Raw genomic sequence first — 135772 nt, forward strand, 5'->3', positions numbered from 1 at the left:
TGCTGGAGCTCCTACACAGTGGGACACGTGACCTGGGGCCCACGACAGTCACTGGATGCCTCTGCAGAAACGGTGACTGCCTCTGCACTAGAAGATTCTACTGAGGCTTGGCTCAGTGCCTGGCTTGTGTGTGTGCCATCTAGATCAAGCATTATTATGCTAATGATCATATCCAAAAACTCAGCTCAAGCATTATTATGTTAATGATCTTATCCGCCCCTCTCTCCCCCCTAAAGAAAAAGAACTGGGCAGCTCAAGGCCGCTTCTGTGGGTGTGGCTGGTGGTCACTTCAAAACAGTTGGGTTTGCAAAATAACCCGAGGAGAAGTTACAGAGCTTAAGAAATCCCCCAAGTTCCCATGATCCTTGCTTCCCTTTCCAGTCGCCCTTGGTGCCTCACTGTGGTACAGGACAGAAGAGCTGTGTTTTCCAGGAAGACTCGGCCAGGCCGTGTTTCGGGTCTCTGGATTCAGGTCCCAGGAGTCCTGACCAGAGAGCAGGTATGCGGGTGTGGGGAAGGGCTGCAGAGGACTCAGGTCCACATGGACCCTGGGTCAGGTGATCCGCATAGGAATATAAACAGGGACTGAACCTCAGAAAACAATGGCTGGGCCAGGTGCAGTGGCTTAGGCCCATAATCCTAGTACTTTGGGAGGCGGAGGCAGGCGAAGTTTGAGACACAGCCTGGGCAAAATGGCAAAACCTCCCATCTACAAAAAAAAAAAAAAAAAAAAGGCCAAGTGTGGCGGGACCTACCTGTAGTCCCAACTACTAGGGAAGCTGAGGTGGGAGGATCGCTTGCACCTGGGAGGTCAAGGCTGCAGTGAGCCGTAAGCCCCACTGGCCTCCGGCCTGGGGGACGGAATGAGACCCTATCTCAGAAAAACAAAACAATGTCTGGTACCTGGGGGCCAGCAGGTTAGAGCAGCTGGTCGTGTATTGACAGTTTACCAGACAGTGACTCGAGAGCTGAGAACTGGGCACACGGCACATTGTTGGGATATCTGAGGCCTGAAGGCGCTGATGAGCAGCCACCAGGTCAGCAAGTGCGGGCTGGGTGGGGCCCGCAGTTCCAGCAAACACTACAAAGTCCAGTCCTGTGGCTTCGGCCGCCTCCCCCAACTCCCCAGGTCCTCCAGCCTGTGGGGTGCGAAAACCACCACTTCCCGGTCCCCCTCGAGGAGCCCCGGGCCACCAGGGCCTCCCTCCACTGCCAACCCTGGGATCCCAGGCGTAGACCCCAGGCCGTTGGTGGGCGTGCAAGGCGCACCTGGCCGCTAGAGGTGGGCGTGAGGCCAAGCGCGATTCCCCCAGGCGCAGGGCCGCCCTTCCTGCCTCGACGGACAGCCCCGAGGGAGCGCAGCGCTGCCGCAGCTGCTCCAAGATTCGGTTCCCGAATCCGGCTCGGTCCCCAAATCCGGCTCGGTCCACACCGTGTCACAGCCCGGTAATTAGGGAATCAGCGGCGGGCGGAGCCGGCTTTCGCGGGGCACCTGCGCTCCCCTGAGCCGGCCCACGTGGTCCGGGAAGTCCCGCCTGCGGTGGCGGTGAGTGGGGGCGGGACGCCGGCCAAGGGCTGGGGTCAGAAGGTCGGGGGAGCCTAGGCGTAGACGTGGCGGGCGAACCGGGAGGCGCCCTCGGACGCGGCAGGTGAGTGGGGACGGGAGCCGGGGGACGCCCTCCTCGGGGCGCCGACCCCTGCCAACCCGAGTCGCGGACGCCCGCCTCTGTCCCCGCTGCCCGCCTCCACTCCCGGGCCACCGCTCTCCACCGCGGTTCGCCCCTCCTCCCCACCGCCCGCCCCTTCCCCGCCACGTCCGCCCCTTCCCCGCCACGTCCGCCGCCTCCCGCCCGCGCGGGGTATCCCGGCGCGAGTGGGACCGGGCGGACCCGCCGGACGGCCCACGTGAGCGGCGGCGCGGCAGGACGCGTGCGTGGAGGGTGCGCCTGCGCACTGGGCGGGCGCGGCGCGTTGCTGCTCGGCGGCGCCGGCGCCGGGGTCCGGGCGGCCATGGGGCCACGGGCGGCCGGGGCGCCGAGGGCCAGGTAGCCACGGCTGGCGGCGGCGGGGCGGCAGGGCCTGCGGGTTCGGTCCGGCATGTAGACGCCCCCGCAGGCGCCCGCGGCAGCGAACGGTGAGTGAGCAGCCCCGGCCCGCCGTCCGCCTGGGGTCGCCCGCCGCCTGGGGTCATCGCTGCCCGGGAGCGCGCGGCCGGGCGGGGAGACACCGGGCCGGCCCTGCCCATCTGGCCTGCGGAGGACGCCATGGAAGCGCTGCCGGGCCGCCGCTCCGTCCCGAACGGGACGCCAGCACGGCCCAGGGCGAGGCTCGGCCTTGGGGACGGGTCTGAGAGAGGCCGCTCTCCGGCCTGGCTCTCCCGGGCGGAGAAGGTGGGGCCGTCCAGCCCGGACCGCGCTCGTCGGTCGCCGCAGCGTGGGCGGCCAGGCCATCGGTGTCCGGCCTTCCGTGAGTGGTTTCAGCAAGCAGGAGGGGGCTTTGACTCGTGAAAGCTTAGAGGGGCCCAAACCTAGTGGGAAAGTAGGAATAAAGGGTTCTAGACAGCAGTATTGGCGTGGGATTCTCTAAATAAACACATCTTTGATTTAGTGCCAGTACTTGCTAGAAAATTCCAGTAGTCTATGGTGATGTTCCTACAGGCGGCTGCCGTCCAGTAGCCCAGATGTCAGCACCGGCCTTGAGCTCTAGGTCATCGTTTTCTTGCTTAATTGTGGGAACAGGGCGTGCCCAGCTCCCAAGGCCTGGTGGAGTTGTCCTTCCCAGGCCAAGGACCACCCCAGCCCTCCCATTCCTCCTCCCGAAGCAATTCTGAGTAACAAGTTATTTTTCCTTTCTTGTTTTGGAACACACTAAGTTTTACATTCAAAAGTTCATTATTCTTGGCTCTTGATGGGAATACATTTCAAAACTCTTCCTGTGTTCCATGTCTCTCTGACCGCCTTAGTTGGCCTGAAACTGACATGTTTGCCTTAATAAGTTTTATTTTTCCCCTTCTTATGTCATCTGGTCTAAGAAGTAAGTTACTTTAACATCTTGTTAGATAATTCCCTTCAAGTACTGAAATTCCCCTGAACATTGTCCTCCCAAGCCTCTGGAACTTTCTTGCCCGCTTGGAACTTCTGTGTATGGCCTGTTTGTTCTCAGCAGTAGCTTCTCTGGGACTTTTGCAGCCACTTCATGGCGTTAGCACGCTGGTTCCAAGCTACTTGAGGAATCACAGGTGCCACCGCAGTACCCAACAAAATAGCTTCATCGTTTGGAGGTGTCCCCTCGAGGCATTTCTGTGTGTATGTGTGTGTGTGTGTGTGTTAGAAACGGCCTCACTGTGTCCCCCAGGCGTGTTTATAGTGGCATGATTATAGCTCACTGTAACCTCAAATTCCTGGGCTCAATTGATCCTCCCACCTCAGCCTCCTGAGTAGCTGGGATTACAGGCCTGCACCACCACACCTAGCTGATTTATAAAATTTTTGTAGAGAGAGAGTCTCACTGTGTTGTCCAGGCTGGTCTCAAACTCCTGCCCTCAAGATATCCTCCTGCCTCCACTTCCCAAAGTGCTAATCTTACAGAGGTGAGCCACTTTGACCAGTAGTTGTGTGTATTTTTTTTTTTTTTTTAGGTGGAGTCTAGCTCTGTCACCCAGGCTGGAGTGCAGTGGCACAATCTCGGCTTGCTGCAGCCTCCACCTCCCGGGTTCAAGCGATTCTGCTGCCTCAGCCTCCCAAGTAGCTGGGATTATAGGCGCCCACCACCACGCCCAGCTGATTTTTGTATTTTTAGTAGAGACGGGGTTTCACTGTGTTGGCCAGGCTGGTCTGGAATTCCTGACCTCATGATCCGCCCACCTCGGCCTCCCAAAGTGCCGGGATTACAGGTGTGAGCCGCCACGCCCGGCCTCACTTTCTCGGCCTCCCAGAGTGCCGGGATTACAGGTGTGAGCCGCCACGCTCGGCCTCCCAGAGTGCCGGGATTACAGGTGTGAGCTGCCGCGCCCGGCCTCACTTTGACCAGCCTTTTTGTTTGTTTTCTTTGAATTCAGAGTTGGGTTTATGTTGCCTGAGTCAGTTGGCAGCCTGCTGTTTGGTTCCAAAACAGCATTTTCTTTCTGAAACAACTGCTGTAAGCAGTTAGATTTCCAGGCTAGCACAGAATCCTGTTTGATTCATAAATGCTCATAGGGTGGCCCAGAAAGTTGGCCAAGTCAAGAGCAGTTCTTGTGGAGTGGAGGCGGTGAACAAATAGGGGGAAAGTGGCGCTTGTGATGAAAACAGAAAACAATAGTTCATTTCATTGAGCTTCCCACTTGAGGAAATGTAGGTCTCACTGGAGAATTAAGAGGCAGGTGGGTGTTTGTGGGAGTTGACGGCCCTGCATCTGGATTACCTCCAGTCTTCAGGTGTGTTAGGATGACAGCAAGAGGGAGCGTTGAGCACACAAGCCCAGCACCTGTGGGGAGGCCGTGTCCTGGCAGGAAGGTGCAGGGCCTTCTCCAGCAGCTCCACTTTCTAGTCCATATATACCTGTTGACAGTCACCGCCCGGCTTCAGCTGTTCTGGACAAGTGGGTGTCAGTAATGCTTTAGCTCGTAACCCCAGGATTTCATTTCTGCTTTCTGTGCTGGGGGCTTATCATTTGCAGTCTTTCCTGGCCCACAATTGGAAAGGTTCAGGCATGGGAATGGGGAAGTGAATAAAATGTGTGTTCTTCAGACAGATGGTGAAAAATGTTCAGAGAAAAGGCGAAATAGAGCCAGGTGGGATGTGAGGATGCCACGCAAACTTTGTGCAACTGGAGAGGTGAGGTGGTGCCTGGCCTCACCATTCAGAACTGCACAGACCCCTGTTTTCTTCAGCTCCTAAGTAGGTGGAGCCACATCTAAAGAAAGCCCCCTTCAGACCTGTAATCTGCTTAGGTTTAATGAGGTCACACGGTCAAGCCCTGTGGTCACATGGCTGTAGCACTTTCCAGAAGGTGTTTCTCAATTTATATACTGCCAGTGTGCATGCCAGCACTGGGCATTGTTTACTGGGGGGAGATGAGATGGGTAATTTAGTGGGCAGTAAGTTTTTTCCAACTCAGGGTTAACTGAGGTTGTTTCCGCATTTCTGTTACTAAATAAATTTTCCTTTTTCATTTAGTGTTTCAACAAATATTGATTGAGTTCTTACATGGGAACGAACTCATGTATATTATGTTTGTATTTGTGTGTGTGTGTGACTTTTGTTCATGTTCTTTGCACATTTATTTATTGGCATCTTAATGTTTTCCTTTCCACTTTGTATAAGTTCGTTATGAATATTTTGTTATTGTGCTCTAGTACTGTTTTCTAATAAAACTTCCTAATACAGAGGTTTTTTGTTTTGTTTTTTGTTTTTTCTTTTCTGAGGTGGGGTCTCACTCTGTCACCCAGGCTGATCATGCAACCTCTGCCACCTGAGTTCAAGCGATTCTCCTGCCTCAGCCTCCTGAGTAGCTGGGATTATAGGTGCCTGCCACCGCGCCCAGCTAATTTTTTTGTATTTTTAGTAGAGACGGGGTTTCACCATCTTGGCCAGGCTGTTGTTGAACTCCTGACCTCATGATCTGCCCTCCTCGGCCTCCCAAAGTGCTGGGATCACAGTCGTGAGCCACCGTGCCCACCCTACAAAGGTTTTTTAAAATTAGATTCATGCTGTGAGGAATTTGAATGCACTTTGGTGGTGCAGCTAGCATCATGTGTCCTTTTAAAACAATTAACATCTCAAACAAACGAATTAAATGTCAGTCCTGATTCGCTGTTGTCAAAAAATACAAAAAATACACTGGTGGCTGGGCCCAGTGGCTCACGCCTGTAATCCCAGCACTTTGGGAGGCCAAGGCAGGTGGACCATCTGAGGTCGGGAGTTTGAGACCACCCTGACAAACATGGAGAAACCCCTCCAGGTTGAAGAATTAAGAGGCAGGTCTCCACTAAAAAATACAAAATTAGCTGGGAGTGGTGGCGCACGCCTGTAGTCCCAGCTACTCGGGAGGCTGAGGCAGGAGAACCTGGGAAGCAGAGTTTGCAGTGAGCCGAGATCACACCGCTGCACTCCAGCCTGGACAACATCAGTGAACCCCCATCTCAAAAAAAAAAAAAAAAATACACTGGTTATGGTATTGGAGATGCTTATTAAATATGTGTGTGTGTGTGTGTGTGTGTATACACACACATATACATAAGTGAAGATAATTGTTTAAAGTTGGTTTTAATATTATTTTATAAATTATCTTACTGCTTAGTCATCAAATTGATCTTCGCAAATAAATATGAAGAGAGCTTCTCAGCTGGGTGCAGTGGCTTATGCCTGTAATCCCAATGCTTTGGGAGGTCAGTGCAGGAGGGTCACCAGAGCCCAGGAGCTCAAGATCAGCCCATTCAATGTAACGAGACCCTGTCTCTACAAAAATTTTAAAAATTAGCCAGACGTAGTGGCACATGCCTGTAGTCTTCGCTACGTGGGAGGATCCCTTGAGCCTGGGAGATTGAGGCTGCAGTAAGCTGTAATTGCACCACTACACTCCAGCTTAGGTGACAGAGCAACACCCTGCCTCTCAGTCTCTCTCTCTCTCTCTCTCTCACACACACACACACAGAAACACACACAAAGTAGAGCTTCTAGGTAATGTAGCAGTAATAATACATGTTTTTTTAACATTTTGTAATTTTGAATGGTTTATTTTTTATTAATGTTTTTGTAGATACGGGGTCTTGCTGTGTTGCCCAGGCTGGTCTCCAACTCCTGATTTCAAGTGATTCCCCTGCTTTGGCCTCTGAAAGTGCTGGAATTACAGATGTGAGCCACTGGGCCTGACCTTTATTAACTGTTTATTTTGAAATCTGCTGGGTGCAGTGGTTTACGTCTGTAATCCCAGCACTTTGGGAGGCCGAGGCGGGCGAACCACCTGAGGTCGGGAGTTGGAGACCAGCCTGGCCAATGTGATGAAACCCCATCTCTACTTAAAATACAAAAATTAGCCAGGTGTGGTGGCAGGTGCCTGTAATCCCAGCTACACGGGAGGCTGAGGCAGGAGAAGTGCTTCAACCCTGGAGGCGGAGGTTGCCAGTGAGCCGAGATCGCGCCACTGCACTCCAACCTGGGGGACAAGAGCGAGATTTCGTCTGGGGGAAAAAAAGAAAAAAAAAAAGAAATAATCATAGACTAATTCATAGGAAGTTGTAAAAATAGTACAGAGAGACTCCTGTGCCCTTCACCAGCTCCTTCTCTGTTAACATCTTTTTTTGTTTTTTGTTTTGAGACGGAGTTTGGCTCTTGTTGCCCAGGCTGGAGTACAATGGTATGATCTCGGCTCACCGCAGCCTCCACCTCCTAAGTTCAAGCAATTCTCCTGCCTCGGCCTCCCAAGTAGCTGGGATTACAGGGGCCAGCCACCAAGCCAGGCTAATTTTGTATTTTTAGTAGAGATAGGGTTTCTGCATGTTGGTCAGGATGGTCTCAAACTCACACCCTCAGGTGATCCGCCTGCCTCAGCCTCCCAAAGTGCTGGGATTACAGGCATGAGCCACCGCGCTGGTGCTTGTGTAAGACACCTCCATTCACCTCCATAGTACAATGTTAAAACCAGGGAATTGAAATGCTGCTAACTGAACTATCGACCTTATTCAGGTTTCACCAGTTTTACATGTGTGTATATGTGTGTGGCTCTATGCAGTGTTACCTCATAAATTAATTACATAACCATCACCACTAGCAAGACCCAGAACTGGTCTTGAACTCCAGAACTCAAGCGATCCTCCTACCTCGGCCTCCCAAAGTGCTGGGATCACAGGCATGAGCCACCACACCCAGCTGTATTTTCATTTTCTTAACAGTGTTTTGGCTAGGCACAGTGGCTCATGCCTGTAATCCAAGCACTTTAGGATGCTGAGGCAGAGAGATTGCTTGAACCCAGGAGTTCGAGGTCTGCCTGGGCAGCATGGCAAAACTTAATCTCTACAAAAAAAAAAAAAATTAGGCATGGTGGCATATGCTTGTAGTCCCAGGTACTCAGGAGGCTGAGGTGGGAGGATTGTCTGAGCACAGTAGGTAGAGGCTCCAGTGAGCCATGATTGCACGACTGTTCTCCAACCTGGAGACAGAGTAAGACCCTGCCTAAAACAAAAAAAAAAAAACAAAGATCAGTGTTCCATTAAGTATAAAAGATTTTAAACACCACTAAGACTTTTTCCAGCTGGGTGCAGTCGCTCACGCCTGTAATCCCAACACTTTGGAAGGCCAAGGTGGGAGGATCACTTGAGCCCAGGAGTTCGAAACCAGCCTGTACAACATAAGGAGACCCCCATCTCCACCCAAAAAAAAACAAAAAAAATTAGACCCTATCTCCACCCCAAAAAAATTAGCTAGGTGTGGTGGTGCATGCCTGTAATCCCAGCTACTTGGGAGGCTGAAGTGAGAGGATTGCTTGAGCCTGGGAGGTTGAGGCTGCAGTGAGCTGAGATCATCACACCACTGTACTCCAGCCTGGGCAACAGTGGGAGATCCTGTCTCACAAAAAAAAAAAAAAAAGAAAAAGGCCAGGCATGGCGGCTCACGCCTATCATCCCAGCACTTCGGCAGGCCAAGGTGGGCAGATCACAGGGTCAGGAGTTAACCCCGTCTCTACTGAAAAATACAAAGCATAAGCCAGGCATGGTGGCGGATGCCTGTGATCCCAGCTACTCGGGAGGCTGAGGCTGGAGAATCACCTGAACCCAGGAGGCGGAGGTTGCATTGAGCCGAGATTGTGCCTTTGCACTCCAGCCTGGGCAATAGTGTGAGACTCTGTCTCCAAAAAAAAAAAGAAAAAGAAAAAAAATTCCAATGCTTTCTTCTAAAAAGTTTTGTAGTTTTAGTCCTCACATTTAGGTCTATAATCCATTTTGAGTTAATATTTGTGTTTAGTATGAGGAAATGATTGGGCTTCATTCTTTTAGACATGGCTGTCCAGTTGCTGAGAACTATTGGGTAAAAAGATTATCCTCTCCCATGTTGAATCACCTCAGCACCTGTCAAAAATCCATTGACTGCGTGTGTGTGGGGGTCTGTGGCATCTGCCTCTGGGCTGGCTGTCCAGTTTCCTGGATGTGTATGTCCGTTTTGACGCTACCACGCTGTCGGGTTCCCATAGTTTTTCAGCAAGTCATGAACTTAGCCATCCATGTTTGTTCTTCAGTTTTTTTAGCTGGTCTAGATACTTTACATTTTTATGTGAATTTGATCAGCTTGTCCTTTCCTTTAGAAAAGCCTGCTTGGATTTTGATGGTTCTGTTTGGTTAACATTTGCAGATCAATTTGATGAGAACTAAGATCTTAATATTGAGTCCTCCAATCCATGATCATGGTATGTCTCTCCATTTATTTAGATTTCCTTTGATCTCTGTCAGCAATATATTGTAGTTTTCAGTATGCAGTTCTTACATGTCTGTTGCCAAATATATCCCTACATATTTTATATTTTTAATGATATTATAAATCATTTAATTTTTTAAAGACGAAATTTCACTCTTGTTACCAAGGCTGCAGTGCAATCGCAGCTCACGGCAACCTCCACCTCCCAGGTTCAAGTGATTCTCCTGCCTCAGCCTCCCAAATAGCTGGGATTACAGGTGTGCCACCATGCCTACCTAATTTTTTTTTTTTTTGAGACGGAGTCTCGCTCTCACCCAGGCTGGAGTGCAGTGGTGCGATCTCAGCTTGCTGCAAGCTCTGCCTCCTGGGTTCACACCATTCTCCTGCCTCAGCCTCCCGAGTAGCTGGGATCACAGGTGCCCGCCACCTCGCCTGGCTAATTTTTTGTGGTTTTAGTAGAGATGGGGTTTCACTGTGTTAGCCAGGATGGTCTCGATCTCCTGACCTCGTGACCTGCCTGCCTCAGCCTCCCAAAGTGCTGGGATTACAGGCGTGAGCCACTGCACCTGGCCTAATTTTTTTTTTTTTTTTTGGTTTTTTTTTTTGGTTTTTTTTTTTGTTGAGACGGAGTCTCTCTCTGTCGCCCAGGCTGGAGTGCAGTGGCCGGATCTCAGCTCACTGCAAGCTCCGCCTCCCGGGTTTACGCCATTCTCCTGCCTCAGCCTCCTGAGTAGCTGGGACTACAGGCGCCCGCCACCTCGCCCAGCTAGCTTTTTGTATTTTTAGTAGAGACGGGGTTTCACCGTCTTAGCCAGGATGGTCTCGATCTCCTGACCTCGTGATCTGCCCGTCTCGGCCTCCCAAAGTGCTGGGATTACAGGCTTGAGCCACCGCGCCTGGCCCAATTTTTTATATTTAGTAGAGATGAGGTTTCACCATGTTGGTCAGGGTAATCACAAACTCCTGACCTCAGATGATCCACCCACCTCGGCCTCCCAAAGTGTTGGGATTACAGGCGTGAGTCACCACACCTGGCCATAAATTATAGTTTTTTTTTTTTTTTTGAGAGAGAGTCTTGCTCTGTCGTCCAGGCTGAGGTGCAGTTGTGGGTTCTCCGTTTGCTGCAAGCTCCGCCTCCCGGGTTTACGCCATTCTCCTGCCTCAGTCTCCCAAGTAACTGGGACTACAGGCACCCGCCACCAAGCCTGGCTAAATTTTTGTATTTTTAGTAGACACAGAGTTTCACCGTGTTAGCCAGGATGGTCTCAATTTCCTGTTGTCTGTTGCTAGTATATAGAAATACAGTTGATTTTTGTGTATTGAAATTGCCTCCTGAAACCTTGCTAATAAACTCACTCATTTATGTTTTTCTACATAGAAATGTCATGTCATCTGCAAGTACAACTTCACTTGTTCCTTTTCTTACTTTGTTTAACAGACCTACATTCTATGCCAAACTTTTCTGTCACTGTGCCTTTTATTTTTTTCTTATGTTATTGCACTGGCTGTGGCCTCTAGTATAGTCCTGAATAGGAGTATTATACCAGACGTGTTTTTGTAGGTTCTGGTTTTCATTGAATTTTTCATAGGTTTTTTTTTTTTTTTTTTAATTGAGGCAGAGTCTCACTCTGTCACCCAGGCTGGAGTGAGTGGTGCAATCTCAGCTCACTGCACCCTCTGCCTCGCAGGTTCAAGCAATTCTCCTCTTCTCTTACCTCAGCCTCCTGCACAGCTGGAATTAAGGTGCCTACCACCACTCCGGCCTATTTTTTGTTTGTTTTTGTTTTTGTTTTTTTGAGTGCTGGGATTACAGCAAGAGCCACCATTCCCAGCCATTTTTTGGTATTTCTGGTCTCAATCTCCTGACCTCAAATGATCCACCCACCTCGGCCTCCCAAAGTGCTGGGATTACAGGTGTGAACCACCATGTCTGGCCGAATTTTTCAAGTATTTGGATGAAACACTGGTATGCTTTTTTTTTTTTTTTTTTTTTTAGACAGAGTCTTGTGCTGTCGCCCAGGCTGGAGTGCAGTGGCACAGTCTCAGCTCACTGCAAGCTCCACCTCCTGGGTTCACGCCATTCTCCTGCCTCCGCCTCCCAAGTAGCTGGGACTACAGGCGCCTGCAACCACTCGCGGCTAATTTTTTGTATTTTTAGTAGAGACAGAGTTTCACCGTGTTAGCTAGGATGGTCTCAATCTCCTGACCTCGTGATCCGCCCACCTCGGCCTCCCAAAGTGCTGGGATTACAGGCGTGAGCCACCGCGCCCGACCTAAACCTACTGGTATGTCTTTTTTCTTTTTTCTTTTTTTTTTTTTTTTTTTCCATTTGAGATGGAGTCTTGCTCTGTCACCCAGGCTAGAGTGCAGTGTCACGATCTCAGCTCACTGCAACCTCCGTCTCCCAACTTCAAGGAATTCTCATGCCTCACCCTCTCCAGCAGCTGGAATTACAGGCATGTGCCACTACAGCCGGCTAATTTTTTTTTTTTTCTTTTTTTGAGACAGAGTCTTGCTCTGTCTCCAGGCTGGTGCAATCATGGCTAACTGCAACTTCTGCTTCCTGGGTTCAAGCAATTCTCCTGCCTTAGCCTCCTGAGTAGCTGGGATTTACAGGTGCCTGCCACTGCGCCCAGCTAACTGTTGTATTTTTAGTAGAGACAGGGTTTCGCCTTGTTGGCCAGGCTGATCACAAACACCTGACCTCAGGTGATCCACCCACCTCGGCCTCCCAAAGTGCTGGGATTACCGGCTTGAACCACCGCACCCAGCCTGTATTTTTTTTTTTTTTTTTTTTTTGAGACGGAATCTCGCTCTGTCGCCCATGCTGGAGTGCAGTGGCCAAATCTCAGCTCACTGCAATCTCCACCTCCCGGTTTCACGCCATTCTCCTGCCTCAGCCTCCCGAGCAGCTGGGACTACAGGTGCCCGCCACCTCTCCCGGCTAGTTTTTCGTATGTTTAGTGGAGATGGGGTTTCACCGTGTTCGCCAGGATGGTCTCGATCTCCTGACCTTGTGATCCACCCGTCTCGGCCTCCCAAAGTGCTGGGATTACAGGCTTGAGCCACCGCGCCCGGCCTTTTTTTTTTGAGACGGAGTTCGCTCTGTCACCCAGGCTGGAGTGCAGTGGTGTGATCTCGGCTCACTGCAAGCTCCGCCTCCTGGGTTCACACCATTCTCCTGCCTCAGCCTCCCGAGTAGCTGGGACTACAGGGGCCCGCCACCTCGCCTGGCTAGTTTTTTGTATTTTTTAGTAGAGACGGGGTTTCACCGTGTAGCTAGAATGGTCTCAATCTCCTGACCTCATGATCTGCCCGCCTCAGCCTCCCAAAGTGCTGGGATTACAGGCTTGAGCCACCACACCCAGCCTGGTTTATGTCTTTTTTTTTTTTTTGAGACGGAGTCTCGCTCTGTCGCCCAGGCTGGAGTGCAGTGGCCAGATCTCAGCTCACTGCAAGCTCCGCCTCCCGGGTTTATGCCATTCTCCTGCCTCAGCCTCCTGAGTATCTGGGACTACAGGCGCCCACCACCTCGCCCGGCTAAGCCTGGTATGTCTTAAGCTGGGAAGATACTGACCCACTGGAGCAGTGCTGTCAATTCTCGCTAAACGTTGGAATCCTCCAGGGAGCTCTTTAAAGTGCCAGTGCCTGGGTTGTGCCTTCAGGTTGTCATCATTCAGCCTAGAGGGCACGTAGGAATTGGTTTTGTCGGAAACTCTAAGGTGATTGTAAAATGCAGCCAGAATGATAACCAGCTTTTTGGGTATTCAGAGAACCCCTTGACTTTGACCTTAGCATAGGGCCCACGGTCTTGTCCATAGTTCCGGAACTTTCCTTCTGCCCACCTTGCCATCATCTCACATATTTTAGTTGTTTTATTTAGGCTACTGTAACAAAGTGCCACAGGCATGGGGCAGGGGGTGCAGAAACAAAGAAATGTTTGTTCTCACAGCTTTGGAGGCTGAGTGTCCAAGGTCAGGGTCCCAGATAATTTGGTTCATCGTGAGGACTCTCTTTTTTTTTTTTTTTTTTTTTTGAGACGGAGTCTTGCTCTGCCACCCAGGCTGGAGTGCAGTGGCCGGATCTCAGCTCACTGCAAGCTCCGCCTCCCGGGTTTATGCCATTCTCCTGCCTCAGCCTCCCGAGTAGCTGGGACTACAGGCGCCCGCCTCGTCGCCCGGCTAGTTTTTTGTTTTTTAAGTAGAGACGGGGTTTCACCGTATTAGCCAGGATGGTCTTGATCTCCTGACCTCGTGATCCGCCCGTCTCGGCCTCCCAAAGTGCTGGGATTACAGGCTTGAGCCACCACGCCCGGCCTCTCTTTCTCACTGTAATGGCCATCTTCTCTGGCTTTACTTTTGTGTCCAGTGCGGGTGGGAACAGAGGTGTGGAGAGAACTCTTCCGATGTTTTGTTTTCTTTTTGTTTTGTTTTGTATTTGAGACAGGGTCTCTACTGCCTCGGCTGGAGTGCAGCAGCACAATCACAGTTCACCACAACCTCAAACTCCTTGTCTCAAGTGATCCTCTTGCCTCGGCCTCCAAGTACCTGGGACTACAGGCATGCACCACTCTGTCCAACTCTTTTTGTTGTTGTTTTTTTTTCTTTTGTAGAAGCAGAATCTTGCTGTGTTGCCCAGGCTGTTCCTGAACTCCTGGCCTCAAGTGATCCTCTTACCTCAGCCTTCCAAAGCCCTGGGATTACAGGAGTGAGCCACCATGCCTAGCCTGGTGTCTCTTCTTACTATGATGCTGATTCTATCTGATCAGACCCCACACTTATGACCTCATTTTTTCTTTTTTTTTTTTTTGAGATGGAGTTTTGCTCTTGTGGCACAGGTTGGAGTGCAGTGGCACAATCTCTGCTCACTGCAACCTCTGCCTCCTGGGTTCAAGCATTTCTCCTGCCTTAGCCTCCCAAGTAGCTGGGATTACGGCATCTGCTACCACTCCCAGCTAATTTTTGTATTTTTTTTTTTTTTTTTTTTTTTTTTTTTTTTTTGAGACGGAGTCTCGCTCTGTCGCCCAGGCCGGAGTGCAGTGGCCGGATCTCAGCTCACTGCAAGCTCCGCCTCCCGGGTTCACGCCATTCTCCTGTCTCAGCCTCCCGAGTAGCTGGGACTACAGGCGCCCGCCTCGTCGCCCGGCTCATTTTTTTTTGTATTTTTTAGTAGAGACGGGGTTTCACCGTATTAGCCAGGATGGTCTCAATCTCCTGACCTCGTGATCCGCCCGTCTCGGCCTCCCAAAGTGCTGGGATTACAGGCTTGAGCCACCGCGCCCGGCCTAATTTTTGTATTTTTTAGAGACGGAGTTTCACCATGTTGGTCAGGCTGGTCTCGAACTACTGACCTCATATGATCTGCCCGCCTCAGTCTCCCACAGTGTTAGGATTACAGGTGTGAGCCACCGTGCCCAGCTGACCTCATTTAACTCCTTTCTTAGAGGCCCACCTCCATATTCAGCCACACTGGAAGTTAGGGCTTCAATGTAGGAATTTTAGGGGGATTGCCGGGTGCAGTGGTTCACACCTGTAATCCAAGCACTTTGGGAGGCCAAGGCAGGAGGATCACCTGAGCCCAGGAGTTTGAGAGCAGCCTGAGCAACACAGAGAGACCCTGTCTCTACAAAATAAAAATAACAAATAAATTAGGGGAGGATACATTCAGTCCATAATGCCACATTTATCCCTTTTAATGCCAGAATCTACCTTGTCCTGAGTTTATTAAGATTTATCTTCTTTAATGAGAAGGTATGTTTGGCTTTATTTTATGTGTTTAGCCTCTATGGAGTGATTTTTTATTGTTTCCATGCATGGCCCCTCTTCTGTTCTTCTGAAGCTTGTTTTATTCTATTTCTGGCTTTATTGAATTGAGTGCTCAGTTCATGGCTTCCCAGGGGTTGTGACCCAGCTTTGATGGGACTGAACCGACCCTGGCTGCTGTTTATGTCGCTCTGACCTTCTGGATGTTCCAGGTGTTGGGTCCGATCTTCACTTTGATCCCTGAGCTGCTTAAGAGAAAGTTTAGAAACTTCCAAGTGGTTGAGGGCTTTTCTTTGTTTCTACTTTTATCTCTTCCTGGTTTTATTGTATTGCGGTCAGAAGATGAGGTTCTAGGCTGGGCGTGATTGCTTACGCCTGTACGGGAGTCCGAGGCGGGCAGAGCATTTGAGGTCGAGAGTTCTAGACCAGCCTGGCCAACATGGTGAAACCCCGTCTCTACTAAAAATAGAAAAAAACTGGCTGGATGTGGTGGCACATGCCTGTAGTCCCAGCTGCTAGGGAGGCTGCAATAGGAAAATCACTTGAACCCGGGAAGCAGAGCTTGCAGTGAGCTGTGATCATGCCATTGCACTCCAGCGTGGGTGACAGAGTGAGACTCTGTCTCAAAAAAAAAGATGAGGTTCTAGGCCAGGCATGGTGGCTCATGCCTATAATCCTAGCACTGTGTTGGGAAGCTGAGGTGGGAGGATCACTTGAGGCCAGGAGTTGAAGACCAGCCTGGGCAACATTAGCAAGACCCTGTCTCTACCAAAGGAAGAAAAATTAGTGGACGTGGTACTGTACTCTTGTAGCCCCAGCTACTTGGGAGGCTGAGGTGGGATCCTGTCTCAAAAAAAGAAAGAAGGAAAAAGATGAGGTTTTCTGTCCTCACTAGTTTTCTTTGAGGCTTAATATTGGTCAGTTCGGTAAATATTTCATTGGTGCTGAATGTACAATGCAGGGCATGGAGTTCACAGTATATCTGCTGTTTCCATTTTGTCAGCTTTTCTGGACTAGGGTATTTGAAATTGTACACTTCTTCTCTCTTATTAATGTGCTGTATTGTTTCCGAGAAAGGTTTTTTTGTTTTGTTTTGTTTTTTTGAGGCAGAGTTTCTTTCACTCTTGTTGCCCAGGCTGGAGTGTAATGGCACAATCTCAGCTCACCACAACCTCTACCTCCCGAGTTCAAGCAGTTCTCCTGTCTCAACCTCCCAAGTAGCTGGGATTACAGGCATGTGCAAACACGCCCAGCTAATTTTGTAATTTTAGTAGAGACAGAGTTTCTCCATGTTGATCAGGCTGGTCTCGAACTCCCCACCTCAGGTGATCCACCCGCCTCAGCCTCCCAAAGTGCTGAGATTACAGGCGTGAGCCACCGCACCCGGCCGGCATCTTTCTTTTCTAGAGACAGGGTCTCTCTCCTGGGTCGCCGTGCCTGGCTCATGTTTTTTTGGTAGAGAAGAGTTCTGTTGCCCAGAGTGGTCTTTAAGCCCTGGCCTCAACTGACCCTCTCTCCCCAGCCTCCCAAAGTGCTGGGCTTACAGGCAGGAACCACCACACCTGGCCACACAGTGTGACTTTCTATTTTGTTCTTTTTAGAAACAATTGTTTTTGTTAATATTATTTTACAAAAAAATGTTTGAGACGAAGTTTCGCTGTAGTCACCCAGGCTGGATTGATCTCGGCTCACTGCAGCCTCCACCTCCTGAGTTCAAGCAATTGTCCTGCGTCAGCCTCCTGAGTAGCTGGGACTATAGGCGCTCAGCTAATTTTTGTATTTTTAGTAGAGATGGGTTTTCACCATATTGGACAGGCTATGCTGGTTTTGAACTCCTGGCCTCAGGTGATCTGCCCGCCTCCATCTCCCAAAGTGCTGGGATTACCGGCATGAGCCACGGCGCCCAGCCAAAAACCTGGAGTAGTTCTTAAATATGTTTGGGATGGAAACAGTCTATTTTCAAAGTACTTTGGTAAATTGGACTTCAGCCATTTTTTCCCCTTGATGAAATGGAACATATGTATGTATAAGTTATTATTGTTTCATACATATTTATTTACTTTATTTACATTATTTATTTTATTAAATTAAGGCATCATTGTTTTTCTGACCGAAGTTCTCATTTCCTGACGATGGAAATGGAACAAGAAAAAATGACCATGAATAAGGAATTGAGCTCAGACGCGGCTGCGTACTGCTGCTCGGCCTGCCACGGCGACGAGACCTGGAGTTACAACCACCCCATCCGGGGCCGGGCCAAGTCTCGCAGCCTGTCTGCCTCGCCTGCCCTGGGGAGCACCAAGGAGTTCAGGTACAACCAGGAAGGATGGTTCCTCTTTTTTTCTCGTCTGATTTCATAATATTCTTTCTTAAAACGATTACAAAGAATTCTCCTGAGTAGTCTGTGTCGATGCATCCAGAAGGTGGGGCTGTGTCCTTGCCCAGGTGAAGCTGTGCCCTTGATGGGGGAGCCTGGCCCGTGGACACCTGCCTGGCACACGTTCACAGATGCCAGCACAGGCACAGGGCGGTACCGTGTTTCTTTGTCTGTCTGTATCAGCACAGAACCATCTAACTGGCACCCATGCTGACCCTTGATGTTAGACTGAAGCAAACTTGGAGAGGAAACTTTTCTTTTTGAGATGGAGTCTCGCTCTGTCCCCCAGGCTGCAGTGCAGTGGTGCGATCTTGGCTCACTGCAACCTCCACCTCCGGGGTTCAAGTGATTCTCCTGCCTCATCCTCCTGGGTAGCTGGGATTACAGGTACCCGCCACCATGCCTGGCTAATTTTTGTATTTTTGTAGAGACAGGCTTTCACCATGTTGGCCGGGCTGGTCTTGAACTCCTGACCTCAGGTGATCTGCCCGCCTTGGCCTCCCAAAGTGTTGGGATTACAGATGTGAGCCACTGCGCCCAACCTGGAAACATTTGCTCCACATAAGTCACTGGGGTGTGAAGGGACATCCCTCTTGGCTCTGCTCGTTTTGAGAGGCGAAGGCTGGGGGGCTCTGCATGGTGACGCAGGGCTGGTGGAGGCAGAGTCGTGAGTGTGGCCTTGGGCGAGCCCAACCCTCTCACATGTTGGGCAAGTGTCTCCCTCCTGTGCCCAGAGTGCCCACAGTGCTCACCCTTGCACAATGCTGCTTGAGCAACAGTGCCCCGGGCTTCACATGACGGTGGCTGCGCAAGTGCAGCTGTGATGGTGCCTGGGGACGTTGCTCTGGGTTCTGGTGACTGTAAATGTGGTGAGTTTCAGGTGGAAGCTTGCCAGAGCCAGCGCTGCCTAACAGAAGGGTCACGCCTATGAAATGCGAGGGGGGTTTTTGGTGAAAGAGAGTCTTAGCGAGCGTGCTGCCTCACTCGGTGAGATGGGAGAGCCCGCCGCGCTCTCACTTGGTGGCAGCAACGGGGAAACAGGCTGCTCCCACGTTTTCTGTCTCCAGAGTCACTGCCTGAGCCAGGAGGCTGCGAGGGCTGGTGGCTGCCTTCGCCCCGCAGGCACCGCGTCACCACTCAGCTTTTCTCGGATGCCTCTTGTCAGTGGGGTTGTTGTCCTGTACCTCCAGGCCACCCAGCGCAGTGACGGCGTGAACAGAATTGCTTTGGTCTTTTTTTTTTTTCCTGTGGGTTCTTTGGCATAACGCACCATTTCTGTTTCATTCTGAACCTGATGACAGCAGCCCTGGGTCAGAGGTCGCCTCCGTAGTGGGTGGCAGGCACCTTTAGGGTGAGGTGGGGGAGGAGATGGCGAATACGCCCAAGCACAGCCCGTCCTTGGGAAGCAAACATTAAATCCCAACACCCACTTTGAGAAACATTGTTTTCCGCAATAATCTTTTAATTTCTTAAGTAAGTAAAGTTCTTATTTTGTAATGTACTTCTTTTTTTTTTTTTTTTTTTTTTTTTTAAGTAGAGACGGAGTTTCACCATGTTAGCCAGGATGGTCTCGATCTCCTGACCTCGTGATCCGCCCGTCTCGGCCTCCCAAAGTGCTGGGATTACAGGCTTGAGCCACCGCGCCCGGCCTTTTTTTTTTTTTTTTTGAGACGGAGTCTCGCTCTGTCGCCCGGGCTGGAGTGCAGTGGCCGGATCTCAGCTCACTGCAAGCTCCGCCTCCCGGGTTCACACCATTCTCCTGCCTCGGCCTCCGAGTAGCTGGGACTACAGGCGCCCGCCACCTCACCTGGCTAGTTTTTTGTCTTTTTGGTAGAGACGGGGTTTCACCGTGTTAGCCAGGATGGTCTCGATCTCCTGACCTCGTGATCCACCCGTCTCAGCCTCCCAAAGTGCTGGGATTACAGGCGTGAGCCACTGCTCCTGACCTGTACTTTACAATTTTTTATTTTTTATTTTTTTTTGAGACGGAGTCTCGCTCTGTCGCCCAGGCTGGAGTGCAGTGGCACGATCTCGGCTCACTGCAAGCTCCGCCTCCCGGGTTTACACCATTCTCCTGCCTCAGCCTCCCGAGTAGCTGGAACTACAGGCACCTGCCACCTCGCCGGCTAGATTTTTGTATTTTTTTTTTTTTTTTTTTTCTTAGTAGAGACGGGGTTTCACCGTGTTAGCCAGGATGCTCTCGATCTCCTCACCTCGTGATCTGCCCGTCTCAGCCTCCCAAAGTGCTAGGATTACAGGCTTGAGCCACCGCGCCCGGCCCTTTACCATTTTTAAAAGGCCGAGGTAAACAAGTCCACGACCACGGATGGCCACGCCGTGTCTGCTGTGGAACAGCCCTCGTGGCACCGCGGCTCTTCGGGGGTTTTCTGAGCCTGCGAGGCAGCGGAAAGCCGTGCTTCTGCGTTGGGACTTGAGGATTTTGTTGGGCCATTGCTTGGCCGGCTGTGTGCGAGTTTTCTGGGTGTGTGAAGGGACTGGGGGGCTCCTGGGCACCCAGGACGAGGGCAGCCTCAGCGCTGGACCCTGATGAGAGCAGGGGTCCTCCCCAGGACATATGCAGCTGCCACAGCCCCTGGCTGGGTAATTTGACTGTGACCTGGTCATGTTTAAATCACTAGAAAGGTTGTTGATCCGTTCATCCAGGGTCATTCACTCATTTACGTATTTAGAGACAGAGTTTCACTCTTTTCACCCAGGCTGGAGTGCAGTGGCTCGATCTCGGCTCACTGCAACCACCACCTCCTGGGTTCAAGCAGTTCTCCTGCCTCAGCCTCCTGAGTAGCTCGGACTGCAGGCACGCACCACCACGCCCAGCTAATTTTTCTTTTTTTAGTAGGGATGGGGGTTTCACCATGTTGGCCAGTCTGGTCTCAAACTCCTGACCTCACGTGATCCGCCCGCCTTGGCCTCCCAGAGTGCTAAGATTACAGGTGTGAGCCACCGTGCCTGGCTGTTGACATGAATCCAGAATGAACATTTTTGCTAGAATTTTAATCTAGACGATTTAGAGATGTTGTCTAAGGTTTTGAGTCCCAAATGCAGATCTGAGAGGGGTCCTGGGGAGACACTGAAGAATTCTGATCTCAGGCTGGCCCTGGCCCTGGCATTTTCCTTGTTTGGGCTGCAGCTCTCCCCGGCTTGGGTCATGATCTGAGGGGTGCGTGGCCATGCGTGCTCCTCACAGGTGCCGCTCCAGTGCAGCCATGGACCTGGGCAGAACCTTCCAAGGGCTGTTGTGTGGCTGCTGGGTAGATGGAGTTGACATCTTTCAAATTGCGTGTATGCCTTAGCATGTAACCTCCTCTGTATCTGCGTCTGTCACTGCGTGTCTGGTTTCAGGCTCTGGTGGCTCTGACACTGCCCTCTCCCCGCAGGAGGACACGCTCTCTCCATGGGCCATGCCCGGTGACCACTTTTGGACCAAAGGCCTGCGTGCTGCAGAACCCTCAGACCATCATGTGAGTGCCGGGGGCCATGGGTCGGGGGGAGTCCTTGGGATGTGGGTGGAGTTGTGGGATCGCTGTGTGGAGGAAGATTCTAGCACTTCACGTGAGAAGTACGTGTTTTAGTTTAGGTCATTTAAACAAAAAGAAAAAAGCCACATGGACGTCTTGCCTGAACCCCCTGAGTGCAGGCATCCGAGCAGGGGCTCCCCAGCTGTGGCTTCTCCAGTGGCTTTGAGAAGGTGGATGGTAAGCAAGCCGGGGCCATGGGCGGCAGACACCAGGCAGCCTGGAGACCGGGTCACAGCCCGTGGGTGCAGTGGTGTCCACATGAGATACTCAGGGCAGCCTGGAGACTGACTGGGTCACAGCCTGTGGGTGCGGCGTCCGTGTGAGATCCTCAGGGCTACTTTTTTGTTTATAAGAGTGAGAGTTCTGGGGTGGGTTGCGTTTGCTGTTTGATGGTTCAGTCTGTCGACATATTCTGCCTGGAGGCCCATCACAGTGTCTTATGGGAAACATGCCACAGTGATAGATCTGATATCTGGGCTTTATGTGTAAAGAATTATAATCCGGGCTGGGCGCGGTGGCTCACATCTGCAGTTCCAGTACTGTGGGAGCCCAAAGCAGGCAGATCTTGGGCCCAGGAGTTTGAGACCAGCCCGGGCAACATGGTGAAAGCCCATCCCTACAAAAAAATACAAAAATTGGCCAGGCGCAGTGGCTCACACCTATAATTCCAGCACTTTGGGGGCCCAAGGTGGGCGGATCACGAGGTCAGGAGTTCAAGACCAGCCTGACCAATATGGTGAAACCCTATCTCTACTAAAAATACAAAAATTAGCCAAGCGTGGTGGTGGGCGCCTATAATTCCAGCTACTTGGGAGGCTGAGACAGATAACTGCTTGAACCTGGGAGGCAGAGGTTGCAGTGAGCTGACGATCGCACCGTTGCACTCCAGCCTGGGCAACAGAGCAAGACTCAGACTCAGAAAAAGAAAAATACAAAAAGTAGCAGGCATGGTTGCACACACCTGTAGTCCAGTTGCTGAGGAGGCTGGGGTGGGAGGATCACCTGAGCCTGGGAGGTTGAGGTTGCAGGGAGCTGTGATTATGCAAAGTGCGTTCCAGCCTGGACAACAGAGCAAGACCGTCTCCAAAGAAAAAAAGTGAGCACCCAGCCAGCTCTGAGAGTTGTATTCTGCACCTGGTAGATGTCGCCATCGCCTCTTCCCCAGAGAGGCCTTTGCTTCTGGGACTGGTGCCTCAGCTCTCCGGCCTCTGTGCAGAACGAGCTCTCTTCAGGGCCTCCTCCTCCACGGAGTCGTGCACACTTCACTTTCTCCAAGGGAGAACCATGCGGGAGGGCCTAGTGCTCCGGTGTGAGGGCTGCTGGGGGACTGATGACCAGAAAGCGCAACACGGCCATGTCATTGCGCTTTCTGGGCTACTGGCGGAGGCCGCTGCATGGCCCTTCGCTGACAGGCACCAGTGCAGTGGAGGCTGGGGGCGTACAGTAGGGACAGAGGCCCCAGCCAGCCCTGGGCTGTCACTGAAGGTCAGGTCCAGGCGAGCCATGGGGGGGCCATCCGAGGAGCTGCTCTGCAAACTGGGGGCACCGTGGCAGCACGCGTCCCAGGCAGGATGGGGGTCGGCCTTGCCACCTCCAGACACTGAGGGCAGCCGCTTAGGATGGAAGTAGCTCGCACTCGTGCTTTTGAGGCCCAGCCCTCTCAGTGCCGCTGGTTCCTGGAGTGTCTGTGACCTGTCACCGCTGCCAAATGCCTGAGGCAGGGGACCTGACCCCTGTTTGCATTCCCCCATCCAGTCCATCTTCTGATTCTGTCACTTTGACCCCAAAATATACAAAGAGCTCCCCTGCACTATTGCCCAGCTGCCCTCCGCTGTGTGGACTGCTGACCGCTCGCCACGGCCTCACCATCCCTTCCCTGCACAGCAGCCACGTGTGTGACCCAGAGTGCTCCGCTGCCCTCCCGGCCCCACCGTAGCCCCGTCCTGCCGTCCTGTGGTTGCTGTCCCTGGCACCCCCCCCGGGCCTCTACCCCTCCCCCCCCCCCCACTGCCTGGTGCCCTCCCTGCACTTCCTGGTCCTGGGAGAGCCGCTCCTTCATCACTCACATCTCAGCCACTGCCTTCACCAGCCATCAGTCACTGGGGCCGGGCCGGGGTCACTGGAAGGGTGCGTGTTCTGCCTTAGCCCTCAGACCAGGGCGCGCTTGGTGGTCCCCGAGCTGCCCGAGGTCAGACAGCCCAGCAGGAGGAGGAGGCAGTGGGGCTGTGGGGCAGCCTTGAGGGGCACGCAGCTTTCTCGGTCACCCCATGGGAGCACGCCTCTGTGTCTCTGGAATCCTAACCTCCCGCTTCCTATCCGCGCTGTGGAGGGCGGAGCTTCCCATGCATCTGACCTCACGTCTTCCCTGATAGCCCAGAGCAAGACCCTGTGGGGGCTGGTGAGGAGGGCACCCGCTTCCTGTTCTGTTGTCCAGGGAACTGGTTGGCATGTGTTGTGGAGGTGCGTGAGTGTCCATGTGTCACGGTGTGTGTAGCCACCCATGTGTGAGACACTCAGAACTGGCCAGGTGGGCCAGGCTGTGGCCGTGCTGGCTTCACGCCACCCCCTGCCCTCTGCAATACCCACAGCCCTGTGTGCCTGCAAGGGCTGGTGTCCTGCTTTGCAGGTGATCCAGGAAGAGGTCGAGGTGCTGGTTTGTGGTCACGCAGAGCGGTGGGTGCCTAGGCCCGTGCACGACGCTGCTGCCAGGGGCTCTGACTGGGCTCCGCTGAGCCTCAGGGCTGGAATGGGTGTAGGCCGGGCCACTGGGTCAGTGGTGACCATGGGAAGGAGAGCAGGGGAGTCGTGCAGGGCATGGGCTTTGCTGGCTGACTAGGCCAGAGGACTGTGAGCCACCTGCACGCCCTTGGGCCAGAGCCAAGCAGAGTGACGCAGCGGGCTGGGAGGGGGCTGGGAGGGAACGCCCTTCCACCTGACTGTGACCTGAGGGCACCTTCCCTGTGGCCCAGCAGGTTCTGCAGGCCTGAGTGGCTGGCGCAGCGCTGGGCAAGGCTGGAGGCTGGGTACTTGGCCAGGTCTGAGGCTATGGGAACAGAGGGCTTGGTCCTGCCCGGCTCAGTTAGGAGCAGGGAGCTGAAGTGTGGCCTCTTTGCTGCTGAACTGAGGACTTTTTTTCAGTAGGGATTAAGCAGGAAGACCATATGACCAATGAGGAAACTGGGTTTGGTTTTGTTTGATTTTTGTAAGTGTAGGAAGCTCTTGACTTAGGTGCTTTTACAACAGCTTTACCAAGTCGCATCATAATTGCGTTTTGCTTTGAGTTTTGAGTATACAGAGCTTAGGCTTCTAGTGTGGGTGCACAGTCAGGACCATGCCGATGCGGCAGCCGTGTGTTCGCCAAGCATGCCCTGGATACTGTGGACACGCCGGCTGGCTCCCAGCAGGCAGGGGCCGCCTCGCAAGCCACATGTGCGACCCGGGACAGGTGCTGAACTCATAGGGGATGGTATGAGTGACCCCACGCCTCCCAGTAATGCCTGTGCAGGGTGAGTGCTGACGAGCGATGGGCTGAGGTCCGTGGCCCTGTGGCTGCCATTGGCGTCTGTGTTGTGGTTCTGGGGGTTGTTAGTGGGACGGTCACACTCCCGGGGAGGTCACTGCTGGGAAGAGGCATGGCAGGCAGCAGCTTTCTCGATTGGGCAACTTGGAACTAGCTGGCCAGCGTGGTGGTTTAAGAACTCGCCCCATGGGGCTGAGGACAGGTGGTAAGCGCTGACCACGGTGTCCAGCCCCGCTGCGCCCTCCCTTGGCTTCTGGGAACAGGAGCAGGCTCCGTGGTGGGTGTTACTGGTTCTGGGCTGGGATGCTTCCTGTGACTGACGTGGTAATGGGAATCCCACCGGGGCGGGCCCTGCCTGTGGAGAAACACCGGGCACAGTGTCAGGGTCGGAGCCAGCAAAGCACAGGCAGCTGTGTCAGGGCCACCACGGACTTTTAAACCTGTGATTTTTACTGTGAGAGTGAGGTTCAAGTCCGTTCATGCGGGATGCAGTGAGCTGTGTGCAGGGCAGGAAGCGGGTCCTTGAGGGGTCCTGGGCTCACATGGGGCCAGAAACGTGTACAGGGGATCCTAGGGACGGAATCCCCACATCAGCTGGTTTGGGTTTTTGTGGGGGCCTGAGGAGGGCACCAAGCAAAGAGTGGCCCGGCCATGGGCTTCCGTGGTCATTTCTGCCCCGCCAGCATCACTGAGGAGCCAGGCAGGCAAGCGGCTGGGGGCTCTGAAGGGCAGCGGTGCGTGCACTTGGGTCAGTGCGGTGCCCGGGTGGGGAGTGTGGGCCTGAGCCTGCGTGTGATGGGCCAAGAAGCTGTGAGGTGGTCATTCAGGACCCTACTGACCCCTGACCCTGTCTCTGTGGTCAGGCCCCTGGCACCAGGTGGCTGGGGGTACTGGTGCGACCCTCAGCCCTGCCCGTGGCCACTGAGCGCATTTCCCTGGGAGGTGAAAACACCTTTTTAAAGTTTTTTTTTTCTTTTCTAAGTCATACACCTTTTCCACAAGGTGGAGATCACTGCTGGTGTAAACTCTTTTCTCCTCCCCTAAAGGCACATTCAGGACCCTGCAAGCCAGCGGCTGACGTGGAACAAGTCTCCGAAGAGTGTCCTTGTCATCAAGAAGATGAGAGATGCCAGCCTACTGCAGCCGTTCAAGGAGCTCTGCACGTACCTCATGGAGGCACGTGGGGCGGGGGGGAACAGGGCCTGGGGTGCACACGCAGTTGTTGGGGGGGCCTCCGTCTGTATCGCTGCCCCATGAGACCACGGGAACCACCTCAAGTGCTGGGAAACGACTACTTGTCTGGAACTGGGGACCGAACAGGGATCTGCCCACGTGTCATGGGCAGCATGTGTGCTGCCATGACAAGCACCAGACTGGGTGATCAACAGTGAGGCGGATGGGCTCATGGCCCTGGAGGCCGGGAAGTCCAAGATCAAGGGGCTGCATCTGGCGTGGGCCTTCCTGCCGTGTCTTCTCTGCAGAAGAGCAGGCGTGGGGGGCGCGGCATGAAAGAGCTGGGAAACCGAAATAACAACAGCCTTAGTCAGTTCCTGAGAAGGGAGCCCCTCTGCCCAATCATCTCTTAAAGGTGCTGCTTCTTAATCCTGGTGCATTGGTGATGAAGCTTCAGCGTCAGCTTGGGAGGGGTGGGCATGCAGGCCACGGCGCCAGGTCTCTGATTCCAACGCCCATGAGTCGGGAACCTCCCTGCAGGAGGGTGGGGTCTGCAGGTGGAATGAGCAGGTTGGCACTTTGCTTCCAGGAGAACAACATGATCGTGTATGTGGAAAAGAAAGTGCTGGAAGACCCGGCCATCGCCAGCGATGAAAGCTTTGGGGCAGTGAAGAAGAAATTCTGTACCTTTCGAGAAGGTGGGCTGTTGGCAGCTCTGTCCTTGGTTCTCCAGCACAGTTCCCTGCCCCAGCAGAAGCTTCTGGCGCCGTTGCCCTCATCATTGGTGTCTGCGCACTGTACCACGGAGCGGCCACCGCGTGACAGCCTCTTCTCGGTTTTGCTTTGTGTTTCCTAGATTATGATGACATTTCCAATCAGATAGACTTCATCATCTGCCTGGGGGGAGACGGGACGCTGCTGTACGCTTCCTCGCTCTTCCAGGTGAAGCGCTGACGTTTCCGGACGCGCACCAGGTTCTAGTCTAGGTGCTGCGTGACGAGGGGCTCGCGACCACGGCTTCCGTTACTTTTCACCCTATAGCTGTATGTGAGAGCAGTCATCTAGAGTGGCCAGCACCGAGTCCCATGTGGACACAGTGCTACAGCTGGGGGTGGCCAGAGCCCGCCTGGGACAGGAGGGAGTGGTGCAGGGCAGCAGGTCCTGGGAAACGACCTTGCCTACTGGCCCATCCCCACCGGGCCTCCCTTGAGCTCTTCTTCCTGGTTTCTCGGCAGCATGGCTCTCCCCCTGGGCTGTAGGGCCACACTGTGTGGGGGACCCTGGCTCTGCCCTTGGCCTGCTGCATGTTGGTGACACCCGGAAATGCCCTCAGCCCACCCTGCTCTCCTCCTCATCTCCCCATTAGCACCTGTGGGGCTTGAGGCTCTGACCCCAAGGCTGCCTTCCACCCGCCCCCGCCGGCTCCCCTGCCCTTCATGCCCGGGGGCTGCTCACCTCTGCTGCCTTTGTTTCTCACCAGCTCCCCACACCAAACTTGGCCCTGGTGGCCCAGCCCACCCTGGCCTGGGACGTCCCCCTCTGCTCGTCCACATGGCCAGTCCCTCTTGCAGAGGGTCAGAGGTGCTGTCCCCACAGAGCTGGGTCCCTCCTGAGGTCCAGTGGAAAGCTGGGTGGTGCGGGAGTGCACGGCCTGGGCGCTGAATGACCTCTCCGTCGGCTCACAGGGCAGCGTCCCTCCGGTCATGGCCTTCCACCTGGGCTCCCTGGGCTTCCTGACCCCGTTCAGCTTTGAGAACTTTCAGTCCCAAGTTACTCAGGTGATAGAGGGTGAGTTGGAACGTTCTGGAGCCCACAAGCAGCTCTGATCCTGGGGCTGTCGTCTCGCTTGGTTGTGGAGGGTTTGTTTTATTTAATGATGCATGGAGCAAACATTGAAAGGTTTCTAGATTCAGGGATTTCTAAATCTTGAGTGGTTCAAACCTTTTTTACTAATACTGAGAAGTTTCAGCAGATCACAGGTTGAAGTTGCCCTGCCTGTTGAGCAGAAGTGAGCTGATTCTCACTCAGAAGGCACAGAAGTGTCGGCCGGGCATGGTGGCTCACACCTGTAATCCCAGCCCTGTGGGTGGCCGAGGCGGGCAGATCACGAGGTCAAGAGATGAGACCATCCTGGCCAACACGGTGAAACCCCATCTGTACTAAAAATACAAAAATTAGCCGGGCGTGGTGATGCGCGCCTGTAGTTCCAGCTACTTGGGAGGCTGAGGTGGGAGAATCACTTGAACCCAGGAGGCAGAGGTTGCAGTGAGCCGAAATCGCACCACTGCACTCTAGCCCGGGTGATGGAGTGAGACTCTGTCTCAAAAAAAAAAAAAAAAAAGGCACAGAAGTGTCAACTTGGGAGCAGAAAGGGACCCTGACCCCGCCGGCCTCCCTGGGCTGGGCCCCGACCCTGCCGGCCTTGCTGACGCGCGCCCTCCGACGCCCTCCAACTCCTGCTGATGCCCTCTGACATCCTCTGACGCCCTCTGACACCCTCCAATGCCCTCTGACGCCCTCCGCCGCCCTGTCTCCCTCCGACGCCCTCTGACTCCCACTGATGCCCTCCGACTCCCGCTGACGCGCTCTGACTCCCGCTGACGCCCTCTGACATCCTCCGACGCCCTCTGACACCCTCAGATGCCCTTTGACGCCCTCCGACGCCCTCTGTCTCCCTCCGACGCCCTCTGACTCCCACTGACGCCCTCTAACACCCTCTGACTCCCACTGATGCCCTCTGACTCCCGCTGACACCCTCTGACACGTGCCCTCTGATGCCCTCTGACTCCTGCCGGACCTCAGGGAACGCAGCTGTTGTTCTTCGGAGCCGGCTGAAGGTCAGGGTGGTGAAGGAGCTCCGGGGGAAGAAGACCGCGGTGCACAACGGGCTGGGTGAGAATGGCTCACGGGCTGCGGGCCTGGACATGGATGTCGGGAAGCAGGCCATGCAGTACCAGGTGAGTGGAGGCGCCTCGGCCTCGGTGAGGGGCCCGGGGTGGGGGGACTTGGGTCCCAGGGGTGAGGGCCTTCCGCAGAGCCCGGCTGGGTGGGACGGCGGTGTCTGTGAGCTGTGTGGCCCCACCCACCCTGAGTGTGCAATGCTGTCATCCCCTCCAGGTCCTGAATGAGGTGGTGATTGACAGAGGCCCCTCCTCCTACCTGTCCAACGTGGACGTCTACCTGGACGGACACCTCATCACCACGGTGCAGGGCGACGGTAAGGCCCGCAGCGCTGTCCTGGGGCCCTGAGCGTCCCTCGGGCGGGAGTGACGCCTGCGCCTGTCCCTGTCAGGAGTGATCGTGTCCACCCCGACGGGCAGCACGGCGTATGCGGCTGCGGCCGGGGCCTCCATGATCCACCCCAACGTGCCGGCCATCATGATCACGCCCATCTGCCCCCACTCGCTGTCCTTCCGGCCCATCGTGGTCCCCGCAGGGGTCGAGCTGAAGGTCAGAGCCAACGACGCTCCTTTTCCGGTTTGTGAGTCATTTGACCCCATGCAGCACAAAGCCCGGACCTAGCACTTGGCTCTGCCGTGCTGGCTTCAGCCTCAGACATGGCCTCACCATCCTAGGGCCGTCCGTGCCCTCAGATTCAAGCCTGCCTTGCTGGTGCCCGAGGTCAGTCCACCAGGTGCCCGGGGCCCGGGTCTGAGGGGCTTCCCGCCATTGTTGGTCTCTGGCGGTGCTGAGCTGGGCCAGTGCCTGTAAGATGCTCACTCCACCGTCCGCAAGGCAGGGTCAGAGCTGCCCGACCTTTGGCCTCTGGCGAGCGCTCGGGGGTGGGGGCCTAGAAGTGGTCTCCCCACAGCGGGAGGCCCACCCCTCTCCCTGCTTGACCCTCAGATCATGCTGTCACCTGAAGCAAGGAACACAGCGTGGGTGTCCTTCGACGGACGGAAGAGACAAGAGATCCGCCACGGAGACAGGTGTGGGCTGCAGGCCGGGCTGGGCACTGCCTGCCAACCTCCTCCCTGGGCGGTGCCTGCGCTCTTGGGGTTGGTCTGTAGACACAGCTTGTCCCCTAGAGCACCACAGGGCCTGAGTCCCTGGGTCTTAGAGTGTCACAGGGCACCCGTGCCGGCGGCAGCAGGTCACATACGGTGGCACATGCAAGCGTGACCCCAGCAGAGGCCTGAGGGTGCCCCCCCCGCGCACAGCTGCCCACCCTTGCATGAGGGCTGCCCTCCCCCACCCCCTGGGACCTCACCCCTGAGGGCCCCACGGCAGAGCTTGTCAGTTCCCTGCACCGTCCCCTCCAGGACCTGGGGCGGCTCTGTCCCAGCACCCATGGGGCACCCCTCAAGCCTGCCTCGGGGAGGGGCTGCCTGGCCCCTCAGGAAAGAGTCCCAGCCATTCCCGGGGAGGGAGGGAGGGTTCTTGCCTGGGGCGGGCCTTTCTGGAAGCCCTGGCTCAGGCGGCTGCTCTCCCGCCCCAGCATCAGCATCACTACCTCATGCTACCCGCTCCCCTCCATCTGCGTGCGGGACCCCGTGAGCGACTGGTTCGAGAGCCTCGCGCAGTGCCTGCACTGGAACGTCCGGAAGAAGCAAGCCCACTTCGAGGAGGAGGAGGAGGAGGGCTAGGTCGAGCCCTGTCCAGGCCCGAATCCTTCCGCTGTCTTCTTCTCTGCCCTCCACGCGCCCTCTGGGGACAGACCAATCTGTGTGTGTCTGTGACCGCCTCTGTCTCAATGGCACGGCCACTTCCTTCCCGTAGCTGGGTCAGAGCCTGGGTCTGCCCTTCTGTCCAGATCAGCTGTTTTTTTTAACATTTTAAGTCTGACTTTTTTTGCTTTTCTAAAGCAGCAGTGAGCAATGGGCTGGGAGTGCTTCGGTCCCACTGACCCCATGGGGGGTCCCTGGAGCACAGCCTCCAGCTGCCGTAATTCCATGCCAGGATATTTTTCCACAAATCAGTCGATTGAAATTCAGAGGGGTCGGAATGACTCGGCCTGTCCTTCAACGTTAAAAATAAATGTCTCAGCCAAAAACCTTCCTTGAGCTGCGATGCTTTTCCCCTTGGCCTGCACCTCTCCTTAAAACTTCTGCCGGGAAAGCCCCGGCGGAGGCGCTGTTGGAAAGTCTGGTCTTGCTGGTGGCTGGCAAGGTTGTTTTGTTCTGCTCAGTTTCTGGGGAGGGTTGGATGCGTCCCCTGCTGTCCGGCCCTCCCCGCTCGAGGCCAGCACTTGAGTCTGGGACCCTCAGTGGGAATGGGGCTGGCATCGCTGGCGACCCACACATTCCTCACGTAGCTTCCGCTCCCAGGAAGGGGGTTTAAATCCTGTATATACTTTTTAGAGATTCTTTTAGAGTTTCTGAAGTGCTTATGTGCATCTTTTCTTGTACACACTTTTGTGAAGATTTCAAGGGAAGGGAGTTGTCTGCCATTAAATGTTTACATTTGTGTTCTGCAAGATGCTGTCTTCAGGGCCCATTCGGGGACCATTCTGTTCAGTGTGATCCTGATGGTCCAGGAGATGGGGATTTCCGGGGCTAGTGATCATGATCCCTTTTATCTTGCAACTGTAATGAGAATTTTTGACATGAACATAGCGAGGGACTCAACACACTGATTCTCCTCCTGCCTCTGCCATGAGTCTCCAGCCTGCAAAGCACCGGCAGCTGTGGCGCCTGTGGGTGCTGCTACCCTGGCACACGCCTCTTCCATGGGCACAAGTGTGGAGGCCGTGGTCAGAGCCTGGTGTCCTGGTTACTGCTGCCCGGGCGTCTGTTTTTTGAGTAACTGCTCTGAGTTTTGCACATGAAGTTGTCCTCATCTCCTGGAGACTGATAAGAAAAAGAAGGCACAAAACATTCGCCGCCGCCGGTGAGCTTCCCGCAGCCACCCGGCCCAGCCTGGGCATGTTCTCCGAGGCATGTGTCTCCCTGCTCACCCTCTTCTGGGCACCTCAACATCAGCAGACTTGAGCGTCCAAAAACCCCGAGTGTGATTCTGGGCAGCGGGCCTGGCTTTAAGTCCACCGTGACCCTGGGCACAGGGGAGGCCCAGCCGTGGGCTTAGGAGGAGAGAGGGACCAGCACCCAGCGTCAGGGCCGGAAGACAGCCGTGTTCAGAATTCCAGCCGCTCATCTGAAGAAAAAACGTATGACCTGAGCTCTAAAGCAGCACAAGACGGAAATGATCTAGAAAACTTTGGATTTTTGACGTAAATTTTAATGTTTCATATTAATTTCTTGAAAATTTATTAAATATCATTGAAAGCCTTATTACGATTTTCAGATCCTTTCAATAAACAAGACTTGTAAAAAAGAAGCTGGGTTAATAACACCTTTCTTTTGACGCCTTGTAACCAACATAGAGGGGTCGGGCAGGGTCACCCCCACTAAATCCTGGCCCCAAAATGCCCATCCCCAAGTGTGGGGCTGGCAGGGCGTCCTCCCCAAGGGGCTGTGTGGTGCCCCAGGGGCTGGGAGTGCTGCTGCCTCTTCTGGGCAAGGGGGCACTGCCCTGGCGGGGGGAGGGGTAGACAGAGGGACTCAAAATCGTGGGGTGATGTTGCCTCGGGCAGGCTGTGTTTCTCCTGGAAGAGCCACTGAGACCAGGGGGAGTTGAGTCCCTGCATCCCCGGGGCCAGCAGGGCTGGAAGGGCCCCTCCATCCGGGCTGCCTAACTCGGGCAGCCACAAGCCAGGTGAGGACCCGCTGTCCCCTGGGCCCAGCCTGGGCACCAACATCGGCCTCCCTCCCTCCAGCGATGTGGTCCTCCCCCCAACCCCCCACCCCCGCGACCCCACACCATCCCTGTTGTCCTAACAAGGCCCAGATGAATGTGGTTCAAGGCTTTGCCCGGAGCCAATCTGTGCTACATGTGTGCAAGGCCAGGAGGGACCAAAATGACCACCCCATGGGCACCTGCACCACCAGCACCCTGCACCGTTTTGGGGACGTGAAAGCCTGGGCTGTGGGCCCCTTCCTACTGACCTGGAGCACCTCTGCCTCCCCAGCCTGGAAGAGGCTGTGGATCAAGCCTTAAGCTTCCCAGCTTTGGGGAGCACAGAGGCCCCAAGACATCCTCGGGAGCTGCCGGGCTCAGGCTCTGGGGCTTGGAAACCTTTTCGATCCTGAAGCGGCGGCATCCAGGGTCTCTGCCAGGCCAGTGCCAGCCTGCACCCTGGGCACCTCTGTGCTGGGCCTGGCACACTCACCCTGCCTCCCACAGCCATGGTGTCTCCTCAGGTCAGGTCAGAAGGGGCTGCAGCCAGGCCCAAAGACCCAGCCCAATTCCTGCAGCTCCTGCGGGGTCTGGGTGAGGCCTGTTCTGCTGGGAGCCCAGGAGGCTGCGACCCTGGAGCTGGAATTCCGGTTGGGGGAGAGCAAGGTGGGGAGGCTATGGTAGAGGAGCTGGCTGGAGGAGCCCAGGGAAGGTTGGCAGTGCTGGGGATGTCAGGGACGGCAGGAGCTGGTACGTCACCGCGTGGTTCAGCCATTTCCAGCACATCCCGCCCCAGAAGGATCTTGACCAGGGCATAGGCTGCCTTCAGGGTCTGGTAACACCAAGGAGCCAAGGCAGGCAGTAAACTGAGGCCACAACCTCCTTAGGAGCCTCCACCACCAGGACTCGCACAGGAAAGAGGAAGGAGGCCCCTGCAGAGAGCAGGGTGGGCAGGAGTGGGTGGCCAGGACAGGTAGTACCCAGTCAGGGGCGGTGGGGACCTGGGAGTCACAGAGGAGCTGGCTCAGCCACCCTGTGCAGGAGGCACTTGGGGCCTGTGCTTGGGCCTCACCCAGGGCTGCCCCATGCCCATATCCTGCTGATAAGCCCCAGGACCAGGATCCCCACCCAGCTGCTCCGTGCAGAGGGGACAGGAGGCCAGACAAAAAGATGGACACACACACACACACACAGAAAAACATGCGTGAACACCACTGAGACACACACACGGGCACCACACACAGACACCAACACACCACACACAGACACACACAGAAAAATACACATGGACGCCACTGAGACGCACACACTCAGAGACTGAGTCACTGAGACGCACTCAGACACTCAGAGACTGAGACGCACACACTCAGACACTCAGACACTGAGACGCACACACTCAGACACAAACATAACACACAGACACACACACACACAGAAAAATACACATGGACGCCACTGAGACGCACACACTCACACACTCAGACACTCAAGAGACACGCAGTGCACTCTGGGAAACAGGACGGTTCCTCCAAACCAGCAAAGGGCCCAGGAAAGCATGAGTGGCCCCGAGTATGGAGGATCTGAAGGCTGCAGGAACTTGCCCATGAGTGACCTTGGCCTGGAGAACTCCCCGGCCTCTTTCCCCACCTGCTGATGAGGACGAATTGCAGGGGCATGAGCGGCTGCTGCTCCCCCACCGCTGGACAGGTGGCCGAGTGGCCTGCAGGCTGGGTCTCCAGGTGGGGACCCTCCCCTCTTCCTCCCCATCCGTGAGGCCTTACACCCCACACCTCCCTGCTGTCCTCAGCGCCCCTTGGGAAACTTCAGCTCCTCTGGGCTGGCAGGTCTCACCCTCCCTGCTGAGTGGGAGCCCAGACCCAGACGGAGGCTGGCTGGGGGACATGGAGGAGCCTGTGGGCCGGGGGGACCCAGAAGGGGGCAGAACAGAGCTAGCCATGACCGCTTTCCTTCCTGCCTTCTAGAAGATCATCCAGGCCCTGAAGGCAGAGGAGAGGAATCCCACAGCCCATGGGTCCCTCAGCCTGGGTAGACCCTGCCCCGAGGTCAGCAGGCAGCGAGGAGGCCAGGGAGGCTGTGTGGAGGACTCTACCCAGCCATGTCGCAGGGCAGCACAACCCAGAAGGTCCCCGGGAGCCAGGGATGCACTTTGGAGGTAGGGTTTGAATAGCGCCTGGACCCATCAGTCTCCCACACAGCGAGGGCTTCCTGATTCCTAACCGACTCCGCATCGTGTGGATAGAAATTCACTGAAATACATGACAGACAACGCATGCAGGCGGGAAAACATTCACAGTAACACAACAGCTCGATGTTCTCAATACAAAGCTCATATAATTGACACAAAACACTAATAGAAAAATTGTCAAAGAAACCGGTGACTCAAGGAAGAATATAAATAGCTAAGAAGTGCCAGGCACGGTGGCTCACACCTGTAATCCCAGCACTTTGGGAAGCCAAGGTGGGTGGATCACGAGGTCAGGAGATTGAGACCATCCTGGCTAACACGGTGAAACCCCATCTCTACTAAAAATACAAAAAAAAAAAAAAAAAAAAATTAGCTGGACGTGGTGGCGGGTGCCTGTAGTCCCAGCTACTCGGGAGGCTGAGGCAGGAGAATGGTGTGACCCTGGCAGGCGGAGCTTGCAGTGAGCCGAGATCCCGCCACTGCACTCCAGCCTGGGCGACAGAGCGAGACTCTGTCTCAAAAAAAAAAAAAAAGAAATTTAAAATAAAAATTATTAATACACCCCTCCCAGGCAATATAGCAAAGAGAAGGGGGGCATGGTGGCTCACGCCTGTAATCCCAACACTTTGGGAAACCCAGGTGGGAGGTCCTTCTGGGGAGAGGAAGAGAGGAAGGCACCCAGGCTTCTCAGACACTATTCCAAAATCATTAAAATGCACATCCCAAGCCCAGCACAGTGACGGCCACCTGCAGACCCAGCTCCTCCAGAGGCTGAGACCAGAGAGTCCTGAGTTTGAGCCTAGCCTGGGCAAAGTAGTGAGATCCGCCATCTCAAAAATAAAATAAAATCCAAGGTCCCTCATGAAATGTAAGGATTTGCTATAAAAATTTTGAGAGGCCAGGTGCAGTGGCTCACACCTGTAATCCCAACACTTTGGGAGGCCAAGGTAGGTGGATCACGAGGTCAGGAGATCGAGACCATCCTGGCTAACAAGGTGAAACTCCATCTCTACTAAAAATACAAAACAATTAGCCGGGTGTGGTGGCGGGCACGTGTAATCCCAACTACTCGGGAGGCTAAGGCAGAGAATCACTTGAACCCAGGAGTTGGAGCTTGCGGTGAGCTGAGATCACACCACTGCACTCCAGCCTGGGCGACAGAGTGAGATTCCGTCTCAAAAATAAAAAATAAAAGGCCGGGCGCAGTGGCTCAAGCCTGTAATCCCAGCACTTTGGGAGGCCGAGACGGGTGGATCACGAGGTCAGGAAATCGAGACCATCCTGGCTAACACGGTGAAACCCTGGCTCTACTAAAAAATACAAAAAACTAGCCGGGCGAGGTGGCGGGCGCCTGTAGCCCCAGCTACTCGGGAGGCTGAGGCAGGAGAATGGCGTAAATCCGGGAGGCGGAGCTTGCAGTGAGCTGAGATCCATCCACTGCACTCCAGCCCGGGCAACAGAGCAAGACTCCGTCTCAAAAAACAATAAATAAAATAAAAATAAAAATAAAAATAAAAAAGGCCTGGCACGGTGGCTCAGGCCTGTAATCCCAGTACTTTGGGAGGCCAAGGTGGGTGGATCACAAGGTCGGGAGATGGAGAACATCTTGGCCAAGAGGGCGAAACCCGTCTCTACTAAAATACAAAAATTAGCTGGGCGTGATGGTGCACGTCTGCGTTCCCAGCTACTCAGGAGGCTAAGGCAGGAGAATCACTTGAACCTGGGAGGCAGATGTTGCAGTGAGCCGAGATCATGCCACTGCACTCCAGCCTGGGCGATGAAACTCCATACCAAAAAAAGAGAGTACTTTTTATAAATCTGCTTTTGAAATCATTTGGATACTACAGCGACCCTGCTGACCACAACAGCCGAGACTAGTGGGCAAATCACCAGACATTTCTGGGTTTCCTGCAAAGTAGGAAAATCTACTTTGTAAACTGCTCTCAAATTTATGAACTCCGTGTGGATAGTGAACTCAGGCACCAGGCAGATTGCACCCCACTGCGTTAATTTCACTTCTGAGTCTTTCATAATTTTCTTTATTTCTTTTTTTTTTTTAAGACGGAGTCTCACTCTGTCGCCAGGCTGGAGTGCAGTAGCGCAATCTCGGCTCACTGCAACCTCCACCTCCTGAGTTCAAGCGATTTTCCTGCCTCAGCCTCCCAAGTAGCTGGGATCACAGGCAGCTGCCACCATGCCCAGCTATTTTTTTTTTCGTATTTTTTGTAAAGACGGGGTTTCACCGTGTTACCCAGGACCGTCCAGACCTTCTGACCTCGTGATCCGCCGGCCTCGGCCTCCTAAAGTGCTGGGATTACAGGTGTGAGACACTGCGCCCGGTCTTTTTTTTTTTTAAGACAAGGTTCTCACTCTGTCGCCCAGGCTGGAGTGTGATCCTAGCACACTGCAGCCTCGACCTCCCAGGTTCAAGCCACCCTCCCACCTCAGCCTCCCGAGTAGCTGGGACCACAGGCCCCATCACCGCGCCCTGACCGGCTCCCGGGGGCGCTCCGCGCCCCTCCTCCTGCCTCACTCCTCTGGGACATCCCCACCAAAGACCCCGCGGGAGGAAACAGTCCCAGTCTCTGGCTCAACCGTGTTGCGGGCCCCACGGGGAAGACTGGGGAAGGAGGCTGCCATCAGCGGACGCCCTGGCCAGGATCTGAAGCTTTACGAAGGTCCGTACAACGTAAACAAGAAGTGAAAGTTTAACAAAACGTAAAAGTAGTATTTATTTATTTATGAGATGGAGCCTCGCTCTGTCCCCCAGGCTGGAGTGCAGGGGCGCCATCTCGGCTCACTGCAGCCTCCGCCTCCCGGGTTCAAGCGATCTCCTGCCTCAGCCTCCGGAGTAGCTGGGGCTACAGGCGCGCGCCACGAGGCCCGGGTAATTCTTTTTGTATTTTTAGTACAGACGGGAGCGGTTTTACCATGTTGGCCAGGCTGGTCTCGAACTCCTGACCTCAGGCGATCCGCCTGCCTCAGCCTCTCAAAATGCCAGGATTACCGGCGTGAGCCACCTCGCCCGGCCAAAAGTAAACTTTTCTTTTTTCTTTTGAGAGGGAGGCTCGCTCTGTCGCCCAGGCTGGAGTGCAGGGGCGCGATCTCGGCTCACTGCAACCTCCGCCTCCGGGTTCAGGCGATCCTCCTTCCTCAGCCTCCAGAGCCAAGACTACAGGCGCCCCCACCACACCCGGTGAATTTTTGTATTTTTAGTAGAGACGAGGTTTCACCTAGTGATGCGCCCGCCTCGGCCTCCCAAAGGGTTGGGATTACAGGCGTGAGCCACCGTGCCCGGCCCAAGAGTAATCTCTAAAGAGCCCTTTAGCCGCAACTTCATTCCCGAAAATTATTTGAGAAAGTAACGCTAGGAAAACGCTCCACGAAGTTCCAGAGCCGGGAGTGCGCGGGGCCGCGGGCTGCGCCCGCAGGTGTGTCTGCCCCGGACGTCCCCAGCAGCGCGGCGGCGCCAGCCTCATGCGGAGGCCCCGCCCCGGAGCGCGCCACAAGCCAATCAGCGCCCTGAGGCGAGTCCTCACCCCGCGCGGCGGCCCCGCCCCCCAGCTCCGGGCCCAGCTGCCCCAGCAGCTTTCCGTCAGGCTGGGCGGAGCCACTTCCGCCAAGAAGCGCCTTTGTGTCTTCTAAGTTAAGCGTATTCAGTGGATTTCTTATTCCTTGAACCCAAACCTGGGCGGTAAACCCTCTGGGGCTTAGAGGCCGCGGCCTCCACAGACTGGCCGATCCCGCCCTGAAGTGCCGGCGGTGGAACAGCCCGGGCGGAACCAACGGGCGGCCGCGGAGGTGGGGCCGTTGTTTCCCCCTCCCGTGTGCCTGCAGTGGAACGGCCCGGGAGGAACCAACGGGCCGCGGGGGTGTGCTCAGCTCGCCGTCTTCCCCCTCCGTCTGCCTGCAGTGGAACGGCCCGGGCAGAACCAACGGACGGCCGCAGGGAGCACTCAGCGCGCCGTGTTCCCCCCCTCCTCACGCCTACAGTGGAACCAACGGGCGGCCGCGGGGAGTAAGCGCGCCGTATCCCCACCGTGTGCCTGCGGTGGAACGGCCCGGGCGGAACCAACGGGCGGCCGCGGAGGGCACGTGTTTCCATCCCCCCATCTACCTGCAGTGGAACGGCCCGAGCGGAACCAACGGGGAGGGGCGCTGAGCGCGCCGTGTTTTACCCCCCCGTCTGCCTGGAGTAGAACGGCCCGGAGGAACCAACGGGCCGCGGGGGTGTGCTCAGCTCGCCGTCTTCCCCCTCCGTCTGCCTGCAGTGGAACGGCCCGGGCAGAACCAACGGACGGCCGCAGGGAGCACTCAGCGCGCCGTGTTCCCCCCCTCCTCACGCCTACAGTGGAACCAACGGGCGGCCGCGGGGAGTAAGCGCGCCGTATCCCCACCGTGTGCCTGCGGTGGAACGGCCCGGGCGGAACCAACGGGCGGCCGCGGAGGGCACGTGTTTCCATCCCCCCATCTACCTGCAGTGGAACGGCCCGAGCGGAACCAACGGGGAGGGGCGCTGAGCGCGCCGTGTTTTACCCCCCCGTCTGCCTGGAGTAGAACGGCCCGGGAGGAACCAACGGGCAGCCGCGGGGGCGTTGTGGGCCGCGGCGCGATTCCCCGCTCCCCGGCTCCGGGGCACTGAGGAGCGGTGCCCGCGGGGCAGCCAGGAGCCCGATGCCGGGTTCTGCGCGTCATTTTCGGCCCCACGGGTGCCCCGTGAAGCCCACCTGGGTCCGCCAGCCCTGTGACACTCCCCATAGCCGAGCTCCGAGCTCCCTCCGCGGCCTCGCATCCGGCCCCTCCGGCGCGCACCTCTCAGGCCCCGCCCGCCGGCGTCCTTTTGTTGTGAAGGCGCCGGGGCCTAGCGCTATGCCTGCGGCGGAGACTGCATCAGGCTGTTGGTGGGTTCTGCGTGCTGGGTGCTGTGCTCGGTGCTGGGTGCTGGGAGGTCGGTGCTGGGTGCTGTGCTGGGTGCTGGTACTGATGCTGAGTGCGCGGGCGCCCGGGGTTCCCCTGCCCGGATTGGCTCCTGGGGGGTCCTTTCCTACGGCGGGCGCTGTGCGCGGAAAACGCTGGTGGCGTTTTGCGAGCTGGCTTTAAGTGTTTTCTCGTTCGGGAGTCCACGGAGACCCCCACGCCCTGAAACCCGGGAACGCGGTGTGCGCGGCCGCAAAAAAAGCAAAAATCTCCCGACAGCCGAGCTCCCGTTCGGTGGCTTTTTAGTTGTTTGTTTGTTTTTTTAATGGAGTGCAACCTACTTCACTCAGGAAGCCTGCACGTCACGTTTTCAGGCCAAACGAGCCCGTGTTTTAAGGGTCGCTGAGGCAGGAGTAGGAAGGTTTTCCACTCCACTCACGCATTTTCAGTGTAGGCAAGTCAGAAAACGGAGGGCAGAACGAAAATGAGCGGATCTGGGAGTCCAGGCTGCGGTTCGTCCGCATCTCTAACAGATGTTTCCTGGTGAAGATGCGTCGGGCGCAGCGGGTCCCGGGGCGGGTGGGGGCACAGGGCACCCTCCTCGGGGTGCCTTTGGCGTTGGGCACTTGTGTGGTCTCCAGCTTCCGGGTGTTGGAAGGGAGTGTCCCCCTGCAGCCTGAGCCTCTGCCAGATGGTTCCTTGGGAGGAACTCCCCGGGGGAGGTCTGAGTTCCGGGGCATGGTTTGAAGATTTGGTTCACGTTTTGCCTGAAATGCGCGTCTGGCTGTTTGAACCCACCTGGACTTCCTGACCAGGGGCACGGATCGTTCACCTCTGGTGCAGGGGCCTGGCTAGGAGAGGTCTGCACAGTTGGACAGGGTGCAAAGCGACGCTTTGTCAGTAATCCGGCGCTCAGATTCCTGTGGTGGGACGAGCAGCTCCTCCGGCTTTATCCCATTTTAAATCCAGGTTTTCTTTTCCTTCTAGTCCTCGGGCTCCACCCGGGGACTCGCGCCCAGACAGCGGAAGGGAAGGATGTCACTTCTGAGATGAGGTTCAGAAAGGCCAGGGCTCCTGTCCTGGCTGCTCTCTCCCCCTCCCTGACGAGCTTGCTGGATGAAAGCTCCTGTCAGGCTGTGGTGTGTCCTGTGGAGAAACTGGCAAGAAACTGGTCTGGGACCTTTCCACCTATAGCCAGCAAGGAACTGAACCCAGCCAGCCTCCACGTCAGTGAGCTCAGAGGTGGACCCCAGCCCCAGCTGAGCCTTCGGATGAGGCCACAGCCCTGGTTGATTGCAGTTTCAGGAGGGCCTTAAGCTAGAAGCACCTGGCTAAGCTTCCCACAGATTCCTGCACCACAGGAGCCGACATCAAAAGCATTTGTTGTTTTGAGCTGGTAAGTGTGGAGTGACTGTTACAGGGCACTAGAGAAGGAACATGCGCCCTTTGTCCTTTTTATTGGCCTTTTAGACGTTGTCCTCTGTGAATCGCTTGAACTTGGGAGATGGAGGTTGCAGTGAGCTGAGATGGTGCCACCGCACTCCAGCCTGGGCAACAAGAGCGAAACTCATTCTCAAAAAAAAAATAGGCCGGGCGCGGTGGCTCAAGCCTGTAATCCCAGCACTTTGGGAGGCCGAGACGGGCGGATCACAAGGTCAGGAGATCGAGACCATCCTGGCGAACACAGTGAAACCCCGTCTCTACTAAAAATACAAAAAACTAGCCGGGCGAGGTGGCGGGCGCCTGCAGTCCCAGCTACTCGGGAGGCTGAGGCAGGAGAATGGCGGGAACCCGGGAGGCGGAGCTTGCCGTGAGCTGAGATCTGGCCACTGCACTCCAGCCTGGGCGACAGAGCAAGACTCCGCCTCAAAAAAAAATAAAATAAAATAAAATAAATTATCTGTGAAATATGGTTTTTTTCTTTTTTTTTTTTTTGAGACAGAGTCTCGCTCTGCCCCCAGGCTGGAGTGCAGTGGCGTGATCTCAGCTCACTGCAAGCTCCGCCTCCCGGGTTCACACCATTCTCCTGCCTCAGCCTCCCGAGTAGCTGGGACTACAGGCGCCTGCCACCTCGCCCGGCTAATTTTTTTTTTTTGTATTTTTAGTAGAGACGGGGTTTCACCATGTTAGCCAGGATGGTCTCGATCTCCTGACCTCGTGATCCGCCCGTCTCGGCCTCCCAAAGTGCTGGGATTACAAGCTTGAGCCACCGCGCCCGTCCTCTTTTTTTTTTTGAGACGGAGTCTTGCTCTGTTGCCCAGGCTGGAGCAATGGCACAGTCTCAGCTCACTGCAGCCTCCACCTCCCAGGTTCAAGCGATTCTCCTGCCTCAGCCTCCTGCGTAGCTGGGATTACAGGCGAGCGCCACCACACCTGGCGAACTTTTGTATTTTTTTTTTTTTTTTTTTTTTTTGTTGAGACGGAGTCTTGCTCTGTCGCCCAGGCTGGAATGCAGTGGCCGGATCTCAGCTCACTGCAAGCTCCGCCTCCCGGGTTTACGCCATTCTCCTGCCTCAGCCTCCGAGTAGCTGGGACTACAGGCGCCTGCCACCTCGCCCGGCTAATTTTTTTTTTTTGTATTTTTAGTAGAGACGGGGTTTCACCATGTTAGCCAGGATGGTCTCGATCTCCTGACCTCGTGATCCGCCCGTCTCGGCCTCCCAAGTGCTGGGATTACAAGCTTGAGCCACCGCGCCCGTCCTCTTTTTTTTTTTGAGACGGAGTCTTGCTCTGTTGCCCAGGCTGGAGCAATGGCACAGTCTCAGCTCACTGCAGCCTCCACCTCCCAGGTTCAAGCGATTCTCCTGCCTCAGCCTCCTGCGTAGCTGGGATTACAGGCGAGCGCCACCACACCTGGCGAACTTTTGTATTTTTTTTTTTTTTTTTTTTTTTTGTTGAGACGGAGTCTTGCTCTGTCGCCCAGGCTGGAATGCAGTGGCCGGATCTCAGCTCACTGCAAGCTCCGCCTCCCGGGTTTACGCCATTCTCCTGCCTCAGCCTCCGGAGTAGCTGGGACTACAGGCGCCCGCCACCACGCCCGGCTAGTTTTTTGTGTTTTTAGTAGAGACGGGGTTTCACCGTATTAGCCAGGATGGTCTCGATCTCCTGACCTCGTGATCCGCCCGTCTCGGCCTCCCAAAGTGCTGGGATTACAGGCTTGAGCCACCGCGCCCGGCGAACTTTTGTATTTTTAATAGAGACGGGGTTTCATCATGTTGGCCAGGCTGGTCTTGAACTTCTGACCTCAGGTGATCTGCCCACCTCAGCCTCCCAAAGTGCTGGGATAACAAGCATGAGCCACCGTGCCCAGCCGATTTTTTTTTTTTTATTTTTGCCTGTTTTTCTAATTGGTTTGTAGGAGTTCTTTATACAGTCTGCATATTAATCCTTGGTCATGTTGCAAGTATCTTTTCCCAGGTTGTGGCTGTTCAATTCACTTTGAGGTATGTATATATATATATTTTTGTTTTTTTGTTTTGTTTTGTTTCTTTGAGACAGAGTTTTGCTCTTGTTGCCCAGGCTGGAGTGCAATTGTGCGATCTTGGCTCACCACAACCTCTGCCTACCCAGTTCAAGTGATTCACCTGCCTCAGCCTCCTGAGCAGCTGGGGTTATAGGCATGCGCCACCACGCCTGGCTAATTTTGTGTTTTTAGTAGAGACGTGGTTTCTCCATGTTGGTCAGGCTGATCTCGAATTCCCAACCTCAGGTGATCCGCCCACCTCAGCCTCCCAAAGTGCTGTGATTACAGGTGTGAGCCACCGGGTCTGGCCTTTTTTTTTTTTTTTTTTTGAGACAGGGTCTCGCCGTGTCACCCAGGCTGGAGTGCAGTGGCGCAGTCTTGGCTCACTGCAACCTCCGCCTCCTGGGTTCAAGCAATTCTCCTGCCTCAGCCTCCTGAGTAGCTGGGATTACAGGTGCATACCACCACACCTGGTTAATTTTTGTATTTTTGTAGAAACAGGGTTTCACCATGTTGGTCAGGCTGGTCTCGAGCTCCTGACCTCAAGTGTTCCACCCACCTTGGCCTCCCAAAGTGCTGGGATTACAGGTGTGAGCCACTACACCCGGCCCACTTTGTGGTATACTTTCGTGAAGCAGAATTCTTCGTTTAGCCAATTTAGTCCACCTGACCCTTTTTTAATGGGTCATGCTTTTGGGGTTTGGTTAGAGAAATTATTGTCCTACCCCAAAAAGGGTCAGGAAGACATTCCCTTATATTTTCCTGACCATAAAGTTTGTTTTTTTCTTTTTGAGACGGAGTCTTGCTTTGTTGCCCAGGCTGGAGTGCAGTGGCATAATCTCGGCTCACTGCAAGCTCCGCCTCCCGGGTTCACACCATTCTCCTGCCTCAGCCTCCTGAGTAGCTGGGACTACAGGCACCCACCACTGCGCCCAGCTAATTTTTAAAATTTTTTTTTATTTTACTTTATTTATTTTATTTTTTATTTTTTATTTTTTTTGAGACGGAGTCTCGCTCTGTAGCCCGGGCTGGAGTGCAGTGGCTGGATCTCAGCTCACTGCAAGCTCCGCCTCCCGGGTTCACGCCATTCTCCTGCCTCAGCCTCCCGAGTAGCCGGGACTACAGGCGCCCGCCACCTCGCCCGGCTAGTTTTTTGTATTTTTTAGTAGAGACGCGGTTTCACTGTGTTAGCCAGGATGGTCTCGATCTCCTGACCTCGTGATCCGCCCGCCTCGGCCTCCCAAAGTGCTGGGATTACAGGCTTGAGCCACCGCGCCCGGCCTAATTTTTTTTATTTTTAGTAGAGATGGGGTTTCACCGTGTTAGCCAGGATGGTCTCAATCTCCTGACCTCGTGATCCTCCCGCCGTGGCCTACCAAAGTGCTGGGATTACAGGCTTGAGCCACCGCGCCCGGCCAGCGTAAAGTTTTACACATTTAAGTTTCTCATAAGAACAGGCCGCCTGGGTTCAAATCCTGACACGGCTGCTGTGAAGCCCTGTCTTACTTTTGTGTGTCTCAGGTGGTGATAACAGCACCTTCCGCAGAGGGCTGTTGTGGGGATTCACCACTGTGCAGAGGGCCTCGGACCCTCCAGCAGCAGAGTCAGGGCTGCGTCCGTGTTACTCGTTGTCACCATGTGTCTACTGATACGGGATCAGAATCCGGTTTTTCTTTTCCCCTGGCGTGGACAACTGTCCTGGTATCATAGACTGAATAATGAATAAGGCTTGCTTGCTTCTTCAACAATTGGTGGTGCCTCCATTCTGCACACGCCAGACCTGTTTCTTTTTTTTTGAGATGGAGTTTCGCTCTGTCGCCCAGGCTGGAGTGCAGTGGTGGGATCTCAGCTCACTGCAAGCTCCGCCTCCCGGGTTTACGCCATTCTCCTGCCTCAGCCTCCTGAGTAGCTGGGACTACAGGCGCCCGCCACCTCGCCCGACTAGTTTTTTATATTTTTTAGTAGAGACGGGGTTTCACCGTATTAGCCAGGATGGTCTCAATCTCCTGACCTCGTGATCCGCCCATCTCAGCCTCCCAAAGTGCTGGGATTACAGGCTTGAGCCACCGTGCCCAGCCGACCTGTTTCTTTTTTGAGACAGTTTCATTCTGTCACCCAGACTGGGGTGCAGTGGTACAATCTCAGCTCACTGAAGCCTCCGTTTCCCAGGTTCAAGCGATTCTTGTGCCTCAGCTCAGCCTCCCGAGTAGCTGGGACTGCTGGCACCCGCCACCACGTCCAGCTAATTTTTCTATTTAGTAGGGTTTCGCCGTGTTGGCCAGGCTGGTCTCAAATTCCTGACTTCAGGTGATCCGCCTGCCTCTGCTTCCCAAAGTGCTGGGATTACAGGCGTGAGCCACTGCGCCTGGCCAGCATATGCTAGGCCTGTTTCAAGGTCCTTATTCTTTTGCATTTTTTTACTCGCCCAGCCCTGCACCAAGGTCTCAGACTGAACTAGAAGTCCTCCTGTCTTGGGAGGACAGCTGCTGCCCCTCCCCGCCCTCCGTCTCCTCACAGGACGTGTTTGTCTTCTACCCATCGTGTGTGCATAGTCTCCCTCTGTGATTGACGTGTGCCTCATAGGGCTGGATCTATCTTGAGACTACATAGCCTCTTGTTTCTAAGCTTTTTTTTTGAGACGGAGTCTTGCTCTGTTGCCCAGGCTGGAGTGCAGTGGCACGATCTCCGCTCACTGCAGCCTCCGCCTCCTGGGTTCAAGTGATTCTCCTGGCTCAGCCTCCTGAGTAGCTGGGACTACAGGTGCGCGCCATCACACCTGGCTAATTTTTTTTGTAGTGGAGACGGGGTTTCACTGTGTTAGCCAGGATGATCTCGATGTCCTGACCTTGTGATCCGCCCACCTCAGCCTCCCAAAGTGCTGGGATGACAGGAGTGAGCCGCCGCACCCGGCCGTTTCTAAGCTTCTACTCAGTAGTTTTAGTGTCTCTTGGTGACTGTTGTGATGATGATTATTGTGATGGTTGCCAGATGGTGGCTTCTCATTCCCTCCCTCTGATGATCATGGATTGACTTTGTGCTGAAAGGAAGACTTCCCCTCCTTTGCCATTCATTCCTTAGCATGGCCTTGTGGGCTGTTGTTTTACTGGGGGTTCTGATCCTTTACTGTGTTATTTACTCTGCTTTTCAAGCCCCCTGAGCCCTCCCTCAGCCAGCCCTGAGTTCATTCCTGGAACACAAACTTTCGGTGCAGCTAACCTGACAGCTCCTCTGGCATCTTTCCCACCACAGCCCAAGAATCAGTCATTTTTCAAAGAAGCCTGGTTGGCTTTAGTGGAGAATGATATATATTATTTTTGGTTTTGTTCTGTTGTGTTTTTTAGACAGAGTCTTGCTCTTTGCCCAGGCTGGAGTACAGTGGTGCAGTCTTGGCTCACCGCAACCTCTGCCTCCTGGGTTCAAGTGATTCTCATGCCTCACCCTCCCAAGTGGCTGGGATTACAGTCACCCGCCACGACTAATTTTTTTTTTTTTCTTTTGAGATGGAGTCTCCCTCTGTCACCCAGGCTGGAGTACAGTGGCCCGATCTAGGCTCACTGCAACCTCCGCCTCCCGGGTTCAAGAGATTCTCCTGCCTCAGCCTCCCAAGTAGCTGAGACTATAGGCGCCTGCTACCACGCCTGGCTAATTTTTTTTTGTATTTTTAGTAGAGACTGGATTTCACTATGTTGGCCAGGCTGGTCTTGAGCTCCTGACCTTGTGATCTGTGCATCTCGGCCTCCCAAAGTGCTGGGATTACAGGAGTGAGCCACCGCACCTGGCCTAATTTTTTTTTTTTTTTTTTTTTTTTTTTTTTTTTGAGACGGAGTCTCGCTCTGTCGCCCAGGCTGGAGTGCAGTGGCCGGATCTCAGCTCACTGCAAGCTCCGTCTCCCGGGTTTACGCCATTCTCCTGCCTCAGCCTCCCGAGTAGCCGGGACTACAGGCGCCCGCCACCTCGCCCGGCTTTTTTTTTTTTTATTTTTTTGGTAGAGACAGGGTTTCACCGTGTTAGCCAGGGTGGTCTCGATCTCCTGACCTTGTGATCCGCCCGTCTCGGCCTCCCAAAGTGCTGGGATTACAGGCTTGAGCCACCGCGCCCGGCCCTGTATTTTTATAGAGACTAATTTTTTGTATTTTAGTAGGGACTAATTTTTTGTATTTTTAGTAGAGACAAGGTTTCACCATGTTGCCCAGGCTAGCCTAGCACTCCTGAGCTCAGGTAATCTGCCCGCCTCAGCCTCCCAAAGTGCTAGGATCACAGGCATGAGCCACTGCGCCCAGCCGCGTTAGTGGAGTATGATATTTAGAAACCAAGGTTAGGGTGCTGGGGGCGCTGTCCAGATGTCGCTGTCTCTGAGCAGATGTGCTGTGTTCAGGTGTGTGCGTGCGTGCGTGCGTGCATGTCGCCTGTCCACCCATCTGTTAAAGCCTGTGCACTCTGGCCCAATAACACCATCACAGGCGAACACCATGGGGGTCATTCCGTCCATCTTCCTTTCTTCTTCTTTTTATTTATTTATTTATTTTTATTTTATTTATTTGTTTTTTTTGAGATAGAGTCTTGCTCGGTCACCCAGGCTGGAGTGCAGTGGCGCGATCTCGGCTCACTGCAAGCTCTGCCTCCCAAGTTCACGCTATTCTTCTGCCTCAGCCTCCCAAGTAGCTGGGACTACAGGCGCCCACCACCACGCCTGGGTAATTTTTTGCATTTTTTGGTAGAGATGGGGTTTCACCGTGTTAGCCAGGATGGTCTCCATCTTCTGACCTCGTGATCCACCCTCTTCGGCCTCCCAAAGTGCTGGGATTACAGGCGTGAGTGCCTGGCCTTTTTATTTTTTTGAGACACAGTCTCTTGTCGCCCAGGCTGCAGTGTGGTAGCATTATCTCGGCTCACTGCAACCTCCATCTCCTGGGTTCAAGTGATTCTTTTTTTTTTTTTTTTTTTTTGAGACGGAGTCTGGGTCTGTTGCCCAGGCTGGAGTGCAGTGGCCAGATCTCAGCTCACTGCAAGCTCCGCCTCCCGGGTTTACGCCATTCTCTCGCCTCAGCCTCCCGAGTAGCTGGGACTACAGGCGCCCGCCATCTCGCCCGGCTAATTTTGTATTTTTTTAGTAGAGACGGGGTTTCACCGTGTTAGCCAGGATGGTCTCGATCTCCTGACCTCGTGATCCGCCCGTCTCGGCCTCCCAAAGTGCTGGGATTACAGGCTTGAGCCACCGCGCCCGGCCTCAAGTGATTCTTTTGCCTCAGCCTCCCTAGTAGCTGGGATTACAGGTGCATGCCACTGCACCCAGCTAATTTTTATATTTTTAGTAGCGATGGGGTTTTGCCATGAACTCCTGACCTCAGGTGATCCACCCGCCTCGGCCTCCCAAAGTGCTGGGATTACAGGCATGAGTCACTGTGCCCAGCCTCTTCTTTTCATTTTTATTTTAATTTTTTCACTACAAGAAGGACTTCCTTTCCTATTTGCATCTCTCTTCACTTACAGTATGAAGTCTGTCTCCCGTCATCTACAAAATATTTATGTGTTTGCCCAATCCAGAATTCTAACCATGACTCAGCAAAAAAAAGAAAGGAAAAGGGAGGCTGGGTGCGGTGGCTCACGCCTGTAAATCCCAGCACTTTGGGCAGGAGTTCGAGACCAGCCTGACCAATATGGTGAAACCCCCGTCTCTACTAAAAATACAAAAATTAACTGGGCATGGTGGCTCACACCTATAATCCCAGCACTTGGGGAGACCAAGGCGGGCGGATCACCTGAGGTTGGAAGTTTGAGACCACCCTGGCCAACGTTGAGAAAACCTGTCTCTACTAAAAATACAAAATCAGTGGGGCATGTGCCCACGCCTGTAATCCCAGCTACCCGGGAGGCTGAGGCAAGAGAATCGCTTGAACCTGGCAGGCGGAGGTTGTGGTGAGCCAAGATCGTGCCATTGCATCCCAGCCTGGGCAACAAGAGTGAAACTCCATCTAAAAGGTAAAATAAAAATACAAAAATTAGCTGGGTGTAGTGGCGCGTGCCTGTAATCCCAGCTACTCAGGAGGCTGAGGCAGGAGAATCGCTTGAACCCGGGAGGTGGAGGTTGCAGTGAGCTGAGATGGTGCCACTGCACTCCAGCCTGGGCGACAGAGCAAGACTCCATCTCAAAAAAAAGAAAAGGGAAAATCGTGCTTAAAGCTTAGTATTTGTTTGGAGCTCCTTGTGTGTCTGGAGCTCCTTGTGTGTCTGGAGCTCCTTGTGTGTCTGGATCTCAGTGTGTGTCTGGATCTCAGTGTGTGTCTGGATCTCTGTGTGTCTGGATCTCAGTGTGTGTCTGGATCTCTGTGTGTCTGGATCTCAGTGTGTGTCTGGATCTCAGTGTGTGTCTGGATCTCAGTGTGTGTCTGGATCTCTGTGTGTCTGGATCTCAGTGTGTGTCTGGATCTCTGTGTGTCTGGAGCTCCTTGTGTGTCTGGATCTCAGTGTGTGTCTGGATCTCTGTGTGTCTGGATCTCAGTGTGTGTGTGGATCTCAGTGTGTGTCTGGAGCGCTTGTGTCTGTCACCTGTGCACCCGCATCCAGCGTACGTGCACCCGCATCCAGCGTACGTACACCCGCCTTCCCGTGGTTTGTTCTGCTTCTCCCCTTGGTGCTTGTGTCGATCATTTGCTCTGTGGTGTGGTTCATGCGTTGGAGTTCGTATTCCATTTCAGAGACCCTTTTCCCTACCCTTGTTGATGTAATGATGTTTGCTTTTTATGCAAGCAACATATTTTCATGGTTCCAGAAGTCAGACCTGGAGCCGCCCGCCTCACTCCACTCCCACCTGCCCCGTCACTGAAGAGTCTCCTTATTCTTGGGTGTATCTGTCCTGTATTTTTTCTTTTTTTTTTTTTCCTGAGACCAGGTCTCACTGTGTTGCCCATGCTGGAATGCAGTGGTGAGATCACGGTCACTGCAGGCTCATCCTCCCAGACTCAAGTGGTCCCCCCACCTCAGCTGGGACCACAGGTGCACACCAGGCCCAGGCCTAATTTTTGTACTTTTGTGGTAGAGATGAGGTTTCGTCATATTACCCAGGCTGGTATTGAACTCCTGGGCTGAAGCGATCCTCCTCCCTCAGTCTCCCAAAGTGCTAAGATTACAATCATGAAACAACACACCCGGACAAAAAATGTTCCAACTTGTTTTTTTTTTTGAGATGTGGAGTTTTTGTTCTTGTTGCCCGGGCTGGAGTGCAACGGCGCGATCTCAGCTCACTGCAACCTCCACCTCCCAGGTTCAAGCGATTCTCCTGCCTCAGCCTCCTGAGTAACTGGGACTACAGGCGTGCGCCTCCACGCCTGGCTAATTTTGTATTTTAGTAGGAGATGGGCTTCACCATGTTGGTCAGGCTGGTCTTGAACTCATGACCTCAGGTGATCTGCCCTCCTCGGCCTCCCAAAGTGCTGGGATTACAGGCATGAGCCACAGCGCCCGGCCAAAATTTTCCAACTTTTTATTTTGAGAAACTTTTTAGACTTACGGAAGAGCTGCAGAAGTTCACCCATGTGCCCTTCTGTCCGCTTGCCCTGACGGTAAGACCCTCGAGAACCTCAGTTCCACTCGCTGGTGTCACGTGGCCCTGGCGACTCATCCACGGGCTGTGTGTTCAGTTTGGGCCAATCTCCTGCACCCGTCGCCTCTCTGTGGCATGAGCCGCCCAGGATCCCACATGGCATCCTGCTGTCCTGGGCCTTGGGCTCCACAAGTCCTTGTCTTTCGTGGCCTGCAGATTTTTGGGTTTGCTTGACGTCTTCTCACGGTTAGATGTGCGGTTACATATTTGGAGCAAGAAAACCTTGGTGGTGACGGAGCCTTCTCCCGGCGTCAGGTCAGGGAGGACAGGAAGTTGCTGTGTCTCCTGTCTGGTGACTTGGTGACTCTGGCCCCTTGGTGAAGGCAGCGTCCAGTTTCTCCAGAGTGAAGTTACGCCTTCCCCCTTTGTAATCAGCAAACGTCTTGTGGGGAAATCACTGGAGAGGACACATGTCCCTCGCTGAGTTTCCTGGCAGGTCCTGTTTCCTCTTTCGACATCCTTTGGTTTCATCCATACCCCAGGGCTGATCCTGTTTGGTCTCATCCATGCCTGCGGGGCTCTTCCTGCCCGTTTTGGGACTTGTCTACCTGATGTGTTCCTTCTGTCTGAGAGCCTCTGGCCTGGGGCTGGCGGCCTCCTGGGAGCTTCCAGGCCACTGCTCCTCCGCCACTGCCACCTCAGCCTGGCGACCTTTGACCCACTGCCACCTCAGCCTGGCGACCTTTGACCCACTGCCACCTCAGCCTGGCGACCTTTGACCCACTGCCACCTCAGCCTGGCGACCTTTGACCCACTGCCACCTCAGCCTGGCGACCTTTGACCCACTGCCACCTCAGCCTGGCGACCTTTGACCCACTGCCACCTCAGCCTGGCGACCTTTGACCCACTGCCACCTCAGCCTGGCGACCTTTGACCTTCGACCTTCATCATTGATCTTCATCTGTAAACGTTCTCAGGCCTGACTTGTAGAAGTTTTTGTCCAGAGAGGACTTGTTTCTCTGCTCACAGCTGGGTCCCCTGCAGGCCCCCAGATCAGCCTGGCCACCCCAGGCTCCCCTCTCTTCCTGTTGAGGGGTGGTCCTGGGAGCCCTCCTCCGTCTCAAGAGCGCCAAGACCCCTTTGCAGCCGCTGCCGTCCAGGGTCCAGTTGTTGAGTTGGGGCTTCTGTGGAGCCACTCGCCTGCCCCTCCGTGAGGCAGGAGGCCCTGGTGAGGTTTCACTTCCGCTGTCCTGTTTTTTTGTGTTTTTTTTTTGAGATGGAGTTTTGCTCTTGTCACCCAGGCTGGAGTGCAGTGGTGTGATCTCTGTTCACTGCAACCTCTGCCTCCCGGGTTTAAGCAATTCTCTTCTTGCCTCAGTCTCCCGAGTAGCTGGGATTACAGGCTAATTTTGTATTTTTTTAGTAGAGACAGGGTTTCTTCATGTTGGTCAGGCTGGTCTCGAACTCCTGACCTCAGGCGATCCCCCTGCATTGGGCTCCCAAAGTGCTGGGATTACAGGCGGAAGCCACTGCACCCGGCTGGCCGTCCTGTTCTTAATTTACAAGACCCACTTGGGTTGCAGCCAGTCCCCACTTATTGTGGTCTGAGTTGTGATTTTCTGACTTTGTGACGGTGGAAAAGCCAAATGCCTTCAGCAGAAACGCTGCCCTGAGCTCACAGCCATCCTCTCTCTCACTTCCGGTGGGGTTGTCTGAATTTCATCAGCTGCTCAGCACGCTTATAGCCAGACTCCGAGTTAGGTGGCTTTGCCCAGGTCTCACTGATGTGGGTGTCAGCACACGGAGGTGGGTGAGGCACGTTCAGTGCCAAAGGACGGGCTGGGGTCTGTCTGTGGAGACGTCGGTGGCCTTGAAAAGACGGTGTGGCGGGGCAGGCGTCTCATGACGGCCGAGTGTGTGCCCTGCGGCCCATGGGTCTCCTGGACTGTGCTCCAGACGTGAGTGGACAGCAAGCAATCCTCCCTCCTCACCCTCCCAAAGTGCTGGGATTCTAGGTGTGGGCCACCGCCCCTGGCCAAACGTGAAGGTTTGACTTAAAACTTTGTGGTCTCTGGTCTGAACAGGCACCTGCACCTGGAGGACTCTGAGACCCGGTTTTCGACTACGATGTTTTGCACTTGTGCTCTGATACGAAATGTGTTTGGTCTTTGTTCCTGGTTCCTGGCAGAGAAGCTCCTCGAAGCCTCGGAATTTCCTGAGTGACAGGAGTGTTTCAGATCACACCTGAGCTTATGCTGATGAGGCGGGGGTTGGCCCTGGGAGAACGGGGTTTGGGGGGACTGGTCGCCAGAAGACCAGGTGACCCCAGGATTGGAGGCTGGGAGCTTTCAGCCCCACCTGCCAACCTCAGGGACGCAGCGAGCGAGGGTGAAACGCTGTAAAAACCCGTGAATGAGAGATGAAAGAGTGGGATGGTCTTTGGATTGCAGTATGCAAGGTGGCCCTGGGGGAAGGGGGTGGTGCCCAGAGAGGGCCTGAAACCCAGCGCCTGCCCAGGCCTTGCCTTCGTGTCTCTGCATCCAGCTGCTCCTCTGTTTTCTTTGCAGTAACATAAGTGCTTTCTGGAGTTCTGGGCAGTCCTGTCAAACTAATTGATCCTGAGGAGGGTGTCCTGGGAACCCTGATTTATTTATTTATTTATTTATTTATTTATTATTATTATTATTATTTATTTTATTTTTTTTTTTTTGAGACGGAGTCTCGCTCTGTCGCCCAGGCTGGAGTGCAGTGGCCGGATCTCAGCTCACTGCAAGCTCCGCCTCCCGGGTTTACGCCATTCTCCTGCCTCAGCCTCCCGAGTAGCTGGGACTACAGGCGCCCACCACCTCGCCCGGCTAGTTTTTTGTATTTTTTAGTAGAGACGGGGTTTCACCGTGTTAGTCAGGATGGTCTCGATCTCCTGACCTCGTGATCCGCCCGTCTCGGCCTCCCAAAGTGCTGGGATTACAGGCTTGAGCCACCGCGCCTGGCCTTTATTTATTATTTTTTTGAGACGGAGTCTCGCTTTGTCGCCCAGGCTGGAGTGCAGTGGCGCAATCTCGGCTCACTGCAAGCTCTGCCTCCCGGGTTCACACCATTCTCCTGCCTCAGCCTCCAAGTAGCTGGGACTACAGGCGCCCACCACCACGCCCGGCTAATGTTTTATATTTCTAGTAGAGACGGGGTTTCACCGTGTTAGCCAGGATGGTCTCGATCTCCTGACCTCGTGATCCGCCCACCTCGGCCTCCCAAAGTGCTGGGATTACAGGCATGAGCCACCGCGCCCGGCCAGGGAACCCTGATTTATAGCCGTGGGTCAGAAGCACGGCCCACAGCCTGACTGGCATCTGAGGAGGGGGCAGTCTTGTGGGATCCCGTCCTCGCCGCAGGGGACCTGGCGCTCCCTCCAGGTGGACGGCTTCGGGAAGGAATTGAACCAGAGGACACACAGCTGGTGTCTGGAGAATTGTTCAGTGTGGGAAAAACCCACATCTCCTGTGAGAGTGCAGAGAAACCACGTGCCTCACAGGACTTTATTTATTTGTTTGTTTTTGGACACAGAGTCTCACTCTGTCCCCCAGGCTGGAGTGCAGTGTCTCGATGTGTGCTCACTGCAATCTCCGCCTCCCGGGTTCACGCGATTCTGCTGCCTCAACCTCTTGAGTAGCTGGGATTACGGGCACCCACAACCACACCCGGCTAATTTTTGTATTTTTAGTAGAGACAGGGTTTCACCATGTTGGCCAGGCTGGTCTCAAACTCCTGACCTCAAGTGATCACCTGCCTCCAAAGTGCTGGGATGACAGGCGTGAGCCACTGCGGTCGGCCATTCACAGCAGTTTAAACGGAATTCTTTTCCTCTGTGTAAATCTTTTTTTTTTTTTTTGAGACGGAGTCTAGCTCTGTCACCCAGGCTAGAGTGCAGTGGCGCAATCTCAGCTCACTGCAACCTCTGCCTCCCAGGTTCACACGATTCTCCTGCCTCAGCCTCATAACTAACTAGGATTATAGGTGCCCACCACCACGCCTAGCTAATTGTTGTAATTTTAGTAGAGATGGGCTTTCACTGTTGGCCAGACTGGTCTCGAACTCCTGGCGTCATGATCTGCCTGCCTTGGCCTCCCAAAGTGCTGGGATTATAGGTGAAAAGCCACCGGCCCAGCCTTCCCTGTGTAAACCTTGAACTCAGAACTGCTTAGGAAGGACCCTGGGCTGTGAACTCTCACAACTACTTAGGAAGGACCCCGGACCTGCGGCTGCTCAGCTGGGTTCCAGTACCCGAAGATACTGTTGCTTTCCCCTGGGGCCCATCCCCAAGATGAGAGAACCAAGTGTCTTTCACTCTCAGGCACTTTCATGTTTTTACTTTGACACGTGGTGCTTCCTGCATAGCCGGCAGCGTGTGGTGGAGCCGAGTCGTGCGTTTCTGTCTGTGATTTGTCCCTCAGGCTCCCCCCTGCTCCGGTGGGTTTGGGTTTGGGGTCCGCTCCTTTGACGCTGGGACTGAGCCCCTCATTTCCTTTTTTTTTTTTTTTTTTTTTGAGACAGAGTCTCGCTCTGTCGCCCAGGCTGGAGTGCAGTGGCCAGATCTCTGCTCACTGCAAGCTCCGCCTCTTGGGTTCACACCATTCTCCTGCTTCAGCCTCCGGAGTAGCTGGGACTACAGGCGCCCGTCACCTCGCCCGGCTAGTTTTTTGTATTTTTTTAGTAGAGACGGGGTTTCACCGTATTAGCCAGGATGGTCTCAATCTCCTGACCTCATGATCCGCCCGTCTCGGCCTCCCAAAGTGCTGGGATTACAGGCGTGAGCCACCGCGCCTGGCCGAGCCCCTCATTTCCATCGTAGCTTCAGCTCCGTCAATGTGGTGTTTGTTTCTACTGCTGACAGGCACTTAGGTTGGAATTCTTTTGGTGTTTGCTTTGTCTTGTTTTGCTGCTAACAAAAAATGTTGCATTAAACACCCACCTCCAAGACTTCTGTAAGAAGGTGTGAAGAGCCCACCCGTTTTCCCGGGACCGCTTGGCCCTCTGTGACCCAAGTCAGCATTGGTGAAGTGCTTTATTAATTTTCTCGTTTTTCGTTGCTCCCTCTCACCTGCATGACCTTTGAAAGGTTGCACCCAGCCAGGCACGGTGGCTCATGCCTGTAATCCCAGTTCTATGGGAGGCTGAGGCGGGCGGATCACATGAGGTCAGGAGTTTGAGAGCAACCTGGGCAACATGGTGAAACCCTGTCTCTTCTAAAAGTACAGCAATTAGCCAGGCTTGGTGGCCCGTGCCTGTAATTCCAGCTGCTCGAGAGGCTGAGGCATGAGAATCCCTTGAATCCAAGAGGTGGTGACTGCAGTGAGCTGAGACTGTGCCACAGCACTCCAGCCTGGGTGACAGAGTAAGACTCTCTCAAAAAAGTGCTGGGATTACAGGCTTGAGCCACCGCGCCCGGCCCTCAAAAAAAAAAAAAAGGAAAGAAAAGAAAGGTCTTACTAGACAGTTTCAGGCTGGAATCTGTTTGCATTGTACCATCAGGTATTTCCAGCCTGGGAATAGTCAGTGACAGGAACGAACCGTGGGTGCCTCTGCGGGGGTGGCTCCCTAAGCAGAGGGTGGCTCCCAGCAGCTCCCGCCTGGTGCCCTTGAGTTGGCTGAGGAGCTGAGAACTTGGACTTCAAGATTCTCTGACTTCACTGGTCTGACGTGGAGCTCCCCGTGTTTGAATAAGAAGTGGCTGGGCGTGGTGGCTCACGCCTTTAATCCCAGCACTTTGGGAGGCCGAGGCAGGTGGATCACTTGAGGTCACGAGTTCAAGACCAGCCTGGCAACATGGCAAAACCCTGTCTCTACTAAAAGTACAAAAATTAACCAGGCTTGGTGGCAGGCGTCTGTAATCCCAGCTACTCGGGAGGCTGAGGCAGGAGAATCGCTTGAACCTGGGAGGTGGAGGTGCAGTGAGCCAAGATTGTGCCACTGCACTCCAGCCGGCGCAACAGATCGAGATTCCGTCTCAAAAAAACAAAAAGAAAGAAAAGGCAACCAGCCTCAGCCGTTTACGCAGGGACAGGTGTTTATGTGGGAGGAAGATTAGATATTAGATATCGCCTCCTCCTGCGGCCTTGGAGCTATGGGGACAGGGACGCTGGGGGTGAGGACGGTTCATGGTAGTAAAGTCCTGTGAGAGTGGGAGGGGAATGGAGGCCCCAGGACCATGTGGGTGCAACAGCAGGGACGGGACAGTCACCCAGACCGAGCAGGGCTGTGGGAGCACAGGTCAGTGTGACGTTGGCTGGGGCTCAGCATGCGTAACCCAGGGCTGGGCAGTTCTACTCGGGCACGTAGACACAGACAAGGATGCTCCTAGTAGCCCTACCCAAGTGCTTCTTGCCAGAATGGGTCTGTTTGTCCAGTGGGCTGCTGTGCAGTGATGAGACGTAGAACCTCGTCCTGGCGCGGCTGCACAGAGAGGCCTTTGTTTGCAGTCGGCTTCTTCTTTAAGCTCTTTTAATTTTTTTTAACTTTTTTTTAGTTAGAGGCAGGGTCTTGCTCTGTTGCCCAGCCTGGAGTTCAGTGGCACAATCACTGCAGCCTTGACTTCTCCTGCTCAAACAGTCCTCCCACCCCAGCCTCCTAAGTAGTTAGGACTAAAGGCACCGCCATGCCCGGCTACATTAAAAAAAATTCTTTTTATTTTTTTGAAATGGAATTTTGCTCTTGTTGCCCAGGCTGGAGTGCAATGGCGTGATCTCGGCTCACCGCAAACCTCTGCCTCCCGAGTTCAAGTGATTCTCCTGCCTCAGCCTCCCGAGTAGCTGGGATTACAGGCGCCTGCCACCATGCCCGGCTAATTTTGTATTTTTAGTAGAAACGGGGTTTCTCCACATTGGTCAAGGTGGTCTTGAACTCCTGACCTTGTGATCCGCTGCGGCCTCCCAAAGTGCTGGGATTACACTCGTGAGCTGCTGTACCCAGCATTTTTTTTTTTTTTTTTTGGAGATGGAGTCTCGCTCTGTCACCCAGACTGGAGTGCAGTGGTGGAATCTCGGCTCACTGCAAGCTCTGCCTCCCAGGTTCAAGCGATTCTCCTGTCCCAGCCTCCCGAGTAGCTGGGATTACAGGTGCCAGCCACCAGGCCCGGCTAATTTTTTTTGTATTTTTAGTAGAGATGGGGTTTTGCTGTGTTGGCCAGGCTGGTCACGAACTCCTGAGCTCAGGCCATCCGCCCGCCTTGCCTGCCCAAAGCGCTGGAGTTCCAGGTGTGAGCCACTGCTTCTGGCCCAGAACCTTAAGTTCTTGATGTACAGAGAACAGCAGCATCATGGAAGTGTGATCTCTGTTTTTTTGTCTCCACTAATTGTGAGCAAACATTTGCGTGGGGACTGGGCTGCTTGTGCCGGTCCCACGGGCTTCTTGGGAGCACAGTGTCAGCAGAGGGGGGATGGGCCTCATTGTGGGGAGCAGAGAGGGGGACGGGCCTCATTGTGGGGAGCAGAGAGGGGGACGCGCCTCATTGTGGGGAGCAGAGGGGGACGGGCCTCATTGTGGGGAGCAGAGAGGGGGACGGGCCTCATTGTGGGGAGCAGAGGGGGACGGGCCTCATTGTGGGGAGCAGTTTTGCCTGGAACGCTGTGAGTTTCTCAGATGGAAACTAGGCAGACAGACTGTTCTGGCGGGAGTGAGGTGCGCGGCCCCGTGCGGGAAACGCGTGCCTTTGGAATTCCAGGTTTCCCTCGATGTCAGGTGGGACGTGACTGGCATCGTCTGCCCCCGCCCGGAGCCCGGCCTCCTGTTCGTGGCTCCTGGGGTGGGTTCTTGAGCGTTGCCTCCTTGCCATGTAAATGAATTTGGTTTTAGAAACTCACTGCTGGTCGCAGAGTCTGCATAGCAGACCAGTCGAGGTGGGAGGGAGAGGGCAGGGGCCATGAGGCCCAGTGAGGTGGGGAGTGAGATCCCGGCCTGCGGTGCAGAGCCCTGTCCCCACTGCTCTGTCCTTGTGTTCTGCCGCACCCTTTGTTCTTGGATTTTCACCTCAGGAAAGCCAGGTAGCTGCTCCACCCCCAGCCAGGGCCCATCCGTCCAGGAAAAGGGCACAAAGTCTCCTAGCTCCCTGGCTCAGGGCCCAGGCAGTCCTAGCTCCACGGAGGCTGCAGCCCACGGAGATTTAGCTCCCAGCTCATTGTCACCCCAAGCTGAGCCGTGGAACCGTGCTGCTGAACAGGAAGAAGGGAATGGTGTCTCTGTGGAGATCTGGCACTGTCAGTGGCCTGAGGAGTGGGTGCAGTCGCCTTTTGTTATTCCGAGGCTGTGGGAACTGGGGGAGGGGCTGGCCTCGTCCCCACTGAGGCCTGGGGTGCCCTTGGAGGCAGCTGTCCTGGTGCACCGAGGGGTCAGGACACACATGGGTGGCCTGGGAGCGTCCGGGTGGCACTGAGCTAGCGGTGTGGTGGGCAGATGGGGAGCCCTGGGTGCACAGACACACAGACCAGGGGGAGGGGAGGAGAGAGGGGACGGCGGCAGAGGCCCTGGCGTTGCCCCCACTGGGGAGAGGGCAGGAGCACCTGTTCCCGGGTGTGGAGAGGCCGAGTTTCAGGCACCTCTGAGCACTGCTGGGCAGGTGAGCTGGGGAGAGGCCGGCCTGAGCACCTGGGGGAAGTCTCGGTGGGGGATGGGGCGGAGTGCGTCCCTCAGTGTGAATACAGAATATATATACAGACAGCACGCACGCAAGTGCATAAACATAAACCTAGAAGGAGGTCGTGGTGAGGCGGGAACCCAGTTTCCCAGGAGGAGAAGTGAGAGGAGGAGGGATCCTGGGTCGGGCAGCATGGCCGGTACCACACGCTCCCAGAGCGCCGCGTTGGTGAGACAGGATGGGTGCTCCTTCAGATGCACAGCCACCCCCTGAAGTAGGAAGAGAAACCCAGTTGTGAGAAACAGGAAATCAGGGCTGCCTGAGCGCTAGGGTTGAGACCTGGGGGAGGTGGGGTCTCGGTGCTGCGGAGTCACGGTGGCACCTGCGCAAAGCCCGAGCTGGGGGGAGGATTCCCACCGGCCCTTGGAAGGAAACAGGCTGTTCTGACCTTCCTGGAGCTTGTGGGAAGGGAGGGGGTGTCTCGCCTGAAAAGCCACAGTCACCTGAGCGTGAGGCGGGTGTAAGTGTGGTTTTGTACCACGGGGTCTGTCTAGGGAGTGGCATGGAATTAGTCCTGGGGCACCTGGCAGCGGCAGCCACAAAGCCCATCAAGAAGGTGCAGCTGCCAGCCAGGGCGTGAAGGACCCACAGCCCCAGTTCTGCCAGGAAGGTCAAGTGTGCCCTGGAAACTGTCTCCCAAGAACAAGGATCTGCCAACATATACAGAGAAAAATGAGATTCAATTGCTAAAACTCTCTGGACAGTGAACGATTGCATTTTCTTTTTTTTTCTTAAGACAGTCTCACTCTGTTGCTGAGGCTGGCGTGCAGTGGCACCATGTCGACTCACTGCAACCTCTGTCTCCTGGGTTCAAGCAGTTCTCCTGCCTCAGCCTCCCGAGTAGCTGGGATTACAGGTGCTCACCACCACGCCCGGCTAATTTTTTTTTTTTTTTTTTTGAGACAGTCTTGCTCTTGTCACCCAGGCTGGAGTATAATGGTGCCATCTCGGCTCACTGAAACCTCTACCTCCGGGATCCAAGCTATTCTCCTGCCTCAGCCTCCCAAGTAGCTGGGACCACAGGTACTCGCCACCACGCCTGGCTAATTTCTTTTTGTATTTTTAGTAGAGACGGGGTTTCACTGTGTTAGCCAGGATGGCTATGAGCTCCTGACCTTGTGATCTGCCCGCCTCGGCCTCCCAAAGTGCTGGGATTACAGGGGTGAGCCACCGCACCCGGCCCCGCCTGGCTAGTTTTTATATTTTTAGTAGAGACGGGGTTTCGCTGTGTTGGCCAGGCTGGTCTCGAACTCCTGACCTCAGGTGATCCACCTGCCTCGGCCTCCCAAAGAGCTGGGATTACAGGTGTGAGCCACCACGCCTGGCCCAGTTGCATTTTCAGAGTAATTTTAAATTGGTGGTTGAAACCTTTGAGGACATTGAATGTTCAAAACGGGTAATATGTTTCCCTTTCTTACCGTTTTAGTGTCTGCTTCTGCTCTTTGCCTGGGAGAGGCCCTGGTGGCCTCGTTCTTGGCGCCCAGAGTCCCTGCTGTGGCCCCACCCCCAGGCGGTCTCGGTGGCCCATGCTGCCCAGCCCGGAGGTAAAATCGCTCCTGGCGGTGGCTTCAGCATGTCGTCCTCGGTAAAAACCCCGGCGCTGGAAGAGCTCGTTCCTGGCTCTGAGGAGAAGCCTAAAGGCAAGTCGCCTCTCAGCTGGGGCTCTCTATTTGGTCACCGAAGTGAGAAGATTGTTTTTGCCAAGAGCGACAGCGGCGTGGATGAGAACGTACTGACTGTCACCATCACGGAGACCACGGTCATCGAGTCAGACTTGGGTGTGTGGAGCTCACGGGCACTGCTCTACCTCACGCTGTGGTTCTTCTTCAGCTTCTGCACACTCTTCCTCAACAAGTACATCCTGTCCCTGCTGGGAGGCGAGCCCAGCATGCTAGGTAGGCGGCGGCTTGCGCAGGGTGGAAACCAGCTGCCTGCGACCCCACAGGGAGCAGCCAGCAATGTCCCGGGAGGGCGTGGGGAGCCCAGGTCAGGATGGGAACCCGGGGGTGGAGCCCGCTGCAGGTGCGGGAGGGGTGATTCTCCCTCTTGGCTTTGGCCCCCTCCCTCCCGCAGGCGCAGTGCAGATGCTGTCCACCACGGTTATCGGGTGTGTGAAAACCCTCGTTCCTTGCTGTTTATATCAGCACAAGGCCCGGCTTTCCTACCCACCCAACTTCCTTATGACGATGCTGTTTGTGGGTCTGATGAGGTAAAGAATCTCACGCTTTGGTTGAGTATCTCTTTTTCTTTAAATGTAAAGTCCCTGGCTTGTTCCTAGAGCGGCTGGTGAGTTTTCAGTGCAGATTTTACAGAAGCGTCAGGGCTGTCCAGATGTCAGGACACCAGGTGAATGGGAATTCGTGGCTCTCACTGCCTCTTGCGCAGTCAGCTTCTTTCCAGGCTGGTGGTCGCGGAACAGGGCGCCTCCTTGTTTCTGGGGCATTTTCACAGGGTGGCCGTTGTCACTTCACGTTGGGCGCAGTGCCATTTCCTGGGGGCTCGACGTAAAGCGTCACAGAGGTGGGTCCAGGCACCATGTTGGTGGTGAGGAGTGGGCGGAGAGGGGCCGACGTGCCCGTTGACCGAGCAAGCCCCTTGGAGAGAGAGCCTGCCCAGTGGTTGCAGGTAGACAGACTTGTTCTAAGGTAACGGTGCTTTTTGCTAATTTTGAGGTTTGCGACGGTGGTTTTGGGTTTGGTCAGCCTGAAAAATGTGGCGGTTTCGTTTGCTGAGACGGTGAAGAGCTCCGCCCCCATCTTCACAGTGATCATGTCTCGGATGATTCTAGGGGAGTACACAGGTGAGACTCCTGGGCCCCGCCATCCCAGGCCTCCATCCGCGGTGTCCGTCTTTGCCACCTCCCATGGGGCTCTGCCGAGAGGACCACTCAGAGCGGGGCCCACACTGGCAGTGCCTTCACTTCTCTCCGGAAACATTTTCCCCACGGTCACATGTGCGGGGGTGTCTTGGAGCCTGGTGTCTGCCAGGTCTTCTCACACTGGCATGCGGAGGTCAGGGCAGGGTTGGACCTCATGGCCCCAACTGGGTGGGGAGACAGTTGGGGACTGGGCAGATTCCTGGCAAGCAAGATGACCGCAGGTGCCAATCACTGACCGGAAGAGGATGGGCGGGGCCGCCTTCGGCCCGCATCACACAGGTGGCTATGGCTCCTGGTGTATGGGCGAGCCTGTGCCAGCACCCCACAGCCTCCCCAGCACCCGCCACCACAGGCCTCTCCTGGGCCCCAGCCCCTGACCTCAGCTGCAACCCAGGCTCTTGCCTCTCCCACCTCTTAATGACTCACAGGTGATTTCTAGCGACATGTAGGCTCCACGTCGCATACCCAGTGTGGCTGCATGAAAACAAGCGAGGGACAGAGGCACCCACAGAGCATGGCGTCTTGCACGGAGTGGGGGGTGGTATGTGCACACGTGTTCGCCTGTTTAAGAAACGACAAGATCTTTTTTTTTTTTTTTTGAGACGGAGTCTTGCTCTGCCGCCCAGGCTGGAGTGCAGTGGCCGGCTCTCAGCTCACTGCAAGCTCCGCCTCCCGGGTTCACGCCATTCTCCTGTCTCAGCCTCCCGAGTAGCTGGGACTACAGAAGATCTTAAGGCCAAGGCAAATGTCTGCCTGCCTTTGGGGACCGGAGGACCTCGGCCGAGGGTCCAAGGCAGGGTTGGGCTTGCCCCACGTGCACTTGAGACCCGCACACACGTTTAGTTGATTATAACAAAATCAAAGCTTAAAAGTCAACTCCTTTTTTGTTTTTGTTTTTTTGTTGTTGTTGTTTTGAGGCAGGGTCTTGCTCTGTCGCCAAGCTGGAGTGCAGTGATGAGATCATGACTCACTGCAACCTCTGCCTCCCGCTTAGGCGATCCTCCCACCTCAGCCTGTTGGGTAGCTGGGACCTCATACATGTGCCACCATGCCCGGCTAAGTTCTGTATTTTGTGTGTGTGTTTTTTTTAAACTGTGAATATACGTTAGTCATTTTTCTTACAATTGAAACTTGAAACTCTGGGGATTCAGAATTAACAGCCTTGCCTGTGAGCTTCTTATCGACACCAGAAAAAGTTCCGACCTTGGGTTTCACATTGTTCTGCTGGGCTTTGTCCGAATGAACCCTTGTGAGCTGCTGCTGTCATTTTCATGTGGATTCTCCTGTCCACAATTTCACCTGGGAAGACTAAGTCCTCAAGGATTGTGACGTACGCGGCTGTCAGACCATGGATCCTGGGACACTTTTGCTTATTTTTTGTACACCTTTTTTGAGTTGGTTTAGGCAGAATTCTCCTCTAAGCAATAGACAGCATACTTCCCAGTGAACTTTTTCTTCAATTCATGTACTAGCCAGACTTGGATTTTCTGGAATGATTTCAGTGGCAGAACAGGAACAAAAACTATGATAACTTCCTTTTTTTTTTTTTTTTTTTTGAGACGGAGTCTGGCTCTGCCGCCCAGGCTGGAGTGTAGTGGCACGATCTCGGCTCACTGCAAACTCCGCCTCCCAGGTTCTCGCCATTCTCCTGCCTCAGCCTCCTGAGTAGCTGGGACTACAGGCGCCACCACCACGCCTAGCTAATTTTTTTTTTTTTTTTTGAGGCAGAGTCTCGCTCTGTCGCCCAGACTGGAGTGCAGTGGCGCAATCTCGGCTCACTGCAAGCTCCGCCTCCCGGGTTCACGCCATTCTCCTGCCTCAGCCTCCCGAGTAGCTGGACTACAGGCGCCCGCCACCTCGCCCGGCTAGTTTTTTGTATTTTTAGTAGAGACGGGGTTTCACCATGTTAGCCAGGATGGTCTCGATCTCCTGACCTCGTGATCCGCCCGTCTCGGCCTCCCAAAGTGCTGGGATTACAGGCTTGAGCCACCGCGCCCGCCCTAGCTATTTTTTGTATTTTTAGTAGAGACGGGGTTTCACTGTGTTAGCCAGGATGGTCTCGATCTCCTGACCTCGTGATCCGCCCGTCTCGGCCTCCCAAAGTGCTGGGATTACAGGCTTGAGCCACCGCGCCCGGCCCTAGCTAATTTTTTGTATTTTTAGTAGAGACGGGGTTTCACTGTGTTAGCCAGGATGGTCTCGATCTCCTGACCTCGTGATCCGCCCGCCTCGGCCTCCCAAAGTGCTGGGATTACAGATGTTAGCCACTGTGCCCGGCCCTTTTTTTTTTCTTTTTTTGAGATGGAGGCTTGCTCTGTCATCCAGGCTGGAGTTCAGTGGCGCGATCTCGGCTCACTGCACCCTCCGCCTCCTGGGTTCAAGCGATTCTCCTGCTTCAGCCTCCCGAGTAGCTGGGATTCAGGAGACTGCCACCACACCCAGCTAATTTTCGTATATTTAATAGATACGGGGTTTCACCATGTTGGCCACGCTGGTCTCGAACTCCTGACCTCGTGATCTGATCTCCCACAGTGCTGGGATTCCAGGCATCAGCTGCTGCGCCTAACCTATGATAACTTTCTGACCACCAGCGACCTCCGTTTCCCTCGCTGCCGTGATAATCAGCTCCCTGAGCTGAGCCCTGACGTCCGAGTTTATCTCCAGCTCCAGAAGAACCTGAGAAGCCGAGAACAGCAGGGCCAACCCTCAGCACATGTCTGAGCACCCCCGGCCTCATATGCGTGTTTTATAGAGATGGGGTCTCGCTATGTTGCCCAAGATGGTCTTGAACTCCTTGCCCCACGTGATCCTCCTGCCTCGGCCTCCTAAAGTGCTGGGATTATAGGCATCAGCCGCTGCGTCCGACTTTAAAAAGCAATCCTGAAAATCATCAACGAAATGACACAGAGCAACCTTGTTGCCCATCAAGCCATGCAGAAAGGAGCTGTTTATTTCCAGCAAATTTAAAACGTCGATTTTACCTCCAGCCATGGTAGATGAGATATTAGAAAACCAACTCTCTTGCTGACAACAGTGAGAAAATATTGATACCATTTAGCAAAAAGAAGTCTGTGGGGGAGGCGTTGGAGAGGGACGGAGGTGCCAGGGCCTGAGGCACCCAGCTTCCAGAGCCTCGGGCAGCCCAGAGAGGTGACCCTGTCTTAAGGCACCACCCTCCCCAGTGCATTTGCTAATGGTTTCTGAGCAGAGCAGTCTCCTGGGGCTGAAGGAGCACAAGCTGGAATGGGCGCCCCACCTTGGGGACCCCCAGACTTCAGACCTTCAGCTGGGATGGGAATCTGGTGCTGGATAAAGGCGCCTATGACGCCCCAGCTGCATGTCACCAGCAGCAGCAAGTCCTCCCTGAAGGGTGAAACGCCATTCAGTCTCCAGTTTTCTCGACAAATTTCATAAATGTTGTCTGTGATTTAACCAGTTTCCAGCAGAGGACGAGACCAGGTGATGGCAAATGAGAGGACGCCCCTGTTGGTGGAGCCTGCCAACACGGATTCAGGTCCCTCTGCTACGCCAGGGTCTTAGCCAGGCCACATCTGCGGGTTTCCCACATTAACTTGACTCAGGTTTCTTTTTCTTCTTTTGAGACAAGGTCTCACTCTGTCACCCAGGCTGGAGTGCAGTGGCGTGATCACAGCTCACTGCAGCCTCGGCCTCCCCTGCGCAGGTGATCCTCCCACTGCAGCCTCCCCGGTAGCTGGGACCACAGGCGTGTGCCACCACACCCAGCTAATTTTTGTATTGTTTGTAGAGATGGGGTCTCCTTGTTGCTCAGCCCTGGGCTCAAGTGATCCTCCTGCCTCGGCTTACCAAAGTGCTAGGATTACAGGTGTGAGCCGTGTTCCGTGGAGTTTTTAAAAATTCTTCACGTAAAAGTGTTTTGTTATGTTTAAAAAGGAGCAGAAAAGCATCAGCTCAATGTGGGCGCACCCCTCCCGGCCCCCAGACTCTCTTTCTCTGCAGTTCCCAGGGGACCATCTTCACACTCACCGTTTCACATGCGCATTCACAGAACCAGGAAGGTTTCTGGGGCTCGCCCGCCCGTGGCTGGGGTTCAGCCTCTGGGAGACGCATCTCATGCAGAGTGAAAGGCGCCACTTTTGCCGTGGGGACGGGACTTGTTCGCAGACATGGACTTCGATTTACTTTGTCTTACAATGTGAAGGAACTGACAAGTATTGTTTTTCAATTGAAGGAAGCGTCCGTTCCTTTCATAAGAGGGAATGGAAACTGCCTGGCCCTCGGGAGGGAGCTTCCACCTGGCGGGTCAACCACTCACAGGGACTGTCCTCTCGTCAGGGCTGCTGGTCAACCTCTCCCTCATCCCAGTCATGGGCGGGCTGGCGCTGTGCACGGCCACTGAGATCAGCTTCAACGTCCTGGGGTTCTCGGCCGCACTGTCCACCAACATCATGGACTGGTGAGTCACAGAGAAGGTGGGTGTGAGGGGGACGAGACCTGGTGCTCCCTTGCCTGCATCTGGGTGTGCGGATTCTCAGATGAGCTGAGAATTCCTCCCGTGAGCCAAAGCAGGTGTGTCCTATGCTGCGCTTTCCTAAAGAGCAAAACAGGCCGGGCGCGGTGGCTCACGCCTGTAATCCCAGCACTTTGGGAGGCCGAGGTGGGTAGATCATGAGGTCAGGAGATCAAGACGATCCTGGCGAACACGGTGAAACCCCATCTCTACTAAAAAAATGCAAAAAACTAGCCGGGCGTGGTGGCGGCGCCTGTAGTCCCAGCTACTCAGAGGCTGAGGCAGGAGAATGGCATGAACCCGGGAGGCGGAGCTTGCAGTGAGCCGAGATCGCGCCACTGCACTCCAGCCTGGGCGACAGAGCGAGACTCCGTCTCAAAAAAGGGAAAAAAAAGAGCAAAACAGCAGTTATCCTCGTAAGGTAACTTTCTTAAAAGAAGCCCAAATTGCAGGATGGACAGTCTTGATACTTAAAATACTAGCCATGGAGACACGGTTAGTTGACAAATGCTGAAATACACGGTGTGTGTTCAGCGGTGCATCTCGCCCAGGGTGTCTTCATGCGGCTGCCAGAGCAGGGACAGTCCCCCAGCGGCAGGTCCTACCTGTTCAGGAGCTGCGCCCCTCCAGGCCAGGCGGATCCTCTGCTTCCTTGGTGGCCGTCTGTGTCCTGCTGTCACGATGGCAGAAAGGATGAGAGGCCAACTCCCACAGCGAGGACGGCACGTGGCGGGGTCCGAGAGGACAGGGCCCTGTTACGCATGGCTTTGTCACTCAGTAGAGAAGAGCAGTGGACGCTGCACTTCAGGGCCTGTTCAGATTCACCCAGGATTGGGCGTCCACATCCCTGCTGTGCTATGAATGGCCACACTCCAGCCCTGGCAAAACTTGCCCTTGGAGAATGACTGGCTTCTAGGCTTTTCCTGCTTTTGAGGAAAGAAAGGAAAAGACACCACCACCGGTGTCTAAGAGTTTATCATTATTACTAATAAGCAAAACAGGTTCCTGGTGAGATTTTGAATAATACAGTAGTAAAAATAAAAGTCAGTTGGGCGCGGTGGCTCACACCTGTAATCCCAGCAGTTTGGGAGGCTGAGGCGGGCAGATCACAAGTTCAGGAGATCGAGACCATCCTGGCGAACACGGTGAAACCCCGTCTCTACTAAAAATACAAAATATTAGCTGGGCGAGGTGGCGGTGCCTGTAGTCCCAGCTACTCGGGAGGCTGAGGCAGGAGAATGGCGGGAACCCGGGAGGCGGAGCTTGCAGTGAGCCGAGATCTCGCCACCCCACTCCAGTCTGGGCGACAGAGCAAGACTCTGTCTCAAAAAACAAACAAAATCTGTTGGGCGTGGTGGCTCACACCTGTAATCCCAGCACTTTGAGAGGCTGGGGCCAGTGGATCACTTGAGGTCCACCAAGTTGTAGTTGGAGACCAGCCTGGCCAACATAGTGAAACCCCATCTCTACTAAAAATACAAAAATCAGCCAGGCATGATGGTGGCACCACTGAGGTCTGGTCATTGTCGCCGTCGCTCCGTGTGAGCGCAGACATCTTGTCCTCCGATGTTCCGTGCTGAGGACTAGTATTGATGCATAACCTCTTCTTTTCTTTCTTCTAGTTTGCAAAATGTTTTTTCGAAAAAGCTTCTCAGCGGGGACAAATACAGGTTCTCGTAAGTGTTACTCGTCAGTGAAATCTCCAGGTCATAAGACGAAGAGGACTTCCTGCCCGCTTTAAGAGTCAGAACACCCCACAGACCTGACTCCCTTCCTGTCTGGCTTGGGTGGTCTTTACAAGTACCTTGTCTAAGCTCGGGAGGGACCTGCCTGTTTCTCAGCCGCTCCCTTGAGCCCCTCAGCCAGCCTGGTGTGCGTTTGCGTTTTCATTTCTGGGAAGCTGCAGCGGCCCTCGTCCTGCCTAGAGAGAATGAATGTCTTGTGGGCTGGGGTGCCTGGGTGTTCTTGCTGTGAGGAGCTGCGTGTGGACCCGGCCTCTCCCGACACGCGGGGGCCCAGCGTGTTCTGTTGCCCACAGGGCCCCGGAGCTGCAGTTCTACACCAGTGCCGCCGCGGTGGCCATGCTCGTCCCGGCCCGGGTCTTCTTCACGGTGGGTTTCAGACACAGGTGTCCCGTCCTTACTCGCCTGGCTGCCTTATCTGGTGATTCAGGGGCAGAATGACTTCCCTTTCCAGGCCGTGTGCTGGCTGTTCGTGCCCAGCTCCGCCGCGGGCCCTGCTCAGCTGAGTTGCCCTGGGAGCCACTCGGGGTTTGCAGCTCAGATTTTTGTGTGAAGACTTTTATTTTGTTTATTGTTTGTTCTGTTTTGATTCTTCATCATTCAACTTGAGGGGGCTTTTAGGCTAGCTTAATTTCTTTTTTTATCACAAAACCTTTTTTTTTTTTTTGAGATGGAGTCTCGCTCTATATCCCAGGCTGGAGTGCAATGGCGTGATCTCTGCTCACTGCAAAGTCTGCTTCCTGGGTTCACGCCGTTCTCCTGCCTCAGCCTCCCAAGTAGCTGGGACTACAGTTACATGCCACCACGCCCAGGCAATTTTTTTTTTTTTTTTTTTTGAGATGAAGTCTCGTTGCCCAGGCTGGAGTGCAGTGGCACAATCTGGGTTCACTGCAACCTCCGCCTCCGGGTTCAAGCGATTCTCCTGCCTCAGCCTCCCGAGTAGCTGGGATTACAGGTGCACACCACAACGCCTGGCTAATTTTTGTATATTTAGTAGAGAGGTAGTTTCACCGTGTTGACCAGGCTGGTCTCCAACTCTTGATCTTAAATAATCCACCCGCCTCGGCCTCCCAGTGCTGGACAGGCGTGAGCCACTGCATCTGGCCTAAATATCTTTTTATTTTTTTTAATTTTTTTTTATTTTTTATTTTTTTATTTTTATTTATTTATTTTTTTTTTGAGACGGAGTCTTGCTCTGTCACCCGGGCTGGAGTGCAGTGGCCGGATCTCAGCTCACTGCAAGCTCCGCCTCCCGGGTTTACGCCATTCTCCTGCCTCAGCCTCCCGAGTAGCTGGGACTACAGGCGCCGCCACCTCACCGGGCTAGTTTTTTGTATTTTTTAGTAGAGACGGGGTTTCACCGTGTTAGTCAGGATGGTCTCGATCTCCTTACCTCGTGATCCACCCGTCTCGGCCTCCCAAAGTGCTGGGATTACAGGCTTGAGCCACCGCGCCCGGCCTCTGAGTCTCGCTCTGTCGCCCGGGCTGGAGTGCTGTGGCACCATCTCGGCTCACTGCAAGCTCCGCCTCCCAGGTTCACACCATTCTCCTGCTCAGCCTCCCGAGTAGCTGGGACTACAGGTGCCCGCCACCACGTCCGGCTACTTTTTTGTATTTTTAGTAGAGACGGGGTTTCATGATGTTAGCCAGGATGGTCTTGATCTCCTGACCTCGTGATCCACCCGCCTCAGCCTCCCAAAGTGCTGGGATTACAGGCGTGAGCCACCGCGCCCGGCCCATGTTAACTGTTTGTAAGTGTAAAGCTGAGTGGCCGTCACCCATCTCCAGAACTCTCTTCGTTTTGCGAAACTAAACCTTTGGCCTCATTCAGTACTCCCCATTCTCATCCCCCAACCCTGGCACCCCCATTCCACTTTCTATCTCTGAATTTGGTGACCCTAAAGACCTCATACAAGTGGAATGGTATCAGTCTGTCCTTCTGTGTCTGGCTTAGCTCACGTAGCATGGTGTTTTGGTGTTTTGAGGTTTACATGTGTTGTTGCATGAATCAGTTTCTTCCCTTCGTATTTTTTGAAACTGGGTCTTGCTGTGTCACCCAGGCTGCAAAGCACTGCGGCCTCATAGCTCACTGCAGCCACGGCCTCCCAGGCTCAAGCGATTCTCCTGCCTCAGCCTCCCAAACAGCTGGGATGGCAGGCATGTGCCACACCTGGCTAATTTATTTATTTATTTATTTTTATTTTTTGAAATGGAGTCTTGCTCTGTCACCCAGGCTGGAGTGCAGTGGGGCGATCTTGGCTCACTACAGCCTCCACCTCCTGGATTCAAGTGATTCTCCTGCCTCAGCCTCCCGAGTAGTTGGGATTACAGGTGTGCGCCACCACTCTGGCTAATTTTTGTATTTTTAGTACAGATGGGGTTTCACCATGTTGCCCATGTTGCAGTGGCACAATCTGTGCTCACTGCAGGCTGGTCTTGAACTCCTGACCTCAAGTTATCTGCCCACCTCGGCCTCACAAAGTGCTGGGATTACAGGTGTGAGTCACCATGTGCAGCCAGTTTTTTATTTTTTGTATTAACAGGGTCCTACTGTACTGCCCAGGCTGGTCTCAGACTCCTGGGCTCAAACCTCGGCTTCTCAAAGGTGGCTCCGACCTGGGATGACAGGCGTGAGCCACTGCGCTCAGCCTTTTTTTTTTTTTTTTTTTTATGAGACGGTGTCTTGCTGTGTCGCCCCACCCAGGCTGGAGTGCAGTGGCACAATCTTGGCTCACTGCAAGCTCCTCCTCCCGGGTTCAAACCATTCTCCTGCCTCAGCCTCCTGAGTAGCTGGGGCTACAGGCACCCGCCACCACGCCTGGCTAACTTTTTGTGTTTTTAGTAGAGATGGGGTTTCACCGTGTTAGCCAGGATGGTCTCGATCTCCTGACCTTGTGGTCTGCCCGCATCAGCCTCCCAAAGTACTGGGATTACAGGCGTGAGCCACCGCGCCCGGCCCCTTTTTTCTTTTTTAAGGTTAAATAATACTCCACTGTGTGGGTAAGAGCACATTCTGTTTATTCATCCATCCATTGTGGGTTATTTCTGCCTTTGGCTGTTGCAAATAATTCTGTAGTGAATGTCGGAATGCAAATATCCCTTAGAGAGCCTGCTTTCAATTATGTTTTTTAGTATCATTTTTAATAATAGGTACCTCTTTATTAACTCATTAAATAACCAGATCTAGCAGTAAGCGTAGTATCTATGGTAGTTTGATGTAGTGATGAGGGTAAACAGTATTTCAGGGTATCAGCAACAACTGCTAACAGGACATGAAAGTATCTGTAGTTTTTTTTTTTTTTTTGAGACAGAGTTTCACTCTTCATTACCCAGGCTGGAGTGCAGTGGCACAATCTCAGCTCACTGCAAACCTCCACCTCCCGGGTTCAAGCGATTCTCCTGCCTCAGTCTCCTGAGTAGCTGGGATTATAGGCATGCACCACCACACCTGGCTAATTTTTGTATTTTTAGTAGAGATGGGGGTTTCACCATGTTGGTCAGGCTGGTCTCAAACTCCTGACCTCAGGTGATTCACCTGACTCGGCCTCCCACAGTGCTGGCATCACAGGCGTGAGCTGCTGCACCTGGCCAATCTGTAGTATTATAGTTTATTCCCAACATTCATAATTGAATGAAATGCTGAGTTTCAAGTAAAGGTTAGTAAAGATAAAGATGCTGCCGAGCGCGGTGGCTCAAGCCTGTAATCCCAGCACTTTGGGAGGCCGAGGTGGGCGGATCACAAGGTCAGGAGATCGAGACCATCCTGGCTAATACGGTGAAACCCCGTCTCTACTAAAGAATACAAAAAACTAGCCGGGCGAGGTGGCGGGCGCCTGTAGTCCCAGCTACTTGGGAGGCTGAGGCAGGAGAATGGCGTAAACCTGGGAGGCGGAGCTTGCAGTGAGCTGAGATTCGGCCACCGCACTCCACCCTGGGCGACAGAGCCAGACTCCGTCTCAAAAAAAAAAAAAAAAAAAGATGCAGTTTTTTCCCAGTTGAGTTCAGGACCTTCTAAATGCAATTTGTAGACTTCCCTAGAGTCCACCACACAGAGGGTTCTCTGTGCGAGGTGCAGTTTCGAGTTCTTATCTTACTGTAGTTTTCTGGATTTTAACCCATTAGCTGTCAAGGCTGGCTGGCTTGGCCGTTCTCCCTGCAAGGAAGTTGTAGTTGCCGGCCGGGGCCATCAGTTCTTGTGGGTGTATACCCAGCAGTGGAACTGCTGGATTATATAATAATTCTGTGTTTAATTTTTTTTTTTTTGGAGATGGAATCTCACTCTGTTGCCCAGGCTGGGGTGCAGTGGTGCAATCTCATCTCACTGCAGCCTCCGCCTCCCGGGTTTAAGTGATTGTCCTGCCTCCCTCCTGAGTAGCTGGGATTACAGGCGCGCACCACCACGCCTGGCTGATTTTTAGATTTTCAGTAGAGACAGGGTTTCACCGTGTTGGCCAGACTGGCCATGCCCGGCCCCTCCTTGCGGTGTCTGTTGCATTTTCCTGCTGATGGTGATGTTCGGCTGCTTGTTGTCCGTTTGCATCTGCATGGTGAAAACTAATTAGTGCAAAAAATAATGGGAAAAAAACAAAATGGATGAGTGCACCGTTCAGCTCTCCGCCCTAGAGGCATTGTCACAGCTGTCCTCAGTGTCAGCAGCTTTACCCCGTGTCTGGGCAGGAGTGGCGCTGGGCGTTTTTGGTGGATGGTTAGTAAATGGAAAATGCAAACCAATAGAGTATCGTTTTGTTTTTGCCACATAGGACGTCCCAGTGATCGGGAGGAGCGGGAAGAGCTTCAGCTACAACCAGGACGTGGTGTTGCTGCTTCTGACAGATGGAGTCCTGTTCCACCTTCAGAGCGTCACGGCCTACGCCCTCATGGGGAAGATCTCCCCTGTGACATTCAGGTGAGTGGAGGAACTTCCCAGGCGCTGAGGGTGTCCACGTTGTTTCAAGAGGAGACTAAAAATCTAGGTATTTTTATAAGAGACACATGTGATTCTCTTCCACAGGGATGACTGTGGCTATGCTCTGTAATTACTAGGCCATTTTATACCCAGGCCGTTTGAAATGCAAATGATAGGCTGGGCCCAGTGGCTCACGCCGTAATCCCAGCACTTGGGAGGATAAGGCAAATCGATCATTTGAGGTCAGGAGTTCAGACCACCCTGGTCAACATGGTGAAACCCTGTCTCTACTAAAAATACAAAAAATTAGCCAGGTGTGGTGGCGGACGCCTGTAATCCCAGCTGCTCAGGAGACTGAGGCAGGAGAATCACTTGAACCAGGGAGCCGGAGGTTACAGTGAGGTGAGGGCACGCCACTGCGCTCCAGCCTGCGTGATGAGAGCGAGACTCCATCTCAAAAAAAAAAAAGCAAAGAGGCCGGGCGCGGTGGCGCAAGCCTGTAATCCCAGCACTTTGGGAGGCCGAGACGGGCGGATCACGAGGTCAGGAGATCAAGACCATCCTGGCTAACACGGTGAAACCCCGTCTCTACTAAAAAAAATACAAAAAACTAGCCGGGCGAGGTGGCGGGCGCCTGTAGTCCCAGCTACTCAGGAGGCTGAGCCAGGAGAATGGCGTAAACCCAGGAGGCGGAGCTTGCAGTGAGCTGAGATCCGGCCACTGCACTCCAGCCTGGGCGACAGAGCGAGACTCCGTCTCAAAAAAAAAAAAAAAACAAAGAAATGATAAACCGTAAAATAAACTGTAAACTGTGTGAAATAGGTTTTTAGGGAAATGTCCACTAGAAGTCTTTGCATTTGAAGGTTTTTGAAATTGAGTGCTTTTCCATCTAGAATAACGGTGCCTCAACTAGTCTTGTCTGCAGGAATGGAATGGTCTCGAGATTCTGGGCTGTCCAGTGCAGCAGCCACTGGCCACATACAGCTTCTGAGCACTTGAAATGTGGAGAATATAACAAGGACCAAATTCTAAATTCAAGCTGATTGTCGTCAGTTTGAACTTGAACAGACACCTGTGGTCACTGGTTCCTGTGCCACGCAGCACAGCTCTAGAAACGGGGGTGAGGCTCCTTCAGCTTCTTTCCACTTCTGTAACTGAACAGATTGAAGTTGCAATTTATTTATTTATTTATTTTATTTTCCCCAAAATGGAATCTTGCTCTGTCGCCCAGAGCTTCAGTGCCGTGGTGTGATCTCGGCTCACTGCAACCTCCGCCTCCAGGTTCAAGCGATTCTTCTGTCTCAGCCTCCTGAGTAGCTGGGATTACAGGCCAATGCCACTATGCCTAGCTAGTTTTTGTATTTTTAGTAGAGACAGGGTTTCACCATGTTAGCCAGGCTGTTCTCAAACTCCTGACCTCAGGCAATCTGCCCGCGTCGGCCTCCCATAGTGCTGGGATTATAGGCAGGAGCCACCACGCCCAGCCAAAGGTGCGATTTGAAGACTGGAAACTAGCCGGGAGGATTGGAGGTCGAGGCAGGCGGATCGCCTGAGCTCAGGAGTTCAAGACCACCCTGGGCAACGTGGTGAAACCCCATCTTTACTAAAACACAAAAAATTAGCCAGGCCTGGTGAAATGCACCTGTAGTCCCAGCTACTTGGGAGGCTGAGGCATCAGAATCACTTCAGCCAAGGAGGCGGATGTCGGAGTGAACCGAGATCGCGCCACTGTACTCCAGCTTGGGCTACAGAGTCAGACTCCGTCTCAAAAAAAAAAAAAAAAGACTGGAGACTTTTTGGTGGCAAATACAAAGGAACAAGGTTATGTCACCAGCAGGGGTAGAAGTCCCCGCGACTGGCATCGGCAGCCGCCTCATAGTCCCCGCGACTGGCATCGGCAGCCGCCTCATAGTCCCCGCGACTGGCATCGGCAGCCGCCTCATATCCTGTTGTGGAAGTCAGCGGCCTTTTTTCCGAAACTTCTAATCTGTCGTGAGGAGGCAGAATGGTCCCCAAACATGAAGTGAAAAGCAGATGTTGGGGCTGGCGGGGGTGAGGGACAGTCAAGTGTAGCTCTCCCTCTTCTCTGCTTTCCATCTGGTCCAAGTCAGTGCAGTAAATTCTCAAATACCCGTCGGAGCTGGTAGCCGCACACCGCGCACGCAGCGTTCCCCAGCTGAGAAACTGGAGCTTGCGCCTCCTCTCACCAGCAGGCCCCGCAGGCCCCACACAGAGCCGCCTCTTCCATGGTACTGCCCTGCCCCACGCTTCCTGCATCCTGAGCAGGAGGTGTCTCCGAGACAGGAAAAATGGCTGTGCTTTCTGAGTTTTTCTGGAGTTCACGGTGGTTTCCTGGGCTTGGTCACTGTCTCTCACCAGCATGTTTCTTTCTGGGGTCAGGAATTATTTCCAAATGCTCCTGAAGCCTAGTGTTTTAGTGAACATTAGTGATTGTTAGCAGTGGTTTAAAAAAAACATAAAGCTTTTTTTTTTTTTTTTTTTGAGACGGAGTCTCGCTCTGTCACCCAGGCTGGAGTGCAGTGGCCGGTTCTCAGCTCACTGCAAGCTCCGCCTCCCGTGTTCACGCCATTCTCCTGCCTCAGCCTCCCGAGTAGCTGGGACTACAGGCGCCCGCCATCTCGCCCGGCTAGTTTTTTGTATTTTTTAGTAGAGACGGGGTTTCACCGTGTTAGCCAGGATGGTCTCGATCTCCTGACCTCGTGATCCGCCCATCTCAGCCTCCCAAAGTGCTGGGATTACAGGCTTGAGCCACCGCACCCGGCCAACTTTTTTTTCTTTTTTTTTTTTTGAGACAGAGTCTTGCTCTGTGACCCAGGCTGCAGTGTGGTTGTGCCGTCTCAGCTTACTACAACCTCTGCCTCCCTGACTCAAGTGATCCTCCCGCCTCAGCCTCCTGAGTGGCTGGGACTACAGGTGTCCACCACCACGCTGGGCTAATTTGTGTTTTTTTAACCAGAGTCTCGCTCTGTCGCCCAGGCTGGAGTGCAGTGACGCGATCTCAGCTCACTGCAACCCCTCCTCCCGGGTTCAGGAAATTCTCCTGCCTCAGCCTCCCGAGTAGCTGGGATTACAGGCGCCCACCACCACGCCTAGCTAATTTTTCTATTTTTAGTGGAGACAGGGTTTCATCATCTTGGCCAGACTGGTCTTGAGCTTCTGACCTCAGGTGATCCGCCTGCCTCGGCCTTGGAAAGTGCTGGGATTACAGGCGTAAGCCACCGCGCGTTACCCAATTATTTTTCTTTCTTTCTTTCTTTCTTTATTTTTGAGATGGAGTCTCACTCTGTCGCCCAGGCTGGAGTGCGGTGGTGCCATCTTGGCTCACCGCAAGCTCCGCCTCCTGGGTTCAAACAATTCTCCTGCCTCCGCCTCCCGAGTAGCTGGGACCACAGGTGCCCGCCACCACACCTGGCTAATTTTTTTTTGTATGTTTAGTAGAGACGGAGTTTCACTGTGTTAGCCAGGATGGTCTCAATCTCCTGACCTTGTAGTCCGCCTGCCTTGGCCTCCCAAAGTGCTGGGTAATATTCGTGAGCCACCGCACCCGGCCTGCCCAATTATTTTTCAATAGTATTTTCTTGTTTTATTTTCATGTTGCAAGAGCAGTGAATTAAGTACTCATTATGAAAAGTTTGCACAGAGTATTTCCCGTCACCCTTTTTTTGCGCAGTCCTAGCGTTGTGTATTTGGTGTCCTTTTGCACCCAACAAACGACCTCAAGGGATTGTTTCCCCTGGGGCTGCAGAGGCGCTGCGAGTGTGTGGGCGATGTTCTTCTTTTTTTTTTGAGACAGTCTTGCTCTGTCGCCCAGGCTGGAGTGCAGTGGGTGGCGCAATCTCAGCTCACTGCAGCCTCCTCCTCCCGGGTTCAAGCTATTCTCCTGCCTCAGCTTCCCGAGTAGCTAGGATTACAGGCTACTACCCAGTCCGCCACCACATCCAGCTAATTTTTTGTATTTTTAGTAGAGACGGAGTTTCACCGTGTTAGCCAAGATGATCTTGATCTGACCTCGTGATCCGCCCGCCTCGGCCTCCCAAAAGGCTGGGATTACAGGTGTGAGCCGCCACACCTGGGCTGATGTTTTTGTTCTTTAGAGAGCAGGCTGAAGTACTCAAGGAGTGAAATGTCACGATTTCTGTAATTTTTGTTTGTTTGTTTTTTTGAGACAGTCTCTGTTGCCCAGGCTGGAGGGCAGTGGCACAATCTCAGCTCACTGCAAGCTCCGTCTCCCGGGTTCACACCATTCTCCTGCCTCAGCTTCCTGAGCAGCTGGGACTACAGGCACCCGCCACCACGCCCAGCCAATTTTTTGTATTTTTAGTAGAGACAGGGTTTCACCGTGTTAGCCAGGATGGTCTCTATCTCCTGACCTCGTGATCCGCCTGCCTCGGCATCCCAAAGTGCTGGGATTACAGGCGTGAGCCACCGCGCCCGGCCTCAATATCTGTAATTTACTTAAAATATTCCATCCGGGTGTGGTGGCTCACGCCTGTGATCCCAGCATCCCAGCGGTGTGGGAGACCCAGGTGGGAAGATCACTTGAGCCCAGGATTTAAAGACCAGCCTGGAGGCTGGGCACGGTGGCTCAACCCTGTAATCCCAGCACTTTGGGAGGCTGAGACGGGCGGATCACGAGGTTAGGAGATCAAGACCATCCTGGCTAACACGGTGAAACCCTGTCTCTACTAAAAACAAAAATCTAGCCGGGCGAGGTGGCGGGTGCCTATAGTGCCAGCTACTCGGGAGGCTGAGCCATGAGAATGGCGTGAACCCGGGAGGCGGAGCTTGCAGTGAGCTGAGATCCGGCCACTGCACTCCAGCCCGGGTGACAGAGCGAGACTCCGTCTTAAAAAAAAAAAAAAAAAAAAAAAAAAGAGACCAGCCTGGGCTACACAGTGAGACCCACCTCAATGGGTTGAAGCTGATGAGGCGATGTCATGAATTCCTGCGTCTAGATCACAGGACGTGGCCATTCCTTAGATTTCTCCTCCTCTGCCTTTTGTAATAATGAAAAGCATCCCTTAAAAAAGAAGGGACGAGGGAGCAGGCAAGCCCCACTCAAAGCTCCCAAACCCCTGGGCTGAGCTCACCACCTGGTCCCGTCGAGCACCCCTGCCCCATCCTGGTCTCCAGACCCGGGGTCAGCCGAGCTGCTGGCTGCAGGCTTGATGTCACTGTGACCCTGAGTGCCTCCACCCCACCCCAGCCTCCAGACCCAGGCTCAGCCAAGCTGCTGGCCACGGGCCGAGGTGACCATGACCCTGAGCGCCCCTGCTCCCTCCCCTTGTCTCTGCAGTGTCGCCAGCACCGTGAAGCATGCCTTGTCCATCTGGCTCAGCGTAATCGTTTTTGGCAACAAGATCACCAGCTTGTCGGCGGTCGGCACAGCGCTAGTGACAGTTGGGGTCCTGCTCTACAACAAGGCCAGGCAGCACCAGCAGGAGGCGCTGCAGAGCCTGGCTGTAGCCACCGGCCGGGCCCCAGAGGACACGGTGGAGCCGCTGCTTCCACAGGACCCCAGGCAGCATCCCTGAGAGCAGGAAGCTGCCAGCTGCTGATGTTCTCATGACACGGCATCTCCTGGAAACGGACAGGGACACCCTCCTCCATGGCCCTGCTGGGGTGCAGGACACGGGGAGCTAAGTCGGCCATTCCCTGAGGTTTTCTTGGTTTGCTGATGAAGACCCGTGGAAACTCAAACTGAGGAGTCCAGGTATCAGCTTCCTGGAGTGGAGACCAGAGCTCCATGTCAGCTGAGCCCATCCCCATGTAATGTGAAAACAGCCTCTGCGGCTCCCATGCTGGGGGTGCCCACTTCCTCTCTGGGCAGCACCCCAGGGTCCACGGGGAGCCAGAGCTGGGTCCAGTGCCAACGAGAGCTGCTCCCTGCTGCAGCCAAGAGAGCACTCAGCTTCCCACACCAGCCATCGAAGGCCCTGCGGCCCTGGACTGGCTGCAGATTGGCCCTGGGCATGAGGCCACAGAGCAGGGCCGACGGGCAGGGACAGAGGGCCCTGGAAGGAAGGGTCTCCTGCTGCCACAGTGGGCAATCAGAACTTCTCCTCACCTGACCCACCAGGGCTGTGGGCATCCTCAGATTATCCCAGAGTCATCACGAGCCTCAAGCTACAGCATTGCATGGAAATCAAGGGCTCTGACCACGGAGGCCATTCCGTCCCTTCTGTGAAGAGGAAGGCTCCCGTACCCCTTCCACACCCTGGGCTGCGTGAGCCCCCCACTCCAGGGTGCCCTGTCCATCACCTTCTACACCCTGGGCTGCGTGAGCCCCCCACTCCAGGGTGCCCTGTCCATCACCTTCCACACCCTGGGCTGCGTGAGCCCCCCACTCCAGGGTGCCCTGTCCATCACCTTCCACATCCTGGGCTGCATGAGCCCCTGCCCCACTACCCCTTCCCCACCCTGGACTGCGTGAGTGCCCGCTCTGGGGCGTCCTGCCTGTCACTTCCACACCCTGGGCTGTATGAGCCCCCCTACCCCAGGGCACCCTGCCCTCCTACCTGTGGTGGTTTCTAGCCCTGAGGTTGAGGACAAAGCTCTTGTGTTTAACTTGGGAGGAGATGTGTACATTCCTTTTCTTTTTTGGACTCTGAGTATCAGGCACACTATTCTGAGGTCCCTGTGGGGTGAGCCTGTCTGTTCTCCCTTGGAGTCCACTGTTCCTAATCTCATCATCCAGCACCTGTCCGGATTCCCCACTTGAGCCTTGGGCAGGACATTGCAGTGTTGATGGCGATGGCCTGGGTTACATGGTGTTTACCTGGGTGCCATCCTTGCTAAAAAAGGAAGCACCCACACTGAATGTTCTGAGGTGCGTGGTGTGTGTCAGGCGCCCACCCCGTCCCACTCTCCCTGAGGGACAGCCGTCGTGCACAGTGGGGCCAAGGGCCAGCTCAACTCATCCTCCTCAGCATCACGCATCCCAGAGGGTACAGGAGGCCTGAGGAGTGGCTGCTGGAGCTGTGTGTTAAGTAGAGGCTTCTGACCATGCCTGAGCTCTTCACCCCCCATCTCGCAGCCAGCGAATTCCTATGCCTGGTGCAGTCTGTTGCCGGCGAGCCTTTGAGACCCAGAGCTCCAGGGCTTGTCAGAGGCAGCATGGGGCTCCAGTGGTCCCGAGTCTCATGTCCCTGCCTGCTCCATCCCGAGTCTCATGTCCCCGCCTGTTCCATCCTGAGTCTTATGTCCCTGCCTGTTCCATCCTGAGTCTCATTTTCCCTGCATGCTCTTTAGGCCATTGGCGTCTGAGATCACTTCACTGGTTTTCCATTTGGCTTCTCACCTGGGAAATACAAAAATAGCCCCTCCTGAAGATAAAATCATTCAGAAACAGCAATAATTATGACTCATTAGCTACTTACTCAAAAGAGTCTGCCTTGATGGTGGACTGAAATGAGGCTTTTTAACCCACAAGCAACCTTTTTATTTTTTTTGAGACTGTCTTGCTCTGTCACCCAGGTTGGAGTACAGTGGCATGATCTTGGCTCACTGCAGCCTCGACTTCCTGGGCTCAAGTGATCCTCCCATCTCAGCCTCCTGTGTCACTCTAACCACAGGCATGTACCACCATGCCTGGCTATTTTTTTGTTGAGCTGGGCTCTCACTTTGTTGCCCAGGCTGGTCTTGAACTCCTCAGCTCAAGCAATCCTTCCCACTCAGCCTCCCGTAGTTTTGGGAATAACAGGCGTGCACCACTGCACCTGCTCCAGCCACTTGTATAAAACCACTGACCTGTGTGTGGAGGACAGGCCAGGTGTGTGCTCACTGCACTGCGAAGATACGTCATCATGTGACTTTCCCGTTTCCCATTTCTCTTTTTCTGCTTTTCTCAAAAACCAACAGAAGACTGGGTGCAGTGGCTCACACCTGTAATCCCAGCACTTTGGGAGGCTGCAGCTGGCGGATCACAAGGTCAGGAGTTTGAGACCAGCCTGGCCAACAAGATGAAACCCCGTCTCCACTAAAAATACAAAAATTAGCTGGGTGTGATGGTGGGTGCCTGTAATCCCAGCTACTCAGGAGACTGAGGCAGGAGAAGTGTTTGAACGCTGGAGGTTGAGGTTGCAGTGAGCCGAGATCGTGCCATTGCACTCCAGCCTGGGCAACGGCAAGACTCTATCTCAAAAACACTATTAGAAAATGCCCTGGGCCGGGCGCGGTGGCTCAAGCCTATAATCCCAGCACTTTGGGAGGCCGAGACGGGCGGATCACGAGGTCAGGAGATCGAGACCATCCTGGCTAACACGGTGAAACCCCGTCTCTACTAAAAAATACAAAAAACTAGCCTGGCGAGGTGGCGGGCGCCTGTAGTCCCAGCTACTCCAGAGGCTGAGGCAGGAGAATGGCGTAAACCCGGGAGGCGGAGCTTGCAGTGAGCTGAGATCTGGCCACTGCACTCCAGCCCGGGCTAGAGCGAGACTCCGTCTCAAAAAAAAAAAAAAAAAAAGAAAATGCCCTGGAGGTGGCAGAGGGTTGTAGATATGTGAGGCCAACCCCAAGGTGGCCCTGTCCACCTCCCCATTGAGAATGGCTGCCAGGCTTCCACTAGCCTCTGAAGATGACGGTCTGGTGTAAGGAGAAGTGCAGGTGCCTGGTTCTGAGCACTGTGGAATTTCTGGCCGCACATCCTCTGGTGCCCTCCCTTCCACCCGACAAGGAGCTTCCAGCCTGTTTGGATTTCCTGTTTGTGGACCAGAAACACATTTTTCCAAATGATGAGCAAATAGAGTGATGTCCTTTGTAATGCTGCCCTGGGGCCTCTTCCTCATCCTGGCAGAAGCAGCCTGGATACCATGCGACGGCCGACACTGCCCTTGCTCAGGCGTGCCGTCCCTTCCCTCTCCCTCAGTCTCCTCTCCACGCCCAAGTCGGTTTCCAGCCGCTGGTCTTCACGGCATTCCCAGTACAGCCAGGCACCAAGAGGCAATACCCAAGGCCTGGCTTGGCCATGTTAACGATTGTATAGACATATATTTTTAAATAACTTTTATGTAATACTTTTCTAGAATAGTAAGTTCTTGTTAACTGTCACAGATGTGCTTCTAGAAACGTCCCGGGTGGTGTTACTTCACTGAGTGTGTCCATGGTCGTGGTCTGTGCCTTTGTAAACAACACTTGAACCACCTCCCGAATTGGGGCATCTGCTTCCTGAAATTGACACTTAAGAGATGTGCATCTCTCTAACTTTCAAGGAAACTTCCCCACTAAATGGCATGAAAAGGTTTAAATAAAATCCGAGAGTCCCAATTCCTTCTATAACAGTGTTAAAATAATCTGTCTGCCTGGAAAGATGAAAACACTCTTGCACAACCCAAAATGTGTCTTTAATTTGTGAAAAATTAACATGGTGAGTCAAACAGTAATTTTAAAGAGCTGAGCAAAGAATATCATCAGCCAAATAGAGCATTGCTTTGTAGGGTGCCTTTAAACTCCTGGCCACAAAACCAGTGAGCTCTGCTTGCTGCTGCCACGCTCCTGGATGATCACTTAGATGGGTCCGTGGGAATAACAGGCGAACAAGACAGTTCTTGACATCTGTCAAAATGATGTCCTCCTAAGGCCTGGAAGTATTTCATTGCTGGAAGAAGGAAACAAGAATGTCATTCCAGATAGAAATGGACTTCTCTCTCTTGCCCTCGACCGATAGAAATGGACTTCTCTCTCTCTCTCTCTTGCCTTCGACCAACACGGTACTAAGCGGTTTCTTCTTTCCCAATGTATGTGCGTGCCCTGCTGGGGGCCTTACTGGATAGACTGAGAGCGTCCTAGCTCCCCTAATGAATCTGACTAGTTCTCTGTCCTGGCTGAGGATACAGGGGTGGGACATCCACCCTCAGATCCCTCAGAGCAAAGAAACCTTCAGCTTGGCTGTCTCAAGTATTTCTTCCAGTTTCCCTGTGGGCCTCTGATGTTTGAGTGTGATGGCTGCTAGATCCTTAACGAAAACTCAGAAACTTCCAACTCGCAGTCCTTTTTTGTTTTCCATTTCATTTCACTTAACAGCTGAAAGCGGCATTCAGCTGACTTGCTCATTTGAACTGTTCACAGAGTCTGAACTGCCAACGTGGTATTGGAGGCTCCATCTTGTAAGAGGGCCACAGACTTTCCCACATGGGAAAACTTGAAAATTACATCAACAATCGATGTCAGAGCCAAATTACATTTCCTTTATACCAAACAAAACTATGAGAACTAAAAGTACATTGTACAAAATGTTTCTAGTGTTTTGTATGTGACGTATTTCAGTATTTATATTACTAGATCAGTGCTTTCGATTCTGTTAAATAATGTAGCCAGTCGCTGTTAATTCTGCCACCGAGATAAGCTGATACTGTGTAACTAATCCTGTGGACACCTCCTGCTTATTTTTGTCTAAACTAAGCAGCCATGGTAGCAGTTACGATTCTTGCTCAGCAAAGTAAAATAAATGTTAAATATGGACTGTTTTGTTTTCTTCCTTGTGTAGCTCTGATGTTTATGCTGCTGAAATGATCAAGGTTGGCATCTTACTGCCTACACCAGTTTCTAGCAACCTAAAATGAGCAAGAGAAACCAATTCTCCAAAACAAGAGGCTATTTGCATACAGCCAAGGATTGCAATCCAGGCTCAGTCCACAGGCTCATCTGAGAGGCTGGGGCAAGGGCGAGCTTCTGCAGGTGGAAAGAAGTCCATGTAAGCTGTTCTGACACAAAGGTCAGTGGCTACAGGAGCTTGTTGCGGTGGTGGCCTTTGTTCACTGATGGGGCTGGCTGTTGCTAGCAGAGGGTCTTCACAGAAGTGGCTTAACCCCAAGTTCTAGTTGGGAAAGGCCTTTGTGGCAGCTCCTACTACAAACACAAGTGCGAGGCCGCTTCCTCCTCATTGCCTCCAGTGTCGATTTTATTAGGGTTTCACATAAGTGGCAGCATTTGGGTACTCACAGATTTCATGAAGGGTAAAAATGGAGATTTTTGGCCAGGTGTGGTGGCTCATGCCTATAATTCCAGCACTTTGGGAGGCTGGTGGGTAGATTACTTTAGGTCAGGAGTTCAAGACCAGCCTGGCCAACATGGCAAGACCCTGTCACTACTAAAAATACAAAAGTCAGCCAGGTGTGGTGGTGCACACCTGTAATCCCAGCTACTTGGGAGGCTGAGGCAGGAGAATCACTTGAACCGGGGAGGCGGAGGCTACAGTTACCCAAAATTGTGCCACTGCACTCCAGCCTGGGTGACAGAGCAAGAGGACTTCTCAAAAAAAAAAAAAAAAAAAAAAAAAAACCCAGGTGCAGTAGCTCACGCCTGTAATCCCAGCATTTTGGGAGGCCAAGGCGGGCAGATGACGAGGTCACGAGACCGAGACCATCCTGGCTAACATGGTGAAACCCTGTCTCAACTAAAAATACCAAAAATTAGCCGGGCGTGGTGGCAGGCGCCTGTAGTCCCAGCTACTCCGAAGTCTAAGGCGGGAGAACGGCGTGAACCCAGGAGGCAGAGCTTGCAGTGAGCCGAGATCGCGCAACTGCTCTCCAGCCTGGGCGACAGGCGACAGAGCAAGACTACGTCTCAAAAAAAAAAAAAAAAAAAAAAGCTTGGGTACCCACAGCAAGCAGCATTTCATTCTGGAATGAAAAAATCACAATACCCATCGCCCTTTTTGTGCCCTTGATCAATTCTTGTCACATTTTACATTTTCCCATTTCAGGCCCAGTAAATGCGGATGTTTACTGTCTCTTTCCTGAGATTCAGATTATCTAAAAGCATTTTTCTGTGAGTTTTCAAGTCAAGAGGATAACCTAACATACGGAAAGGGAACTAATTACTCGTTTTATCCTCTTCTGGAATGTTCGGAATCCATGGGTTTTGAGTGGGGCCTTGGGAGTTGGGGAAGCACCATACCCAGTGAGTTTGCACAAGCACTTTGAGGACCCACTGCCAGTGTCAGCTTTAAAATCACATTGTAAAAGCCGGGGTGCGATGGCTCACGCCTGTAATCCCAGCACTTTAGGAGGCCGAGGCAGGCAGATTACTTGAGGTCAGGAGTTCGAGATCAGCTTGGCCAATGGGGCGAAATCCCGTCTCTACCAAAAATATAAAAATTAGCCAGGCGTGGTGGCGGGCGCCTGTGGTTCCAGCTACTGGGGAGAATCCCTTGAAGCCGGGAGGAGGCTGCAGTGAGCCAAGTCTACGCCACTGCACCCCAGCCTGCGTGGCAGAGCGAGACTTCGACTCACAAACAAATATATAAATAAATAAAATCACATCGTAAGAGCTCTCCCTGCCCTGTTTTTGGGTAAGGTTCAGAGTTAAACTCCGAGATGAGCCTTTACAAGACGCACAGACCTGAGGCGCCTCAGGAGGTAACTAGCAGGTAAATGGAGCGCGCTCCACCCACCCGCCACTAGCGGTCCCAGCGGTCAAGGGGATGGAATACGGGCGTCCAACGCAAAGGCACTCCGATCGCAAGCCTTGCCACAGGCGCGGGCTTCGCTACCGGGAAAGTCCCGGTCGGATTCCGGAAGCCGGCCACGCGTTCCGCGCAGGCGCAAACTGCTCCCAAAGCAAGAGTCTCTCCGCTCGTCGCCCCAATGTTGCGTCATCAGCCCGCGCCGAAATCGGAAGTGCAGCTCACGGCGCTGTTTCTTCCGGAGTCCTGGATCTGAGCAAGCGCTGTCTTATGCGTCATCATCCCGCGCAGGCACAGGAAGTGCCACACAGAGGGAACCCCTGTCGTTGTCTCGAATTCTGGGCCGGAGGCCGGCTATTGTGTCATGATTACGCGCCAACACAGAAAGTGACGATACTCCTGGCGCGCGCCGGTAGCTGTTTCTTCTCTGGCTCCGGGACCGGCGGCAGCGGCGGCGGCGTAGGGGTGAGTTCCGATTGGGCGGACCAGGTGTGGGAGCGCGGCGAGAACTGCGCACCGAGGTTTTTCTTCCGAGCAGGCCTCGGAGTGGGGCGGACGTGGGCCCAGGGGCGAGCGATACCCTCGCTTCCGCGGACAGTCTCATCCCGCACCGAACTTCGGGTGGTGGAGGCGGCGGGCCCAAACGCTCTCTGGAGCCACGTCTGCCAGGCTGAACCTCAAGTGTGCGTGACTGCACCCAAGGAGATAGCCCACTGCCCGGGTCGGGTGGCCTTGTTCGCGAGCACATCTCGGAGCGTCTCCCCGGTCTCAAGGTGCAGCTGTCCAGTGTGCTAGTGGCCTCACGTAGTCCATGTGGTCCTTCTAGCAGATTCTGACAGTAAAAGCAGTGTTTGATGAGTGGCAGGTCATGAGTTAAGAACCTTTCAATGGACGATCTTTAATCCGCGATCGATACTGTCACGTAGGTCGTGTTATTCTGGCTGTACAGAAGACTAAACTGAGGTGAATTACGTTACCTAAGACCGTACAAGAATGACAGAAACGAGATTTGATTTCAAGCGGTCATTTTTCAGAACTCATCACTCTTTTTTGTTGCCCATGCTATAGTGCAGTGACTGTTCACAAGCGCACTTCAGCCTGGAACTCCTGGGCTCAATTGGTCCTCCTATCTCAAGCTTGCAGAGTACCTAGAACTACAGGCCCTCGGGCCCTCGCCACCTTGCCCCTGGCTCACAACTTATCCTTCTTTTTTCCTTCCTTCCTTTTTTTTTTTTTTTTTTTTTTTTTAGACAGAGTCTTGTGCAGTGACGGGGCCTTGGCTCACTGGGACCTCCGCCTTTCGGATTCAAGCGATTCTTCTGCCTCAGCCTCCCGAGTAGCTGGGATTACAGGCACCTGCCACCACGCCCAGCTAAGTTTTGTGTTTTTAGTAGAGACAGGGGTTTCGCCGTGTTGGCCAGGCTGGTCTTGAACTCCTGACTTTGTGATCCACCTGCCTCAGCCTACTTTTTTTTTTTTTTAACCAAGTCTTACTTTGTCATCCAGGCTGGAGTGCAGTGGCGCAGTGTTGGCTCACCGCAGCCTGGACCTCTCTGATTCAAGTGATCCTCCTGCTTCTGCTCCCTAAGTAGCTAAGGATACAGGCACGCGCCACCACACTCGACTAATTTTTGTGTTTTCTGTAGAGATGAGGTTTTGCCATGTTGCCCAGGCTGGTCTTGAACTCCTGAGCTCAAGTGATCCATCCGTCTTGGCCTCCCAAAGTGCTAGGGTTACTGTCTTGAGCCACTGCGCTGGGCCACAACTTCTTATTCTTAATGAGGATTTATTCTGAATGCCTCAAAAGTGACCAGGTTCAAGTGTTCAGAAACAACAGAGCACCATAGCTTGCTGTGTCCTGATGTAGGCTGAATTATTTTTCTTTTTGCAGTGTTTTAACTCAAATGGGTGATGAAAAGGACTCTTGGAAAGTGAAAACTTTAGATGAAATTCTTCAGGAAAAGAAACGAAGGAAGGAACAAGAGGAGAAAGCAGAGATAAAACGCTTAAAAAATGTAAGCCATATTTTTTAAGTAAGTGGTTTTCTTAAAGGAGATTTAATTTCTTTGCCCTCATTTTTCCATTAGAACAACGCTTCTTCGGTGAAGTTCTTTTGTACTTCCAAATGTCACAGGTGAGCCCAAAATCTATTACAAAAATTAACAAAAACATTTAAATATTCAGTTGACATTAAAGGCAGATTTAACACACTAAAGCTGTATCTAGATTGAGCATACATGGAGAATAAAATACTTTGAATGTTAAGTCATTAGCAAAACTGGACTAATTTTTCTCATTTCATCATTAGTACATTCATAATACTATCTCTAAGTATTTTTAATATAGTGGGAACTTGCCTTGAAATTAATAGAAATATTTTACATCTTTCTTGGTTTGCGTAGTACTGTACTCAGGAAACCTTTTCAGGAATTTGATTAGAGGCGCTGGCAAAGTACCTCTTTTGCCAAGATTTGTAGCATCATTTGAGATGTTTGTGAGTACAGGGATACCTTGTTGTGTTAGACTTCACTTTATCGTGCTTCACAGATTTTGTAATTTTTCCAAATTAAAGGTTTGTAGCAAACTCTGCATGGCGCGTTTTTGCAAATAGCATGTGCTCACTTTGTTAGAGTTTTTAAATTTTTTTTTTTTTTTGGAGACGCCCAGGCTGTTGCTCTGGCTGAAGTGCGGTGGCACAATCTCAGCTCACTGCAAGCTCCACCTCCCGGGTTCACGCTATTCTCCTGCCTCAGCCTCCTGAGTAGCTGGGACTACAGGCACCCGCCAAATTTTTTGTATTTTTAGTAGATACGGGGTTTCTCCGTGGTCTCAATCTCCTGACCTTGTGATCCGCCCGCCTCGGCCTCCCAAAGTGCCAGGATTACAGGCATGAGCCACCATGCCCAGCTGAGTTTTATTTATTTATTTATTTATTTATTTTGAGACGGAGTCTCGCTCTGTTGCCCAGGCTGGAGTGCAGTGGCGCAATCTCGGCTCACTGTAAGCTCCGCCTCCCGGGTTCATGCCATTCTTCTGCCTCAGCCTCCTAAGTAGCTGGGACTACAGGCGCCCACCAATATACCTAGCTGATTTTTTGTATTTTTTACTAGAGATGGGGTCTCACCGTGTTAGCCAGGATGGTCTCAATCTCCTGACCTTGTGATCCACCTGCCTCAGCCTCCCAAAGTGCTAGGATTACAGACATGAGCCATCACGCCCAGCCTTTTTTTTTTTTTTTAGACAAGAGTCTTGCTCCATTGCCCAGGCTGGAGTGCAGTGGTGTGATCTTGGCTCATTGCCACCTCCGCCTCCTGGGTTCAAACGATTCTCCAGTCTCAGCCTCCCATGTAGTTGGGACTACGGGCGCCTGCCACCATGCTCGGCTAATTTTTGTGTTTTTAGTAGAGTTGGGCTTTTACTTTGTTGATCAGGCTGGTCTTGAACTCCTGACCTCAGGTGATCCACCTGCCTCAGCGTCCCAAAGTGCTGGGATTACAGGCGTGAGCCACCATGCCCGGCCTAAACCAAACTTTTATATGCAGTAGGAAACCAAACATTTGTGTGACTCACTTTATTGTGGTGTTCTGGAGCCAAACCCAGAATATCTCCAAGGTATGCCTGTACTATATGAGGTATCACAAAGTATTTGGTTTGTAGGATACGTCTTAAGATTCATTTTTGGCTCATATAAGCAACTAACATACTTGGCATAGAGTCTAATGTCTCTTGTCATATATGCTGTTTTTTAATTTCTCAAGTTTCAGAGTACAGAGAGTTGTAATTTTTTTTGTTTGTTTGTTTTGTTTTGTTTTTTGAGACAGAGTCTCACTCTGTCGCCCAGGCTGCAGTGCAGTGGCCGGATCTCAGCTCACTGCAAGCTCCGCCTCCCAGGTTTATGCCATTCTCCTGCCTCAGCCTCCCAAGTAGCTGGGACTACAGACGCCCGCCACCACGCCCAGCTAGTTTTTTGTATTTTTTTAGTAAAGACAGGGTTTCACCGTGTTAGCCAGGATGGTCTCGATCTCCTGACCTCGTGATCCGCCCGTCTCGGCCTCCCAAAGTGCTGGGATTACAGGCTTGAGCCACCGCGCCTGGCCAGTTGTTTATATTTTATAACACTGGCTCATTCAGAGTATATATGAAAGTTTGTTTTTGGATGTTGTCCAGGTTTGATTATTATTAAAAATACTTCTATCTATGAAGAAAAAAAAGGTATAAAGAAAATGATTAGCTTTATCTTTGCTTCTTAGTCTGATGACCGGGATTCCAAGCGGGATTCCCTTGAGGAGGGGGAGCTGAGAGATCACCGCATGGAGATCACAATAAGGAACTCCCCATACAGAAGAGAAGATTCTATGGAAGACAGGTGAGTGGATGTACGAAGTGCAAGAGCAAGCTGTACGCAGCATAGCCTTGCAGGTCCTTCCTAGGGTTACTGTGACAACTGCCTGCTGTTGTAACTACTGAGGGGTACTCTTGTTTTTTTGAGACAGAGTCTCGGAGTCTCGCTCTGTCGCCCGCCTGGGCTGGAGGCAGTGGTGCGATCTCCCCTCACTGCAAGCTCCGCCTTCTGGGTTCACACCATTCTCCCGCCTCACCCTCCCGAGTAGCTGGGACTACAGGCGACCGTCACCACACCCGGCTAATTTTCTGTATTTTTAGTAGAGACGGGGTTTCACCGTGTTAGGCAGGATGGTCTCAATCTCCTGACCTTGTGATCACCAGACTCAACCTCCCAAAATGCTGGGATTCCAGGCTTGAGCCACCGCGCCCGGCCAAGGTGTACTCTTTTCTAGAGTTACTGTGATGGGCATGCTGTTGTAACTGTTGAGGTTTGCTCTTTCCTAGGGTTACTGTGACACAGCATAACTAGTGAGATTTTTATGTCACAGTTGTGACTGATTCTCATGTGTTGTCTGTGGCCCTCCACACCATTGCCCCTTCTTCCTGTAAAGAACTTTGCCATGTGTTACAATGATGAATAAAATTTACTATATAGGATTTTGCGCAGGCCAGGTGCGGTGGCTCACGCCTGTAATCTCAGCACCTTTGGAGGCCAAGGCGGGCTGATCACCTGAGGTCAGGAGTTCGAGACCAGTCTGACCAACATGGTGAAACCCCGTCTTAAAAGGAAAAAAAGGCTGGACACGGTGGCTCATGCCTATAATCCCATCACTTTGGGAGGCCAAGGAAGGCAGATTTGGAGGTCAGGAGATCGAGACCATCCTGGCTAACACAGTGAAGCCCTGTCTCTACTAAAAATACAAAAAATTAGCCGAGTGTGGTGGCGGTGCCTGTAGTCCTGTAGCTACTCTGGAGGCTGAGGCAGGAGAATGGCGTGATCCCAGGAGGCGGAGCTTGCAGTGAGCCGAGATGGCGCTACTGCGCTCCAGCCTGGACGACAGAGCGAGACTCCATCTCAAAAAAAAAAAGACGCGGCCGGGCGCGGTGGCTCAAGCCTGTAATCCCAGCACTTTGGGAGGCCGAGACGGGCGGATCACGAGGTCAGGAGATCGAGACCATCCTGGCTAACATGGTGAAACCCCGTCTCTACTAAAAAATACAAAAAACTAGCCGGGCGACATGGCGGGCGCCTGTAGTCCCAGCTGCTTGGGAGGCTGAGGCAGGAGAATGGCGTAAACCCAGGAGGCGGAGCTTGCAGTGAGCTGAGACCCGGCCACTGCACTCCAGCCTGGGCGGCAGAGCGAGACTCCGTCTCAAAAAAAAAAAAAAAAAGACGCCTAAAGTTGGAGAGAGACTGTAATTTTTTAAATGATGTTTCAGCTTCGTTCCTATCTGAATCCTGCATTTTTCTGGGTTGAAGAAATCTCATAATAGCCTCATGTTTCTTTGCACTTTCTCAAGCGTGACACAGTGCTGTTGTGTTTTATTTCAGAGGAGAAGAAGATGATTCTTTGGCCATCAAACCACCCCAGCAAATGTCTCGGAAAGAAAAAGCTCATCACAGAAAAGATGAAAAGAGAAAAGAGAAACGTAGGCATCGTAGCCATTCAGCAGAAGGGGGTACAGAAGCATTTACTTTCTATGACATCATGTTCAAGTGCGGTTTCTTTCCTGTTCTTACTCTTCTGCCTTCCCCAGAGCACCATGGAAAACCTAGAGAGAGCAGACTCTAGCTGACAGCGTGCGTGTGTCACAGACCATTCGGGAGGGCTAGTCCTTTTTCCTCTGGGGTTTTCTCTCCCCCATTATATTGTTTGGGAGCAGTTTGTTTACATTTAAAATGCCCTTAATTCAACAAGTGTAGGAGAACAACACCCCCCAAAATGGGTATTTGGTCAAGTCCAGAGAATGGGTTTGGCTTGAGCAGTTGTTTGATCTCATACCAACATCAGGAGGTTCTTACAGGTGTTAGGAAAATTGGACCTGGAGCCTGATTTAAATCTTATTATTATAAATATACTTGATAAATTAATGTGGCTTCATTGCGCGGTATAGAAGCCTGCTGATAGCAAAGCTTTTTTCTGTAGTCTTTATGAGTAGTGATTTTTTTTATTATAAAACTAATAATTATAGTTTATTCAGCATAGAAAATTTTTAAAAGATGAATAATACGACCACGCACGGTGGCTCACACCTGTAATCCCAGCACTTTGGAAGGCTGAGGCGGGCAGATCACAAGGTCAGGAGATTGAGACCATCCTGGCGAACATGGTGAAACCCCGTCTCTACTAAAAAATACAAAAAATTAGCTAGGTGTGGTGGCGGGCGCTTGTAGTCCCAGCTACTTGGGAGGTGAGGCAGGAGAATGGCGTGAACCTGGGAGGCGGAGCTTGCAGTGAGCAGATATTACGCCAGTGCACTACAGCCTGGGCGACAGAGCAAGACTCCTTCTCAAAAAAAAAAAAAAAAAAAGATGAATATTACAATTCTGCTCTTCTGTGATAGCAGAATTGTTTTTCGTTTTTATTCTTTCTTTGTAATTACATGCTTGTTGCAGATAGTTTTCTATTTTCAAAGTTTTTTATTTTTATTTTTTTTTTATTTTTTTTATTTTTTTTTTATTTTTTATTTTTTTTGAGACGGAGTCTCACTCTATCACCCGGGCTGGAGTGCAGTGGCCGGATCTCAGCTCACTGCAAGCTCCGCCTCCCGGGTTTATGCCATTCTCCTGCCTCAGCCTCCTGAGTAGCTGGGACTACAGGCGCCCGCCACCTCGCCCAGCTAGTTTTTTGTATTTTTTAGTAGAGACGGGGTTTCACAGTGTTAGCCAGGATGGTCTCGATCTCCTGACCTCGTGATCCGCCCATCTCGGCCTCCCAAAGTGGTGGGATTACAGGCTTGAGCCACCGCGCCCGGCCCAAAGTTTTTTATTTAACATAAAATCATGATTATTCGGCTGGGTGCAGTGGCCCAGGCCTGTAATCCCAGCACTTTGGGAGGACAAGGATGGAGGATCATCTGAGCCCAGGAGTTCAAGACCAGCCTGGCTGATACAGTGAGACCCTGTCTCTTTTTAAAAAAAAAAAAAAAAAGATAGTTACTTAACGTTAGCATCATCATTTAAATATTTAATATTCTTGATTCAATTTCATTTTCATGTGTTTTTGTTGTTGTTGTTGTTTTTTGAGACGGAGTCTTACTCTTTCATCCAGGCTGGAGTGCAGTGGTGTGATTTTGGCTCACCGCAACCTCCGCCTCCCAGATTCAAGCGATTCTCCTGCCTCAGCCTCCTTTAGTAGCTGGGATTATAGGCGCCCACCACCATGCCTGGCTAATTTTTGTATTTTTAATACAGACAGGGTTTCACCATGTTGGCCAGGCTGGTCTTTTTTTTTGAGACGGAGTCTCACCCTGTCGCCCAGGCTGGAGTGCAGTGGCTGGATCTCAGCTCACTGCAAGCTCCCCCTCCCGGGTTTACGCCATTCTCCTGCCTCAGCCTCCCGAGTAGCTGGGACTACAGGCGCCCGCCACCTCGCCCGGCTAGTTTTTTGTATTTTTTAGTAGATACGGGGTTTCACTGGGTTAGCCAGGATGGTCTCGATCTCCTGACCTTGTGATCTGCCCGTCTTGGCCTCCCAAAGTGCTGGGATTACAGGCTTGAGCCACTGCGCCTGGCCCCAGGCTGGTCTTGAACTCCTGACCTCCGGTGATCCGCCCGCCTCAGCCTCCCAAAGTGCTGGGATTACATGCATGAGCCAGCATGCCCGGCCTCATGTGAAATTTTTGAAGTCAGGTTTCTTTGCATGACTCATTATTTCTCATTAGGGAAGCACGCTAGAGTGAAAGAAAAAGAAAGAGAGCACGAACGTCGGAAACGCCATCGAGAAGAACAGGATAAAGCTCGCCGGGAATGGGAAAGACAGAAGAGAAGGGAAATGGCAAGGGAGCATTCCAGGAGAGAGAGGTGAGCGGGCTGGGTCAGTTGAGGACTTTAATGAAAGGGTTGTGGTCGTGTGTCCCGTCACAGCAATGAAGAAGAATTTGGCAATAGAAGTCACATTTGGTGCAGAAGTGGTAGATAGAAACAGCACAGTGAACACTGGACGAGGCTGACCAAGAGAACTGTCCTGAGGGAGTGAGTTTTTACTGCATCTGGAAGTCAAGAACAGGGGTAATTTGACGGAGGGAAGACAATGAAGGGATCAGAAATCTGCACGTCCGGCTGGGTGCGGCGGCTCACGCCTGTAATCCCAGCACTTTAGGAGGCTGAGGTGGGAGGATCCCTCGAGCCTAGATGGTCAAGGCTGCAGTAAGCTGTGATTGCGCTACTGCACTCCAGCCTGGTTGACAGAGTGAGACTCTGTCTCAAAAAGAAAGAAGAAGGGGGATCCCAAAAACCTTGAAACAGTCTGGAAGTCGGGACACTGGACTCCTAGGACTCCTGGGCATTAGTCTGTCTGTTCGTTCCCCTTTATAAGCTCAGATTCATAAGAAAGAACATCGGGGTAGCCCCACATCTGTTTTATGAACCAGGAAAAAGGCTACAGGCCAGGTGCAAGCAGGCCCATCTCTGCCTTGAGAGTGAGTCCAGAGAAAGCTTGCAAGCTGCTTCAGGAAGGGAGGAGTCTGAAATGGAAGGGCGTGGGTGGCCCTTCCACTTCAGACTGGTTGCCAGCAGCCAGGGCAGGGTGCACAGCATGTAAAGATGATGAAAGGGCACTGGTTCTTGTTGATGCCAAAGAGTGTGGGAGACACTGAGGCCCAGAGGTCAAGGTCCAGGACCACTTGGGGGTGGGCAAGGTTTCAGTTGGCCAAGTTCCTGTTAGTGTATGAAACATTCATGTATGCCAAGCCCTGTGCCAGACACCAAGTGTGCCTTGTCCCATGAGAGTGGAGCTTGGGATAGAAGTGTGGAGGTTGGTAGATGAAATTTGGGCTGTCATTGATTTCCCAGAAGGGATAGACAGGAGAGTGAAGGAGCGAAAAGTGTTGGGGGCAGACTTGTGGGTAGGGCCAATTGAGATCAGCCAATCCAGAACTGGGTGTGGTAGCATATGCTACTTGGGAGGCCAAGGCCAGAGGACTGCATGAGGCCACCCTGGGCAACTAGGGAAACCTTGTCTCTGACAAAAAACAAACTGATAAGGATAATCTGAGAAGCACTGATGCTTGAAAAACTGCTGAGCTGTGGGTGAAAGCAGTAAGAATCTGACCTTCTGGCCTGAGAGCTGCTCCCTTTACTGCCTCCACCCTGCACTTGGGAAGCATGGGTTCCACTGGGACAGGGCAGCCGCAGGACCTGCAGTTTCCTTGCTGCCTTGGAAGGGGTTACTTTATTTATTTATTTATTTATTTATTTATTATTTTTTTGAGACGGAGTCTTGCTCTGCCACCCAGGCTGGAGTACAGTGGCCGGATCTCAGCTCACTGCAAGCTCCGCCTCCCGGGTTTACGCCATTCTCCTGCCTCAGCCTCCGAGTAGCTGGGACTACAGGCGCCCACCTCGTCGCCCGGCTAGTTTTTGTATTTTTAAGTAGAGACAGGGTTTCACCGTATTAGCCAGGAGGGTCTCGATCTCCTGACCTCGTGATCCGCCCGTCTCGGCCTCCCAAAGTGCTGGGATGACAGGCTTGAGCCACCGCGCCCGGCCCAGGGTTACTCAATTTAGAGCAGTGGGCAGTGGCCTTGCCCACCAGCATCCTCAGTGGAGGGAAGGAAAAAAGGCCAAGAGGTCGGCTAGAATGAAGCACAGGTTGGGAGCAACTGTGATCTAGCCAAAGACGCGCGGCAGAGACTGGAGAGCGCTCCAGCCGCCGCCCAGTTCTGACCAGCCCAGTTCTGACCAGCCCTGAGGATGCAGCTGTGTGAAAGGGCCTCACAGAAAATAGAAGCCGCCGCAGATGCGAATCAAGCCTGAACTTTCAGTGTGCTCCCTGTGCACACACATCCGTGGACCAAGGAAGCCTTACTGTGGCTTGAGGTATTTCAGCCCAGCCTCTTTCCAGTGCTGGCTCATTGCTAAGCTGTGCAGACACAGCGGTGACCCCTAGGAAGCCAAGGCTGAAAATTGAAATAGGCTTATGGGAAAGAATGGGGGTGGCCATGAGCCATGAGGGAGGCGGATTTCACAGACAACCAGACAGGCCTCAATGCTGGCAACTAAAGGGAAACCTTAGAATCCGGAATTGCTACAAATGTATTATCTAAAATACAAAGAAGTATGACAGTGTGACCCGTATTGAGGAAGAACATCAGCGGTAGAAACTGAGTGTCCAGATGTTGAATTTAGTACAGGCTTGGAAACAACTTGTCCATGGAGCAGTAGAAATTATCCATTCTTGGCCGGGTGCGGTGGCTCAAGCCTGTCATCCCAGCACTTTGGGAGGCCGAGGCGGGTGGATCACGAGGTCAGGAGATCGAGACCCTCCTGGCTAACAGGGTGAAACCCCGTCTCTACTAAAAATACAAAAAAAAAAACTAGCCGGGCGCAGTGGCGGCACCTGTAGTCCCAGCTACTCGGAGGCTGAGGCGGGAGAATGGCGGGAACCGGGGAGGCGGAGCTTGCAGTGAGCCGAGATCGCGTCACTGCACTCCAGCCTGGGCGACAGAGTGAGACTCCGTCTCAAAAAAAAAAAAAAAAAGAAAAGAAATTATCCATTCTGAAGAACAGAGAGAAAAAACAAGAAAAATGAACAGAGCCTTAGAAACCTATGGTACAACATTTGCGGTACCAAAACACGTTCCATGGAGGTTCCAGGAGAGAGGAAATATATTTTTTACAATAATGGTTAAAAGCTTCCCAAATTTGAATTAAAAAAAAAAAATCTGCACATTGAAGAGCGCAGGAAGTTTGAACTAGAATAAATACAAAGTCACATCATAGTCAAACTGGCAAAAGCCAAAGACAAAATGTTGAAAGGCCTCAGAGAAGAATGACCAATCCCATGAAAGCGGAGCTTCAATACCGCCAGCCGCTGACTACTTAGAAACAGTAGAGGCCAGAAGGCAGTGGAGTGGCGCACTCAAACTACTCAAAGAGAAGAACCGTCAGCCAGGAGTCAAAACGGTTCTACCCAAGCGAAAGGGAATGAAAGACAGCATTCCCTGGGAAGCAAAGACTGGTGAGGTTCATTGTTGGCGAGACCTGCCTTAAAGGAAACACTAAAGGAAGACCTTCAAGTTGAATGGAAATGACACCAGACGGTAACCTGAATCCTCAGGAAGGAAGGACAGGCACTGCAGATAGCAAGTGTAGCTTGACATCAATATCCTATAAATATCTCTCCTCATATCTTAGGTTTTACTGGAACTATGGTTGTATAGAATAATGACACGGTGTTGTCATGGTATATAACACAAATGGACTGCACAAAGAAGAGGGAATGAAGCTGTGTTACAACAGCTTTATGTTTTACTGGAATTCAGCTAGTATTGTGAGGCATACTGTGATCCCTAGAGCAGCCACTAAGAAAACAACTTTTTAAAAAGTAGAAATAACAAATTAAAATGGTATGGTATGCTAAACATATGTAATTTAAAATCAAAAAGGGAAGAATAAAAGAGACACGGAGCAAAGCAAAAAAAGTAAATCCAAGCGTGTGTGTAATTATATGACATGTGAAAGGTCTGTGCCCCAAACAGACGGGGCCGATTATCAGATAGAAAAGCAAGATCTAACTGTCTTCTGTCTGCTAGAGAACGGGAAAAGGTGCGGCATACAAACATCAGCGCTCCTAGGAGAGCTTGAATGGCTGTACTCATATCAGATAAAACATATGTTAAGAAATATTAGAGGCCGGGCGCGGTGGCTCAAGCCTGTAATCCCAGCACTTTGGGAGGCCGAGATGGGCGGATCACGAGGTCAGGAGATCGAGACCATCCTGGCTAACACGGTGAAACCCCGTCTCTACTAAAAAATACAAAAAAAAACTAGCCGGACGACGTGGCGGCGCCTGTAGTCCCAGCTACCCGGGAGGCTGAGGCAGGAGAATGGCATGAACCCGGGAGGCGGAGCTTGCAGTGAGCTGAGATCCGGCCACAGCACTCCAGCCTGGGTGACAGAGCGAGACTCCGTCTCAAAAAAAAAAAAAAAAAAAAAAAAAAAAAAAAAAAAAAGAAATATTAGAAACCAGCCTGGCCAACATGGTGAAACCCCATCTCTACTAAAAAATACAAAAATCAACGGGGTGTGGTGGCGGGCGCCTGTAGTCCCAGCTCCTCGGGAGGCTCAGGAGAATCGCTTGAACTAGTGAGATGGAGGTTGCAGTGAGCCGAGATTGCGCCCCTGCACTCCAGTCTGGGCGACAGAGCAAGACACTGTTTCAAAAAAAAAAGGCTATAGGCCGGACGCGGTGGCTCAAGCCTGTAATCCCAGCACTTTGGGAGGCTGAGACGGGCGGATCACGAGGTCAAGAGATCGAGGCCATCCTGGCTAACACGGTGAAACCCCGTCTCTACTAAAAAATACAAAAAACTAGCTGGGCGAGGTGGCAGACGCCTGTAGTCCCAGCTACTCGGGAGGCTGAGGCAGGAGAATGGCATAAACCCGGGAGGCGGAGCTTGCAGTGAGCTGAGATCCGGCCACTGCACTCCAGCCTGGGCGACAAGCGAGACTCCGTCTCAAAAAAAAAAAAAGGCTATAGAAACAACAAGGAGCAAGGATTTCACAGCCACAAAAAGGCCAATGCAGCAGGAAGAAACAGCAGTGACACATGTGAATGCATCTAACCACAGAGCCCAAAATCCGTGAAGCAAACACTGATTGAATGGAAAGAAATCCATCATTTATTAATTAGAGTTGGAAATGTCAGCCGGGCACGGTGGCTCGTGCCTGCAAACCCAGCACTTTGGGAGGCCGAGGTGGGCAGATCATCTGAGGTCAGGAGTTCGAGACCAGCCTGGCCAACATGGTAAAACCCTGTCTCTACTAAAAGTGCAAAAATTAGCCAAGCGTGCTGGCGGGCGCCTGTAACACCAGCTACTCGGGAGGCTGAGGCAGGAGAATTGCTTGAACCTGGGAGGGGGAGGTTGCAGTGAGCCGAGATTGTGCCATTGCACTACAAAAGAATTAAATTAGAAATTAACAACAGGAAGAAACCTGGGGAAATCTTCAAACGTTAGGAAATCTAACAACACAATTCTCAATAACCCATGGCTCATAGAAATAATTATAAGGAAAACAGAAAATATTTTGGAGTAAATAAAAAAACAATGTGGCCGGGCGCGGTGGCTCATGCCTGTAATCCCAACACTTAGGGAGGCCAATGTGGGCAGATCATGAGGTCAGATTGAGACCATCCTGGCTAGCACAGTGAAACTCCATCTCTACTAAAAATACAAAAAATTAGCCAGGCGTGGTGGCGGGCACCTGTAGTCCCAGCCACTTGGGAGGCTGAGGCAGGAACCCGGAAGGCGGAGCTTGCAGTGAGTGGAGATCAGGCCACTGCACTCTAGCCTGGGTGAGCAAGACTCTGTCAAGAAAAAAAAAGAAAAGAAAGTGTCAAAATTTAGAGATGCAGCTACAGCAATGCTTAGAGAAGGCACTTATGAGGTTGTTAGGTCATTAACCAAGGCTTTCTTCACCTGAAGAGATGAGAAGGCAGGAAAGCAGCAGACCCTGCCGTGCAGAAGCTGTGGAGACGGCAGAACAGTCGCCCGGAGTGCTGGGTCCTTGACTACAGGTGCCCATGAGGAACGGGGTTGGTGATGGAAATGCCGAAAACTGGCTCATGGTGACTGATGGTTGCAGAACTTCTTCAATTTGCTAGAAATCATTGGATTCAGTGGTTGAATTTTATGTGTCAGCTTTTATTTTGAAGTAGTTTAGGATTCACGAGAATTTGAAAGTAGCACCTGGAATCCTGAAAGCCTCCATCCAGCCTCCTCCAGCGGTGACATCCGATGTAGACCAGCATTGGCACAGTACTGTGCACTGCTAGACTGCAGGCCTTTTTCCATTGTTCCCATTTCTTAGGTGTGTTCGTTTCTTTTTTTTTTTTTTTTTTTTTTGAGACGGAGTCTTGCTCTGTTGCCCAGGCTGGAGTGCAGTGGCCGGATCTCAGCTCACTACAAGCTCCGCCTCCCGGGTTCACACCATTCTCCTGCCTCAGCCTCCGGAGTAGCTGGGACTACAGGCGCCCGCCACCTCGCCCGGCTAGTTTTTTGTATTTTTAGTAGAGACGGGGTTTCACCATGTTAGCCAGGATGGTCTCGATCTCCTGACCTCGTGATCCACCCGTCTCGGCCTCCCAAAGTGCTGGGATTACAGGCTTGAGCCACCGCGCCCGGCCTGGTGTGTTCGTTTCTCTGTGTGTATAGTGATACTTTTTTTTTTTTAAAGCATTTTTTTTTTTTTTTTTTTTTTTTTTTTGAGATGGAGTCTTGCTCTGTCACCCAGGCTGGAGTGCAGTGGCCGGATTTCAGCTCACTGCAAGCTCCACCTCCCAGGTTTACGCCATTCTCCTGCCTCAGCCTCCGGAGTAGCTGGAACTACAGGCGCCCGCCACCTCACCCGGCTAGTTTTTTGTATTTTTAGTAGAGACGGGGTTTCACCATGTTAGCCAGGATGGTCTCGATCTCCTGACCTCGTGATCCACCCGTCTCGGCCTCCCAAGTGCTGGGATTACAGGCTTGAGCCACCGCGCCCGGCCTGGTGTGTTCGTTTCTCTGTGTGTATAGTGATACTTTTTTTTTTTTAAAGCATTTTTTTTTTTTTTTTTTTTTTTTTTTTTGAGATGGAGTCTTGCTCTGTCACCCAGGCTGGAGTGCAGTGGCCGGATTTCAGCTCACTGCAAGCTCCACCTCCCAGGTTTACGCCATTCTCCTGCCTCAGCCTCCGGAGTAGCTGGGACTACAGGCGCCCGCCACCTCACCCGGCTAGTTTTTTGTATTTTTAGTAGAGACGGGGTTTCACTGTGTTAGCCAGGATGGTCTCGATCTCCTGACCTCGTGATCCGCCTGTCTCAGCCTCCCAAAGTGCTGGGATTACAGGCTTGAGCCACCGCGCCCGACTAAAGCATATTTTTCATATTGTATCTGGGCTTAACTCTAGAGGAACACGAAAAATTGACTCTCACGGATCAATGTTAGTTATTTGGCTGCTTTATGATGCAGCCAGCTGCAGATATTCGGTCACTCATAGCTCCTACATTCCCAATGACACCTTTTTAGGGAGCTTCCCCTGCCCTTCCCTTATCACGTTCGTGCCCACGTAGGTGGGAATTGGTCTGGGGTCCATGTGCCCAGACAATCCATTGAATCACAGGTAGCACTGGGGTCTCAGCCTGAGTCTGTGGCCTCATCTCCACTTTTCCTAACAGGCTTTTGTGCCTGTTTTTTTTTTTTTTTAAAGCCTATGCAGATTTATCTCATAGTTAATTTGGGTTTAAATTTGGTTGTCATACATACTTAAGGAAATTCTCGTGTTTTAGAGCTACTAAACAGAAATATGCTAGAACCAGTGGGGTGTCTTTTTGTTTGTTTTTCGAGACAAGGTCTCACTCCTGGTCAAGCAGTCCTCTCACCTCTGCCTCCTGAGTAGTTGGGATCCAGCGGTGCACACCACCATGCCCAGCTAGTTTGCTGATTTTTGTAGAGACGGGGTTTCACTACGTCTCCCAGACTACTCGTGTGACTCATTGGGGACAGAGCTCTCAGAATGTGTATATTGGCCGGCAAAGTGGCTCATGCCCGTAATTGCAGCACTGTGGGAAGCAGAGGCAGGAGGATCACTTGAGGCCAGGAGTTCAAGACCCTGTCTCTATTAAAAATGCAAAAATTAGCCTTGTGTGGTAACACACGCCTGTAATTCCAGCAACTCGGGTGGATGAGACAGGAGAATCGCTTGAACCCAGGAGGCGGAGGCTGCAGTGAGCCGAGATCGTGCCACCGCACTCCAGCCTGGGCAACTGAGCAAGACGCTGTCTCAAAAAAAAAAAGCGGCCGGGCGCGGTGGCTCACGCCTGTAATCCCAGGGCTTTGAAAGGCTGAGGCGGGTGGATCACGTGGTCAGGAGATGGCAACCATCCTGGCCAACATGGTAAAACCCCGTCTCTACTAAAAATACAAAAATTAGCTGGGAGTGGTGGGCACCTGTAGTCCCAGCTACTCCAGAGGCTGAGGCAGGAGAATCGCTTGAACCGGAAGGCGGAGGTTGCCGAGATTGCGCCACTGCACTCCAGCCTGGGGGACAGAGCGAGACTCCGTCCCAAAAAAAAGGAAAGTAAAAGAAAAACTCTCCATGTATCGAACTACATAGAAAGCCAGTTTACAAATTTGGGCAAAAACGCGATAGCAAGCTTTCTGTTGAGGGGGAATGATGGCGTGTGCCTCTTCCAGGGACCGCCTGGAGCAGTTAGAAAGGAAGCGGGAGCGGGAGCGCAAGATGCGGGAGCAGCAGAAGGAGCAGCGGGAGCAGAAGGAGCGCGAGCGGCGGGCGGAGGAGCGGCGCAAGGAGCGGGAGGCCCGCAGGGAAGGTAGGCGGCGCGGGGGCGGCTGTGCTCGGCGGACGCGTGTCTGCTGCCCCCTGGTGTCGGGCACTTGCTGTCACAGGCGGGTGCTTGGTTCCTGGGCTTGGTTTTGCCCCTGCTTTTGTTTTGGAGAGAGTTTTGCTGTTGTCACCCAAATGGAAGTGCAGTGGCGTGATCTGGGCTCCCTGCAACCTCTCCCTCCCGGGTTCAAGTGATTCTCCTGCCTCAGCCTCCCGAGTGGCAGGGATGACAGGCACCCGCCACCATGTTCAGCTAACTTTTTGTATTTTTAGTAGAGACAGGGTTTCACCATGTTGACCAGGCTTGTCTCGAACTCTTGACCTCAAGTGATCCACCTGCCTCGGCCTCCCAAAGTGTTGGGATTACAGGCCTGCCCCTGCCTTTTTATTTTTTTTTAAGACGGAGTCTCGCTCTGTCACCCAGGCTGGAGCACAGCGGTGCTATCTCAGCTCACTGCAACCTCCGCCTCCTGGGTTCAAGCAATTCTCCTGCCTCAGCCTTCGGAGTAGCTGGGTTTACAGACGCCCGCCAGCACGCCCAGCTAATTTTTGTATTTTTAGTGGAGACAGGGTTTCACCATATTGGCCAGGCTGGTCGCAGACTCCTGACATCAAGTGATCCGCCTGCCTCTACCTCTCCAAGTGCTAGGATTACAGGCATGAGCCACTGCAGCTGGCCACCCCTTCCTTTTTTATTTCCCCAGTTTTTAGAAACTGTGATAAAACATGTGTATTGTAAAATGTACCATCTTCACTATTTCAAGTGTAGAATTCAGTGGTGTTAATGCATTCACAGTGTTGTGCAACCATCCATCCACAGAACTCTCTTCTTGTAGAATTAACACCGTCCCCATCAAACAGCAACTTCCTGTCCCCAGCCCCGGCACACACCATCCCACTTTCTTTCAATTTGGCTGCTCAGGATGCCGCTTGTGAGTGGAATCGCAGTCATTGTCCTTTTGTGACCGGCTTACTCACTCAGCAAAGTCCTCGGGGGCGTCGTGCTGTGGTGGGGGTCGGAGGGCCCTTCCTTCTGCAGCCGTTGGAGGAGGAGGCAGTGGCGGCAGCGGCTTAGCCGCCTCACTGGGCTTTGTTACCTCTTGGCTTTACTGCCTCCCCCTCATTTTCCATGTAATTGTCTTGTGTTCAGTTGAGTTTTTGGTAGAGAAATGTTTAAATTGCTCTCTCATTTATGTTTTATATCTCTCGACTTTCTGATTACAGTGACGATTACACTGAACATCCTGCAGTTATAATGCACTAGTTTGAATTGAATGCCAAGTTAACTGCAGTAAAATACAAAAACTTGATTCGGGGAGTGTATATTCAGGGCAACTTAAATCTATGCTCCCAGGCTGCAGCCCTTTGAAATAAAAACACAATGAAGAAAACAAAAAACAAACTGCTTCTTTAGCAGTTCCACTCCCACTTGCTGTCGACATCACTAGATTACATTTATACATTGTCCATAAATGATGACGTCTTTATACGTTGCCCATAAATGATGATATCTTTATACATTGTCCATAAATGATGACATCTTTATGCATTGTCCATAAACTTAATAATCACTTTTTAAATGCATTAGCCTGTTAAACTATGTAGAAAACAAAAAGTGGAGTTAAAAATCATTGTCACAACGTAATGCTTTTTGACTAATAATTGCTGCTTTTTAAATGTGTTAATCTTTTAAGTTATATAGAAGATAAAAAGTAGAGTTCTGAAACACTGTTACAGTAATACGAGCTTTTATAGTTACCCACGTCCTCACCTTAATGGAGATCTTTATTTCTTCACCCAGCTTCCGGTTTCTGTCTCGCGTCCTTTCATTACACCCCACACAACTCCCTTTAGCTTATTCTTCAGGGCAGGTCTAGGTCTAGCAGTAATGAACTCCCTCTGCTTTTGTTTATCTGGGAATATCCTCATTTCTGTCTCACCTCTGAAGGAAAGTTGCTGGATACGTGGTTCTTGGTTGATAATTTTTTTGTTGTTTTGGGACAGAGTCTTGTTCTGTTGTCCGGGATGGAGTGCAGTGGAGCAATTATAGCTCACTGCAACCTCGAACTCCTGGGCACAAGTAATCTTCCCACCTCAGCCTCCCGCGTGGCTGGGACGACAGGCGTGTGGCACCACACTCGGCTCATTTTTCAGTAGAAACAAGGTCTGCCTGTATTGCCCAGGCTGCTCTTGAATTCCTGGGCTCAAGAAACCCTCATGCCTAGCGGACAGTTTTTCCTTTTCACTTACAATATTTCAGCCCATTGTCTTCTGGCCTCCAGAGTTTCTGGTGAGAACTCTGATGATCCTATTGAGGATCCCTTGGATGCTTTTAAGATTCTCTTTGGCTTTGGGTTTTCGTGTGGGTCTCTTGATTTCATTCTACCTGGAGTTCACTGAGCCTCTCTAATGTTTATATTCATGTTTTTCATCAAATGTGGGGGGTTTTAAGTAATTCTTCAGATACCCTCTCTGTTCCTCTCCTCCTTCCTGGACTCCCACGGATCTCTTGGGGTCCCCGAGGCCCCTGAGCACTGCTCACTTTTCTTCAGTCTCTTCTGCTTTTTCCTCAGACGACGTGATTTTATTGTTGTGTCTTCAGGCCCACCGATTATTTCCTCTGCCTGCTCCATCTGCCTGTGAGTTTCTATTGTGAATATTTACTTTTTAGTGTTTATTGTGAATATGTATTTATTAGCTCTGGAATTTCTCTCTGGTTTCTCATTGGATCTTCTGTCTCTGTTGATATTTCCGGCGTGTTCACATGTCATTTTCTTGACTTTCTCCACATCTTCCTTTTGTTCTCTGAGGAACTGAAGGTTAAGACAGTTCCTTAAGTCTTTGGGACATCTACCATCAGGTGATTTTCAGGAACGGTGTCTGTTGGCTTATTTTTTTCCCTCTGAATGGGACATACTCTCCTGTTTCTTTGTTTCTCTTGTGTTTTTCTTAGTCAAAAAAATGGACATTTGAATCTCATGATGCGTTTCTTCCTGGTCACCACTCAAGGGTGTGCACGTGCTGGTTTGGTCGTGCTGGGCTGTGTCTGGGGTCGGCCTGTTGTGGAAACTCGGGCTCTTCGGGGGTCTTTTCCAAGCCTGTGCCTCTCCCTGGCCATGTGCAGATGCTCTTTAACGTTCCCGCCAATACAGCTCTTTCTCATGTTCTTGTCCTGATGTGTCTGCCTCCTAAAGGGGGAAAAGAGAGAAATGAAGGGGGCAAAGGGGGACGTGGCGCTCATGCCCTGGAAGTACCTTCAGCCTGGGGGGCAGCCGTGGCTGCTGCCTCTTCATGCCTCTGGGGTGGGACGCGCAGTCATCACACTGACCTCGGGTGCGTGTGTCCGTCTGCCCATGTGTGTCCGTCTGCCCTCCTGGGTCTGGCAAGCTGCATGCAGGCTGCTGCCTCCAGGTTGGAGCTTTTTCTCCCTGGGCTTCTTAGCCTCTGACCCCGATGCCGTCAGCTCCGTGTGTGCACTGTGGGTGTGTCTGCCAGGTGTGGGTGTGGGAGACGAGGCAGCTGTGCCCGGGTGGGGCCTTTTGAGGAAGGCAGTGTTGCTAGTGCTATCTCCCTCTCTGCCCTGCACGCCAGTGTCCGCACATCACCGAACGATGAGAGAGGAGCACAGCGACAAAGTGAAAGCCAGCCACTGGGGTCGAAGCCCGCCCCGGCCGCCGCGGGAGCGGTTCGAGCTGGGAGACAGCCGGAAGCCAGGTGAGGCCAGGCCGGCGCCTGCGCAGAAGCCAGCACAGTGTGAGTCTTTTCTGGGGGGTGTTTGGCATACATTTGTAAGATTCATGTAATGAAAGCCCAGCTAAGTAATGTTTTCAGAAGAAAATGCTAGATGTGCTGGCTGAAGTCCTCTCGTGTTGTGAGAGAGACCGTGGGTGTCTGTGTGCGGCCAGGACACACGACGTGTGTTTATCCGCTGGAACCTTTGCCACTGGCCCCATTAGAGAAGTGGGGAAGCGTCTGTGGATAAGCTGGTTTCTTACCAAGCGGAGTTAATCATGCGAAAGGCACTAGTTTTGGGGTGGTGGTACCTTGTTTGTTTAAAAAGCATTTCCCCAAATTCACCTTTAATGGTTTATTTCATAAGTAAAAGAAGAGAAAATGGAAGAAAGAGACCTGCTGTCCGACTTACAGGACATCAGCGACAGTGAGAGGAAGACCAGCTCAGCCGAGTCCTCATCAGGTACCTGGAACCGCCTGGCCAAGGCCTTGACCACTGCTGCCAGGAAGGCCCAAGTTCACCCTCCGCTCTGCTGTCTTTCTACAGCGGAATCAGGCTCAGGTTCTGAGGAGGAAGAGGAGGAGGAGGAAGAGGAGGAGGAGGAAGGAAGCACCAGTGAAGAATCAGAGGAGGAGGAGGAGGAAGAGGAGGAGGAGGAGACCGGCAGCAACTCTGAGGAGGCGTCAGAGCAGTCTGCTGGTGAGTCACCGCGATGACTGTGTGAGGTGTTGTGACTTCACTGTAGTGTTAGAAACTGCAGAGAAATAGCTGGTGGGCGGGGGAGTTGAAACTCCCTTCTATCTAGGACTTTCTCAGGACACCTCCACATCTATTCTTTTGTTTGTTTTTTGAGACGGAATCTTGCTCTGTTGCCCAGGCTGGAGCGCAATGGCATGATCTCGGCTCACTGCAACCTCCGCCTCTCGGGTTCAAGTGATCCTTCTGCCTCAGCCTCCCAAGTAGCTGGGACTACAGGCGTGAGCCACCACACCCGGCTAATTTTTGTATTTTTAGTTGAGTCAGGGTTTCACCATGTTGGCCAGGCTGGTCTCGAACTCCTGACCTCAGGTGATCCACCTGCCTCAGCCTCCCACAGTGCTGGGACTACAGGCTGAGCCACCATGCCCGGCCTCCATGTCGATTCTTGGGAACACTTGTTGCTTTAGCTGAAGCGGAGCCCGCATCCTGCCTGTGGCAGCACTCACCCCAGTGCCGGTCTGAGCAGATGCCTCCTTTCTCTTGCAGAAGAAGTAAGTGAGGAAGAAATGAGTGAAGATGAAGAACGAGAAAATGAAAACCACCTCTTGGTTGGTAAGAGGCCTCCTTGGAGACAGCACCCTCCTTGTCTGTCTCCAAGTGCAGCGGCCCTCTCTTAAGACAGCCGGTCCTGCGAGGCATGGGGCACGCCAGGGGCTGGGAAGCTGCCTGATTCATTGGCCGCTCCAGTCTGTGCCGGTGGGGCCCGCGTTCCTCAGTGAGGCACAGTGCTAACCAAGGACGTCCTGTGTGCCTAGCAGGGCCGAGGAGCTGGGAAGCCCAGGCCCAGTTCCCCACAGGGGAGGCCAGTCAGATGGTGGCTCGGCCTGTCCCTGCAGAGTGGAGGCCTGGCCTGGCCTCCGGCCGGCAGTGAGGCTGTGTCTTCCGCCTGGGGGACATGGATCCAGGCGTGTCCCCTGCAGGACACCACGTACCTCCTCCCAGCTCAGCATCTGGGCTCTTTCTCAGCCGAGCCTGCCAGCGCTCCTAGGCCTTAGTGCCCTGGGTCCAGGGGGCGAGAGCCCAGCACCAGCACCTCCAGCAGGACACAGGGCAGCCCTGCCACGCGCTTCATGTCCCCGGGGCAGGAGGAGGTTCGTGATCCTTGCTTGTCCTAGCTTCATAATTAGGTTCAACTTTTCCAGTTCCAGAGTCACGGTTTGACCGAGATTCCGGGGAAAGTGAAGAAGCAGAGGAAGAAGTGGGTGAGGGGACGCCGCAGAGCAGCGCCCTGACAGAGGGTGACTACGTGCCCGACTCCCCCGCCCTGTCACCCATCGAGCTCAAGCAGGAGCTGCCCAAGTACCTGCCGGCCCTGCAGGTCAGGCCCTCCCCTCGCCCCAGGCCGCTGTCTGCATTGGCGGTTGGAGTTACCACAGGGGCTGAGCGAAGCCTGGCTCCCGTGTTGGCGTCTGTCTCCTCATAGGGCTGCTGGGCCCACCGGGGCAGTGAGGGCAGGCACAGCCGCCAGCCCCTCATGCTTCTGGGTCCTGCCTCTTTCTCATGCTGGACGGAACTGGGTGAACAGGAAGGTGCCCACAGCTTAGAAGGCAGGCAGCCTGGGCGTGCGGCTGCTCTGCTGTCACTGCCACCCGAGCTGTGCCCTCCTCCGCACTGGAGAACAGTGCCCTCCTCTTGACCCCTGCGTGGGTGGGTTATGTAGGCACCAAGGCCTTGTTACCAGCATCTGTGCAGGGCTTGGATGGTAGCTGCGGGAGTCAGTGTAGATGTGTGTGGCCAGAAGCCTTTTGTTCAGGCAGCTATCAATGAGGCAGGATATTGCTTGGAGCGGTTTGGAAGGGACAGGCCTGAGAAGGTGCCAGTGGCCTCGGGGGCCTGGGAGACCGGCACTGGGCCCCCTCCTTGGTGCCTGTGGGTGGAGACGTTCTCTCTGGCACATGCAGCAGGCCTCTGTCGACTGCTCTATGCATTGTGAGCGCCTCTGCCCCTTAGTGTTCCTGAGCACAGGCGTTGGGCCACAGGCCACCCCGAGTACGTGACATCCGGCCTGGGCACCAGCCCCAAGGTACACCCGGGGGAGGTGCCCTGGCATGGGGCGCCATGCTGCACCTGGCAGGTAGTGCCCGTCCTCATTGTCGTCCTGGTACAAGCAGGGGGCACACCCAGTTTGACAGGGACACTCTCTGGATGGCCTTTTTTTTTGAGACTGGGTCTGGTTGTGTCGCCCAGGCTGGAGTGGAGTGGCTTAATCATAGCTCACTGCAGCCTACACCTCCCAGGCTCAGACAATCTTCCCATCTCAGCCTCCTGAGTAGCTAGAACTACAGGCACAAGCCACCATGCCTGGCTAAGTTTTTAATTTTGTAGAAAACAGTTTGGGCCGGGCACAGTGGCTCACGCCTATAATCCCAACACTTTGGGAGGCCGAGGTGGTGGGTGGATCACGAGGTCAGGAGTTCGAGACCAGCCTGACCAACATGGTGAAACCCCATCTCTACTAAAAATACAAAAATTAGCTGGGCGTGGTGGCGCGTGCCTGTAATCCCACCTACTCAGGAGGCTGAGGCAGGAGAATCGCTCGAACCCAGGAGGTGGAGGTTGCAGTGAGCCGAGATCTCGCCATTGTACTCCAGCCTGGGTGATAGAGCGAGACTCCATCTCAAAAAAGAAAAAAAAAAAAAAGAAAACAGAGTCTTGCTGTGTTGGCGAGGCTGGTCTTGAACTCCTGGGCTCAAGCAATCCTCCTGCCTTGCCCTCCCGAAGTGCTGGAGTTACAGGCCTGAGCCCTCACGCCCGGCTGGGATGGCCTTTTGTTCACACTGGTTTTGTTTCATAATAAAGTGTCACATGGTCTTGCAAGGAAACAGACTTTGAGAACTGAGCTGCTCCCGGCCCTACTCCCTGCCAGTCCCACAGCTCTGTCCTGCACCCGCCCTGCGCCATGCCCGTGGACGCAGCCGCCCTCCTTCCAGCTGGCATGGCCACTGAGACCTCACATAGCCGCTCCCTCCCCAGGGCTGCCGGAGCGTCGAGGAGTTCCAGTGCCTGAACAGGATTGAGGAGGGCACTTATGGAGTGGTCTACAGAGCAAAAGATAAGAAAACAGGTGGGTGGAGTCCCAGCTCACCCCACAAAGACAAGGGGAAGTGGGGCAGGGCCTGGCCGCCCGAGAGGTCCTGCCTCAGCTGAGCAGCTACTGGAGGTTGGACCTCTCAGCGTCTCTAGAAGCCAGAGGTCAGCCTGGCCCTGGGGCTTTGCCACTCCCTTGCAGTAGCAGGCGGCCTGCCCGGCAGAGCCAAGACCCAGCGTGTGGAGTGGTCTGCGCCAGGGCTGGTCTGCAGGTTTGCATTCCCAGCGTCCCGCCCAGCGGGCATGTGAGCCGGGGACTCTGTTGGGGAGTCAGCCACTGGGATCCCAGGTAAGACCAGCTCTGTTGGGGAAGTTGACATGGAGTCAGCGTGGCCGCTGGGATCCCAGGTGGCTGTAGGTGGCTGTAGGTGGCTGTGGGTGTCCGTGGTGCATTGAGAGTGGGGAAGCCGTTGGTCCGTGGGTGTTGCCATGACCTCGGCTGGGCCGTTCTCCTGGTGCCCACGTGCCTCCACCTAGAATGAGGTCCCCCACCGTGAAGCACTTTGGGCACTGCCTGTGATCCTCCCTGAGCAAGTCCACTGTCGGTGCTGTGATTTTGAGAATGCCTCTCAGTGCCGTCTGTTTTCTTCCCAGATGAAATTGTGGCTCTGAAGCGGCTGAAGATGGAGAAGGAGAAGGAGGGCTTCCCGATCACGTCGCTGAGGGAGATCAACACCATCCTCAAGGCCCAGCATCCCAACATCGTCACCGTCAGAGTGAGCCTGGCCCGACCGCGCACAGCCTGGGTGGAAGGCTTTTCCGGCGGCCCCATGGGGTCCTGGGGCTGGTGCTTCCTACACTCCCCGCGCTTAGCGAAGCCCTTCGCAGACCACACAGAAGCAAGCATTCGCCCCCCGGGCGGCACTGGAGGCCCTTACCGTCCCTCCGCATCTGCACCCGGGTTCGGGGGGTGGCAGGGGTTGGGGGGCCCTGAGGTGCCCAGCACCCACAGAGCCATGCCCTGCAGGAGATCGTGGTGGGCAGCAACATGGACAAGATCTACATCGTGATGAACTACGTGGAGCACGACCTCAAGAGCCTGATGGAGACCATGAAGCAGCCCTTCCTGCCAGGTACAGCGCACCCCAGGCCTCTTAGCACACAAGCGGGAGCAGGGCCCTGGTCACCCCCGCGGTGACACTGCTGCAGGGAGGGCCAGCTGCATCCACAGGGAAAGCCCTGAGAAGCCTGTGCTGCTGCTGAGGCGAGTGGGCCACCCTAGATGCCCTGGGCAGAGGGCGGTCGGGTCCACATGGGAGCCTGTCTCCCTCCCTCCCAGGGGAGGTGAAGACCCTGATGATCCAGCTGCTGCGGGGGGTGAAGCACCTGCACGACAACTGGATCCTGCACCGTGACCTCAAGACGTCCAACTTGCTGCTGAGCCACGCTGGCATCCTCAAGGTGAGCCCCCCCTCCCCCAGCGGCCCATCCCAGGGAGACCTGCCCGGGCCGCCCACAGCGCCCGTCTGTGCTTGCAGGTGGGTGACTTCGGGCTGGCGCGGGAGTACGGGTCTCCTCTGAAGGCCTACACCCCGGTCGTGGTGACCCTGTGGTACCGCGCCCCAGAGCTGCTGCTTGGTGCCAAGGTGAGTCCTGGGCATCTGAGAGCCTCCCCTGCCCCCCACACAGTCTCCCACAGCTCCGTGGGCCCTGGCCCTCCTGAGCGCCTCTCCTGTCCTCTTAGGAATACTCCACGGCCGTCGACATGTGGTCGGTGGGCTGCATCTTCGGGGAGCTGCTGACTCAGAAGCCTCTGTTCCCCGGGAAGTCGGACATCGATCAGATCAACAAAGTGTTCAAGGTGGGTCTGGGCCCCGCTGCAGGTGTGCTGTGGGGTTGTGCAGGAGCTGCAGGAATTGGGCTGGGGGCACGCAGGTGCTGGGTTGAGATGGGGACCGGGGCCACCGAGAGCCCTCCTGGTGGCTTGTCTTCTCTGCTGGGACACAGGTGCCAACACCATGGGCCACGTGGCGTGGCTGTTGAAACACCTCTGTCTTTCAGGACCTGGGGACCCCCAGTGAAAAAATCTGGCCCGGCTACAACGAGCTGCCAGCAGTGAAGAAGATGACCTTCAGCGAGTACCCCTACAACAACCTCCGCAAGCGCTTCGGGGCCCTGCTCTCAGACCAGGGCTTCGACCTTATGAACAAGTGAGCCCAGTGCAGCCGGGCGGCGGGAGGTCCCGAGCCATAGGGGTGGCTTCCCGGTCCCAGGCCCACCTGCTGGCTCACCACTTTCCAGAACTGTTCTGGTACCTGGTGCCCCATGCCCTGAGCCCTGTCCCAACACAGCCCATCTCTGGGGGACCCAGTGGAGCGCTCAAGCACCTCCTGGGCCTCTGGGCCTCTCCCCCCAGGTTCCTGACCTACTTTCCCGGGAGGAGGATCAGCGCTGAGGATGGCCTCAAGCACGAGTATTTCCGCGAGACTCCCCTCCCCATCGATCCTTCCATGTTCCCCACGTGGCCCGCCAAGAGTGAGCAGCAGCGTGTGAAGCGGGGCACCAGCCCGAGGCCCCCTGAGGGAGGCCTGGGCTACAGCCAGCTGGTGAGGGGCCTGGCTGGTGGGGCGTGCCCACAGGTGGGGCTGGCTCGGGCAGGGTCCTCACGGTAGCCGACTCGTCCTAGGGCGACGACGACCTGAAGGAGACAGGCTTCCACCTTACCACCACGAACCAGGGGGCCTCAGCTGCGGGCCCCGGCTTCAGCCTCAAGTTCTGAAGGTCATAGTGGACCCCTTCATGGGGAGAACTCAGCCGGGACCGCAGCCGCGGCTGCTGCGGCTGGAGCTGCCACGAGACTCAGAACTCCTCATCCTATTTCGTGTTCCATGTTTTGTTTTTGTATTTTGGTTTGTAAATTTGTAGAATTAAATCATTTTCCTTGTTGTGGAGGAAAGAGCTATGTTTTCAGGTCTCCCTGACTTGCCCAGGGAGGAGAGGGTGGGCCTCTGCGGGCACCTACTTGGGGCAGCACAAACCCCCACACACCCTCTCCCACTCGACACACCGGGCTGGCTGGGCAGTGATTTGGAAAGGAGCGGGTGGGGGGTCGGGTCGATTATATGATCTTTGGAGCTGGAGACCTGTTTCTGTGTTGGGATGAGTGATGCTTTCCTGCCCCAACTCGCTCGTCCAGACCAGCCCTGTCCACACAGGCCCCCGGCCCCCAACCCCCAGCCCCAGGTTTTCTGGCAGCCTCAGCAGGTTTTTATACAAGGTTGTTACGAGTTTTAAAATGTATTAAAATATTCTTGGAGGAAAGCTCCCTGTGTCCTCCTTTCAGTAGCCCGGGACCATGTGTGGGAGGAGAGTCGCAGACCACCAGGCTCTAGGGGAAGAGGGTGGGGTGGGTGGCTGTGGCCTCTGACCCCACGTGGGCCAGTCTCTTCCCCAGGCAGGAGGGGTGCTCCTATCTCCGGGGGGGGCCTCCACTCTGGCAAGGTGGTCCCCCACCCTGTGCCAATCCTCCCAGCCCCCACCCACATCCCCTTGCAGAAGATCCTGGAGACCCATCCCAGCCACCTCCTTCGGGAAGCTCCCCTCGCCTCCCTCCCCCATCTCTGAGCAAGCCCTAGACAGAACCCAGGCTTCCGGGGCTACCCCATGTGCTGTCCCCGGCACTGGGGCCTCCACTATCCCCCTTTTCCAGGGGCCACCTTGGCAAAGCCTGTCCTGTCCTGTGCTGTATCTGTCGTCTGCTGTGCAGGAAAGCAGGGGGTGCCTGGCCCCAAGGACGCCCACCTCTTGGTGGACCGGGGGCTGGGGTGTCCACCTTCCCAGACTGCCTGCTGCCCTCCCAGGAATGAACGAGAAGACATCAGAGAGAAAGTGCTTTATCAGCCGGGCTCAGCCCCGCACACGGACTCGCCAGGAGTAGGTGGTCAGCACGCGCTGCTGGCGGCGCACCACGCAGGTGTAGGTGCCTTCATTGACGGCGTTGGCAATGATGCTCAAGTGTGCCTCACCCAGGGCCAGGTAGCCGGGGTAGGAGAACTCCAGGGGCTCCTGGTCCTTGTACCAGCTGCAGGGGGGCGGGGTGTCTCCTGCAGGCACAGCCCCCACCCACTGTCTGCCCTGCACCCCTGCCCCAGGGCCCCAGGCTGCCCACCCTGAAGACCCGCCAGGGCGCCCACTTACTACACTTTTCCTTTCTTGTGGAGAATCTTCTGGCCGCACCGGAAGGTCACGTTCCTGCCCTCAGGCACCAGCCTGGTTTTGGTCCTGGGGGGCGGTGGGGTGGTGGCCACCGTCGGGAAGGGGAATTCTGCTCCGGGTGGGGGAAGAGCCCCATCAGCGTCCCCTCAGCCCAGACCACAGCCAAGACCCAGCCCCCACGCAGCCCCTCCCGGCCCGTGGGCATCACCGTAGCAGAAGTCGCAGCTGCTGGGGCAGAGCCTCTTCATGAGGCGCCGGCGAGCGTCGCAGAAGCCCCTCCGTGCCCAGGACGCGCACACGAAAAGCCTGTCCAGGCATCCTGCCGGGAGCGTGGGGAGCACGGCCTGGCTCAGGACCGCCCGATCCCCGCCCTCCCGCCCGACAAAGGGACTCACCGTAGAGCCGGTGCAGCCCCCACAGCTCGTCCTGGGACAACGCCTTCCAGCCGCGCAGCGTGGCATTCAGGTGCATGAGCGCCCGGCCGTGCTGTGAGTGCATCAGGCCCAGCGCGTGGCCGATCTCGTGGGCCGCCACGTGCACCAGGTCCGTGAGCCACACGCCTGCGGGCCCTGGGGGTCAGCGCCTGGGAGCCCCGGGCCCAGCCCCGCCGCCCGTGGGCCAGCTCCCCGAGGCCCGGCACATCTGCTGGAGCGCAGCCGCGGAGCCGCCCTCCGCCGCAGCCGCGGAAAGATAAGAATGTTCTGGGCCCAGGCGGTGAGCTCGGCCCCCAGGAATGCAGCTCCTGCTCCCGCTCCAGAGTCGCAGGGGGATGGGAAAGGGAGTTCAGGGCTGCCGGGACTGGGGGCTCCCACGGGCTCCCCTCCTCGCCTGCTCAGCTCCAGTAGCAGCCACCACCCCGGAAGGTCCCTCCTGCCGTGTGCCCCAAAGCCCGACCGCGGCAGCCCACGGCGCTGCGGAGGAGGCCAGCCTGGACGGTCACCTTTCTTCCAGCTGTAGCGCGTGGGGCCCAGCACCCAGTACTCGCTGTCGTCGAAGTGGATGCCGCCGTGCGGGGGGAAGAAGGCGTGGGCCAGCTCCCCCGTGGGGCCGTCGAAGCAGTGGTGCAGCGCGGAGACCAGGCAGTCCGTGTGGTTGATCGGGTAGAAGCCTGAGGGGAGCACAGGGCTGAGAGGCCAGGCGCGCACGGCCGGGCCGGGGCGGGGGCGGGCGCCCACCTATCCGGAGGTCGCTGGGCTGCTCGGGGGCCACCTCGCGGAAGCTGAAGGGGGACACGTCGCTCCACATGCGGAAGGCGGCAGCCAGGGCCCGCCGCGTCTCCCGCGGGCTCAGCAGGTTCCGAGGGAAGGAGAGGATCCTGCAGGGAGTGTGAGCTCAGCGGGGGCCGGCCGCGCCCCCTCCCCCAGGGCCAAGCCGGGGCGCACCTGTAGGTGAGGTTGAAGTGGTCCCAGCGCAGCCTGGCTGGAGTCAGCGTGTAGCGGCGTCTGCGGGGGACCAGTGGGCCCGGGACCCGGGTTGGGGGGACCCCTGAGAGGCCCTGCGCAGCGGCGTCTCCCTTCAGGGAAGAAAGCGTGCGTGGGAGGCATCGGTGACGGTCCCCAGGGCCAAAAACTGCCGCGGAAAATGGACTGGAAGGAAACGGGGGTGGGGGTGCCCAGGGCTGGGAGCGGGCGTGGCGGGTCTGGCCTGTCTGTGGTTTCGGGTCTCCTAACCTGAGCGTCCCGTTGCACGTCCCTGGGAACGCGGCGCAGTGGAGGCGAAGGGGCTGAACAGCAGGGCGCGGCCTCCCACCCCTCCCAGCAACTGGACACAGGGGCGTCCGACCCTCCGACCTCGGGACGCACATCCGGACCCTCAAACACCCCCCACACCCCGCACACGTCCTGCGGGCCCCCAGACAGACCAGACCCGCAGACGTGAGAACCCCCACCCCGACACCTGGCCTCCCCGCCCGCCGCTCACCTGCGCTGCGCTCCAGGCCGGCACCGCCGGGGCCCCCAGCCGGGCCAGCAGCACCAGCACGGGGAGGAGGCACAGGGCGACCAGCGCGGCTCCAAGCCAGCGGCGCTCGACGCCGGCCCCCGGGGCCTCCGAGGGGACACGGGCCCGCGGCCCATGGCGGACTTGCTGTGGGGCTCAGGGCCGCATGGGGCAGCACGGCGCGGGGGCCCGGGCCGCAGAGCCGCCGGGGAGGATCTGGAGGGGAGGCAGTGGCTGGGCGGCTCGGGTTACAGCCCCGTGGGTGGGGGGGGAGACGGGGCGGGAGAGGGGGCAAGGCTGCCCCTGAAGGGAACCAGCTGGCCCGACTGTTGGCCGAGCTGCCTGCTGCCTCCAGCCGGGGGCATGGGGACCCGCGTCCTGTGGGCCAGGGGCAGAGGCCTGGGCATGGCCTGCTGGGCGGGGTCCTCGGAAGGGGGGAGCGAAGAGGGCCCCAGGGAACCCGGGAAGGGCAGCGCCAGGGCTCCCGCTTAGGAAAGGGCAGCCAGTGGGGTCCCCGAGCCGGCTGGCAGTGAATGACCTGGTGGCTTTTTTCCCAAATGGAATCCCCAACAATCCCTGAGCCCCACAGGAGCGGAGTCTCCATCCTGGCCCAGGCGGCTGAGCTGGGCCGCGGGGGACGCGCCGCCCGCCTGACAGTGTCCCCGAGAGCTGGGAGGGGACGGCAGGATGGGGACGTGGCAGTGAGTACGGGGCGGCGGAGGGGGAGGCGGGGAGGGGGTGCGTGGGTAGGGAAGGGCCACGGAGGGTGCCAGGTTGCGGGGCGGAGGGAGGGAACTTGTCGGGGTCTCCCAGGGAGCCGGGAAGGGGCGGGCCCTGGCTCGGGGGAACCCCGTGGGCGGCGACGCGGGCGGTGGAGGGTGTGTGGCTCCTGAATCCCCGGCTAGGCCCCAGCAAAGGGGAGAGGGAGACGGGAGGGGGAACGGGAAGCGGAGCCAGGCGCCGGGCAGAGAGGTCTGGACCGGTCCTGATTGGGGGCGGGGAGCTCGGAGGCCCAAAGGCCCGACGGGGCGGCCTCCGTCCAAACGCGAGCGGCTCGGGGCTGGGACCGAGACCCAGCACCGGCGTCCTGTGGGGCGGGGGTGGGGAATTGGGCAGAGGAGCAGGAGATTCCGAGCCAGACCGGCCTGTGTCCCGTCCCTCCCCGTTTTCCGCGCCGGCCTCGGGCCCAGGGTGACGGCAGCCTGGCCAACGGGGTCAGCGCCAAGCAGCTGGCGGCGGCCGCGGGCGGTTCTTGGAAAGCGCGAGCCGCTGGACCCGCCCGCCCATTTGCTCCGACACCTCCCCCCACCTGCGTGCGCCCGGTCCCTTCCCCAGGTCCCAGACCCTGCCTTGCACGCCCCCCAACTCCCTGCTGGGACGGGACCCCACAGCCCTGGGGAGCGTCGGGCCCCTTGGGTCAGAGCGCGAGCCCCCACGGCCGCCCCTAGGACGGAGGAGCGAGGGGGGCCCGGGGACGAACACAGGCTCCCCCGCCCCGTCGGACCCGGGCCTGCGTGGCGGGAGGCGGCCGTGCTCACGCCGGGAGGGTGTCCTGGCCCGGAGGCCGCAGTCTGGGCGGGAGTCTAGACGCAAGAGCCTGGGGCGGGCGGGGCGCACCCCAGGGAAGGAGGGGTCCCCCAGGCTCGCCGGCGTGTCCCGAGGGGAGGACCCCAGAGGCGGCCGGTCCCCCAGGCAGACAGCGGAGGCAACGTCCGAGAATCTTTTTATAAAACACAGGGCGGGGGCTCGCGAAGGCAGCTCGGGCGTGGCGGGCGGCGCGGCTCACACGAAGATCTGGATGCGGTCGCGGATGGGCTGGCGGCAGATCGGGCAGGCGCTGAGCGCGGAGCCGCAGGGGGCGCATGCGCCGTGGCCGCACTGGAACACGAGGCGGATGTGGCTGTCGATGCAGATGGGGCAGGTGATACGTTCCTCCATCTGCCGGTAGCGGCTCTGCAGCTCCTCCACCAGCTGGCGCGGCGGGCCGGGGGCGGGGGCGGCGCTCGCCACCTCAGAGCCGTCTGCGGGGTGGGGGGCGGGTGTGAGCTGGAGCTGGGAGGCCGGGTGGGGGAATGGGGGAGCGGGGAGCTGCAGGCGGGCCACGGGGGCGAGGCTGGGGGCGGGGGTGTCACCTGGGACGGGTTGTGACCTGGAAGGGGAGTTGGTGGAGTGGGTGTGACTTGGAGGCAGAGCTGGGGCCCGGCTGCGGGCAGGATGTGAACCGTGGAGATCGGGCGTAAGGTGGTGTGGGGACTGGAGTCAGGGCCGCAGGTGGGGTGGGGTGTGACCTGGGGCGGGGTGTGATGGGGAGGCGGTGCTCTGGGTGGGCTGCGATCTGGGCTGGGGCTATGGAGGGAGTGTGACCTGAGAGGAACCGTGAAATCCAGCGGCACTAGGGTGTGACCTGGAGAGGAGGGTGTTACCTTGAGGCGGGGTTATGGGCAGGGTGTGGTCTGCAGCAGGCCGTGACCTCTGGCGGGGCTGGGGCCAGGGTGTGAGCCTTGGGAGGGCGGGGCGCGAGCTGGGGAAAGGCCATGGGCGGAAGGGTGGGGGGGCGGGGGTGAGGGACGGGGACCCGCGGGCCACCAGCTGAGCAGGAGGCGTGTCGGGGGCGCCGAGCCTCACCCACCTGCGCGTAGCTTCTTGCTGACGGCCACCTGGCACCTGATACACTTCTTCATCCTGCGCGCGCACTCTGCAGAGAGGAGGGCGGTTGGCTGGGGCCGGACTACCCGGGCGCACCCCCCGGGGCCCCCCACTCACCCTCGCACACTCTGCGAAGAAGAGCGCCCGGTCGGCTGGGGCCGGACTACCGGGTCTCCCCCCGCCGGGCCCCCCCCACTCACCCTCGCACACAGTGCGGTGCTGGCACGGCGAGAACAGCACCAGCAGCGCCAGCTCGGAGCACACCAGGCACTCAGCGGCCTCGGGCCCCGGCGCGGCGCCCACGTGCAGGTTCGTCACGGTGTTGGGGGTCCCGAGCGCGTGCCTGGGGCCTGGGGCCGCGCCCCCGCTCGCCTGCCGCTCCCTGCAGGGGGAGAAGGGGGCTTGAGAGGGGCCCGGAGGCCGCAGGACCCCCTCCCCGCCACCCGCGGGCTCACCGGAAGCGCTGGGCGCAGCCCTGAAGGGCCTTGAGCACGCGGCCCTCGGCGGCCAGGTCCAGCGGGCTCCGGCCGCGGTGGTTGGTGTAGCTCACGTCGGCGCCCTCCAGCGCCAGGAAGCAGGCGACCGCCGCGCCCACCGTCAGCTCCGCGCTGCCGGGGAGGCCCGAGGCCTGTAGCTGGGCGGCAGGACAGACGCCGGTGAGGGCGGGCGCCGGGGCAGGCCCGAAGGAGACGTCTCCTGGCACCCGGCAGCCCCAGCAGCCGGCGCCCCAGGTCTAAAATAGAAGGCAGGGGCACCTCTTCCGGAACCCAGGTGGGACAGGCAGGACGGGCACCCTGCTGGGTGAACTCTGAGACCCTAAGCCCCACCTCTCCCCACCCCCTGGGCACCACCCCTCTCCCAGGCTGCCTAGGGGTGTAGGCTGAAGGATCACATAGAACTTGGTTCCGTCTGCTCCACCCCCAGAACGCCTGGCTCCCTGGGCCATCACTGGACACTTCCTCACCCTGGACATCAGCTGCAAGGGCCCTGGGTCCCCCCCGGCCCCATCAGCCACCAGGGGCAGCAGCTGATGACGCTGCAGCGCCACGTGCAGGGCCGTGTTCCCCTCCTCGTCCTCGGCGTTGACACTGCACCCAGCGTCCACCAGCAGTGGCACCAGCCCCACATGGGCCTGCTGCACAGCTAGATGCAGCGGGGACTGCAGCTTCCGGTTGCGCACATTCACATCACAGCGGCCCTGGGGAGGGGTGGGCACGGGCTCAGACCAGGGACCCCAGTGGGCCTCCCGCTCCCTGGTCCTTGGGCAGGCCTGGGCCGTGCCCTCACCTCCCGGATGAGGATCTGGGCCACCTCACGGTGGTTGTTGAGGGCTGCCAGGTGGAGCGCCGTGAAGCCGTCCTCCTTCTTAGCGTCCACCAGCTGCCGTGCCCGAGCCAGAATCTTTCTCACAGCTCTGTGGGAGTAGGGAGGTTGGTCTGGGACCTGGGACTGTCCCTGGGCAGCACAGCAAGAGGCTGGCTGCAGCTGTGTGCCCACTCCACACTCACAGCGCGTGGCCTTTGAGGGAGGCATGGTGCAGCAAGGTGAAACCCTGGCTGTTGGTGGCGGTGACATCGATGTTTGGCACCTCCGTGAGGACCTCCACGATGCCACTGGCGCCAGTGCCCGCCGAGATGGCGGAGTGCAGGGGCGTGTCCGAGTGGGCATCCTGCTGGGGCAGAGTCAGTAGTCACTTGGGGGTGACTTCTGCTTGGGTCAAGAGCCAGGGCATCCAGGGAGCAGCACTCATGGGCAGGGGGTACCCAGGGAAGAGCGCTCACGGGCAGGCGGCACCCAGGGAGCAGCGCTCACGGGCCGGCAGCACCCAGGCCAGGTGGAAGCAGAACTCACAGGCAGGTTGACGTCACAGCCATGCTCACACAGGGCCCGCACCACCTCCAGGAAGCCCCTCTGCACGGCCACGTGCAGTGCTGTACTCTGGGTGCTGTTGATGGCATCTGCCCGGCACCCAGCATTCAGGAGCACCCTGGCGACCTCAGGCTGGTTCCTGACGGGAGAGGACGTGGGAGAGGGAGGGCGCCGTGCCCACTGGCTGGACACACAGGCTCAGCCCTGCCAGACCCCTCCCAGGCCCCTCCCAGACCTCACCCCAGGGCTGCGTAGTGCATCGCTGTGTTGCCCTCATCGTCTGGCAGGTCCACGCCCGCCCTGGCTTGTAGCAGCAGCCGTACCAACTCCACCTGACCCAGGTAGGCAGCCACTTGCAGAGCGGTCCTGCCTTGGTTCTTGGTGTCCACCTGCCAGGAAAGCCAGCAGGTGAGTCCCTGGTCTTCTGCCCTTCACCCTCAGACTGGCCGGTGTGGGAGGACGGGGGCAGGAGCTCGCCTGCTCTGGACGCCTCCGCAGCAGGTCCAGAGCCCGGGCCGCGTTACCCAGCGCCACCTCCACCACCAGCCTTCCCGGGTGCTCTGGGTCACTCTTCTGGGCCCGAAGCTTGTCCAGGGCCACGCTCAGAGAGCCTGGGGGCAGGGCTGAGGTTAGCAGTGGCCAGGGGCAGCCCCACCGCCCACGGCCGCCTGAGCTGTGCCGCACTTTTGTTCTCCCGGGCGCGCTCAGCCATGTCCAGGTTGGCATCCTCCTCGGGCCGGTAGGCCACCAGGCAGGAGGGGCTGAAGGTCCACCGCTGACCAGCGACTGCTACACGCAGGTTCCCGTCTCCAAACACTTTCACCACTTTCCCGACGCGGCCCAGGGCCTGCGGGGAAGGGAGGGGGTCACAGCAGGCTGCAGGTGTAGGGGGCAGCGACCCTAGCGGCGGGGGTGGCAAGGGGACTCACAGGGGCCATGTCGTCCGTCCACTCGCCATGCCCAGCCTGCAGCCGCTTCACCGTGTCAAGGTCGCCGATGACCCGGACCACGTCGCCCACCCAGAAGGAGTGGTGCTGAGCGACAGAGAGGGGCGTGAGGGGCCCCCCAGCTGTGTGTGGCTGCCCAGGCTCATGGAGCACAGGAGGGAACCCGCTGAGCTCCACGAGACAGGCAGGCCTGACCCGGCCCCAGCCCCGGCCCCGGCCCCAAGCACTGCCAGAGGCTCTGGCTGGACGAGAGCCCCAGGTGTCCGAGGCAGCCCTGGATGTCCCCAGCCCCAGAGCCGTGGGCGGAGTGTCCAGGCAGATAGAAGCCAGCGCTGGGCATGTGTGAAGCCGAGGGGGCCGGCCGTGGGGAGCTGTACGCTGACCGGCAGCAGGCAGCATGGCCAGGGCCCCATGAGCCAGTGTGGGGGTGGGGCCCCAGGACACTGGGGTGCAGGGCGGGCCCACTCTGCCCCACCTGAGCCCTCATATGCAGGGAACTCACTCTACAAGCCCATCTCATGACTCCCCTTGGCGCGTCCTCAAAGGTGCCTGGTATCCAGGACCCCAGATCCAGATTTGAGCTCTGACGCTTTGCCCTGGACCTGCCCCTCCCAGGGCCATCCAAGCTGCCACCGCCACCACCTCCAGCCCCTTCCCTGCCATCCTGCTTCCCAGGCAGCCCTCACTACCTCCCATACCACTAGGGTGATGGGGACCGCCACCCTAGGCCAAACGTGCACCTCCCGGTCCTAACCAGCCACCCCCATCGGCCCCCATACAGCACTAACCAGGAGCATATTAGCCCAGCTGCCTCCCTCCCGCCCACGAAGCTGTCCTGCCTTCCTGGTGTCCTGGAACCGAGGGAGGCCCTAACCTGCCCATACCAGCCACGCCAGCTCCCAGAGACATACCCTCCTCTGGGTTCCTTCACACCCAACCCCCTCTTCTCCTTGACCCCACCCACCAGTCCCTACCCTTCCTTCAGGGCTGGGGACTCGTGGGTACAGCTAGCACCCTAGTCCTGCCTGACCCCCCGAGGCTGAGTGGATACATGGAAGGGGTTACAGAAGCAAACAGATGGGGTGCAGCCCAGCCCCCCAGGCACCTTGGTGAGCGCCCCAGGGTGGAAGGTCCAACGCGTCTCGTGGTTGAACTGCACGCGCACGTCCCCACGGTCCGTGATGCGATGCACGGTGCCCGTCTGTCCGATAAACTGTGGCGGGTCATGGAGCTGTGGCTGGGTCGGGCTGGACACTTGGGGAGGAAGGGGCTGGGGGTCCGCAGGGCTGGGAGGGCAGGGCACACAGGGCTCCATGGTGGGGCGGCTCACCTCCGCCATCCTGGGGTTCCAGCCGCCGTGGCCTTCCTGCATCTCCCGCAGGACGTCAGTGTCCAGTAGACATTTGACCTTGTCCCCGTGCTGGAAGGGCTGACCGTCAGCACTCACCCTGCGCTGCAGCTCGGCCGGCTTGCCTGGGGGAGGGTGGCAGGCCTCAGGCAGCAGTCCCTCCCTTCTGGGACTTCAGCCAGGGTAGGAGGGCTGATGGGGTCAGTGGGACAGCCTCATACCAAGCCGTGGGAGGTGGTCCTTGTAGTAGAAGCCGCCCGCCGCCTCGCCCACACACTTGAGGTCCACCTTGCCCTTGTGGCCCACGCGGTACACGTTCGTGGTACCATCAGCCCACGTCACGCTGGCCACACTCCGGCCTGTCTCCACATCCCAGCCACGGATGTCCACCACACGGCCTGGTTTCCCTTCCCCTCCTGGGGAAAGAGTCCCCACCAGCAGGCTAAGGCTGTGCCTTGAGGCTGAGCCATGAGCCAGCCACAGCCGGGCCCTGCCCTCTGCCCCTCTGCCTCCACTCACCATCCTGTGAGCCCCACTCCCAGTCGGGGCCTCGCACCACCTTCGCTCCCTGGAAGATGCCCCTTAGTGGGATCCTCAGGAGGCCCTGGCGGGGACTCAGCGTGACACTGCAAGAGGGTTCACAAATAAAGCTCTCGGAAGAAAACTGCCATCTCTTCCCATCCTGAGCCACTCGAGAGAGCCTGGGAATGGCCGGCCCAGCAGGTCAGCACCCTCCACACACTGCGAGGAAATGCCCCTGGGCTCAGGGGCCTGGAGCCAACCTGTGGACCACGTTCCTCCAGGGACTTCCCTGATGCCAGGCTGGGAAGGCACCCGGGCCCACCCTTGGCAAGACCTCTGGGTGCGGTTGCTTTATGCCTGCTGCCTCCCAGTGAGCTGGGGCACAGCCAGGTCCAGAGGTGGGCTCAGCATGTGGTAAGGGAGGAATGAGGAAAGCAGACCTGGCCAACAGCACTCCCCAGTCGACCACACCTCCCTCCACATGCGGGGAGGGCCAGAGACAAGGGTGACAATGCAGGGGACGTGGTGGCATCTCTGGCTGCCTTTGCCCCAAGCAGGCTAGATTCTCCCCCAGCTGATGCCCTCGGACCAGAGCGCAGCAGCCCCCACGGCAGCCCAGGGGCTGGCTCCAGGTATGGACAGTCCTCCCGGAGGTCTCATGCCTCCCTGGGGGATGCTGGCTGCCTGATGGCCACTGCTGCCTGTAGAGCCACCCAGAGGCCACCCGCTGTGCCCCGCCCACGGCAACACTGCTTAAGGCCATTGCTCTGGAGAGGCTTGCTCCATCTCCCTGGGAGTGGTTAGGAGCCCTCCCCGAAGGCCGAGGCCCCCATGGTAAGGCCTGGGGGTCCGCCGCACAGGAGCTGGTGCGGCCCGGGACTCACGGGCGTGAGTGGGCCGTCTCGTAGCGGTCGAAGGCGTGGGCAAGCTCGTGCTTGTTGTGCATGTAGCACTGCGTGCAGAGGTCGTAGTCCAGGCACACGCGGCACTTCCAGCGCATCCCCCGCAGCCCGTGCTTCTTGCAGCAGTCACAGATGATGTTGGGGTGCCGGACGCCTGGGGGTGGGGTGGGGTCAGAGGGGCGTTCCCGCCCCCGGGTCCTGCCCGTCCCGCCTGCCCTTGGCGCACCGATCTGGGCGTTGTCGTAGAGCAGCAGGTCATGCGCGCCCTGGTAGCCGGCGCGGTAGTTGGTGCGTGTGCCCTGGTCCCACTGCACGACCACCGTGCGGTCGGGTGTCGAGGGGCTGCCGTGGCGGCCAAGCTCCACCACCGTGCCCACGCCGCCCTCGCCGCCGTCCTGCTGGCCCCACTTCCAGTCCACGCCGCGCACCACCCGCATGCCCACCTGCACGCCCGCCTGGGGGTCTGGGTCCATGTTGGGCGGGGCTGCTCAGGACCTGTGGGCAGAGGGGTCCAAGGTGGGCCGGGCTGCTCGGGACCTGTGGGCAGAGGGTATTCTCAGGCCACCACAGGACACTCCCAGTCAGAGCAGGCTCCACGGGAGAGGAGAGGAGAGGCCCAAAGGGGCAGGTGGGCTGGTTCAAGCCCTAGGGCCCGAGGAGGCAGCAAGGAGGCCCATAGTCTGGCACCAGCGAGGCTGGTGGGGAAAGTGGGTGCCATGCCAGCCTGGCGCGGTACCGGCAGGGTGGTCTGGGTCCAGGGGGCTTCGTGAAAGGGTCACAAATAAAGTTCTAGGAAGAAAACTGCCGTCTCCTCCGGCAGCCAGTTAATGAGCTGGACGCCGGACTTCACTAGAGAAGGAGCTGCCGTCCTGAGACACTCACATGGTTGGACAGGCGGCAGCGTGTGAGCAGACACCGTGACACGCATCCCTCAGAGGACGTGTGTCCACACACACACAGGGCAGGGAACTCCTGCGATCCACATGAAAACGTCAGACAACACAACAGAAAAATGGCGAACACGACGCAGGCGCCATACAAGACCAGCAGGCATCGGCCAGCGAGGACGAGGAGGCATCTCTGTCCCCAGACACTGCTCCTGGAGGATGCCAGCTTTGGACCCTGCACGTCAGGGACAGAGCAGCGAAGCCAGACAGCACCATGGAGCCTTCTCTGGAAAAGTGGCCCTGGCCACGCCACGCACCTCACAACAGGGCCAGACACTTGAGCCCAGGCAGGTCCCTGGGTCCTCAGTGGCCACGGGGTCCTGACGCGGGGTTGAGTCCCAACCAAGCAGAGACCCACTCACCACAAAGAGCACAGGCCGGAGGTCACCAGCAGATGGAGGGAAGTAGCCAAGTGGAAATGCCATGCCAGGCGGCTCCGCTTACACAGAGGTGCAAATTCCAGGCTGCTGGAAGCAGGGATGGAGCCAGCCACAGGGCTCGAGGCCCAGGACTGCTAATCCCGAATCTGGGTGCTGACCCCCGAGAGCTCACTCTGCAGACATGAGTCACCGTGGGCTGCCCTCTCCACCATGCTGGGCTTCAGCACAGTCTCGTTAACAAGAAGGGATGTGAACGTTAAGAGGGCAAATCAGAAGATAGAGGCTACAGCTGGCTGTGATCGCATCGCTGCACTCCAGCCTGGCGGGCAAAGCAAGACCCTGTCTGGGGGAGGGGAGGGCCACTGGTCATTTCTCATTAAACCACTAGGACCCCATGGCCGGGGAAGGAGGCAGCCCCGGAGCACTGCCTGAAGCAGAGGTGGGGGACACGGCAGTCCCAGGAGGCTGGAGGGACCCCTGAGGCTGGGTGGATGTGGCAGAGGATGGGAGGGGGCCCTGCCAACTCCAGGACACAGGCCAGCCTGGGCCTCACATGCCAGCCTTCCACCTGGGCTGCACCGCAGCCCAGCACTTTGCATCTCAGGCCAGTTCAGGAGACACCCTGGGCCAGGGGAGGCTGCAGGTGGGCAGTGAGGAGGGGCCACAGCAAAGCCCCCGACTCCCGCTCTGGCTCAGGGGCCTGAGCCCCACAGGTTGTCCCCTGAGCAAGGCCTGCTCAGAGACTGAGTCCAACGCAAGGGCTCGCCTGCAGGGCTGGGCTCCCAACCTGTGCCCCAGCTGCGAGTGTGAGCACAGGACACCCTCTAATTCTCAGGAGCACAAACCTGGCCAGCTTGGCCTCTCCAGTTCTCCCTCCTCAACCTGCCCAGAACCGCCAGGGCTTCCACAGGACGGGGGGATGTTTTAAAAGCACAGCTCTCCCTGTCAGTGACGAAGAGGAGCCCCCACCCAGCAGCCAGGCTCTGCTTCTTCAGGGAAACCCCACATGGCCTCATCTGTCCAGAGGCCTCACCTGTTGGGTGACACTGCCCCCCTCACCTGGGGCAAGATCCTGCCAAGATGTACACCAAGGCCTGGGCCAGGGCAGGCTCCAGCACCAGGGCCTTCTTTTTCCTGTGGCACCAGTGAGCCCCAGACAAGGAGAGGGGTCCCGTGGGCAGCTCCACAGCCATCAGGGAAGGTAGCTGGCTCTGCCCTCCCCACGGCCTTCTGCAGCCTCCTGGCTGGGCCTCTGCATGGTCAGCTTCCACAGGTGGCAGCTGGAGCGGCCCCACCTTGCCCTCAGAGGCCCCGCGGAGCCAGGAGCCCAGCCACCACCCAGGGTGACCCACAGGCCCTCCCCATGGGCCTCTGTGGCACTGTTCCCCTGGGCGGGGCCTCTGAGGGCAGCCCCCAGGTGGTGCACTGCTGCGGCTTATGTTTGGCCAGGACCCCACCAGCTGCAGCTTTGACTGAATGGCTGTGCGAGTGAACGAAACGTAAGAACCAGAGAGAATGTGCGCCAGGCTTCTGTGATAGCGGCAGCCCTCGTATCCCGAGGACCCACCCAGCAGAGGTCACTTCCAGCCATCCCAGCACTGACTGCGCCTCACCCAGAGCATGTCCAGGGGGACACAGTTCCACCGGCCAGCCCAGCTCCACGGCCCCACCCTGGTCATGACCCTTGACTCTCCAGATCTCTGCAGACCCTGCCATCCCCACTGAGGGCTGTCTTGGAGGGAGGTCACCCCTCCTGCCCCAGCAGCTCCCCACTGCCTGCTCTGCCACCAGCTAGGGGCAGGCTCCGCAGGCTTCCTGCTCCCAGGATCCACACACTGTCCTCAGCTTTTGCCCATGGAGCGCCCAAGAAGGGTGAGGCCTGGCCTGGGCTGAGCTCCCCCACTCCAGCCTCCTCTATACAGGGACCTTCCCCGCAGAATGGCACAGGCCGGGGAGGCCGACGCAGCAGTCTGTTGGCGTGGGGATGAGTGAGGGGGCACGGCTCCTTAGGAGTGTGGGCCCCACCCCTGCCAGGCCATCCACCTCCACCAGATCCACATGCAACCTCCTCCTTGCCAGGATCCCCCCAGAATTGGCCACAGCTGGCGTCATGCTAAGCCGGGGCCTCCTCCCTGCCAGACACCGACACTGAGCCCGAGCGGGACTCATCACAGGCAGCCGCAGAACCGACTGGAGGTCTTTGCTAGCAGGAGACACACATCTGCTGAGCCCAGAGGTGGGCCTGGCAACTGAGATGAAAGACTTGGGACCACGAAAAAGTCAATGCCATGAGCCCACACTGTGATCCTTCTGCAGCATGGGGGGTACCCTCTGTCTCTGCACCCAGACTCTCAGCCAGAGCCAGCCTAGACCACAGTGATCCTTCTGCAGCAGAGACGCCCTCTGTCTCTGCGCCCAGACTCAGTCAGAGCCAGCTTAGCCCAGGCCAGCGGCCACACCTGCCCAACCCGCGGGCATGGACCCCAGCCATATGCCATTGGACCTTTCCAACGAGACGGGGCAGGGTGCCCCATGCGTGAGCCAGAGTGTCCTGTGCCCAGCTTTGCCCTTGGGGGGATGGGCAAAGGGCAGAGATGTCAGGGAGGTCACCAGCAGGGCCTCTGGGAATCAAGACCAAGCCTCAGTGGCCCCCGCCTCACAGGGGCAGCGGGGTGGGGTGCCAAGGCCATCAGCCTGAGACAGGGTAGCCTGTGCCCCAGACTGGCACCTGTCTGCAGCATGCCCGGTATTTTTAGCACAGCCAGGCAGCTCTCCAGCTCTGGCCTACAAACCCCCACCCTCCCAAAGGCTGTCCCTCATGGAAGCCCACCAGAGTTGGGGCACAATTGGGCTGAACATGGGCAGGGCTTCCTCCCCGGCCTCACTTCTTGTGCCTGGAACCAGCCTCCCACTTGCTGAGGGTTGCCCCAACAAGGGAGAGGAGCCCAGACAGGGTAGTTGGGTGCACCCGCCCACTCCACGCCTCTCCCCGGGTGCTGGGATGTGAGCATACAGGGGCCTATAGCCCTGGCACCTCCTCATGGCCTCCCCTGCAGGGCCTCCATCCCAAGGGTCTGGGGTCTGTCCCGCTGCCAAGGCAGTCCCTTCTGTCCAGCGTGGCACTGCCCCGGCGTGGCCGCCTCATCTGAGCGGGGTCTCCAGCCATGCCTGCCTCCCGCCGACCCTTCTGTGGCGCCAGTGTGCAGACACACCACATGCAGGAGGCTCCCAGGCTCAGGAACTCAACATCCGGGACCCTCTGAAAGGGCCAGCAGCTTTTTAGGCTCTGCCGCCTTTCTCCTCAGCTCCTTCCTGCAGCCGCCTGCCTGTCTTCCTCACCATTGCCCAGGGCCAGCAGTCACCCAAGACCACCTGCCACTGGCCTTCCGGCCCCCAGCCCCAGGGCTCAGTACCTGCCTCCGAAGGCCTCTCTAGGGGGTGTTTGTGGTGGGGGCAGGAGGCAAGAGTGAGACCCCCACAGGCAGGGAGGAGGAGCACCCCAGCCAGGACCCAGCACTTGTATCCCTCCATCTGGGAGGTCTCTCCTCAAAGGGGATAGAGTGTACCTGCTTAGGGGCCACCAGCGAGGAGCCTGCCCCATCCCCACTGTTCATGAGAGTTGGGGGCTGTGGGGTCGCACAAACAGCCTGGCCATCTCAGCGGGAAGCTTGTGGACAAAAGGCCTCATCCCCTGGGCTTCCCTGACCATCCTGTCCTCCTGAGGCCACGGGACAGGCTCTGGGCTGGGGCTGGGTCAAGCCGACCCCAAGGGCACTAGCTGCAGCCCCCATGGGCAGGGGTGGGAGCAGGTGATATGGGGCCAGCGCTTGGCACACCCGCTGCAGACCTCAGGTGAGGACTTCCCGGAGGCGTGCGGGTGAGGAACGCCAGATTAGGAGTGGGGTGGGCAGTCCTGGAGATCAAGCCCTCTAGGACAGATATTCCCCCAAGGGCCCCTCACTCCCTCTGCCTCCACCCTGGACCTGCCCAGCACCCATCCCTTCCTGGAGAGCAGGAGGCCTCTGGGTTGCCCCCTCCTATTTTTCTGTTCTAAACCCACAAGGCTCCAGGTGCAGAGGAGGGGACCAATGAGCCCTGATCACCCTGATCACCTGCCCACAGCAGGTGAGCTCTGGGCCAGAGGCTGCTATGGAAAGTGCAAATGTCCAAGGCTGGCCCTGCCCTCATGCCAAACTGGCCAAGGTTTCCCAGAAAGACAAACCAGAGACAGCCACAGCCACAGCCCAGCACTGGTGGAGGGGCTCCAGGGAGCAGACCAGAGCTGCGGCCATGCAGCCCCTGGTGTACATGGCTGTGGCCACTCCTGCTTCTCCTCTTGTAAACATACAGCCCAGGCTTCTGCTTCAGGATGCTGCCTCACAATGGGTATCTTCATCTCAGTCAGAAATTTACCCAGAGTTACCAAATGTTTTTTCTTTGCTAGAAATGCTAGACTTTCCCATCTACCCAGAGTTCACAGGCTGTGCCCCTGGCTGGCATCTGAACCTCGCCGCAGGCAACTGCTCCCGATGTTGAAAATGACGGAGGCAGTCAGGGCGAGAAGACCCGGGCGACAGATGTGCTTTGGCAAATTGGAACTTACCTCAGAGCACACAGCAGCCTCGAGGCAGCATCCAGGCGTTTAAGCTACTTCCTGGGCCACAGGTTCGCTCGGCTACCAGGCTTTCCTGTTGGAAGCTAAAGCCACTGGAGACACAACACAGCAAACCAGACGGGCAGCCAGCAAGCCAGGCTGGAGAAAACGGTTTATAAAGGCAGTTTCACACATTTAGCATTTAGCGTCTTAACCACGCAAGCAGCCACCGGCTCTGTTCTACTGCTTCTTAGTTTCTCTTTTTCACAAGAAACTGCCAGCTCTCAGAGGGCAGGAGGATTTCCGAACCATCAGTCAGGAGAGTGCAGGAGGAGAGACTTCCCTTATTGCAAGTATTTTATTGGAGAAGCTTTGAAAGCCATAGAAACCAAATCCTATTTAGCGAGGAAGTTAGCAAATTGCCTTTATTCAGAAGAAGCAAGTTACATAGAACTGGGACTGGACATGAGGCTGCCCTCCTCCTTGCACCTCCAGCTGTGCCTCATGACAATGAAATGCCGCTGTGTGTGGCACGCCACAGGTCATGGAGTAGCTCCAGCTAATGCAGATGGACATCCCAGGTGCCCCAGGGAGATCAGGCCCACTGAGTGGGATGAAGCCCTGAGCCGGGCCAGCGCGGAGACACCTGCTAGGGAAAAGCCCACGAGCGCTGCGGCCACCTCCAATCCTGCCCATCTGGGTGGAGACCCACAGGCACCCTGCAGGCTGGGGTGTCATCCCACTCACTGCCCAGGGCTGCCCTCGGCCAGGAGAGAGCCACATTCAGACACTTGTTGCATGTGAAGCAACAGGCCAGGGTGGAACCGGACAGAGGGGGCCTTCCGGAAAGGGCTAGGCTTGCCGGCGCTCCGGCGCTCCGGCCACTCTGCCCCAGTCCTGCAGGTGCCTATCAGGGGCCTGTCTGGCACCTCTGCTTATTTCCTCCATGGGTTCCGAACCTAGAGCGGAGACGCGGGATTACTCACCACTTCCCTCCACTCGCATGCATGTTCAGACACAAACACAGCCCCTCTGACGTGGCCTCCACGGAGCCCCAAGGTGGGAGCGCCAAGTGCAAACTACCAGGCTGCGGACGGTCAAGAGCTCACCTGTCCGGCCGTCCAGTCGCCCGTCCGGCCGCCTTGAGGCTCTTGGGCTGCAGCCCTGATGCCTGGAGACTTTGGGACTGGCCTCTAGCCTCGCTGGGCTTCCAACCCTGTGGCCGAGGGGAGATGCCAACATGCACAGTTAGCACTTCGGCCTGTGGCTCGGTCGCCTTTCTGCCCCCGGGGCTGCCCGCCGGCTCCAGGTCCACTCGGGCCCACGGCCGCGACACCCAAGGCCGCCGCCTGCCCGGATGGGCTCCCTGGGGTCTGGGGCGCGCAGGAGCCGCCAGCGCCGGGCCCGTAATTGCGTGCGCCCGGGGTCTGGCGGCCGCGGCTCGCAGACGTCAGGAGGCTCCGAGAGGGACGCGCACGGGCGCCGGCGCAGGGGAACGGGCGGGCCGGGGGCGGGCACGGCGGGCACCCCACCCCGGAGCGCGCCCCGCCCCCTGTCATTCGGGCCGATGGCTCGCGGAGGCCGCCCGGCCCCGTCCGCTGCCAGACCTTGCCAGGGCCGCGCAGTACCCGCCGACCCCAACTTGCCCGGACGTTTCCGTCCCGCCTGCTCCGCTCGGGGGCGCGGGGCTGCCGGCCAGTCCGTCTGTCAGTCTGTCCCGGCGTGCGAGGTCGCCTACCGGCCCCGACTGCTCAGAGGCGGCCAGGCCAGGCCAGAGCGCCCGCCGCGCGCCGCAGCCCACCCGGCCCAGACGATGACCCCAGCGCCGACCCCAGCGCCGTGGGCCCCGGGCCGCGCGAGGCCTGCCGGGAGCTGGAGTCCTGCGCGGGCGGCCTGACCACAACTCCCAGAAGGCCCCGCGGCGGCGCTGCGCGCGCAGCCCCAGCCCATCGCTTGCGGACCCTGCCGGCCCGCTGTGGCTGGGCCAGCGGAAGCGGGACCGGGACGGCGCTCGCGTTCTGCCAGAGCGGAGCACGACTCGGGGACGATGCGGAGGGCCAGGGGAGGAGATACGCGCCCGCACGCACCATCAGCCGAGAGAACGGCCTGCATCGTGCCAGTGACCCAGGACCGACTCGGGGACGGCCTCGGGCTCCCAGGCCCTCCCCGGGCCTCCGGGCACTGAGGAGAGGGGCGGCTAGAAACTGTGGGACCCCGACGGCGGGAGCCCAGGGCCCGCCCCCGCCGGAGCGCCGCGGCCACGGCTACGCCCCCGCCGCAGGGATGGGCGGGGCAGGCATCGGAAGTGCGTCAGCGCGGGACGGTTGGCTTCGCCTGCCCTGCGTGGCGCAGCTGGGGGCCGAGCGGCTTAGCCTCTGGGCGCCTGCGCAGTGGCGGTCCCGGAGACGCACTCGGTTGCCATAGAGACGGGGGCTCGGGACCGACGTCGCGCTCGCGGGCACTGGCGGGACTTGCCGCGCAGCAGCCACCTCTTTCTGACTCCACCAGAGTGGGCCCGGTCCGGGCTTTTGAGTCACGCAGACCTGCACACAGCGAAAAACGGCAGTCCGGGCCCGTCCTCCCGCCCCGGTTCTGCACCCTAGAGGCGGACGCTTGTTTCTCGCTTTCTCCTCAGAGAGGTCTCCGCCTTTCCAAACAATGCACTGCTACTTTCTCATTTTTTTTTTTTTTTTTTTTTTGAGGCGGAACCTCGGCCTATCTCCCAGGCTGGAGTGCAATGTCGCGATCTCGGCTCACTGCAACCTCCGCCTCCCGGGTTTAAATGATTCTTCTGCTTTAGCCTCCCGAGCAGCAGGGACTACAGGCTTGCGCCACCACGCACACCTAATTTTTGTATTTTTAGTCGAGACGGGGTTTCACCATGTTGGCCAGGCTGGTCTCGAACTTCTGACCTCGTGATCTGCCCGCCTAGGGCTCCCAACGTGCTGCGATTATAGACGTGAGCCACAGCGCCCGGCCTCTCATTTCTTAATTGTAGACATTGCGTATTTCCGGAGAAGGTCCCTGAGAACCTGGCTGATCTTCCCCGCTGCACCCCTCACGTGGTCTTGTTAGCTCCCAAACTGTCAACCTGAAAGGAAACCCAGAGGCAGGCTCTCCAGGACAAGTGAGTTAATCTGGGAATCGCAGGGGGTTGCAGCCTAGGGTGTTAGTGCCATGACACATCATAGGCCTATCCGAGGGGGCCGGGAGAAGGGGAAAATATAGATGAGCTCACAAAAGTCGTTTTGTAACAAAAACCACTGGCCGTGGGCGCTTGCTGCAGGAGTGGGTGTTAGCTCGTTGTTGGAGAGAGAGCCTTACCGGGCCCAAGTCCTTGTGCAAGCTGCTTATCTGGAATACCGCAGTCCCGAGGAATTTCCCTGCAGTAAGTCTAGTTACAGGCAAATGTGCAGGACGTGCGGGAGCGTCTTCTGAGGAGGCCTGCTGCAAGTATTCCTGCATGAGAGCTCCCCCTTCGTGGCCTCTCCATTCCATTTGTTTAGGGACTGGTAGAAGTAGTTCCATTTTGGTACCTGCAACTGTCACAGCTGTCATAATGAAACCAGGCTTATCTCATCACGATTGAGTACCTGCTGTTCACTGCTACTGTATAAAACCATGCCACAATTCCTGTGCAATCTTTTTTCTTTTAATAGTTACCTAATATTTTCACATACCTAGCTTTTTACTAACCCATGGCCAGTTTTTTTTTTTCAAATGCCCCAGCGTTTTTGCCACATGCCTAACAATAACATTTTCCAAAGGCTCAAACACATCCACTGTGTCTGTGTCTGATCCTCCTGTTCGGACCTAGACCGATCGCCTCCTGACCGTGCTGCACAGCTCTTACCTCGAGCTTTTCTCTGCTCTCATCCTTGAGACTCACTTTGCCCGTCTCCTTTCTTGGATTCCCTATGTAAACGAAAAATAAAGTCCTGAGCCCTCTACCAACTGTTTTATGTTTTGTTTTGTATTTGAGACAGGGTCTTGCTCTGTTGCCCAGACTGGAGTGCAGTGGCACTGTCTTGGTTCACTGCAGCCTCTGCTTCCTGGATTTAAGTGATCCTCCTATCTCAGCCTCTTGAGTAGCTAGGACCACAGACATGCACCACCATGCTGGTTATTTTTAAATTTTTAGTAGAGACAGGGTGTCACCATGTTGCCCAGGCTGGTCTCAAACTCCTGGGCGAAGCTATTTGCTCACCTCTGCCTTCTGAAGTGCCAGAATTGGCTGGGCACAGTGGCTCACACCTGTAATTTCAGCACTTTGGGAAGCCGAGGAGGGCGGATCACTTGAGGTCAGGAGTTCATGACCAGTCTGACCAACATGGTGAAACTCCATCTCTACTAAAAATACAAAAATACAGTGTGTGTGTGTGTCTATATGTGTGTGTGTGTGTGTATATATATATTAGCCAGGCATGGTGGGGCACACCTGTACTCCCAGCTACTTGGGAGGCTGAGCCAGGAGAATTGCTTAAACCCGGGAGGTGGAGGTTGCAGTGAGCTGAGATCGTGACACTGCACTCCAGCCTGGGGAACAGAGCAAGAATCTGCCTCAAAAAAGAGAAAAAAAAGGAAAAGCTGGCTAGGTACAGTGGCCCACACCTGGAATCCCAGCACTTTGTGAGGCCGAGGCGGGAGGATCACCTGAGGCCAGGAGCTGGAGACCAGCCTGGCCAGCATGGCGAAACCCCATCTCTACTAAAAATACAAAAATTAGCCGGGCGTGGTGGTACTCGCCTGTAGTCCCAGCTACTTGGGAGGCTGAGGCGGGGGAATCGGTTGAACCCAGGAGGCGAATGCTACAGTGAGCCAAGATCTGGCCACTGCACTCCAGCCTGGGTGACAGAGTGAGACTCCGTCTCAAAAACAAAAAACAAAAAAAAAAAAGAAAAGAAAAAGCAAAGTGCTGGGATGACAGGTGTGAGCCACTGCGCCCAGCCAGCCCTCCACCAATTGAACAGATTCCCTCTTGGCCAAGGGGACCCCAGAGAAATTTTTACAACAGTTTCCGGCTGGGTGGATCCGCCTATAACCTATAAGCCCCCACTTCAAGATATCCCACCTTTTTAGGTCAAACCAACATATACCCTCCATGTATGTATTTATGTCTTTGCTTGTAACTCCTGCCTTTCTAAAGTGTACAAAACCAAACTGTAAACCGACCACTTCAGAACCACTTACTCAAGGCTTCTCGGATGTGTTTTCCTGGGGACCCCAGTCATTCATATTGGCTCAAAGTAAACCTCTTGAAAGTATTTTGTGAAGCTGGGCATGGTGGCTTATGCCTGTAATCCCAGCCCTCTGGGAGGCTGAGGTGATCGGATCACTTGAGCCCAGGACTTAGAGACCATCCTGAGCCACATGTTGA

The 135772-nt window shown here is 55.4% G+C and overlaps 5 protein-coding genes, 3 long non-coding RNA genes and 1 pseudogene across 42 annotated transcripts; 4 read left to right on the plus strand and 5 right to left on the minus strand.

The window, feature by feature from the left end:
• The first annotated feature begins 268 nt into the window (after positions 1-268).
• Positions 269-32030, plus strand: NADK (NAD kinase). Of its 11 annotated transcripts, none has more exons than XM_033228701.1 (12): positions 269-499; positions 17241-17459; positions 20921-21004; positions 25628-25757; positions 26344-26452; positions 26611-26696; positions 27440-27542; positions 28557-28711; positions 28872-28971; positions 29047-29204; positions 29601-29683; positions 30193-32027. In XM_033228701.1, exons 2-12 carry the CDS (start codon positions 17281-17283, stop codon positions 30338-30340), a joined length of 1335 nt encoding a protein of 444 aa, XP_033084592.1. In that variant the 5' UTR covers positions 269-499; positions 17241-17280; the 3' UTR covers positions 30341-32027. The 11 variants fall into 11 exon arrangements, with proteins under 11 accessions (XP_033084592.1, XP_033084585.1, XP_033084596.1 ...); XM_033228698.1 differs by lacking the exon at positions 29601-29683 and adding an exon at positions 946-1037 and having other exon boundaries at positions 359-499; positions 30193-32030; XM_033228703.1 differs by lacking the exon at positions 269-499 and adding an exon at positions 1505-1649 and having other exon boundaries at positions 30193-32022.
• On the minus strand, positions 27541-28514 carry LOC117093440. Its single transcript, XR_004441141.1, has 3 exons — positions 28417-28514; positions 28337-28341; positions 27541-28243 (listed from the first exon to the last, which is right to left on the minus strand). It is a non-coding gene; the product is annotated as an uncharacterized LOC117093440 (long non-coding RNA).
• Positions 32031-39088: 7058 nt separating the features above from the next.
• Positions 39089-79588, plus strand: SLC35E2B (solute carrier family 35 member E2B). Of its 6 annotated transcripts, none has more exons than XR_004441145.1 (10): positions 39089-39536; positions 60665-61133; positions 61312-61447; positions 61911-62038; positions 66431-66551; positions 68228-68281; positions 68644-68716; positions 73108-73253; positions 74147-74373; positions 78571-78704. XR_004441145.1 is itself a non-coding variant. In XM_033228728.1 (10 exons), the coding sequence occupies exons 3-10, from the start codon at positions 60812-60814 to the stop codon at positions 78806-78808; spliced, it is 1218 nt and encodes a 405-aa protein (XP_033084619.1). In that variant the 5' UTR covers positions 39093-39536; positions 40540-40948; positions 60665-60811; the 3' UTR covers positions 78809-79588. The 6 variants fall into 6 exon arrangements, 5 of the variants coding, with proteins under 5 accessions (XP_033084619.1, XP_033084620.1, XP_033084618.1 ...); XM_033228728.1 differs by lacking the exon at positions 74147-74373 and adding an exon at positions 40540-40948 and having other exon boundaries at positions 39093-39536; positions 78571-79588; XM_033228729.1 differs by lacking the exon at positions 74147-74373 and having other exon boundaries at positions 39093-39583; positions 78571-79588.
• Positions 50429-51536, minus strand: LOC117093451. Its single transcript, XR_004441148.1, has 3 exons — positions 51484-51536; positions 51298-51452; positions 50429-51266 (listed from the first exon to the last, which is right to left on the minus strand). It is a non-coding gene; the product is annotated as an uncharacterized LOC117093451 (long non-coding RNA).
• Positions 79589-79690: 102 nt separating the features above from the next.
• On the plus strand, positions 79691-82676 carry LOC117093448 (annotated as a pseudogene). Its single transcript, XR_004441146.1, has 2 exons — positions 79691-81431; positions 81743-82676. The product of XR_004441146.1 is annotated as an uncharacterized LOC117093448 (transcript).
• Positions 82594-85780, minus strand: LOC117093449. The gene is made up of 2 exons (XR_004441147.1): positions 85614-85780; positions 82594-82869 (listed from the first exon to the last, which is right to left on the minus strand). It is a non-coding gene; the product is annotated as an uncharacterized LOC117093449 (long non-coding RNA).
• Positions 85781-85816: 36 nt separating this feature from the next.
• Positions 85817-113408, plus strand: CDK11B (cyclin dependent kinase 11B). Of its 13 annotated transcripts, none has more exons than XM_033228721.1 (21): positions 85981-86142; positions 87569-87692; positions 87765-87811; positions 89928-90043; positions 91574-91671; positions 93907-94045; positions 102418-102554; positions 106160-106321; positions 106668-106763; positions 106848-107000; positions 107547-107612; positions 108203-108378; positions 110034-110124; positions 110742-110863; positions 111115-111220; positions 111427-111548; positions 111626-111733; positions 111832-111948; positions 112149-112297; positions 112504-112693; positions 112774-113408. In XM_033228721.1, the coding sequence occupies exons 3-21, from the start codon at positions 87803-87805 to the stop codon at positions 112864-112866; spliced, it is 2250 nt and encodes a 749-aa protein (XP_033084612.1). In that variant the 5' UTR covers positions 85981-86142; positions 87569-87692; positions 87765-87802; the 3' UTR covers positions 112867-113408. The 13 variants fall into 13 exon arrangements, with proteins under 13 accessions (XP_033084604.1, XP_033084608.1, XP_033084607.1 ...); XM_033228715.1 differs by lacking the exon at positions 87765-87811 and adding an exon at positions 86928-87048 and having other exon boundaries at positions 85982-86142; positions 91574-91701; XM_033228714.1 differs by lacking the exon at positions 87765-87811 and adding an exon at positions 86932-87048 and having other exon boundaries at positions 85982-86142; positions 91574-91701.
• A 556-nt stretch (positions 113409-113964) lies between these two features.
• Positions 113965-116407, minus strand: MMP23B (matrix metallopeptidase 23B). The gene is given in 8 exon segments (XM_033228726.1): positions 113965-114168; positions 114285-114411; positions 114511-114643; positions 114645-114862; positions 115243-115410; positions 115478-115617; positions 115685-115888; positions 116223-116407. Coding segments are annotated over 8 exon segments (1320 nt in total). The 5' UTR covers positions 116378-116407; the 3' UTR covers positions 113965-113993.
• Positions 116408-117948: 1541 nt separating this feature from the next.
• Positions 117949-132621, minus strand: MIB2 (mindbomb E3 ubiquitin protein ligase 2). 7 transcript variants are annotated; one of them, XM_033228709.1, is made up of 20 exons: positions 132042-132275; positions 131505-131611; positions 124701-125011; positions 124457-124628; positions 123570-123676; positions 123272-123466; positions 123033-123175; positions 122808-122915; positions 121685-121789; positions 121440-121602; positions 121233-121366; positions 120996-121144; positions 120738-120894; positions 120395-120555; positions 120174-120300; positions 119851-120084; positions 119342-119520; positions 119087-119268; positions 118870-118935; positions 117949-118261 (listed from the first exon to the last, which is right to left on the minus strand). In XM_033228709.1, exons 3-20 carry the CDS (start codon positions 124945-124947, stop codon positions 118023-118025), a joined length of 2868 nt encoding a protein of 955 aa, XP_033084600.1. In that variant the 5' UTR covers positions 124948-125011; positions 131505-131611; positions 132042-132275; the 3' UTR covers positions 117949-118022. The 7 variants fall into 7 exon arrangements, with proteins under 7 accessions (XP_033084600.1, XP_033084597.1, XP_033084599.1 ...); XM_033228712.1 differs by lacking the exon at positions 132042-132275 and adding an exon at positions 132483-132621 and having other exon boundaries at positions 117952-118261; positions 124918-125011; XM_033228706.1 differs by lacking the exons at positions 131505-131611; positions 132042-132275 and having other exon boundaries at positions 122808-122903; positions 124701-124977.
• Positions 132622-135772: the final 3151 nt, after the last annotated feature.

This window comes from Trachypithecus francoisi, unplaced genomic scaffold, assembly GCF_009764315.1.
Source record: "Trachypithecus francoisi isolate TF-2019V2 unplaced genomic scaffold, Tfra_2.0 Lachesis_group12, whole genome shotgun sequence".
Taxonomy (NCBI): domain Eukaryota; kingdom Metazoa; phylum Chordata; class Mammalia; order Primates; family Cercopithecidae; genus Trachypithecus; species Trachypithecus francoisi.

Excerpts from the sequence above, each read along its gene's own strand:
- MIB2 (XM_033228709.1), bottom strand. The coding sequence starts at position 124,947 with ATGGACCCAGACCCCCAGGCGGGCGTGCAGGTGGGCATGCGGGTGGTG. Across the intron at positions 120,895-120,995 it reads ATGCACTACGCAGCCCTGGG|GAACCAGCCTGAGGTCGCCA; the intron begins GTGAGGTCTGGG and ends CTCTCCCGTCAG. Across the intron at positions 120,085-120,173 it reads CCCAGATCCTCATCCGGGAG|GGCCGCTGTGATGTGAATGT; the intron begins GTGAGGGCACGG and ends ACCCCTCCCCAG.
- SLC35E2B (XM_033228729.1), top strand. The coding sequence starts at position 60,812 with ATGTCGTCCTCGGTAAAAACCCCGGCGCTGGAAGAGCTCGTTCCTGGC. Across the intron at positions 62,039-66,430 it reads GATTCTAGGGGAGTACACAG|GGCTGCTGGTCAACCTCTCC; the intron begins GTGAGACTCCTG and ends TCCTCTCGTCAG. Across the intron at positions 66,552-68,227 it reads TCCACCAACATCATGGACTG|TTTGCAAAATGTTTTTTCGA; the intron begins GTGAGTCACAGA and ends TCTTTCTTCTAG.
- CDK11B (XM_033228713.1), top strand. The coding sequence starts at position 87,582 with ATGGGTGATGAAAAGGACTCTTGGAAAGTGAAAACTTTAGATGAAATT. Across the intron at positions 106,764-106,847 it reads CTCAGCCGAGTCCTCATCAG|CGGAATCAGGCTCAGGTTCT; the intron begins GTACCTGGAACC and ends GTCTTTCTACAG. Across the intron at positions 111,221-111,426 it reads GAAGCAGCCCTTCCTGCCAG|GGGAGGTGAAGACCCTGATG; the intron begins GTACAGCGCACC and ends CCTCCCTCCCAG.
- NADK (XM_033228694.1), top strand. The coding sequence starts at position 17,281 with ATGGAAATGGAACAAGAAAAAATGACCATGAATAAGGAATTGAGCTCA. Across the intron at positions 17,460-20,920 it reads GGGAGCACCAAGGAGTTCAG|GAGGACACGCTCTCTCCATG; the intron begins GTACAACCAGGA and ends CTCTCCCCGCAG. Across the intron at positions 21,005-25,627 it reads CAGAACCCTCAGACCATCAT|GCACATTCAGGACCCTGCAA; the intron begins GTGAGTGCCGGG and ends CCTCCCCTAAAG.